At 40.5% G+C, this 121,322-nt stretch overlaps 3 protein-coding genes across 4 annotated transcripts; 2 read left to right on the top strand and 1 right to left on the bottom strand.

The window, feature by feature from the left end:
• The first annotated feature begins 11,277 nt into the window (after positions 1-11,277).
• CTSO (cathepsin O) lies at positions 11,278-29,381 on the top strand. 2 transcript variants are annotated; one of them, XM_078852494.1, is made up of 8 exons: positions 11,278-11,622; positions 14,398-14,506; positions 16,406-16,539; positions 19,688-19,855; positions 20,850-20,971; positions 24,425-24,588; positions 25,113-25,205; positions 28,847-29,381. In XM_078852494.1, the coding sequence occupies exons 1-8, from the start codon at positions 11,440-11,442 to the stop codon at positions 28,867-28,869; spliced, it is 996 nt and encodes a 331-aa protein (XP_078708620.1). In that variant the 5' UTR covers positions 11,278-11,439; the 3' UTR covers positions 28,870-29,381. The 2 variants fall into 2 exon arrangements, with proteins under 2 accessions (XP_078708620.1, XP_073197543.2); XM_073341442.2 differs by having other exon boundaries at positions 11,279-11,622; positions 27,384-29,373.
• A 2,049-nt stretch (positions 29,382-31,430) lies between these two features.
• On the bottom strand, positions 31,431-45,112 carry TDO2 (tryptophan 2,3-dioxygenase). Its single transcript, XM_078852437.1, has 12 exons — positions 45,057-45,112; positions 44,254-44,362; positions 41,758-41,848; positions 40,849-40,919; positions 38,917-39,044; positions 36,869-37,055; positions 36,465-36,572; positions 35,236-35,347; positions 34,845-34,902; positions 34,348-34,427; positions 33,547-33,637; positions 31,431-32,007 (listed from the first exon to the last, which is right to left on the bottom strand). The coding sequence occupies exons 1-12, from the start codon at positions 45,110-45,112 to the stop codon at positions 31,854-31,856; spliced, it is 1,245 nt and encodes a 414-aa protein (XP_078708563.1). The 3' UTR covers positions 31,431-31,853.
• Positions 45,113-60,037: 14,925 nt separating this feature from the next.
• ASIC5 (acid sensing ion channel subunit family member 5) lies at positions 60,038-82,484 on the top strand. Its single transcript, XM_078852436.1, has 10 exons — positions 60,038-60,089; positions 64,494-64,800; positions 67,009-67,237; positions 68,394-68,516; positions 69,623-69,772; positions 71,121-71,268; positions 73,341-73,397; positions 76,390-76,558; positions 80,472-80,563; positions 81,057-82,484. Exons 1-10 carry the CDS (start codon positions 60,038-60,040, stop codon positions 81,245-81,247), a joined length of 1,518 nt encoding a protein of 505 aa, XP_078708562.1. The 3' UTR covers positions 81,248-82,484.
• Positions 82,485-121,322: the final 38,838 nt, after the last annotated feature.

Here is a 121,322-nt window from a genome sequence, read left to right as displayed (position 1 = left end):
GGATCTGTCTGGAGGTTCAGGCTCTGGGGTGGGGTCAAGGATGAGGGGTTTGGGGTGCAGGAGGGAGCTCCAGGCTGAGGGGTGGGGCAGGGGAGTCCAGGGTATGGGACGGGGCTCTAGGGTGGGGCAGGGGGTTGGGGTGCGGGAGGGGGTGAGGGCTCCATCTGGGGGTGCAGGCTCTGGGGTGGGTCCGGGGATGAAGGGTTTGGGATGCAGGAAGGGGCTCCAGGCTGGGGGGTGGAACAGAGCAGTTTAGGGTGTGGGAGGGAGTTTAGGGCTGGGACTTGAGGTTGGGGCTCGGTTGTGGGCTTAGAATCATAGAATATCAGGGTTGGAAGGGACCTCAGGAGGTCATCTAGTCCAACCCCCTGCTCAAAAGCAGGACCCATCCCCAATTAAATCATCCCAGCCAGGGCTTTGTCAAGCCTGACCTTAAAAACTTCTAAGGAAGGAGATTCCACCACCTCCCTAGGCAATGCATTCCACTGTTTCACCACCCTCCTAGTGAAAAAGTTTTTCCTAATATTCAACCTAAACCTCCCCCACTGCAACTTGAGACCATTACTCCTTGTCCTGTCCTCTTCCACCACTGAGAATAGTCTAGAACCATCCTCTCTGGAACAACCTCTCAGGAAGTTGAAAGCAGCTATCAAATCCCCCCTCATTCTTCTCTTCCGCAGACTAAATAATCCCAGTTCCCTCAGCCTCTCCTCATAAGTCATGTGTTCCAAACCCCTAATCATTTTTGTTGCCCTTCGCTGGACTCTCTCCAATTTTTCCACATCTGTCTTGTAGCGTGGGGCCCAAAACTGGACACAGTACTCCAGATGAGGCCTCACCAATGTTGAATAGAGGGGGATGATCACGTCCCTCGATCTGCTCGCTATGCCCTTACTTATACATCCCAAAATGCCATTGGCCTTCTTGGCAACAAGGGCACACTGCTGACTCATATCCAGCTTGTCGTCCACTGTCACACCTAGGTCCTTTTCCACAGAACTGCTGCCTAACCATTCGGTCCCTAGTCTGTAGCTGTGCATTGGGTTCTTCCGTCCTAAGTGCAGGACCTTGCACTTATCCTTATTGAACCTCATCAGATTTCTTTTGGCCCAATCCTCCAATTTGTCTAGGTCCCTCTGTATCCTATCCCTGCCCTCCAGCGTATCTACCACTCCTCCCAGTTTAGTATCATCCGCAAATTTGCTGAGAGTGCAATCCACACCATCCTCCAGATCATTTATGAAGATATTGAACAAAACCGGCCCCAGGACCGACCCCTGGGGCACTCCACTTGACACTGGCTGCCAACTAGACATGGAGCCATTGATCACTACCCGTTGAGCCCGACAATCTAGCCAACTTTCTACCCACCTTATAGTGCATTCATCCAGCCCATACTTCTTTAACTTACTGACAAGAATACTGTGGGAGACCGTGTCAAAAGCTTTGCTAAAGTCAAGCTTACCTCCACGTCCCCCAGTCAGCAGCATAGCGGGGGGCTAAGGCAGGCTTCTTAGCCTGGCTCCCAGGCGGAGGCATGGCAGGCAGCTCTGCGCGCTACTCTCACCCTCAGAGACTGCCCCCGCAGATCCCATTGGCCGTGGTTCCTGGCCAATGGGAGTGCAGAGCTGGTGTTCGGGGCAGGGGTAGCACATGGAGCTCTGGGCCCACCCCCAACCCCGCCTAGGAGCTGCTGCTGGCCACTTTCAGGGCCCGGACAGGACAGAGCCAGGACAGGTAGGGACTAGCCTGCCTTAGCTCCAAAGCACCGCCAACCAGACTTTTAATGGCCTGGTCAGCGGTGCTGACCAGAGCCGCCAGGGTCTGTTTTCGACCAGGTGTTCTGGTTTAAAACTGGACACCTAGTCACCCTACCCAGGATCCAGCCCGAGCAAGGACTTCTACACTATTATTTTTAGCCCTGCAATGTGTGTGCCCCTACCCCGAATCAGCTGACTTGAAACTCTGAGACTCGCTGCCCCAGCTCTTTTTTTGCTGTGTAGACATACCTATTAGTCTTGTCTACACTGAGAAGAAGTCCCAATCTCAGCCTTCAAACATGATTCACATCATGGAGCTTGATATTGGGTAAGTGTCCTGGATCAAATTCTGACCACGTCTAAGTCAATGGCAAAACTCCCATTGACTTCAGTAAGCCCAGGATTTAACCCCAGGAGTGCAAATGTGGTTTACCTTGTCTACACTCAGGATTTATATCAGTGCAACTACATTGGTAACTGGCATAGGGCATATTCTCAAAACATGCAAGGCATTAGGCGTGGTTTACATTACAAAGTTAGGTAAATGTAAGACAACTTATGTCGACCTGTAAATGTCTACATTACAATGGTACTCCTGCCAAAGTAAGTTGCTCACTACGTCGACTTTATAACTCCACCTCCGCAAGAGGCGGTAGTACTTAGGTCGATGTATTTAGGGCAACGCAGTGTCTGTGTAGACACTGCATTATGTACATTGCCAGTTGGCTGTCAGCTCCGCACGGGGTTCACAGCTGCTCCCATCCCGCCCTGGTGCTGACAGCCCAACTTGAGGCGGGGAGGGGGCAGCTGTGAGCCCTGGACCCAGCTGACAGCTTGGGCTGTCAGCACAGGGGTGCGGGGTGGGGGTCCCAGCTGAAAATAGAGCTGACAGCTGAGGCTGTCAGTCTCAGGGCTGCCAGGCTCCAGCTGCCAATGTCCCACAATGCCTCACCTAACGTGGTGGAAGCGCTTTTGGTGAGGATGTGCACCACCCACAGAAGGAGCATAGTGTGGATGTGAATCGCCACTTTAATTACTGCGGTGGCTATATGTCGACCTAACTTAGGTCGACTTAATTTTGTAGTGTAGACAAGCCCTTACACTTACTAACTCATTACGACAAATCTTCTTAGGACAAATTGCTCAGGGCTTGCCTACCCTTAGACAGCTGCAACAATGCAGCTGCGCCACTGTAGCAGTTAGTGAAGATGTTAGCACCTATGCTGACGGGAGAGCTTCTCCCATCAGCATAGGTTCTACACCTCCCCAACCAGCAGTAGCTATGCTGAAGGGAGAACCCCTCCTGTCAACATAGCACTGTCTACACTGGGGATTAAGTCTTTATAACTGTCCATACCCCTGAGCGACACAGTCATACTGACATAAGTTTCTAGTGTAGACCAAGCCACAGTTTGCCTCCAGGTATGTCATTTGAGAGTTCGCAGGTGGACATAAAATGTCTCTTTCTGAAAGGTTACCAACAGTACAGTATAAAAAGAAGCTATCTGGCAAATTTTGCGCATTATTTTAACATCTTATTTCCATGGGAATGCTGTTCATAAAAGTTAATAGACCTGGTTACTGCTGCTTAACTCCCTATCAGAATTGAATTATCTCACCAAGTGCCTTAACCAGTTGCTATTTAACACAGCTCATTATTGCCTATGGGTTTAACACCTTCTAACAACATATCTCGTCATCTCAGACATAACTTACTGAATTAAATTTGTAAATCTACCTTTCTCTGTCATTTGCTACGATAAAGTAAAAACTGTATATAATTCTTTTCTTTGACCTCCTCACACTCGGGCCATTAACAAATCTTAGCTGAAAAGATTTAAAACTCTGGGCATCTTCTAAACAGCAGCATTTTAAAAGACAATAGGCTACAAAATATTTATTTTTTGCCCTCTGGTCTTGTGGAATTGCTCCTCTTCCCCCTTCTCCCCCCACCCACAATAACATTGTTCTGAGGTTCATGACAAGACAGAAGTGGGTACTTTATATCATCAAGAAGTTGGGCGTTTCCCTTTGTAATCAGACACAGTGCTTCGCTCATAGCAAGGTATTAGCCTTAAAAATAATAATAATAACAATAAAAATAATAATCAGCTTTACATGTTCCTAAAATGTAATATGAAGCTGGACCCCTGAAGTGAAAAGGACATGGCTTTCCAGGAAGGTATAAGGATATGGAAAAACACCAATAAGATCAATTAAATGCTGAAACCAACCAAATATAATTTTACATATTTCTTAAACTAGTTTTTCTGTAAAATATTGTCACATAAAATACACAATAGATGGTACAGTAAAAAGGTTTTAATGGTGCTTGTTTGGGATTATCTGTGTAATTAATTCATGGCTTTCCTATGTAATACAGTCTATACAAACTCAAGTAAAGAAGACCATTATGTATCCCTCTTTATGGGTTTGATTCTGATCTTACTTATACTAGTGAAATTCTTTTAATTTCAGTGGAGTAAATCCAGATTTACACTGGAGTAACTCAGTACACAATTAGGTGTTATATCTGTATCCATCTATATCTATAAGGAAAACAGACTGGAAAAAGATAGCCTTGTGAAACAGAACAAACCAGTACTTTGCTTTGTCAGTCAGTCCCCTACTGTTATTTGCTGTTCTTCCATTCTCCCAGATAATACTGAGAGTCATCAGAGAAGGGCACAAGCATTATTATTAACACTGTCTCTCTGTCCCCATGAGCAAGATAAACTGACACACCTGTTTAGCACACACAGAGGGCAAACCCAGCAGAAAAAACAGTTTCCTCCTGATCTGCCACACAGAATTTTTATTGTAAATTAGCCTGGGATACATGTACTTTTTCAATAAAGGCGAGTTTTATAACAGCGCCTTCTACAAATGTTTTCAAAAGTCCTTTGCTGCCCTCAAGCGTTTAGTAAAATATTTCCTTCATACTGAACCTTGAGATTGGCTATGCATGAGTTAGTAAAATATCTTTCCTCAGCAGGACAACTGAGGCATATATTAAGAACAATTGTGTGTAGTCATCAGGTAGAGCCAAATTGCCTATTTTAGGGTGCAAAAATTATATATTAAAATTAAGCAAATACAGTTAAATTTGTAAGCATCATTTGCAAACAATAGATTCCCAGTTATACTGGTATAACGCCAAATGCTCTGCTGGCAAAACTTCATTGAAGTCAATAGTGTTAAGCTGGAAGAGAATTTGGCCCACAGTATTCAAGACATATTGGAACAACTATAAAAGTTTCCATTAGAATTAATTTCAATGTTATATTTAAATGTGTACATCTTTGTGCTGTTTCTGAAGTGACTGGCAAAATGAACTGTCATGTGCAATTATATTCTTCAGTGCAAAAATGATGTGAATGCTATTTTAAATCTGAGATTTTAAACCCACTAGTCAGGAAATTCAAAAATCAAGATTCTCACAGAAGTCTCATCTCCGACCGTTATAATTACACTACCAAGTAACGTTGGGTCATGTGACATAATAGTCAGGAAAGGCTGACTTTATAAATATTGATTAACTCTGTGGAGATAGTTTAACCAGACATATGTGGGGTAATGCTGAAGATATGCATTGCTTGTTATATTTTGATGCTGAATAATGCAAAATGTTAACCCACAGTTTTCTTGCAAAAATTTCACGATAATTATAAACCGTACAATACTCTTATTGAAATGAAATGACATGACATGAAAATTTTCAAATGAATATTTTGTATATATATTTGTATGGATTGTAAATCATGTATCAGATTCCATGGCTAAAATATGAATTGCAATTAAATATATCCAGTGGGCGTTTTTAATGATAAAACCAAACTTGGACTTTTTAAAAGTACTCATTTCTATATAGTCTTAAATACTGAAAATGACTTATCAGAAAGACAAAGGAAGAAGAAAATAACTTTTCTGAAGATTCATTTGGACATATGCAGCAGTGCTCCTATCTACTCTTCAGTTATTTTAAGAATACTATGATCTGCTTGAGCAAATATAGCATTATGTCCTCTATTTTTAAAATACTTAGACTTGATAAATGCAAGTGATTTTATATTTTTAAATAAAATTGCATTGCACTTAAACCAAACGTTCCAAATGGCTTCTGCATTGTGAGCTTGAATTCAATTCATTCTACCGCGGAACTGTAGAGGGGAAAATATACAGAGAGCCAGGTTCTCTCCTATGTTGGGAAGAAACCCTCAAAGGAGGCAGGAAACTCCTTGAGTTTTATGTGCACAGTTTCTTCATGGTTATTTCATTAGAGAGGCAGGGCTGCCCTAAACTCCCACAGAGAGGACAAAATGATTGGTAAGTCCCCTAACGCAGAGGATCCTGTCTGATTAAAATCATGGTTATAGACTTTGGTTATTAAGGTTCAATATCTCCACTCTCTACATTCAGGGTGAGGGCCATTCCAGCTCCAGCTCCTTCTCCCTGACTATGGACATTCCTTTCTTGTCACTTCTACTAATGTGTCCCGTCAAATGGACTAAAAAATATTGTAATTTATGCAACCTGTGGGGCAGCAACAATGAATGCACAAATTGGAACTTGATGGTATCGGGCTACCCAGATCATTACACCCTAGGAACCAAAGATGAAGAAGAAAAAAAACTTGTATGTATCTACTTGCTTACTAGCTAGATACAACCAATTGCTCAGGGAACTGCAATAAGTTGAATGTGCTAAAGATGCATCTTTTCAGTCCAACTGCCTTGTAATCATTTGATTAATAATTTCATTGATCTTGTATGTGGTGATCACATTCAGTCTGCTCTTTGGGCCAAGATCAAGAATCACATTATGCTGAATTATTTCTGATCTGGAAAAATATTGATTCTCTTCAAGCATTTTTTTTTGTGTGTGTTCCTGACCAGAAAGTAGACAACTAGCTTATGAGCCAGGACACCTTCCATCATAAAATCTTGTACAATTGTCTACATTCAAATCCAGCTATCTACTAGGACATATGAATCAGGCATTTTTTCTGCCCAGTGCAAAACATCTACTGGTTGAATTAGAAAAATATCACTACACTTATACACCTGGAATATCAGACAGGCTCAATGGCAGATCAGAACATATCAAGTTGTCTAAATGATGTCAGAGGAACAACCATTGAGCTCTTGGAACATCTTCCAATAGTATTTCTAAAAGCAGAGACTGTGGCGTGCAATAATTGACTGTTCATCTGTTTAACCTTTGCATCTGTACATTTGCTATCACTGATATTACTCCTGATATCCGGTTCCCATTCTAATCCTCTATTATGTGTACGTCCACATTCTGGTCTCCATTTCCCCACTGTAAGTCAGTGGTAACTTCACTTAAATCAATTCTGGATTTACATCAGGGAAACAACTATCAGAATCTAAATGGCTCAAACTCTCCAAGCTCTTGCATGTGCCTCAAGATATTCTAGCCAAAGAGAATTACACTCCCAAAAACAGCACTGCTCTAACTTAAGCAGCTGGAATGGTCCCCTGACAAGTGTTCCGCTGGGCCAGAATCACCTGAGTTTGGTGAACTCTAGTCTTACACTTTCCTACCCATGGTCACAACCCTGGCCCACTCCTGAACACTACTTATGTGGGGGGTTAGGAAAGGGGCCATAAAGCCAGATATGATCGCTTTACAGTGCTGGGAGACTTATCTATGACAAAAACTTCTGTGGCTTCTATTGTGATTACTGGTTTATTCTGAGGTATATACATGTAACTCTGCATTCCAGGTCTAATATTAGGGTTCTTTTCAACTGTCTCAGCCTTACTTTTCAATTGCAAATAGTACGTTAATCTTCTTCTCTATTGGCCCAAGTACATAGAAAAAATTGCGAACTACAAAACCAACTTTGTTTCTCAACTTTCTTCTGAGATGGCGGAATATTACTCATTTTACAACCAAAATGTGCTCAACTTAGTTAGAAAGTTGGTTTTGTCAGGTAAGTTTCTTTAACCAAACACAAACAAACACAGAGATCAGAAAAAGAGGAGAAAAGGAAAGGAAAAAAAGAACAGATGCTTCTTTGGCAGTCTGGTAGGAGTTAGCTGGCAACCCTTGTCAGCTGCAGGTGAAGGAGCAGGATCTTATAATTTTACTATAAGAATAGAGGTACAAGTGTATGTCTTGATTTCATTTTACCAGCCACCCTTTTTGAATAGCAGAAAGGAATGACCCTCTGGGACATTGGTAGGAATGCATCTGACAGACTGCCAGTGTCTGTACTGATGTTACAGCAAGGACAGACCAGAACAATCCTTATGACTGATTATGGTCACCCTTTTGTTTTAGGATAAGTTATAATGTCTACTATATGTACTACAAATTAGACACTCTAGTTAAATATAGATTTCTTTGTTTTAAGGTTTAGTAAGTAAAAAGACAGGATCTTGTACTATGTCTATGTTAAGGAGATCCAAAATAAACTGATACTGTTTGTATTCTCAAAGGTCTCTGTAAAAAGACTGTTTGTGCGAATGAGGAATGTATACATCAGGAAAAGATAAGGTGTGAAGGCCATTGTTATAGCCAGATGGTCAAGGAAAAAGGAGTAAAGAGACTTAAAGACACCAGAAAATCATCAATGCACATCCATAAAGAAGGAAGGGCAAATTGATGACCCTGAGCTGAAGGCTGGCACAGCCAAAGACAGGACAATCGATTAAATCAGAACCAGGACAGGATAACCCTCTCGGAGGTGAATTGGAATGTTTACATCAGAAGATGACACCAATTAAGTAGTAACCTGTCACAGACTGACACAGCAAAATCCATAGACTTCAACAGAGAAAAGGAACTATAAGAATAGGGTGCTTTGCCATGGGATTTTAGGTTCGTCTTGCCACTACTCCAGGAGCATCGGATCACAACCAACAAAGCCCAGCTCCCCTCTGCGACCATTCTGGCTGGCCACTAGATTGATCCAGACTGGTAACTATAAAAAACATCAACTGGCAGGACTGTGTGCATGATGTGTATGTGTGTGTAGCTGAAAAGCATAGGCTAACTGTTGAATTTTCAATAAATATGGTGTTTTTGCCTTCTCTCTTATAAAAGATCCCGTGTGCTTTGTATAGCACAACACAGGCTGGAGTGGTGGCTTTTTCCCCGCAAGTAGCCAGGATCTCTAAACCAACTAATATCAGATTGGAAAGGCTGATTCAGAGGTGTAGTCACACTGCTAGATAAAATTTCTCTCTCTCACTCTCTCTCAATGGTAGGAACTCACAGAGACAGTGTCTGAGAAACAGACAAAACCAAATCTTGGACTGTACATTGATAAAACCCAAAAAACATGCTGGCTTGACATTGAATAGGTTTGATATTTATAATATGGATCAGAAAATAAAGACAAGCAAAAAAGGACAGACACAAAACACAACCCAACAAAAGTAAAAACATAGATGAAATAAGCCCTTGCCCACTTTTGGGTTGTTCTGGGTTTTATGCTACACATTCCATGGAAAGCATCAAAATTATTTACAGCAGCTTGACTAGCATTTCCAATAATCCTTGTAGTCCAAACAATCTTAAATCAGATTAAGAAAACCTTGAACAAACTCAAAATATGTGTGCCTTAGCAGCCCTTCAACATAACAACAAATGTCCATTTCTTGAAGCAAAGTTCAAACAATGTTCCAGCATGAACTGGGGTCTTCACAGCATGATTGGGTAAATGATTTTTAAGCTTTTCCTCAAAGTTTAGGAGAATAATGCATAGTTCATCGGTCTTAAATCTGTTACAGTAGCTCTATGGGAGGTAGGCTAATTTGGTTGATCCCGTTGTAATGATGACACTTATCAGATTAATAATGGGAACTGGCAAGCCAAAGGACATGCACTAGCTAAAGATAGACCAGCTGGTAGCTGAACTCCCCAAAGAGTTGCAGCTACCAGGCTCCCCATCTGCCTATCCCTACAAAACAGATACCTGCACTTCAGTGAGCAGTACAATTACAATACCAACTCCCTCTACAGTTCCACAGTCAGCAAATCATCAACCATTAGCTGGCAAATGGAAGTCAGATCAGAGTAAGCACTGAGGAGAGTAAGAATGTGGCCGTTGAAAGGAAGGACATAAATGAGCATACTCGCCACTGTTTTCCACACAGACACATAGCTTACCATTACCGGTGTACACCACAGTCCACTAACCACAACCCTAACTCTGCCCCCACAGGGATAACATCCCTTTCCAGTACCTCTTACTCCATCCAATACACCAAAGTATTCCCCAACCCTTCCTTCTAATCAGTGGTAATAGAACTATGCCCTGTATCATTGACTGACCCTTTTCATTATTTTTTTTCTGGCAGTTTTCTCAGTTACCCTAATTCTCCTTTGTTTGGGGGCAAAAAGGAGAGGGAAAGGCAGCTATTTTTGCTACTATGACAAGTAACTTCTTTTGATGCCTGAACAAATGCTTGTAAGTTAGACACTTTTTATACAGTAGTCCAAAACTGAAATTTACAGGTCCTACATTTCATTTAGATGGCATTTTTTTCATTTATGTTTATATTGTCAGCAGAAGCACTGAATGTCACAAATGGTCATCAGCACTAACATTGTAGCTTGATTTTTAAAGGCAGATACTATGACACTAAGTTTATAATTATATTATAGTGTACAAGCAAAGGTAATCAGCTTCATGGTTCAGACCATTTACCTTCAGAGTCAGTAATAACAACCCTACTTCCTATCCACGGAATCACAAGATTGGCTAGTTGTATTATGGCCAGTGAAAGAGAATGCCTTTCCACATTTTTATTATGCTTTAACAAATACATGAGGGAAGGAGCAGAAATGTTTAAGAAATCAAACCAGCTGGAAAGCAATGCAATAAATGTAATCATGTAAATGTATTACTTATTTATAAATAAAACCTTCACTTGCTAGAGCTTAAGTGATAGAAATTTACAAAAGGATTTTTGTCCTCTTCACATACACTCAGAGTGTAAACATTCATAGGCACCACTCCTGCAAACACATACCCACATGCTTAACTTTAAACTCCTGACTAGTCTCATTGAACTTAATGGGACTGAAGTCCTTAATGTTAAACATGCCTATAACTGTTTGCAGGATTAAGTGACAACCCAAGATAACCAGGAAAAACAAAAACCCAAACAAACAGAAAAAGCTGTTTGGACAAGACAAAACCGTACAAGGGCCAACCACAATTGTGCTGGAAATCCTAAAGCTATTTTAAAGTAGTCAGGAAAGATGAGGGCCTATTTAGGAACATAGGACTTGCCAGACTGGCTCAGCCCCATAGTGCAGCAACTTGCTCAGTATCTTGTCTCCAACAATGGCCTTGGGAAAAGCTGTGAAAACCCGCCAATAGGAAGATGTGTGATAATCTGCCCACGGGAGAGTCTCACCCCTAGGAGGTAGCGGCTGGATTAAGGCCCGAAGCATGACGTTAGTTGTCCCTTCCTACAGCAGGGAGCGGGAGGCTGCAGACGCCTGGTGAAAGTATCAGTCGGACGAAAGCCGGGGGGAGGGTGGCTCCGGGGAGGGTGGCTCCAGTGAGGCGCGCTCCTAGCGGCGCGCTGCACACACTGCCGCCGCCGGGACAGGAGGAGCCGGAGCCGCCGGAGCCCGGAAAGTGAAAGGGAAACTAGACCCCCGGGTGCTGGCGCGGCGAGCAGCCCCGGGCTCCATGAAGCTGCTGGGGCTCTGGCTCTTGTGCCGCCTGCTCGCCGGCGGGGGCGGCTCCTCCCCGCGCCCCGCGGGGACCCAGCCAGAGGGGAGCAGCGGCGGCCGCACGGAGTTGCCCGGTTTCCGGAACCTCACCCGGGCTCGCTGGGGCGGCGGGGATGGGCGGGAGGAGGCCGCCCTGCGGGTAGGTACCGACTGCTCCTGCGCTCCCCCGGGGGGAGGGGGGCGCTAAGGAAGGGGGTTAGGTCGGCTTCTGCCTCTCCGGCCGCAGGCCCGCCCCGTCTCTGCCGGCAGCTCCCCGTCCTGCACCCTGCCACCCCCGGCGCCTCCCTGCCTGCAACCCACCCACCCTGCCCGTGTACCTCCCCAGAGCCAGCCGCCCTGCCCTGCCCCGCCCCCCTACCCTGCCCGGGGCCTCCCACCCACTGCCTCTGCGTGGCAGAACGGGTCAGGAAGAGGGCCCACTATGTGCCACCCACCCACACGTGGCTGGCAGCTCTTCCCCCATACTCGCCATCAACCCTTCCTGCCGGCCGGCCGGCCGGCCAGCCAGCCCCCTTTGCCTCCATACCCACCACCAGTCCTGCCCGCTGCACAGCCTCCACACCTGCCATCCATGATCCACCCCTCCTGCCAGCCGACTGCCCAGCCTCCACTCCGGTCACCCGCCCCTCTGGCTGGCCGCTAACCCTCCACACCTGCCTGCCAGCCACCACGTCTCCATAGCTGCTACTCCCCGGCCTGCCACTCAGCCTCCACACCTGCCAGGCACTCCTGCCACCCAGTCACCCATCCCTCCAGCCTGCCAGCCACCCAGTCTCCATAGTACCCCCCAGCCTGCCACTCAGCCTCCATAGGTGCCACCTAGATCTCTTGCCTGCCAATCACTCAGCCTCCATACTCACCACCCACCCTGCCTTTTGGCTGCTCAGCCTCCATACACGCCACCCAGCCCTCCTGCCTGCTGCTCAGCCTCCATATCTGCCACCTACTGCCCTCTCCCCACCTCAGCTCCCAAAGCTGTCCCTTTGCATGGTCGTAAACTGCTGCTAAAACATTCCCCCACCATCGTGAATATATGGCCATTCTTGATCCTATAGCTGACAGGAAGCAGTATATGTAAATTTCAATCAGTGTTGTGTGGTGGGGGGATTATGTAGTATGTGGTGAAATGGGAACAAGTCTTATGTGCCTCACACATCTTTTAAAGGTAATATGGAAAAGGAGGGAATTGTGGTTTTTTGCTTTTAGATGTATTAAAGAAAGAATTAAGATTTGTATTTAAATTGATGCCTGAATTTTCACATTAAATATATGCCTTATTCTGCACTGTCTTGCACCTTGTGTAATGATTTACAAAGGTGTTAAGTGGGTGTGAAATATCAGCAAATCAGAATGGTTATGGCTTCTGCATTCTTTGCAGGGATATAAATAGATAACACCAGGGAAAACATAGTGGAGAATCAGACCTATCTTGTCTTGTCTACCTTGTTTTTCCCCCAGGAATTTTACGGATGACTGAGAATAAATTGGTTAGTCTCTAAGGTGCCACAAGTACTCCTTTTCTTTTTGAGAATGAGTGGAACTGTAACATTGCAAGTGACAAGTGATTACAAATGGATCAATTCAGGAAGAAAAGGATATTTAGTCAGAGGATTGAAAACACTTTGGGCCTCATTCACCACTGTGTACTAAAGTTTGCATTGACATTTTAAAGAAAATGAAAACTGAAATCTTCTTTCAAAATAAGAGTAGAGGCATAGCAATGGATTTCCTGGGCCACAAAACCTGGCTCTGTTTGGAGGAAAGATTTCCCCAAACTACTATCTGTACTTTTCAATTTCCCCATAAGGTGTCAGCCTTGATCTAACAAAAAACCCTGAGTTTGCCCAGTTCTCTGTCAGATGATGATGGTGGCGTTTTTGGTGGTTGGATGTGTAAGTGGGAGTGGGCAGGGGAGAGATGAGGAATTGATGGGATAAGTTAGAAGAAGCATGCATCCGATGAAGTGAGCTGTAGCTCACAAAAGCTTATTTTCAAATATATTTGTTAGTCTCTAAGGTGCCACAAGTACTCCTTTGCTTTTTGCGGATACAGACTAACACGGCTGCTACTCTGAAACCTCTTAGGAGAGAGAGAGAGAGTGAGTGTGTTTGTGCGTATGAGAGAGAGATACAATCAGTACATAAAATGTGTTAGAAACAAGAAAAAAATTACAACTTCAAAAACAATTGCCCATCATAATATTGGAAAATGCATTTCCAATAGCCCATAGCTGAATAAATTGAGCCAAATCATATATAGAGTATAATATCTAAACTCCAAACAAAGGCATACAACCACTAATCATAAACAAAACAAAGAACATCAGCAATCCCAGTACCAGATAACTTACATCTTCTGTTTTTCAGAATGGCCATATTTGCTTGACCCAAAATAAAGTTTGCAAAGTATTCTAAATATCTATTTGTGAACCTATACTTAGAGAGAGGGAAGGGGTAGTGGAAGAAGAGAAAAATTATATATGGGAGGAGAGAATAAAAGAGAAAGTGGTATGTGATATAGAGAAAGGAAAAAAAGATGTAAGGATTTTAGGTAGAGAGAAGGAAAAGAAGAAATGAGACACCAAAGACAGCAGAGGAAAAGATATACTGTGCTCTATAGAGAAAAGAAAAGGTAAAGTGAAGCCAAGAATGGAAAGAAGCTACAACAAAAGTAAGAGACAGTTTAAAACACAGAAAGTTGATAGAGAATGTTACAACTAAATACAACACATAATAAAGATGACACAAAGTTTTTGTCCCTAAATTCTGCAAGCACTTGTGGTTTCATATTAGCCCTTGGTTAATATGCTTAGTACTCAGACATGTAGATGTTGGGTAAACGCTACAAGCCCTGCAAAGATGGTTAAATTTCTTAAATGAATAGAAATTCAGGAATTTGTAATTTTCTTTTCTAGGAAAGTATTAAAAGAATTAGGCGTTTGAATTCTTTATCATCAGGTGACAACATGACTGCTTTTTATGGAATAAATCAGTTTTCTCACTTGTTTCCTGAAGATTTTAAAGGTAAAGAACTAACATGCTGCTAATCTCATATTTTTATTATTTTGCTCTGTAATTCTTGCCCTCCCCTCTTCTTGTCATATTAACAAATTGTTTCAAATTAGCAAACAGTTAACTATATTTAGTACTGATTAAAGTCTCTGTAAGTATTTCTGAATGCTACAGCAGTGCTCGCTTGGGTTCGCAAGGTTGGATTGCCACAGAACTTGAACCTGATTCAGAAACCAAACTGTTGTCTGTTTCTTTCTGTTGGTGTTAAGAAGGTCCTTTAGCTACAGCCATCAAGTTGAAAGGCTGATCTGTTACACACGAAGTATTAAAAGAAGTGTGCTGAACCGCTTTTATGCTGTGTGAGAAAACATCTAGGTGTTCTCAAAGATTGACTGAAAATACTTCTGCATTGTGATGGTCCTTAAGGAAACACACACGTTTGCTATATATGTTGGTCTAGCTGTGTTAAATCATTTTTAGGCTTTGTAGGACTGACTTTCCAATTCAGTGCCTGATCCAAAGCTCACTGAAGTAAAGGGAAAGACTACCACTGACATCAGTGGGCTTTGGATCTGACCACACTGGTGACACAATGGAATTGCCAATCCGTGAAAGAGGTTTGGATGAAAGGTCCATTGCCAACCCACCAAACCTCTATCAAGCACCACCACACAAATAAAACTATACTTCAGGTGGAGAGTCATAGAGTATGGTTTTATGTACAGACATACAAAGAAGCAATTTTACAAAATCTGATACAAAAAAGTAAAATTAATGCCCATGACTTTTTAAAAAATCAGTCTTCTTTTGCCCTAAATCTTAAACTTTCTTGACTGTTATCTGTTTATAGCACAGTAATAAGGCCTAGCTCTTCTGCAGTACTTTTAATCATTAGCTGTCCTTATCCCCATTTTTCAGATGGGGAAACTGAGGCACAGAGCGGCAAGGTGATTTGTCAAATGTCACCCAGCAGGCCAGTGGCGCAGCCGGGAATAGAACCCACATCTCCTGAGTCCCAGTCCACTAAGCCTGGATAAATGTGTGGCTTAGGTGGCTATTGCCTATTGCATTCATAAATGTATATGTTATACACTTTTGGGGTTAAATCCTTCCCCTTTGAAGCTTTTCTTCATCACTTTATGGAACTGAAAACTGTGCATCATCTAAACTGGAAAAAACTTTGCCTGCCACAGCTGTACTTGTTTGCAATTAGATATCTGTGATGGCCAAAATATTGGTGGGTTTATCTATTGAAATTCGTGGGCTGTTTTTCAATCCATCAGCCTTTTGGAAGGAAAAACGATGGCCTAGACTGAAATGATGAGTGAAATAGACACTGGCACAGGCTAGTAAGATCTAGAACAGATCAAAAATATTTTTGCTGAAGGATGAGGTTTCACTTGCAATGAACATTTTAACGAAATTTTTCATTTGACAGGCATTTGTTTTTCAGTGCTTATTGATTGTTTTTATTCCCTCCCTCCTTTTTCCAGTGGGTGGGGAGGAGCGAAGGGAAAAATTAAGAATGCATGGGATTTTTTCCACGAAAATGAAAAATAACAAATTTTGTGAAAAATTTAAAAGTGAAAAAATTCAGGTTGTTTTCCAAAAATCAATTTTTGTCCAATTTTTTGACCAGCTCTAATAGAATCCCCTAATAGATAGGCCCACACTCAAATTCCAGAGGTATCCCTTTTGCTAGGAATACAGTTTATTTTAAAATAGATCTAGAATATAGTAATTGTTTTGGATTACTTGAATTTTATCTTTATATATTTGAAAAGAATTTAAAATGCTGTATGGTACTCAAAACTAAAGCTCACAAACAGATTTTAATAACTTTCCAGTGTTCTTTCTGTAATGTTACACAAACTATTACACCTTAAAAATTGTTTGTATGTCTGTGTTTAGCTATTTATTTAAGAAGCACACCTTGCAGAGTTCCCAGATACACAGAAGTGCTGAAGAGAAAGGAAACACTGTTACCAACAAAGTTTGACTGGAGGGACAAGAATGTTGTCACCCAAGTGAGAAATCAGCAAACAGTAAGCTCTGGATTTTCTTTTCTTCCTAACATTCAGTATTTTATTGTTGCACATATTATGGATTAGGATTAATAAATGTCTCCTACCTGGACTGCTCCTGGTGGCATGCTCAGGCTTGAAAAGGAGTTCTACATGGCATATGATACATTTCAGCGTACATCATTGTCTGATTAATTTGTAGAGTGGCATTCACTGGAGGAAGGCTTAATCTAAGGGTCCCGTTCAAATTCAGATTATAGAGATTATATTTTGCCTACGTAAAACTCACACGTAGTGTCTGTTTGTTTGCTGTACACTAATGTTGCTGTGCTCTGCTAAAAATCAGTTTATTCGTCCTCAGAAATGGCTGCATTTCAGTGGTGGATGTTATCATTTTTATGTACTCTATTTTAGGATCCTTTTAGATGAAAGGCACTGTTAAGCTTAAAATTTCATTTAAAAGGGCATTATGATCACAGAGATCAGAAGGGGATATACAGATATATAAATGACAGGGATCATTTCCCAAAACAATGACAATGAATATCTGGAGCTGCCTTAATTGTATTAAATAATGTGACTACCATGTATCTATATACTGGAGCTAATTGGAAATTTTCTGTCTAATGGTTTTTCGTAGAAAAATGTGTCTTCTGCAAAACCAAAATTTTCTGTGGAGAAAATGTTAATGTTGCCAACATTTTTTATTTTCCTTTGAGAAAATCTAAACAAAATATTTTATTTCAAGTTGGTCACCCTAAATCAAAACATGACCAGGGAGTCCATCCCACAAAGAGCAGTTGGGTCCTGAGGTACCCTAACCCTGACATGCTCCTGTAGCTCAGATGGACACAGCTCAGTGATGAACTCAGTTAAAATGAAATGTTTTGATTTGCTGTGAAAAACTGAAATTAAATGTTTTTGATTTGGGAGTGTTGGAATATTTTGTTTCAATAAAAAGTATCAAAACAAAACACTTAAATGCTTCTAAATCCAAATTTTTCAGAACTCTCTGTTCTCTGAAAAATGTCAATATTTTGACTTTTGTCCCAAATTGGGATGGAAATTCTGATTTTGAGATCAGTTCTACTATACACTTTATGTGTTACTGACTCAAGAGCAGTTCTTTGAATGCAGTGCTGACATGCAACAGGAAAGCCTCTTGAGATTTAAACAGTTTGTTTTCACAAGTGCATGGGAGGGCTTGTCTGAAAAAAATAACAACATAAACCCAATAAATGTCTAAATTCATTAAAAAGAAGAAATCCAACTGATATAAAAGTATTGAAAAAGGTATGTAAAAGGTCCTGCTTTGAGCAGGGCGTTGGACTAGATGACCTCCTGAGGTCCCTCCCAACCCAGATATTCTATGATTGATAAGACAAAGCTCTAATTAGCTAGATTTTACAGCATAATGAAGTTTCTTGGAATATATAAAGGACTTCTAAACTCCTTTGATTATAGGCAACAAACATTACTTTTTAATGTATGATCAGAACAAAAATACCTTGATATAGTATATGGTTTGCTTGTGTACTGATTTTTAAATTACACCAGTATAAGGAAAGGAATTATTCCCATATACATTATAATTGAGTACCTTTACCTGTGTAGAGGTCAGTTAAAATGTCTACAAGCTATAGAGTTATATAATAGTATACACTTGATACATCTATGGTTTTTAAATCTCCAGTCTGATTGACTAAAACTATTTACACCCCCAGACTTACATGTTCAAGCCTTTGTATTTTTCTAAACAGAATGAGACAAATTTACTACCCAGCCTTGTTATTTGTTTCTATTAGTAGCTCAAAAGTGAGAGGCTATTGCTATGTTAACTAGTTAACTATAGCTAAACAGACTCTCTGCTAGGAATTCCCTCAGTGTGGGGAAGTCTCCAAGGGATGTAGAATTCAATTCCAGTGCCTCCCTTTCCACAAACCCTACAGGTAGTCTGTTGGGAGCAGGCAGGGACATATCAGTGGCAGGCAGAAGGGTAGCCATAGCAAAGTTGGTTCCAGCTATCTCAACCTAGTTACAGTAGCCTGCTGAAGCAAACACTAGGCTGCTCTAACCTGCACCGAAGACCAGGAGGAGAATCAGGGAGTCATTATTCATTCTCTGATGCCCCTCGTTCACTGCTGCATTAACTGTAACTTGTATAAAGCTGAGAACCTGGCCCAGTATTATTCTCTCTTTTGACTCTTCATAGTATAATAGTCCCTTTGGGTATGTCTGCACTGCAATAAAACACCCGTAGCTGACCCAGGTCAGCTGACCCAGGCTCTTGGGTCTTGGGCTGCGGAGCTATAAAACTGCAGTATGGATGTCCGGGCTTGGGCTGGAGTGTGGGCTCTGGGAACCCATGCTTGGGGAAGGTCTCACAGCCCAGGCTCCAGTCCAAGCCTGGACATCTGCTCTACAATTTTAGAGCCCTCAAGCCCCGTGAGCCTAAGTCAGCTGATCTGGACCAGCAATGGGTGTTTTATTGTGATGCAGACATACCCTAAATCATGCTCCTCCAATCATTTATGCCTTGTGCCTGACCCTTTATGTGTTGTCGTTTCATTCTTTCACCTAATTGTTGCTTTTCAAAATATAAATTAGACATATCAACTTTCTGTAGCAAGCATTATTTAAACATAACTGTTGAAAATAGACTAGATATATCCTTATTAATTACATCATGTTAATTTTAAAAAATTCCATCTAGTTCTAAACAAAACAAAATTATTTGGTAAAAAAAAAAAAGTTCCAGTATAACAAAAGAGTCAAAACCCAGATTAGGAGAATATTATTCACAGGACAGAGAGTGGTTTAGGGTCTGTATACTGAAGAGATCATGTTAGTGTTAGTAAGGATAAATTGGAGAGGAGTATAGAAAGAGTTCTTAGAACAGGAAATTAGGAATGCTAAATCATGGAGGAGTACAGAAGAAAATTCATTGTTCTATAAGAAATAGTAAAAAGGCTAAGTTTAATTTTAAAACATGATACTGGATACAAGAAGACACTGTTTACTGTGATTTTTGTCTGATGCTGCAATAATTAAAACAATAAGAAGAAACATACTCTATTTAAGCTACTTCCTTTTCTTTTTTTGTTTTTTGTTTAGCAGTTATAGGCAGAAAACTGTTCAATGACAAATATTGGATTTTTTCCCCCCCCAGTGTGGAGGCTGCTGGGCTTTCAGCATTGTGGGTGGAATAGAATCTGCCTATGCAATCAAAGGGAATAATCTGGAAGAACTCAGTGTACAACAGGTCATTGACTGTTCATACAACAATTACGGCTGCCATGGTGGCTCTACTGTTGGTGCTCTCAGCTGGCTGAATCAGGTCTGAGTCTTTTCATAAATCTTAAACTGTTCCTTAGAGATTTCCATACTAATGTATTTTATAAAAAAAAAATAAAAAACAGCAGATAGCACAAAATGTGCATGGATTACAACATGTCTAAGTTATTGGGACCTAGTTAGTTCCACATGGAATCCAGAGTACCTAAAGTTTGAACTGTGTATAAGTTGGAAGATTTAAATTCATTGCTTATGAATGCAACAGATCAGCCCTCAGGGATCCACTATGAGCAAAACAGCATCTGGAATTCAACAGCATCTTAATTTCAATTCACCATGAATTTTAGGGCCTGATTTTCAGTGGTGTTAAGAACCTAAGCTCCCATTCAGACAAACAGAAGGGGCAGGCACTCCATGCCACTGTAAAATAAGCCATTTATTTAACTGTCATAATATGGATTTACATGCCAAAGTATTCTATTTAAAGAGCTCTCCCTTCCTGAGGAATAAGGTGGATGTGAGTCAGGATAGTAACAACTCCAGATGACTAATTTAATTTTTTGTTATATGGGGTGCACATCCCCATTCTTGCAGGACTCCTTGCATGGCAGCTCAGGAAGCTGAAATGGATAGAAACATTGCTGCATAGGTCCTCTTCCTTCCACCAAAGGCATACAAGGCATACAGAGGGTGTTTCATTAGCCAGTAGGTGGAAGTAGCCTGTGTAGAAGGTTCACAGCTGCACTGTGGCTGGAGAAGAAGGATTCCTCCCTGAGTTCTCCCCTGCCAGCCCAGCCCCAGCTGTTCAGATGCTGGCTTGAGGTTTTGGCCATATAAGATGAATTGTTTGTGAATACAATATTTTACAGAGGTACTCATGAGGTTTCAGTGGTTCTTAAAACTTCTGTAGGGGGTTAGTGTGCATGAATGCACAGGCTCCACACCACTTGGAATTCTGCAATGCCAGGAGATTACTCAAGAGACCAGCTTTTATACCCTCTTTAGCACCAAACATTCATTAATATATCTTCTTGCAGACACAAGTAAAATTGGTGAAAGATTCTGAATACACTTTTAAAGCTCAAACTGGACTGTGCCATTATTTCCAGCCCTCTGATTTTGGAGTTTCAATCACAGATTATGCTGCTTATGACTTCAGGTAACCACTATTGATTCTTTTTATTTGCTGTACCTCTTCCCTGTGTCCATGGGCTATGAAGTGAAGCCAGAGCCTTCACTGCATTGGGAAGCCAAAGGTTATTTTTACTTATGGCATTAGTCAGTCATACAGGTATATGTTAATCTTGCCGCCGTATATAAAATCATACTCATTTGGGCATTTGTGGTCCAGATCCTTTAAATCGCAGTAAGAGTAAAATGCAGTTGTTGTAGCCATGTTGGTTCCAGGATATTAGAGAGACAAGGTGGGTGAGGTAATATGTGTTACTGGACCAACTTCTGTTGGTGAGAGAGACAAGCTTTTCAGTAACACAGAGCTCTTTTCAGGTCTGGATCATAGTAAAAATAATTTTCAGCTCCTAAAAAGTCAAAGTGCATTCTCTCTTTGGTTTCAATTTTATGCAAGTACTTTTTGAATGTTAAGTCACCTATGCCTCATGAACAACGGATCCTAGTGCTAAGTATCAGAGGGGTAACCATGTTAGTCTGGACCTGTAAAAGCGGCAAAGAGTCCTGTGGCACCTTATAGACTAACAGACATATTGGAGCATAAGCTTTCGTGGGTGAATACCCACTTCGTCGGATGCATGTTGATTCTAGTGCTGTCATCAAACTTCACGGAAAAAAAAAATCAGCAAGCATTTGATTACTTCAGTCCATATATATTTGCATTCCTTTCCACTGCAAACATCCCTCACTTTCCAGCCTGTGACTTGAGCAAACACTGCTGTTGACTGAAATTGGTAAAGACAACTTGTTTTCTTTTTAATTTTGCACTAGGTTGACTTTCTAATTTTTTTCAATTATTGTCACTAGAATACAATTTGCTTTCAGAAACACCACATGAAAAATCATTCCAGTAGCAGGAGGCTGACAATCAGACACAAACAGGTAAAAATAAAAAACAAGGAGTCCTTGTGGCACCTTAGAGACTAACAAAGTTATAGGGGCATAAGCTTTTGTGCTCAAATAAATTTGTTAGTCTCTAAGGTGCCACAAGGACTCCTCGTTGCTTTTGGTGATACAGACTAACATGGCTACCACTCTGAAAGCTAAAAATAAGTAATTCTGTAGCTTATTGTTGAATAATTTTGGTAATAACCAAACTAATAATACTTAGAGTGGCTGAGAATATTTCAGGGCCATTGCATAACTCCAGTAAAAAAAGAATTGTGAGAGGGTCTTAATCACTTGATTTAACTGCTTGTGTTCTGAGAGCAATACATTTAAAATAACTACAGAAAAGTGTAAGTGGACAAACTAATTTAGAAATTCCCATTAATGATTGACTAGTGATGTTAGCCAACACATTCGTTGTACAGCATACCTTCTTTCACTAAAACATTTAGTTATATTTCATTAGAATTGCAGTTTTGTTAGCTAAAATGTAATACTTAATACATATTCTAATACAGCTTTGGTGACCAATTGTCCAAAGCCTACACTTTGGGGGAAAAGCTGTTATCTGGGTATACCGCAAGAAGGACAGGAGACTTGTTGTGGGTTTTAATCAGGCTGCAACTTTATTATATAGATGTCTGGGACTACCCGGAAGATAAAGTGTACAATGCAGGCAAATCCATGCTTGTTCAAATCAATTCTCTGTGTCTTCCACCAGCCCCCATTTGTTTCCGTCCAGGTCCCCCAGCCGACCTATGGCTTGGACCTTACCACCCACCACCCTTGTAAGAGGGTTAAGAAGGGCTATGAGAATGGGGTGGGGGGTTGGCTCCCAGCTGTACCAGTCATAGGAGTCCCCAACCCCCTCCCACGTTCTGTTCCATTATCCAGTACCTCCTTTTAAGTCCTTTACCAGGCTATTTATCTGGTCACTGGCTGCCCTCCCTATGGAATACCTGCATTGAACATCTGCCCAACCTTACAGAATAAGTTCTGACATATGGCCTACCACCTTTTCTTCTCACCAGAAAACATCCTCCCTGACACCCGTTGTGGGGAAGGTGAAAAAACTACACTCTATCGAAGCCAATTGTGGTTTGAGGAAAAATTCCTTCCACGCCCCCCTTTAAAAGGGGCAACTAGTGTAAAGCCCAGAGCCAGCCCAGCCCAGCCTGCCATTCGCCTCCACTATGGAAGGGAATCATAGAATATAAGGGTTGGAAGGGACCTCAGGTCATCTAGTCCAACCCCCTGCTCAAAAGCAGGACCCATTCCCAATTAAATCATCCCAGCCAGGGCTTTGTCAAGCCTGACCTTAAAAACTTCTAAGGAAAGAGATTCCACCACCTCCCTAGGCAACGCATTCCAGTGTTTCACCACCCTCCTAGTGAAAAAGTTTTTCCTAATATCCAACCTAAACCTCCCCCACTGCAACTTGAGACCATTACTCCTTGTCCTGTCCTCTTCCACCACTGAGAATAGTCTAGAACCATCCTCTCTGGAACTACCTCTCAGGTAGTTGAAAGCAGCTATCAAATCCCCCCTCATTCTTCTCTTCCGCAGACTAAACAATCCCAGTTCCCTCAGCCTCTCCTCATAAGTCATGTGTTCCAGACCCCTAATAATTTTTGTTGCCCTTCGCTGGACTCTCTCCAATTTATCCACATCCTTCTTGTAGTGTGGGGCCCAAAACTGGACACAGTACTCCAGATGAGGCCTCACCAATGTCGAATAGAGGGGGACGATCACGTCCCTCGATCTGCTCGCTATGCCCCTACTTATACATCCCAAAATGCCATTGGCCTTCTTGGCAACAAGGGCACACTGCTGACTCATATCCAGCTTCTCGTCCACTGTCACCCCTAGGTCCTTTTCCGCAGAACTGCTGCCTAGCCATTCGGTCCCTAGTCTGTAGCTGGGAGGGTGGGTGCTGGCTTCCTTGCCGTGTGGAGCAAAGAGACTGTCTCCACCCGGGTTTTGTACCTTTATACACATTCCAGGCCAGGGGGCGGGATGTGAGTCACTGCTACAAAGCACCTTTTTTACAGCAGTTTCTGACCTCCTTCCTTCCTTCCTTCCCCTGCCCCCTCCCGCAAAAAAAACCCCCCACAGAGCTGCCCTTCCTTGGGTTTGCCCCACTTTAGTTGTGGTGTAGTCACTTTGAGCTTCAAAAAACGTATTAAGGACTCATTAAAGTTTTCTTTGTAGTGTATTAACATATTTTATGGATTGTCAAAAGCCATTCTAAGTGAGGAGGAGGAGAGTCACAGTTACATAGTACCTACTGTTCCCCTACAATTGTACCCAAAATCTACTTAATTATCATTTCTTTAATACAAACAGATTCTTTGCTTTGTATCACCTACTTTATCCTGTTTTCATCTTGACATGTAAACCTGTGATATTTAACTTTGACGGGAAACAGCTTGGTTATTTGAATATTAAATTGGACAGAATCAGCTGAGTGACATGGAGTTGTTTTGACACATTAAAGTCTAACAGTTTTGAATTATGACTCTTCTCTTTTTCGTAGTGGCCAGGAAGATGAAATGTTAAAGAAGCTTGTTAACTGTGGACCTTTGGCAGTGACAGTAGATGCAGTTAGCTGGCAGGATTATCTGGGTGGGATCATACAGTATCACTGCTCCAGTGGAAAAGCAAATCATGCTGTTCTTATCACTGGTTTTGATAGAACAGGTAAAATTTCATTAGTTAGAGTCACAAAACTGTGGCTTTTATATTTATTCTGCTTCACTGAATAATTTTATCTTTTATAAAAAAAAAAAAGGTGGTTAGAAATTAGTATATTTAAGCTATCTATCTTAAAACAAAAATAGTTAAACGTTGAGCCCATATAGGCTCTGTACTTGCAATGTGATCCATGCAGACGGACCCCTCCCCCCCGCACCCTTGCAGAGTCCCACTGACAACATAGCAATAAGAATACAGGTTAGCATAAATTTTGTCAGTCTAGTATATAATGTAAGTATAGGGTTTCAATATTAGTTCCTGAAGAATGAGGCTCTGCTATACCAGCAGCAGTATGACATCTGCTTGTTGGCTATACTGTTAATAGTAAATTCCACTACCATTACATCCAGTCACCATGAACTGAAAAATTATAAGGACTGATAAAACTCTTAATGCATTGTCTAACTTATCAGGTTTGCGAAATTTGCTGTTTTCTGTAATTATTTATGAAAATGTCTCTCCTTTTACAGGTAGCATCCCTTACTGGATTGTACGCAACTCGTGGGGACACACATGGGGAATAGATGGTTATGCCCATATTAAAATAGGTAGTAATGTCTGTGGTAAGTCAAACAGTTGGTTTGAACAGTAAAGGCACATACTGGGCAATATTTTTCCATATATGTGAAAGGACCTGGAAAACACTTCAGCTAGAAGTTCAGATTGTAAAAACACAAAATCACTTTATTTATGAAAAGAGGACGAGATGAGTGCAGGTGAAAAACAACACGTAAATAAAACAAAATCTTTGCTAGTGGCACTAATTCATACATTTAAATAATCAGTTAATATTCATAAAGCTCCTTGGAAATTTAAAGCTCTAAGGCATAACAAGTTAAAGTACATGTTAGTTTAGTTAAATTACATGGGCATGGAGAACCTTATTATGCAAGGATTCAGTCCTGCAAGCAAATCTGCAACCATGTACTCTTATACCTGTGCGCAGCCCGGTGATTCTGCAGAGATTGCAGGGTTCTTGCCTGCAGGTTTTCCTTCAATAGTCCCTAAATTACCCATCACCAAGTCTCCTGACAAAGACCATCTGCCATTTTTATTCTGAACTTTTTTAGGGTCTGATTCTGTGAGGGGATGAAGTCTCGTCAGCAGTTCACGAGATCAGACCCTTATTCCCAAATGAGGGTCTCACATCGGATTACAATAATTGGATTAGTAGTTAGTCTGACTACCTTTTGTACAGGAATCCTAACAGCAACTAATGCAATGTTGGGTTTGTTAATCTGTCTCAGGTTAGATGTGTCAGTTTTTTGGACTTACCTTCCATATTTTACACATACAGGGCCTGATTCACGATTGCTCAGTACCTTGGGTAGTCAATTACAGTAGTGCAAAGTAAGTATAAAATAGTATCAAATCAGCCTGAATAACATTTTGCACCCACTTTCCGCTGATGTGATTACATAAAGATCAGGGCAACACGAATCAGGCCCTAGGACCAAGTCCCTCTTGGAAGGAAAATTGGGCCCTTATTTAGCTGTTTAAATTTGATAATATTCATTTATTATTGTATGAACTAGCTACCTGATAACACTGTTGATTTGAGTCTTGATAACTAAAGCAAGCCAACTGTAGAGGTGGACCAAAAAAACAATCAGTAAAATTAAAGCTCACTAATTCAATAATTCTCACATTAACCCACTTGTCTCTTCATCTTTCTCAGCAAAGAAACAAAACCAAATTGCCTGTGCCCTAAATTCAACATAGAGGAGCAGTAGAAATTCTATGAATCTATTAATCTTAGTTTTTCTCTGTTCTTAATTTCTCTTTTTTGAACTAGACAGTTCTTCCTGATTTAGGACTAGATTGTGACAGGCTCTTCAATTGATGCAGAAGCTTTCCCTTCCATCTCCTACCCTCCTCATTTTGGACAAGAGCCTGTCACAGTTGCAGTTAGGTAGAATTCAGGGACTGTTCTTTGGTGCACCTTTGGGAGAAGTACAGCTACTCAAAGCGGGTTGAAATGAGTGTGAACAGGGGTGTGGACTTCTGTACCCTGGGCATCATCGGGAAGGATTATTGAGTCGCTTTTTTTCCTGGAGCTTTTGGTGGTGAAAATGTGGCATGCCCACCACTCACTACACAGGGCTGTTTAACTCACCCTATCTGTCCACTACATTTAGGAGCACTAATAAGAGAGTAGAAAAGGAGGGACAATTGTAGTAGGGCCCCCCAAACATCTGTAACTGGGATAAAATGGGGGTAAAATGGGAGGGTGGGGCTCCAGAAAACATGCTATACTGTATACACAAATTTCTCTAGATGGGCTTTGTGTAATCTGTGGAGGACCTAAAACATGGCAGCACATCTGAATGGTAAAATTTTACCAGCAGTTTTTCCAGTCCTTAGGGGAAAAGGGAAAGGATTTTGAGTCTTAGGCTAGGAAAACTACAGCTCACATTTAAACATCCAGTTGTGCTAACACTTTGTAAGTTCACCAGAGTTGCATTAAGAAAAGAACCGAAGATCTCTAATGTTAAAATAAAGGAGAACTCTTTTATTTTATTTGGGGAGGTGAGATCTGTAGCTGTTTTCATACAATATAAAGGAGTAAAAGGGAAAACAATTTAATTTTGTTTCCTTTTTCTTTGCATTTCACCTATCCTGGCTCATGAAGTAGGACTTTGGGGGGTTAAGTTTCAGTTGGTTATTTGGGACAGCAAGTTTAGTTTGAAAAAAATGCGTTCTTAATACTTAACATCTAGTTTGTGTTTTACTTCTTCTAGGTATAGCAGACACAGTGTCATCTGTGTTTGTTTGACACCGACTGGCCGAACAAAAACGCACGCTGCTAGTAGTCATTTGGCAGATACCAGGATTCTGTAAATTTACACTTCTTCAATATGAAGATATTTTACTTCAAAATTTTAAAAAATGATTTTTGTATGAGGGGTTGGTCTGCTGGGCATTACAGACATGGCACATCCAGAATTCAGGAAGATGCTTCAGCTTCCAGAGTCTCTGCCCCTAAATCTGAGTGGGGCTGCACAGACAACTCTGCAGAATACCATACACTTGACCCTCTGTTCTGAGAAAGAAAGAAAGATGAAACAAGGGTCACACTGTGGTGGTCAGTTTGGAAGTTTGAGCTTTACGCAACGCCTATTGAAATATTTGAAATGGGAACCCTAGATGGAAGGCATGGAGCAGTGGAAGTTTCTCGGTCCCAAATAATACCCACTGACAAATCCTGGCAGTGAGTCCTAGAATGTCACTAATGTCACAATTGGTTCAGAATGAAATGGAACAAGGGAAGAAATGACAGGAGATAATGTTGTTTGCTGGAGGTTTTCAATCCAGAAATCTAGCGGTATGACAGGGTGCAGTCTGAAGGCACTTTAATATGAGGCGAAGCATGATGTGTCTATCCATTTCCTCCTCTTTTATTTTCAAAAACCTTGTGTGAAATGACAATTCTTTATCACTCCTGTACTTTCTGAAGTGCCTGGATTGGCTTTTCTTGTAACTTTGTTTGACAGCAGGTGCTGTTTGCACCAGCATGGACTTTCTCTCTTTCTTCTGCTTTCTCTGCCTCTCCTCTTAGGGGCCACTCTGCATTATATACCTAAACAAGCAGGTTGCAACCACATTATAATCTCTCCTAACAGCTCACTTGTATTATGAAGGCTAAAAGAAGCAGGGGGAAGGAAAGAGAGCATACCACACAGTGATGGAACCATCAAAATGTATATATGCCTTCTTGTGTAACCATGCAACTTCATCTCTGCTCACCCTCTCCCTTTGAGTGTCTTTGACCCTCACCTCTCATATCTTATTAAATCTAGTTTTTATGCTCCTCAAGGCAGGACATTTGTGGGGGGAAGTGCCAGGGCATTTTGGAGAATTCAGAATGGATTAATAGTTCTTGTAGTCCCATTTACTTGATTACCTATTAGTTCAGAGAGCACTTAGCCAATTAGGGGTACTGCAATAACCAACCTGAGATACAAAAGCATATCTGCTGTACCCTCTCTTTGCATGTAAGGTTGCAGATGGGCCATTTCATTCTTTAAAAAGTGTTGGAGTAGCACTTGCTTCAATCTCCCCTCTCTACCTCCATTAATTACACTTCTGCCAAAGCAAAAGGGAAAGTCAGACTATGATTGTCATGGCTAAAATATGCCTATAATTCACTAAATTTGTGTTTTACATATTAATATCTGTCTTCTAACAGTCTATCCTCTTCCAGGGCTAATCATCAGTTGTCGCTAATTATTAGCAGGAGAATGAAGAATGGCTACTGAGATACCTCATTTTCTCTCTGTATTTCCCCAACCAGTACCTTTAACTGGCTTATCGCAGAGATCATCCCACTAGCCACAGATTGCTGGATTCATTTCTGTACAAGACCCATTTATCTCTGCCCTTCTCCCATGTGTTGGTCAGAGGAAATCTCTGAAACATGATTATAAAGACATTGAATTTTTTGATCTGCAGAATATAAGAGTAGAAAGCAATGTCATTTCTGAATTTTAAAGCATTCCAGTATCATATATTTATTTAGTAACTTTTGTGAATTTTTGTTTTTCTTGTCTGTGGTAGTTTGTTTTTGCTGTGCAGAAATAATTGTGAATCAATAGTTATTTTTTTATAAAAACAGATTTGTAACTTTTAGTTGAATTGTGAAGAGATTTTTACAAATATTTTGCTCTATGTTCACTTTGAACAGGTTTGCTAATTACAATGTTGAATATGTGTTTTAACAATATTCTTTCTAAATAAAGAATTTTGAACATTCACTTATATCCTATTCTTATATTCGAAATATGCTAAAGGGATAAGAAAAGCGTAATGAAGTTCCAGTAATGGCTGCTGTTTCTGTTTACTTACAGTTTTGCTAACTCTCCCCAGTTTATCCTGTGTCTCACAATATTTGCTGTTTGTGTTAGTGCTATGCTCCATTTGTCATTCTGGCTTAGCAAAGAAAAGGTTAAGGAGTGACTTGACTACAGTCTATAAGTATCTACTTTACTTATAAGAGGAACAAATATTTAATACTTGGCTGTTCAACCTAGCAGAGAAAGGTATCACATGATCCAATGGCTAGACGTTGAAGCGAGGCAAATTCTGACAGGAAATAAGGCATATTTTTTTAACAATGAGTAATTATTCATTAAAACTACTTACCGAGGGTCGTGGTGGATTATCTCTCTCTGACCATTTTAAAATCAATATTGGATGCTTTTCTAACAGATATGCTCTCGGAATTATTTTGGGGACGTTCTATGGCCTGTGTTACCCAGGAGGTAAGCCTAGATAATCATAATGGTCAATTGTGGCCTCAGAATCTATTAATCAGATCTTGGATTATCAAAATATAGGAGGGAAAATTCCTGAGTGCAAAAGTGCTGTTTCTTTAAGTTGTCTTGCTGGTAACTTGTTCTGCTAGCAAAATTGAGTTGGTAGCAATGCATGTATTTAGGCTAGCAAGAGGGAGGTTGCAACTTCACTTTTGTAAACCAGTGAGGTAAGGCCACTCAGTGGAGATACCAAAAAGGGTTCTAATTACAGGCAGTTACTATGGCATCCAGTTTCTGAAAGGCAGACTTTAGAAACTAAAACACAAAGGAGGCCAAGTATAATGCTTCCATTTGGAACAGTTTTCTATTTTTTCATAGAATTATAGAACCAGAGATTAGAAGGGACCGCAAGGGTCATCTAGTCTAACCCCCTGCCAAGATGCAGGATTTGTTGTGCTTTCTAATGAAGCCCCTTTGCTGTAAGAGAAGTTTTCCTTGGATATGAAAGACTGGTGAGGACAATTAAGCAGTAACATTTATTACTTATTGGAAGAATAGCATCAGTACAAGTTCTAGCTGAGGTCTGATACGAGCAATAATGATTTTTTTGTGTTTGGGTCTTACGTTTAAAAGTTGTTTCCATCTAACTGCTATTGATAGTCTATTTTCAGTGAACAAGCATGAAGAGTATTAAAAACTTCACCTGATAATTTATGCCTCAATCTCAACAGGTTGTAGTGTTCAAATACAAAGATTTAATGGACAAGAATACCTACTGTCTCCACATCCTATAAGGTAATATGTTTTAGTCCTGATTTGAGGCAAATTGGCAGAACGGTTTGATGGAACTTTGTATTACTGCTACCCTTGCTATACCAGTACTTTGGATAAATAAAAAAGGACTTCTCTTTCTAATGCCTTCATTCTGCAACCATTTTTATACAACTAAATTCCTTTAAAAAAAAGAAAAGAAATAAAGAGCTTTAACAGCCATTTATTTGAAGTGAAAAAATGAAGTATGGAGACTAAGTATTTAACAGAATATCAGATATTTATTTTGTTACTCTTTTACAGTTATGCATTATTACACATTTTTATTATGACACTAAGAATCAAGATATTTCTCTTTTCATATAAATTATTTTGGGACACTGACAGGTCCAGTTTGGCTCAATATTTAGACTTTTTAGCTGTATAAAAATCTCAGTACAATAAAAATGTCTTTTTAAAATTTAAGGAGGGACATATTTTAAAAGTAAATCCTCATCATCCTAAAGCATTTTTTAGTGCATGAAAACCTGAAAATTGACTAGAAATGAACTAAACAAAAGTAAAACTGATTAGTCCACTTTCATTGTCCAAGCTGCCAGAAATGCAAAAATAAGCATAAATATAGAAAAGTAAATTGGATTATTTAAAAGAAATTTTAGAAATCCTCTGTGATTTTTGGTAACAAATATTTCTAAAAAAACAAAGTGAGCTACAGCTCACTCACGAAAGCTTATGCTCAAGTAAATTGGTTAGTCTCTAAGGTGCCACAAGGACTCCTTTCTTTTTGCGGATACAGACTAACACGGCTGCTACTCTGAAAGAAATATTTCTTTAAAGATACTGAGCAAAATGAATCCCTAGCATTAACAACAGAATTTCAACTGATCCAGTATTGCTAAGTGTCATATCTCTATATACTGTTTCCTTCAGCAAACTGTGCCTTCTTATTTCTGTAATGTTCTAAAAATACTTCAATATGAATATTTAGTAGTTAGTATCATCTCTAAATCATACTATTTATGTGTCCAGAATTCCATCACATGTTTTAAATCTTACACCCTGGCTTGCATAAATATATATACATGCTTTGTAACATTTAATAAATTTAAGGGACCTCACAAAAGGTCAGAACTGGTTCATATGACCGTTCAGAGTTCTTTAAAATGGATCACCATGGCAGGTTCTTTAATCTGAATCATCACTACTAAAGTAGGAGCTGTCACAATATTCTGCTGTGTAAAGGAATTTATGAATAGTTGGGTTCATCTTTGGTATCCAGTGTCTTGGCACCAAATATGTTGAGAGGTTGAACAAATCTACGAACACCTTGTACCTGTCACTGAAAAAAGAAAATCAGATGTATTAACTTTAATATGGTAGCCTGGAGAGGCCATAATTGGCCTCTACAAAGCCTAATCTTGGTTCAGATCTAACAGATTACATTACAAAGGGCCCTGGGAACTCCCAATGTGTTTGAATGATATACTACACAAGCTAACCCCCATGATCTTCTAATGGAAAACATCTACTAGTAATGATTTCAGATTCTTTCCACCAAGTGTGGCAATTCAGGCTAGAGCTGAATGACACAAGATTGATTTGGGTTCATGTGGTTTCAATCTCCATGATTTTTCATTCTTAAATGAGCCACAAAGTGAAACTCAACCAAAACTGCCATCACGTCAAAACCATGTTTTTTCATGTTTTCTACTCACAGTCATTAGCTGATTTAGACTTGAAATTTAGGTTCACCGAAAAGCCTGAGACCCTTTTGTAACCCTACCCCAAGTTACATTTGTACTAAAACCCCAAACCTGCTGCATTTCTACTTTGACTGATGAAAATTACAGACAAATCTTATCTCAAACATCATGTCAGGGGAGTGGGCTAAATCAATATTAGAGCAGTTGCCAAAAGCCAAAGAGTGTTTGAAACCACTAGTTGCATAATACCTTCTACCCAAAACAAAACTAAAAGATTCCAGCTAGATGAAGAGATGTTTCCATGTGTGCTTCAAACAATCCAAAGTGTTTTTTGCATTTTGCTCTCCAGGCACAAAACTCAACTGTCAAGGTATGAGGTACAAATATAAGCTTTAAGGTGGCCTAACTGACTGAATATAAGAAAATATTAAATGACTGAAACTGTGCATATTCAAGAATGAGAAAGAGCTAGTTGAAGCTGAAACTTCCAGCCCAATTTAGTTGCCGTGATGATGGATGCAACAGGCAGGAAGCTATTTTTCCATCTGAAGTGCTGCGCTGGGGAATTGGTCAGTGAGACATGGAGCCAACATCCGTGATCATCTGTTCCTTGCACAGCAGGGAAGACCAAAAATTCTGAAGGATGATAACTGTAACTGATTAATTAGACACTCCCCGCCCCCGCTCTCGATTATTTTAATAAATCAATCTTCATAACTACATTGACTTATGGACTATCCCCTCCTGTCACTTGGAAAAAAATTCTCTCTCACAAGTTGACTGACAAAACACAAAGGAACTGAAAAGCTATAAACAGTAAAGCTAATAGCTTTTACCAGCATACATTCAAGTGTTCAGTCCCTAAATTCAAAGAATAGTTTAACTTTTTTAAGATAAAAGGTCACTATCTTCCTGCTATTTAAACCCAGCTATTTATATAAAGACGCCAGTGTTCAAAGTGTCAGTAGACACTGGTTATGTAATACTAATTGCTTATTTTCAGTAATTTTGGGCCTATGCTCTTTTTTCTGGAACCTTTCACGAATACTAAAATACTTTTTACCTGGATATGACTGAATGAAAAGTATTATTCATATTAAGTAATGTACTGTATGCAGATTATGGAGTGGTAATGAATAATATTATGAAGTTTAATAATTTTTCTTCATGCTTACCTCACTGTTGAGCGCAAATACTGGTAGCCTGATGATCCTCCTGTGCCAGCTTTGCTGCCAATCATTCTGTGCACCATGCAGACATGGTTGTCTTAGCAACAGAAATAAATAGAATTTGGCATTTCTAACTTACTTTTTATATTAAGTTGCTGCTTTAGGATACAAACAAGGGTTTGGTTACAATGATGTTGACCATTGAAATGCCAGTTAAAGCTGGCCATATAGCAAGTTGTATTGTATCATAGTTATATGTGAGGTACTCAGGTTCAGGGGAATGCTTATGACCATTTTCCTGGGACATCAGAGATAAAGATCAGAGAGGGTGACTCACTAGGTCACCAGGTAAACTCGTCACTCTTCAGCGTGTTGCATACTGACAAAGGAGTACTGTTGACTATCATCCCATAGATTGCAACATATTTCACCCTGTTTTGTAGATGGGGGGTAAGACAGTGCAAAGAAGGGGTAAAGAAGAGTCATGAGCTGTGGGGAGAAACTGGGAAACATACAGTAGTTCCCTTAGATAAAAAGGCGTTGCCCCAATTTTAGGCACAGCATGGAGGGGATAGGTTTAGTTTCAAAAGGAAGGCAATGGCTGTTCCATATACATGCATCAACAGCTAAGGAGGTGTCACACCTACCCTCCAGATCAAAGCAAAAGCAATTGTCCTTCGAATAAGAAGGGGAAAGAGGTCTTTTGAATTCTAATTGAACACACCTTAGTTACAACTATAGTAATAAAGGGAAAAACAGTCTTGTACCTAGAAGAGATACTACCACAAAATAGAAGGGGAAACTTACATCTCCATTTGGTCATGAGTACATCAATATCCATTAGAGAAGTAAGAAGCTGAAAGGGAACCTGAAAGCGAGGCTCCTCTCTTGAAAAATGAAAGACAAGACACAAAGATAGTTCTTATTACCTTATTGATATTTTCTTATGTCATGTTTGTCAAAGTACCACTTCAAGTGTGCATAGCATTGACTTTGGTAATTTTTCCCCCTCAATTTCTTCTACCAATACAAAAATCAGTATTCTAATAGGTGCTTTCATCCTCCTAAAATAGGAGTTGCATTTTGTTCCATGTTTATAGCAATTTGTCCTTAGGAGAATTTAAGGACCCTGCTAAAGTACAGTATATGATTTAGAATAGCTTTTCAACAATTAATTGCAATAATAAGTGGATCGCAAATTGTGTACATACACAATTTGTGGTGCATAATACGTCATCTACCCTTGACTTCTTCCTTCTGTCAGAATTCCCACTAAATCTTGCAGCAATATCGCCTTACTGTACCTGTAGAAGTAGATCATTAAAGCTCCTTTCAATGCATTATAAGAGAGTCGTCTTTCTCCTGCAAAATTACAGATTTTATTAGTTTTTGTGTTAATTTTCCTGCAAATGTCCAGAGTCCACTATAGTATAAACTAAGGATACAAAAATATATGGTAGGAAAAAAGTATATATTATAGTGTTTAGCTATCAGAGTTGCTTCAAAAGTAGCTGTATACTGAATGCCATCATTACCTCGAAAGTTGCCAAATCATAAAACTCAATATTAAAAAAAAAAGCGAATCACAAGTAACTTTCTAAGACAACTTCCTTCCTTATATTTTTAAACTTCTTTTCACAAAGGGTCCAGTTACTGTTATTAAACTATCTTTTTCCAGATGTGAACATAACTTACCTTTACTAAGAAGATGTTCATGGCGTTTTTCATCAAATAATGAAACAAGTATCTCTTTTTGTTTTTGAAGTTCAGCCAGTAGGTCCTCTTTTTCCTCTGACTCTTGTTTGGCCTTTAAAATATAAAACAAAATGGTTATTTTTAGAAGAGGCCTACAGTTTTTGATTTATTATACAGTTGCAATTTTCAGCATCATACTTCTATGAATTTACACATTTAGTGTAAAAACCATATTTTCAAACAAGTCAGATGTACCATTGCCTATGCAAAACAAAAAAAAATTACAATCAGTGCATGCACAAATGTACCTAAATCTCTACATTAGTTAGCCAGTTTTCATACCCAGTCAAGATCAATGCATGCACAAGATGGGGACACAATTACATAATTAGTTATTTTTTTAAAAATCTGTCCTTAAGTTCTGAGACATCTGATTTTATAGTTTCTTCATTTGAATGAAGAAAGAAAAAGAAACCCAACAATTAGAAAGATATTAATCTTAGAACTGGTCAAAGTTTCCCAGATTTTGAATATAGGATTTTTTTTTCATTAAAAATGTGATTTGACCTAAAGAAATTCACTTCCAAAAATGAATCCTCAAAATACCACATGAGAGCATTTTGTTAGATACATAATCACTCACGTCTAGATATTTTTTGTCCTCTTGAGCAACTAAATGATTTGTTTTTAAAAGCAAAACATTCTTCTCATGGTAATATTCATATATAGTTCAATAAGTTCAATATCAGTATGTAGAAGTCCCTTCTTGTCAAACCCATGTGTACCATTTAGTAAAGCAATGTGAAACAGCACAGTTCCACCTCGCAATGGTGTATGCAAACATTTCCTTCCATACGGATTCCCATGGACTTGTTCTTAGAAGAGTTGCACTTTGATCTTCAGACTCAAGTGCCTGGGGTGAAATTCTGACCCTAGTGAAGTCAATGGCAAACTTCTTATTGACTTCACTGGAGCCAGGATTTCAACCCTGTTTTTTGCAATCAAAAAATCACTCAAATAGCACACATTTCTGAAGTCAAATAATAAACTGGCCCATAAATACCTGAAAGAAGTGCATAGTTCCATTGCTCCTTAAAAACAACGTTTGTTTAAGACTGAATGAACCAAGGGAAAGGAACAAGGATTGGGTTAAAATGTTAACTAAAATGGCAGGATCTTCTTTTATCACATATCTTATGCTTGTTGATAGACTAAGGTACATAATTTACCTGAACTATTGCCAGTTCCTTTTCTAGACCTTTTAACACATTCACTTCAAATTTTCCCCAGAAATTAAATCCTTCTGGTTCTAGTCCTGGTGTTCTTTCCAGCCATGCCTTAAAAATAAAAGAACATACAACAAATAGGTGATACAGATCATGAGTTACTCTTAAATGACCCCAGAGTTGGGAGGCAAACTCCCCACTTCTAATCCTATCTAACATTGACTCCCTCTGTAGACCTGAACAAGTTACTTCAGCCCAAAAAGTGTTTAGGCACCTCACTCCCATTGATTTCAATAAAATGCCTAAATACCATTGAGAAACTGGGAATTTCTCAGTCAATTTCTCCTTCCATAAATAGGGTAAGAATATTAATTTAAAATAGGGCAGGTCTATACTTAAACACTTACCTCCACTAATTGCAGAAGTGTTGGCTCCTGCTCTGATTTAAGCAGCAGTTCATTCTCATGTCCCTTGAAGTTATCACGGTAATGCCTTCTGTTATAAGGAACTCTCAGACTCTGCGGAACACCAATCTTATTCTCTAATAGGCGGAACTGCAGGCTCTGAAAACCTGATGCTGGGCTCAAGTAATCTCTTTGGGTATGGAAGAAGATAGAGCAATTACATATTATTTCAATAATAAGGGTATTTTGTGGTTTTCCTATCCAAAACTAAAAAAAACCTACATAGACATTTCTAACATGAAAAGCATTTCAAATAAGACTCTCTGATATACTACAACATTGACATCTCCTTTGTTGCAACCCAGGTATCACAATGAAAATCTGATTTCTTTATTTTTAAGTAAATAACAACAAATTATACATTGAAATCAATATTTAAAAAAACACATTCAGGAGGAAATTTAACATGAATATTAATTTATTTCTAAACATACACAGCCAAACAGGTATTAAGAAAGGTGTCTTAAATCATTAAAATTAAAATAAACAAACTATAATATGTTTATTGGTGTTTAAATTATTCCATAGATCTGAACAATTTTTTGTTCGGGGTTTTTTCTGGACAAAAGGATAAGGTAGCGGTGTCACCCAGGCTAGTTTTTTGTTATGTGGGACTGATGTAAAATTAAACTATGTTGGCAAGTTGGAAGAACTAATTAATAAGAATAGCCATGATTCCCATTCCTTGGCAGTTTTAGTGGTTCAAAAATAAAGGATAAGATGATTATAATAATGGAATTGAAAGTCATTGATTTGGTTGTATAATTGCTTATTATACAATAATACATTTCTGAAAATTTCAATGGAAGATCTCTCAAAATAGATGGTTAATCCACTTATTTCTCTCTCTCCCCCTTTTCTTTTTAAGTTTAAAAATGGGAGAGAAGGATTCTGGCAACCTTTAAGGGCCATGAATGATATTTTGTGGGGTATTATGAAGTGGTAATAGGGCGAATTAGAAATGAGCTGTAGCTCAGGAAAGCTTATGCTCAAATAAATTGGTTAGTCTCTAAGGTGCCCCCAGTACTCCTTTTTGCAAATACAGACTAACATGGCTGTTACTCTGAAACAAATATATAGGTTGCCAAAAGGATCCAGGAAGGGCTGGGAGTTGGATGACATGGCCACAGGTGACCCAAGTGGAAACCACAGGAAAGCTAGGAATGGGGGTGCATGCAGCAACAGTGGAGCTTGGGAGTGAAAGAGTTAGGAGTTCTTTCCTGGAAGCGAGACAGGCAGATGGGTCCCAGAAGCCAGGCTAGCAGCCAGAAAGAGGTATTCAGGCTTCCAGGCCCCACTGTCTGCTTCTATTGGTAGATGGAGAGGAGAAATTCCTGGTGGGAAAGGGGGAAGTGAAGAGAGATGGAGGGTTGGTGGCAAAAAGCTGGCAGCAACATGCTGCTTCCACAGGCTTTTGAAACATTATATTTCAGTGATCCAGGACCACTGCAAACCTTATGAAGTTTAGATGTGTGAAGCCCCAGAACCAATGGGTTAAAACATCTAGCTCATGCTCTAGATGTGGAGCGGGGTTTCTCTCGCCCACACAAGTTTATGAATTGACATAAAATGTTGCAGAGAACTTATGGCTGTGAGAAATGTAAGGAAATTGCTAAGTCTTAGCTTGGCATTACCAAATGACAGGACAGTTTGATTATTTACATACTGTTATTTTAGTTTTGTAATGGTGATCTCAGCTAGCAAAGTCACATACCAATAATTAAGACAAACACCTGTTTAAAAATCTCACAATACATTGGACTTGCAATCAAGTTAGAGACTGTTAATGACCTTTATCGGTTACTAGTACAGCTGCTTCTCTCCCAAATACACACTCATGGTGCTGACCTAATTGATTTAGTTCTTCAGCTGAGTGGTAGAGGCTCAGGCTTTCTGCTCTGAAAGTCCTGGATTCAAACCACACTGTTAGCTCTAGTGAGGACAGTTACATAAGCACTGATGCTAATCAATAAAAAATAAATCATATTTACCTGAAATCAAAGAAGTCCAATGCAGTCATAGTTTCTAGAATTGAAAATTGCTCCACAAGTAATTTAAGGATCATTGAAATTCTGTGCATTCGAGCAACAACCTTGAGCATGTTTCTCTCATCTCTCACCTTATTAGAAAAGAAATACTTATGACCAGATTGAGAATGATGAGCTGATAAGCCGTTTATACCTTTGTGTTCTACCCATCAATCTCTTTTAGGGTGTTATTCATCCATCACTGCAGTAGCTCAGTGTATTCCATGTAAAAATCAATAGCAAAGTCTTGTATTAAATGTAGACTCCTGCATATAACTAAAATCATACTTTTTAGGCTTATGCTTAAAAGATCAACTGTGAGGGCTTTTTGTCTGGCTGCTTACTCATTCTAACTGGGTCAGTTATAAAGGAATTATTTTCCCCATGTTTTTAACTCAGAAAGTTACTGAAAGAGTTGAAAGTCTAGGCCAAAGTCATCCACAGTGTAATTCTATTAGAGTCAATGGAGAAGCAGACCAGAGGAAGCAGGAGCACTAATGTGGCTAAGAAAGTCGTGGCACAGCTGAAAAGATGCTTGCTAGCAAGCAGAAGGGGGAAATAAAGGAAGAAACAGGAGAAGTGAGTGGGGAAGGAACTGCAGAGCCGTTCCCAAGCCAACTCTGTGTCAGCACGTCCATTGCCTTCAATGGGATCAGGATTCCTCTTGAGATTTCTGAGGCAGTCAATGAGCACGACCAAGAAATATCAATGGAGGGATGAAAATGCTACATTTTAATCTTTTTCATAATCCTCCCACCGGTTTCTGAATTTCAATTTTTCAACATTTTTAATTACTTTTCAACAAAATATTACTTTCATGGAGAAATGTATCCCATTTTAGAGATGGTTAAAATTTTCTGAATTTCAGATTTCAACAGAAAATAATCAACATACTAAATTTCAGTAAAAAAAAGGGGGGGGACGACTAATTTTTCATGAAACTTTTTGCATTTTTTTTCCACATTTTACTACCAGGTCTACTTCCAAACAACATATATATCTTTATAACATCCACAAGTGCTGGATTTTCATTTACAACTATCAGTTTATTATTAAAATCTCATACAGCCAGCCATCTCTGATTGACAACACATCAGAAGAAACTCAAGAGTTTGTCATTACAATTCATAAGTGTATAAAGAATTTTGCTTCAGGGCAGTGTTAATAAAAGCTCAAAATATTCACCTTTTTTTCCCCCAGGTGTCATCATATAAGCATCGGCTGTTGATTTGATAATTCCTCTCCAGTTTCATCAAATCACATCCAAATACCAGAGGATTTTTTTCCTATTTTATTTACCAGCAATTTATACACTGATGAATAATAAAACATTACGTATTTTGCATAAGCAAACCAGAAAATTCAGAGGAAAGGGACCCTTTCAACATAAAAATAATAATTTTAAATAATTTATATTTTAAAAAAATCATTTACAATTATTATTTTTATGTTGAAAGTGTCCCTTACCTCTGAATTTTCTGGTTCACTTATGCAAAATACTTGTTTTTATTATTCATCAGTGTATAAATTGCTGGTAAATAAAATAGGAAGAAAACCTCTAGTATATTATATATAATTTTTCCCCTAGCCATACTTTTTTGGCAGTAAAATACCACACAAATAACCATCACCAGAGCTTGTGACTAGTATGGCCAAAGTGATTGCTCCTGAAGAGTGATCTGTGTAGGCCAGTTACTTTAGAAGATACAGTCCTCAGAACAGTGCATGATTTTACAGATCAAAATATGTGGACTATCATAATGGCTAAGTGGTGTCACTAAAGAGCTGAATTTCAGCCTTAAATCTCATTTTTGTGGTATATGTGGATATAGTAAAAATCAAACTTTCAGAAAGAGGCTTGGGTTTTCATATGATAAATATTTGCACATAACTTACACGGCCATTCTGAAAGATCACCCGAACTGAGTCCAGTTCCCACAGAATCTGCTTAAACCAAAGTTCATAAGCTACAATGAGAAAGGCATTGTTAGTGTTAATTTCATTGCCATTGCTGGTATGTAGAAAGAAGTTAAGCAAGTAGATTCGGAGGTTAATTTCCGAATTTATTGTTAAACCTTCATTTAAAATTAATGTTCTATTTCCGTGTGTTTGGGGTGTAAGAGATACTGATTTACAAATGTACCTGCTGTTTAAAGAATCTCTCCCTTCTTCAGACCATTGTTGCATGAAATAATTTAGCACCTGAGACTGTTAACAGAACTAATCACAGTATATTCACTTTTGGAACTCTAGGGTGGCATATAGCAATTTAACAACAGTTGGGCAGAGGGGAAAACCTGGCCAGGCTATCAAGACAAACCAGTGCTCTTACACAAAGCACCCTGGGATGTGTAATGTCCAAAAAGATAAAGATGGAACCTCAGTTTTAGCATGTCATCTAAAAAAGACCCAAATACAGTAAACAGCATAGTACTCATTTTACTATTTCAGACGGCTGAATCTGCTCCATCACAATTGAACCTATGGTTCTGAGGAGTCTAGGAGTTCTAAACCTGATGCTTAGGTCACTAAGCCATCTCCATTCTTATGTATATAATTAATTATGTTGAAGAATATTCTCATTCTCTACTAAAACTCTTCAAATATGGATTATGGACTCTCTCTCTCTCTCTCACACACACACACACACACACAAATACTGTGTTGGCAGAGAAATGGGAGAGAAAGCTGGTATTCATGAAGGAATTTATAACTGTGTCCAAAATCAGAACAGCTTCTGTACTCCAAAACAAACAAATGGTGTGATTGCACCAAACAACTACCTTTTTCTGTCCTGCAGCTTACCTTGATGGGTCACAATGAAAAGATGCTCATCATGGATCTTGTTTCCTTTTTTTTCACTCTGCAGCTGTTGAGCATTCAATATTTTGTCCAGCTTTAAAAGAAAGAATTTTTGTAATAATCTCAAAGCTCCACTGTTGGGTTTTGGACAAAATGTTTCTGATGGGAATTTATGTGAATACAACAAAACAAAACAAACCCCCCACATACTGGTCTTTAGTTGCATTTTATTTATTCTACATTTTAATAGTGAGCAAATCCATTGATTTTTTCTGTTGTTTACAACTGGGAATAGATGAAAGAAATATGATTCTGCCCCCTCAGTGGGGCTATTTGCAGAATAAAGTACTATTTGGAAAACATACCTTATGAGAAGGGCCCTACCAAATTCTTGGCCATAAAAAACACGTCATAGACCGTGAAATCTGGTCTTTTAAGTGCTTTCACCCTAAACTATACAGATTTCATGGGGGAGACCAGCGTTTCTCATATTGGGGGTCCTAATCCAAAAGGCAGTTGAAGGGGCGTTACAAGGTTATTGAAGGGGGGGTCACGGTATTGCCACCCTTCTTTCTGCACTGTCTTCAGAGCTGGGTGGCCAGAGAGCAGTGCCTGTTAGCCAGGCACCCAGCTTTGAAGGCAGTGGTCTGCCAGCAGCAGTGCAGAAGCAAGGGTGACAATACCATACCATGCCACCCTTACTTCTGCATTGCTGCTGCCGGTGGCTCTGCCTTCAGAGCGGGGCTCCTAGCCAGCAGCTGCCACTCTCCAGCTGCCCAGCTCTGAAGGCACAGCATCGCTGCCAACAGCAGCACAGAAGTAAGGGTAGCAGTATTGCAAATCCCCCCTACAATAACCTTGAGACACCCCCCCCACACACACACACACTCCTTTTTGGGTCAGGACCCCTACAATTACAACAACATGAAATTTCAGTTTTAAACAGCTGAAATCATGACATTTACGATTTTTAAAATCTTATGCCTGTGAAATTGACCAAAATGGACCACAAATTTGGTAGAGCCCTAATTATGAGAGATACTGGAAGTCTAGACACTCAGTCTATTTAGTTTATCAAAGAGAATGTTAAGGGGTGATTTGATCACACTCTAAATACCTACACAGAGAACAGAAATTTGATAATAGAGAGCTCTTCAGTCCTGCAGACAAAACTATAACAAAATCCAATGGCTGGAAGTTAAAGCTCAACAAATTCAGATGAGAAATACGGCACAATTTTCCAACAGGGAGGATAATTAAACCATTGGAACAAATTACCAAGGGTTGTGGTGGATTCTCCGTCACTGGAAGTTTTAAAATCAAGATAGGCTGTTTTTCTAAAAGATATGCTCTAGTTCAACCACTACTTTTGAACTTGAAGCAGAAATTAATTCAGGGAAATTGCCTGAGTTATGCAGGAGGCCAGATTAGTTGATCACAATGGTTGCCTGTGGTCTTAAAATCTATTAATCTCTAACATGAAGAAAAATGGCAAAATCTAGCCATCTAATGACTTTTAGATACTCATGTGTTCTTTCAGGCAGTATAGTTCAAAAAGCCATTTGAACAGCTTTTTCATTTGCTTTTTATTAAAGATGATAAGGAAAGGATAGGAAAGGAAAATAGCTAATGTAGTCTATAAATAATATCTGAATGAAATTCATTTTCAGTGAGGCAGAAGTCCTGTAGAAAAAATGCTATGGTGATCATCTTATTAAAGACCGTATTGTATGAAGACACACAAGCGTGCTGAATCAAAGTTGCCCAGGAATCTTATTACTGGAATTTTCTAACTTCTGACTGTTGACATTGTTTTTTAAATGTAATTATGTAACTATATAACTATTGAGACAAATTCTGTATAAGACTAGAGCAACTTAATTTATTTCAGTTTACATCAGTGCAACTGATGAAAAAACTGGGTCCATGAGCTAAATTTAAGACATTTTACAGACACTTAGATGTATTTTTTTCAGATTACAGCTCAGGGAATTTAAGCAGAATGGTTAATGGGAACTGCACAGCCCCTGCTGAGCATACTGAAGGTTTGCCCTGAGTAACCATCTGCTAAAATAATGAATCTTCTGCTTTGCTGTGATTTATCAAGGTGATGTGTTATATGCATCTCAGTGTAACTCTCTACTTCAACCCTTCTCCATTCACAATTTAGCTGCAGGACTAAAAATAATTCCCATCTAAACAACAAAATCCAATTTGTTTTCTCAAAAAGTTAAAAAATAACCAAGCGTCCCATTAACATTAACAGGTATGTGAGCTGTCATGGAATCTGGGGTGGGAGATGTTTGTTTAACTCAAATGTCAAGAGATACCGATGCCTGTGGATACATCCTTAGAGCTGGGAGTGAAACAGTGATCAGAAGGACTTGCCTTGATTGTTGACCTTCGCTGGCAAAGGGAGGGAAAGGACAGTGCCATATGTCAACATCTCAGATTGTAACAGGCATCAGGGCAGTAACATAATCCAGTCCTCACACTTACATGTAGATAGTCGCCATAGATAAGTCCACCTTTGCTGGCTTTATTCAGCCCTTCTTGTGACTTGTCTTCTCCTTCCTCATCCTCCAAAGACAGTTTATTAAAATTAAATCTAGGAATAAAAGAAAATTACAAAAGGAAATAACAGAGCTAAAAATATCAGAGCAGTAATTGTGCCTAAAATTCAGGCACTGATCTGCTTTGGTGGCTCAGTTTCGCAAACATATATGATAAGCAAAATAAACAGCATGTATCTATCTTCAACCTTTATAGCACACACATCACTATAGTATCTAGGTACATTCATATCTAGTATATCCCAATAGCCAATGCTCAAAAGAATTCTTAGTCCAGCTCTCTTCATTCACTGTTGTCTATATAATTATTTAACCCTTGGTAGTTAATGAATAGCCTCCTTTTGAATTTTACACTTACCATTCACATTGTATCTATCGTGTTAACTGACATTATGCAGTAAATAGAGAAATATACTCACTGATATTTGTTCCCCCAAAATGGGCACCCACTCATGACTCCAGAATCCAATAACTCGCTAAGCAATGTTCCCCAGGGATATAGTCTATGAACATTACCAAACCTACTGCAGCTGCCTTTTATGTAACCTGATCTTAGTGTACAGGCCAATCCCCTACTACTCCATCTGCCCATCCCTGTCATTCAGTAATAATTACAGAAGCTATCCTGACACAAACCTCAGTAAGTATTTGTTTTGTTGGCTGTTCTGTTAGTTGAGTCACCCAAAACAAGAAGAGTTGCAATGCTCATATTGGTCAAATGTCACATACTTTGAGCAGCTTTCACTAAAGTTCTTTTGACCTTGGTCATTTTCAGTCAGGCACATAGTATGGGATCAAAGCTAATACAAATAATAAAACAAATCAATGGGAATTCTGTGTATAAGTCAAGGGCAGAATATGGCTCTAAATATTGAATCTCATGGATTACTGACACAGGACTGTAATCTTTAAACACTTAAGTCAAAATTTCAAGGCACTTTTGATGAAAAAAGAGTGAAGTCTGTGTTGGGCAGAGATGGACTATATCCCAAAGGTGACCTGAACCCCTTCTGGAATTAACTCCAAAATAATATTTTTTAAAAAGATTACTTACACAGTCTCTCCAATTAAAAGCAAAACAATTATTTTATTAATAAATATCCATGTAAATTCTCATAGGGCAGATAACTCCCCAGTGGTTTAAATATACTAGGGTTTCTTAACTCTTGAACTATATTCCCATGTAAAAACCCCATGCATATTTGTTGACAATGGTTACTCAGTTCTGTTTAATCATCAACTTAACCACAATGGAGTAATGGACACACATGCTGGAGTAGCTGAGATATGGTTCTTTCTCCTCTGTGCCCCCAAGTTGCCAGGATTTTCAAGAGAAACATTATCAATGTTGGTTTCAGAGTAACAGCCGTGTTAGTCTGTATTTGCAAAAAGAAAAGGAGTACTTGTGGCACCTTAGAGACTAACCAATTTATTTGAGCATAAGCTTTCGTGAGCTACAGCAAGTGAGCTGTAGCTCATGAAAGCTTATGCTCAAATAAATTGGTTAGTCTCTAAGGTGCCACAAGTACTCCTTTTCTTATTATCAATGTTCTGTTTTACTGCAAACACTCCAGCCGCTCCCCTAAGCATCAGAATCTGCCTCTGATGCCCCATGACAACCCTCTGGTGCCATCAGCTGCTCTTGCCCCTGTGAACCAACACATTTTCATACCCGGGTGTGTGGTAATGGAAGCTATAAGCTCCCAAATCAAGTGACTTTAAGTCTTTACAAATAAAGGGCTAGATTGTGCTTTTAACACATTAGCCATGTAAAGAGAAGATTGAGTGACCGGAGCAACCATGCAGGAGTGATGGGGCATTCTGCTGGTGCAGTGCAAAAAACATTACGGTACTTTGAACACTTTCTGTTCTGATTCAGCAACAGCTGATCAATCAATCACATAATGTATAGGTCAGACAGGATGCAACACAAAGAAAATTCCTCCTGACATCTTCAAAATGCTTAAAATATGTTAAAGGGCGAGGCGTCTGATGAGCCCCAAATAGCTTTAAGGGGGGAAAAGCCCCACCACCTTTGTAACACCCATGAAGCATAACAAACAGAAGTAGAAAATAGACAGTACTCTGAACACCACTGTTGCTTCATTGACAAAGATTTATAATTTCCTTCTGACCGCACCCCTCTCTTCACCATCTTCTACTGGCTAGCTTAGGCAGCTTTCGGTTTAGCATGCTGGTTTTTGTGGTTCACTTCAGTTTGTGGTAAGGAGCTGGGAGCAAGAGGCGCTAGGAGCTCAGAGTGAGAACGCGGACTGTTGGAGGACTGAGGAGCAGAAGCATTATCAGACACCAGGAGGAAGGTCCTATGGTGAGGATAAAGAAGGTGTTGGGAGGAGGCCATGGGAAAGTAGCCCAGGGAGTTGTAGCTGTCACACAGCTGTTCCAGGAGGCACTCTAGACAGCTGCATTCCACAGGGCCCTGGGCTGGAACCCAGAGTAGAGGGCGGGCCCGGGTTCCCCCCAAACCTCCCAACTCCTGGTCAGACACAGGAGGAGTTGACCTGGGCTGTGGGTTCATGAAAATGGCCAAACTGAAGGCTGCTCTGAAGCTCCCAGGCGAGCAAATCCGCCAATAAGCACAAGACCCACCAAGGTAGAGGAGGAACTTTGTCATATTAGTTACACCCATGCTATTCCAGTGAATTCAATGAAAGTAGAATTTGGTCTTTGGATCCCACAACACTTCCAGCATAGTAAATAATGGAGAAGCAAGCAACATTACAGCCACTTCTCAGAAATTCTATTTGCAAGTTATACATGACATTACTTCTAGAACCTCATTATTCTGTGCTCTCTCAGCCCCCAGTTCAGATAAGCACTTAAACACATGCTTAATTTTAAATGTAAACATGTGCCTAAGAGCTGTCCTGAACAGGGATGCTCTTCCTGAATTGAGGCCTCAAACACATAAAGCATAAATTTCCTTTTCCTCTTAGTTTGTATAGTTGTGTTGGATGCATCAGCATTGTCCATTAACTTGTGTTTACTAGGGGCGCAGTCCTGCTCCCTTTAACGTGTACATTACCACATTATCTATTTATATAGTTGATTATATTAAAGGAGGTTTCCTTACACACCATCTCTAGTCTTCAGTTCTTTATTATTATTATTAATTATCTGTATTGCAAAAGCACCTAGGAGCCCCAGTCATGGACCAGGACTCCATCACGTTAGGTGCTGTACAAACACAGAATGAAATGATGGTCCCTTCCCCAAAGATCTTACAGTCCAAGTGTCAGACAAAAGAGAACAGACAAATACAGACAAACAGACCAATGGGTCCTCATTTTTTAATCTAGTTTCCCTTACAGGTTCCATGAAAATTGAGCCTAGCATAACTTTTCATTACAACGTATAATCCATGCTCTAATCCAGCAGTTCTCAAACTTTAGCAACTCGAGGACCCCCATTTTGTTGTAAAATTTTTCGCGGACTCCCAAGTCCCCTGCTCAGCCCCAGGCCCTGCCCCCACTCCACCCCTTCCCCCAAGACCTCACCCCACCTCTTCCCGCCCCCGCTCCACCCCTTCCCCTCCTCTTCCCTGCCTCTTTCTGCCCCCTCCCCAGAGTGCGCCCCATCCCTGCTCCTCCCCTGCCCTCTCAGTGCTTCCTGCCCGCCACTGAACAGCTGTTCCCTGGCATGCAGGAGGTACTGGGAGGGAGTGGGAGGTGTTGATCAACGGAGCCAGCAGTCCCAGACATGATTCCACCCCCTCCGCGAGCGTGCCCTGTCCCCTCTCCTCCCTCTCCCTCCTGCACGCCACTGAACAGCTGTTCCCCAGCGTGCAGGAGGCACTGGGAAGGAGAGGGAGGAGTTGATCAATGCGGCCCGCAGACCCCAATTTGAGAAACGCTGCTCTAATCATTTATGCATTTCCTCTTGTTTTATTATGTATAAAATTGTGAATGAAAGATAATATTAAATAACAATGCTTGATAATGATTCTACTAACAAAGACTTTAAACATATAATCTTTGATCTCGGTTTCGGCAGGAAAAAGTACTTTGACAGATCAGTTCTGTCACAAAACATCAATATATAAACTGCTGTGCTATTAAATTCACATCAGAAGCAAATGTTCCCATGTGTTCAATGAGTATTTTGTAATTTCCGTAGCTTGTAGTGCCCTTTGCAGTTAACCGTCACTTGCAATTAATAGTTTGTTTTAAGTCAAATAAAGATTCAATAACTCAAGGTTAGACAAATAAGGAAAAAGGTTGACACAACATTAATAACCCAATCAGCCATTTGTACTTTGTGGGAGGAATAAAGTTCAAGGTCTTGCAAACTACCAAACAACTGATTTGTAAAACATAGTGAAGAAAGGTAGTAACCAAGAGAATTTTTTTCAAATGCTACATATGACTGGCCTTCTAAACACAATGGGCTGTTGTCTCTCCTCAATATTTCTATCATTATTTCCAAAGTATATTCAGAAAGATATCCTCACAGTTGTTACCAAAACTCCCCTTTTTCCCCCAATTCCTAGATACTAAGGTCAGAAGGGACCATTATGATCATCTAGTCTGACCTCCTGCACAACGCAGGCCACAGAATCTCACCCACCCACTCCTGCAAAAACCTCACCTCTACCTGAGGTATTGAAGTCCTCAAATCGTGGTTTAAAGACTTCAAGGAGCAGAGAATTCTCCAGCAAGTGACCCATGCCCCATGCTACAGAGGGAGGCGAAAAACCTCCAGGGCCTCTTCCAATCTGCCCTGGAGGAAAATTCCTTCCTGACCCCAAATATGGCGATCAGCTAAACCTGAGCATATGGGCAAGATTCACCAGCCAGATACTACAGAAAATTCTTTCTTGGGTAACTCAGATCCCACCCCATCTAACATCACAGGCCATTAGGCCTATTTACCAAGAATATTTAAAGATCAATTAATTACCAAAATCATGTTATCCCATCATACCATCTCTTCCATAAACTTATCAAGTTTAATCTTAAAGCCAGATAGATCTTTTACCCCCACTGCAATGAAAACAGTACCTACAAAGATAAACCTTAAATAGATGCACAAACTTGTAGACTTTTACAGCACGCTGCCAAGCTATTATTTTGGAGAAGGAATCTCATTTCCTTCTCTTAATAACTGCTCAGGATTTGTGTTGCAGTGACTAGCTCTCCAGCTGAGGAGAGCTGGCTGCCTTTCCCTCCTAAACCTGTGGATGCCACTCAAAAGCCATGTGAAAGGAACTAGAGTTCATGTACTAGGCATGCATCTGATGAAGTGGGCTGTAGCCCACAAAAGCTCATGCTCAAATAAATTTGTTAGTCTCTAAGGTACCAGAAGTACTCCTGTTCTTTTTGCAGATACAGACTAACACGGCTGCTACTCTGAAGAGTGATATAAGGCACTCCCATTCCTCCCAACATGGCTGAGCACATGTTGCTGCTTGTTTTGTAACACAGTCAGCACAGCTGACCAAGAGGAGAGACCGGGCAGGGCTCAGGACATGAACTCTAATAATGTTGCACCGACAGACCGGCTGACTGTGTGTTGTGTGAAGAAATACTTCCTTTTATTTGTTTTAAACCTGCTGCCTATTAATTTCATTTGGTGACCCCTCGTTTTTGTGTTATGAGAAGTAGTAAACAACACTTCCTGATCTACTTTCTCTACACCAGTCATGATTTTATAGACCTCAATCATATCTCCCCTTAGCCGTCTCTTTTCCAAGCTGAAAAGTCCCAGTCTTATCAATCTCTCCTCCTATGGAAGCCATTCCATACCCCTAACCATTTTTGTTGCCCTTTTCTGACCTTTTTCCAATTCCAATATATTTTAATTATATGCTATAATTTGGTCAGACAAATGCTTAAGCCCCTCGATCTTGACCTCCACTTCCTATTCTAAAGTATTGATAGATTGCCTATCACTATATTGCACAAGCATTGGCTGATGAGTGAATCCTGAAGTCATCCCTTTGTGGGGTGAAGCAGGGAGGGCAGGTCCCCAGTCTGTTCCTGATTGACTTCATGCCTGCATACCCTGAAAGTTTCGTTCATCCAAAATTTTGCAATTTGTCCAAGAATTCATACCAGACACAGGATATTGGTTATTGTACCCTTTTTGTTCCACTCACTGGGGAGCAAATACAATACCATGTAATTTAGGCTATATCTACACTCTGAGCTAGGGATGGGATTTCCAGCATGCACAGATGTACTCTCATCCAGCTAACATGCTAAAAATAGAAGTGTAGACATGGTAGCCTGAGCAGTGGCAGAAGCAGCACAGGCTAGCAGCCCTGAGTACAAACCTGCTTGAACCCCATGGGTACATATTTGAGGTGAAGCCCATGCTGCTGCTGCCCTTGTCCATGCAGAGGTGGATTAAGGTTTCATGGGGCCTGGGCCAGAGCAACTGGGGGCCCCCTCCCCACCCTTTCCACCTGGGGTCCCATCTCCATTCCACCCCTTCCACATACAGCTCCACACCCTTCTGCCCCTTCCCCCCGGGTTGCTGTGGCTTCTCCCACCCACCCTGCCCAGCATTTCTGCTAGGGCTCCAGGTTCCTCTGCCCTGTGGCAGATGTCTTCTGGGGCAGGGCCCCCATTTTTCTGGGGCCCCCCAATTAGCCAGGGTTCCTGGGCATGGGCCCCATCGGCTAATCCGCCACCGTGTCCATGCTTCCGCAACTATGCTACTAGTTTCAGCATTCCAGCTCCATGAGAGTTAGTGTGACAAGAGCTGGGAATCACACCCCAAGGTCATAGGATAGACCTAACCTGAGGTGACCAGCCACACCATGCAAGTAGTGGGTGGACAAAGCAACTAATTGTTAGTTTCCCATAGCCTGAAAACCATTTGTGCAAACTTAAATACGAACAACATACATACCAAAAATTCATTTTGCAAAGTATTTGCTTAAAAAATAATTAAAAAATAAATAAATAAAAAAGAGCTCAGTTCATAAAACATTTCCACTAATTATTCTATGTTTCTGTTGTAGTACAATGATATAGTTTGGCCACGATAGATAGGAAAACACCAGGAGGAGCAAGCTAAGACTTTACTTTAAAGAACATGATGAATTTCCAGAAGGTAAATAAAAAGAAAACTGTAAAACACATAGGGAGAAAATAAGAGATAATCAGTTTAATAAACCAAATAAACTGACTCCTCCTTCTTTTAGGGCTTAGATATGAAGAACATTGATCCCCTTGTAGGAGATTTTTTAGAAAGACTAATTTAAGACCACAAGGCAAATATCTAATTTTAGAGAGGCTCACAGTTCATATTGCTTTCTCTCATCAGATGTGCATGAAAAAGTGATGTTTCAACCCAGTGCAGAGGAGCCATGAAATTCTCCAGTAAGGGCTAATGTGAGTTAAATGATGCAGTGGACCTTGTGTGGGCCTTATGCATTAGAATGCATTTCACTGCTAATGAATAGATCAACAAATACCTCCCCAGTAATGTATTGGACATAACTGAGAGGAGCCTTATTGTTTGGTATTTAATTTGATGAGAACACAAATGCAATTCTAGATTTGCCCCAGCAGATGGCCTCATTTGTGATCAATAATCAGTACTCTTTACAAGAGCTACAGCAATTACTAAAGAGCCTTGTAAAACAATAGATTTTATCTCTAACAACAATAAGGACCAGAGGTGCTTAAAAACAGAGCTTAATTCTGTTAAATAGTTCTTGGTGGCCACACAACAAAATGGAGCCAACTCACAATAAGTGAGCAATAGGTGAGGGTCTCATCCAAAACCCAGACTCCCATTAATTTCAATAGCATTGGATCAGGCTTTTAGTTCCCCCCTCCATTTCCCCATAGAAAAATTTAAACCTAAGGTTCTGTTTCTGGGCAGAACATAGCTAGGACGGGAAATGGTGGTGGTCTTCCAAAAAAAAAAAAAAACCATCACAGTCCTAGAATATCTGGTATTGTCTATCAGCTGGTATTAGAGGCTCAGTTCTTTCTTTTTCATGTTACGTCCTCTGGCCTTGCTCACACAACAACCTTCAGCCTGTTTCCATCAGCAGCTGCCAAAATGGTTGGCTCTAAACTGGTTTGTGAACTGATACTGCATCACTAATTCTCAGTGTCTCTGTTCAGTGCATGATTTTTAGTGTCTAGCAGAGTAATGAATTTAAGTTCCCAGACTCATCTTTTTGAAAGTGCTGTGCAGGTTTCCTTGGAGGTCAAGGATGGATAAGTCAGATATAGAGTGATTGCTCTGTGAAAAAAGTGTTCACCCACAAGGGAATAGGGTGTTATTGTCTTTTATCATTTACCTGTGTAAGTTCATTTGAGAGCACAGTGATTGTCTGGTTTCACCCACTTAATTGTTGTTGGGGCATTTAGTGCACACGATGAAGTATACCACATTTAGTGCACACGATGAAGTATACCACATTTTGTGACAGTCCTGTGTAGGATCCATGGATCTTGAAAGGTATGTTGTGTTGATCATTGTAGCTGTGGAGATATGGCTGTAGGTTTTACATCTGTTGTTCTGGCAGGATGTAGCATCACTTTGAGTTAGTGTGTCTTGGTCTGTGAAGAGCTTGCTTCTGATGATGAGCCTGGAAAGGTTGGGGGTAATGTGAAGGCCAGAAGTGGGGGTTCAGAAAATATTTCTTTCAGGATGGGTTGTAGTTGTTTCATGATATCCTGTATGGGTTCCAGTGTGGGGTGGTAGGTGACAACTAGGGGTGTTCAGTCAGAGGGGTGTTTATTTCTGCATTGAAGCATGTTCTCTCAGGGTATTTGGGTGACCCATTCCATGATGCAATCTACTCCTCTCATGGAGTGGCCTTGTTTGATGAAGATGGTTTTAAGTGCATTAAGGTGTATATCCCAAACTTTCTCCTTGGAGCACTTTATGTTGTACCTGTGTTCCTGTAGATAACAGATTTCTTGGTACATTTGGGGAGATTACTGGATCTATGAAGGAAGTGATGATGTGGTGATCTGTAGCTTTCTTGTATATGCTTGTGTCAAGGTTCCTTCCCCACTCTGAACTCTAGGGTACAGATGTGGGGACCTGCAAGAAAACCACCTAAGCTTACTTTTACCAGCTTAAAACTTCTCCAAGGTACAAACTATTTTACCTTTTGCCCTTGGACTTTTGCTGCCACCACCAAACATCTAACCGGTTTTATTTTATTAGGAAAGAGCCCGTTTGGAAACGTCTTTCCCCCCCAAATCCTCACCAAAACCTTGCACCCCCCTTCCTGGGGTAGGTTTGATAAAAATCCTCACCAATTTGCATAGGTGACCACAGACCCAAACCCAAAGAATTTTAATAGAAGAAAAAGTAAAAAAGAATCACCTCTGTAAAATCAGGATTGTAAATACCTTACAGGGTAATTGGATTCAAAACATAGAGAATCCCTCTAGGCAAAACCTTAAGTTACAAAAAGACACAAAGACATCCATTCCAAGATATCCATTCCATTCAGCACAGCTTATTTTCTCAGCCATTTAAATAAACAGAATCTAACGCATATCTAGCTAGATTACTTACTAAGTTCTAAGACTCCATTCCTGTTCTGTCCCCGGCAAAAGCATCACACAGACAGACCCAGACCCTTTGTTTCCCCCCCTCCAGATTTGAAAGTATCTTGTCTCATCATTGGTCATTGTGGTCAGGTGCTAGCGAGCTTATCCTAGCTTCTGAACCCTTTACAGGTGAAAGGGTTTTTCCTCTGGCCAGGAGGGATTTTAAAGGTGTTTACCCTACCCTTTATATTTATGACAGCTTGTCTGTAGGGTTCCATTGTAGAAGCTGATTGTGGTGTTCAGGGAGTTGATGCTTGTCTGAGAGTGTGCCAGAATGAGTTTAATGGATGGGTGCCGGTTGTTGAAGTTGTAGTGGAAATCTATGAGGGAGTTTAAGCTGTCTGTCCAGAGGATAAAAATATAATCGATGTATCTCAGGTTGATCATTGGTTTTGTGGTGCATTTGTCCATAAATTCTTCTTCAAGGTAGCCCGTAAAGAGGCTGGCATATTAGGAGCCATCCTTTTACCCTTGACAGTTCCCATGGTTTGGACAAAGTATTTGTTGTTGAATGTAAAATTGTTATGAGTGAAGATGAGTTTTGCAATGTGTTTGGGGTGGATATCTGAGGATTGTCCATAGTCTTGTAAATATTTGAGGCAGGCAACTATGCTGTCATTGTGAGGGATGTTGGTGTATAGGGAAGTGACATCTATGGTAACTAGAATGGTGTTCTGAGGGAGGTTGTTAATATTATGGAGTTTGTGGAGGATGTTGGTTGTGTCCTGGAGGAAGCTGGCCCTTTGTGTGGTGAGTGGTTTGAGGATGGTTTCTATGGGTCCCGTTATTCCTACAATAAGAGTGCCTTGCCCAGATATGATGGGTCTGCCTGGGTTCCTGCACAACACTTTCAAAAGATGAGCCTGGAAACTTAAATTCATTATGCTGCTAGACACTAAAAATCATGGTCTTAATAAAAGACACTGGAGTTATGTTTTATTACAATAATCTGTAACCCAATAGCCCCCCCCACCCCTTTGTCCTATGACTAAAGAGGTTTCAACAAGCCACTCTACCTTGAATGGTCCTTTACAATATGTGCTAACTACTTATGCTAAACCATCTGTTCCACCTTGCATTTTGCTGTGAAGCTGGGAGTACCTTTCCCAGACCTGAAGAGCTCTGTGTGGCTCAGAAGCTTGTCTCTCTCACCAACAGAAGCTGATACAGCAAAAGATATTACCGCACCCACCTTGTCTCTCCAATATCCTGGGACCAACATGGCTACACCTACACCACATAATTCTCAGTTAATATTTCATCTCTGCCCGAAGTTGACCCTACCACGAGTGTCTTCCTGTAAGCAGTTCAAAACATTACTCTTGTGCAGAGTAGACAGGACCCCCTATTCAAGCCTGTGTTTTCTGGCTGACCAGTCTTCTTTCCTCTCAGTCCTCTCTAGAGTTCATTGTTCCATGGGCTGCTGATGCTGCTCAGCGTGCATGTCATCTAGGCATGCTGTGCCCTGCAGAAGCAGAATGAGTTAGCCACCCAGATTTTCCTAGAATGTACAGATATAAACACACATAGGTATTTGGGTTCCTCCAATACCTCTTCCAATCAGTTCTCCAAGAACCCTATTCAACTCCAGTCTCATCGCTCAGGTTTCATTATTGGCATGCACAAAGACTACACAGAGCTGATCAGACTCACGTGTAAGGATTGAGTACAGGGCTAACCACAAATCCAAAGAATACAACTATTTGTTACTTTATATGCAAGTTTAACCCAGTACTGATGCATGTGTCTTCCATTGTACGTTATCTCATGCACTTTATAACTGGTTAGATTATTTTCAAGACCAATCCCTGTACATATCATGCTTTGTTCTCTTGCCACATGTACAAAGCACATTTTGTTAGTTTTCTCCCTGTACTTTGATAGTTTCTTCCCTTTGTGCTTATCCTCCTCCCACACATTCTAAGACATTGCTGCTGACACTATTGTTTCTTGTTCCTGTTTTTACACAGCTTCTCTCATTTTCCTTGTCCTTGGCTGCTGGGGTTTGCGCATACCAAGTTGGATCTACAGTAGACAGCATGGTACTTGTGGACACATATACATAATTGTAAAGCAGAAAAGCTGCAGCATGGACATCACTTGAAATCATTCACAGATCAGTTACAATAAATATGCACTTGAGTGTAGGAAGGTATAAGGCCCTGTCTGAACAAGAATTAACACCTTTATCATACTAACTCCTATATTTAAAGGGCATGTGAGTATTCCATTGAAATAAATGAGATTATTTATATTTAAAGTTAAGCACGTAGGTGTCTTTTCTTTCAGTGATTTATTTTTCCTCACCCTTTAATTGTGACAAATTGTAATTCCAATGCAAAATCAAGAATTTCTATGGGTTTCAAGGACTCTCAGATTAGCAGAGTTTGCTTTTATCAGATTGCTGTATACTGTACATGTCAAAAGAATCAAGGAATAAATCCACATTTTACTATTATGGGTTATGCATGTTCTGCATAGAGGGAGCCATGTGAGCAGCAGGAGAATTTTCCCTTTGCATTGATCTCTGATTAGAATCAGTGCTTGGTTGAGATTTGCCCTCTGGAAACAGATGCTGGTGTTGGGCTGAGATTCCTTGAAGAAGAGATTGCCCTGCATGCTGTTTGACCACCTCTGTTTCAGGACAGGTGAGTGTGTGTAAATAAAACAGCTTATTCTTAGATTTTTTTCAGCCTCCATGTCACTGATTTCTTCTCCACTAGGAAGGGGAACCTGAAAGCCCCAAACATCTACTATCACTCAGCAGTAGGGAAAAACTGGTGACATTTCTTGCCTAGGTAGGGTAGCACTGTCGTCCAAAGTCGTCGTTTTTGTTTCAGTACATCCCTGACGTGATATTAAGTATGGCATGATTTGCTATTAAGATTCATATGGAAACATAAAAGACAAAGGGTGAGTTCTCCAGTTCTGTATAAGCCTACAAAGTGCAGTGGACTAGCTTTCCCTAATTTGGCTTACTATCACAATTAAAACATGTGATCAACTGGGCTAACAATAGACCACCCAAGCACTAGGTACCACTTGAACGAGACTGGAGCCCAAGTATGGTTACTCATAGTAACTGTTGGGTTGAAAAGAGCTTTAGGTCACCCAAAATTTAAAAAATGAGCACCTATGCATCTACACCACTTGAGCAGCTCTGTACACTTTTTTTTTTAATTCTTGTTGCCCAGGCCCTCTCCTTTAGCTATGCTCATTTATAATCAGATATTTATCCCTAGGAAATATCAAAGTGACTGTTGTGGGTAAGACCTGAGATTATTCAGTTTGGACAGCTGTCCCTGGATCCTGATTTTAAATCATACCAGGAGATGTAATAATGTGAATGATCTAAAGAGCCTGTATTTTCAGTATTTACTAGTTAAATATTTCATTGTGAAATCAGGATACATGTCAGTTCTATCTAGACCTTTAACCATGCTGGGGGAGTTGTCCCAGGAGCAAGCTGGAATAAAGCATTTAATTTCTAAGATATATACAATTTTCACTGAAAAAGATGTTGATAAGAAAACAACCCAGATGAAAAGATGGGAGAGAATTTGGACAAAAATCAATCTGGATGAGTGTGTATCTATAAGTGAAAGGCGATATGTGTCTTCAATTTGTGTAGCTCATAAAGGATTTTTTTATATAAATTACTGTATAGATGGCATTTGACTCCAATTAAGATCCATTATATTTTTACTACTAGAGAGGTGCTCAGAGGATTGCCAGGAAGGGGGAACATACTTCCACATGTGGTGGTTGTGTCCAGCAATTGGATAGTTTTGGGAGGAAATTATTAAAAAGATTAATCTATGACAAAATTCCAGCTGCCTAGAAATCCCCTAACATGATTAAATATAGATCCTTTACTGGAGCATTACATAATCTTCCCTCTTATCTCAATTATTTACTTATTACACTCTTTTAGATGCTATAGTTCATCTGACTTCCAAAACATAAAGTTCTTCAACCAAACTCTTTTCTTCGGGAACTCTCATCTTTTTTTGAGGTATTATTATTTATAAGGATCCTGTTCATTGCTGCCTTTCCAGTGTCCCAGAGAACACTTTCATTGACCCCTTCATGAACATTTTCTTCTATATGTTTCTGAATGGTTTTTCCAGCCCTTGAATTCAACATACAACAAAGCTCTATCCAACTGCTTGGCCCTTTGTTTTTGCAGTGAATCCTAGTCTTTCAATCTAATATGTGCAGGGGGTTGATCAAACCAAGTTATAACTCCCAGGTTAGTTTTTTCGATCAAAGTAGCCAAGCCCCTAGAAATAAAAATCATATCAGTCCTGGAATAAAATCCATGAGTTGCAGAATAACATGTAGTTCCTGATGTCCAGGTTCATCTCCCTCCAGACATCCACCAGATCCTCATTTTCAATGTGATGCAACAAATTTGCACTTCCTCCTCCTGAATACCCTCTGCAAACATTTGATCCATACGATGTGGGATTAATCACCTTGTTAAAATTCCCCTTTAGAATATCTCCTTCCCTAAAATTTCCTAAATCCCTAAAAACTGATAAAAAACAAAAAAACAAAAAAAACAACTTACCCCTACTGGGAGCATATACATTGGCAAACGTGAGAAGTTTACCTTTCATGAACCCCTTAATTAAAATACATTAGAACTTTAGAGATATGAACACCTCAGGAATGGAGGTTGTTTGTAACTCTGAACAAAATGTTATGGTTGTTCTTTCAAAAGTTTACAATTGAACATTGATTTAATACAGTTTTGAAACTTTACTATGCAGAAGAAAAATGCTGCTTTCCCTTTATTTTTTAGTAGTTTACATTTACATAGAATTGTTCTGTGTTTTTTGTTGAGCTTTTAGTTTTGTCTCCACTGCTGCCTGATTGCATACTTCAGGTTTCAAATGAGGTGTGTAGTTGACTGGTCAGTTCGTATCTCTGGTGTTCATAACTCTGAGGTTCTACTGTATGTCTGCTCTTGGTATGTATGAGTTGTGCTGACAATTTAATTGCTTTTTATTGTTAGCAGCTGGAAATTGTACTACACATTACTGGAAAAATGTGACCCCCTCCTTCTATAAAATTATGGTATAGTAAAACATAGACTGGTGGGTCTCAAACTTTTTTACTGGTGACCCCTTTCACATCGCAAGCCTCTGAGTGCAACCCCCCCTAATAAATAAACACACTGTTTAATATATTTAACACCATTATAAATGCTGGAGGCAAGAGGGATTTGGGATGGAGGTTGACAGCTCACAACTCTCCATGTAATGACCTCACGACCCCCTGTTTGAGAACCCCTGATATAGACCATCCTTGTCACAGGAAAGCTTTCACACCACATGCATGCATAAGAGAAGTGCCAAAAAGAGGATAGTGATTTAGAAACTTGAACACCTTTTTAAGTGTACTCAAAGGAGGTGGGCTCAATAGCCAGCAAGCCAAAATCTTTAACCAGATTCTGTGAATATTAATCTGATCCTGACTCACTATGTAAAATGGAGTATGTTAATGTTTTATTGTAACTTTGCCTTTGTAAAAGGTTTTAAATAATACAATAAATAGTACATAAATAAATACTAACAATAATGAAGAAACCACACAGACACAGTTAATTTCCAAATAAACATGATTACTAACTATATATAAATATATAAGTCTAGCTACATATATATGCTGCTTCTCTGTAGGTTCTGTTGGCTTCTGCTATAGAGATGGAGGCCTGTTAGAGGGCTCCCAAACTATTTAAACGTTCCTGTACACTCCTGTATTCTGTTCCTGGAGACTCCAACAACATTATATTGCACAGTCTCAAATGAAACAAAGTGTTATTAACTGAAATTATTTATTAAAAAAGAAAAACTATTTGCACTTGAGGCAATGTACTTCAGCACAAAGACAGACTCTCCACTGTTGCTTCCCCAATATTATATGTACTTAACATTATATACCCTATCCTGCCATAAAAATTAATCTTTTCTTTTACTTTGCAGCTCACGTTATTTAGAAAGCGAAGCATAGCAACATAGGCAGGCAAATTGCCCAGTGTGGTGTGCCATCTAATATACCCACCCCTTTAGTTTTCTATAAAAGTCATTAACTAGCAATGATCAACAATGAAAAGGAAGCTTTATGTACGCATTCCTCCCTTCTGAATCTATGAACAGCCTAATGGAGCTGTTTGGGAAATGTATTGGATTTGATGCCAGAGGTATGTAACAAGAAATATTATAATGCATTAACTTATACTTTACCTTTACTTGCCTTAAAATAGGTTTTTAGCATCTACAACCAAAATGAGAGTGGGGAATAATCTCCTTTCATTTGGAAGCTTGCTCCAAAGTTTTATTCATATATGGTGAGAATACACAAAGAAGAAGAGAGAAACAAATGATGTAATGAAAATTTAACATAATGAGTGTGACAGATGGAAATATGTATTTAGAAGTAGTAATAACTTATCTTTTAATACTACAGTTTTAACTAGACAATAGCCCCATAAGTGGTGGCATTATTTAATAATTGGTAGATTTTAAGGCCAGGAGGGAGGGACTATTGTATCATCTAATCCGACCTCCTGCATAACATGGGCCACATAATTTCCCTGAATTAATTCCTGCTTTAGGTCCAATATCTGTAGTTGAACTAGAATGTATCCTTTAGAAAAAAACATCCAATCTTGATTTTAAAATTTTCCACCACAACCTTTGAGAAGTTATTCCAATGGTTAATTACCCTCACAATTAAAAAAATGTGCCTTATTTCTTGTCTGAATTTGTGTATTTTTAACTTCCAGCCACTGGATCTTCTTATACCTTTGTCTGCTAAATTCAGGAGCTCTCTATTTTCAGATTTTTGTAGGTACTTCATAAGTGAGAGTAAATAATTTCTTCTCTTTGATAAGCTAAATAGACTCAAGGAGCTCTCACTGTAAGGCATGTTTTCCATCATTCTCATGGCTCTTCTCTGAACCCTCTCCAATTTTTCAACAACCTGCTTGGTGTGGACATCAGAACTGGACAAGATATTCCAGTAACAGTTGCACCATTGGCAGATACAGAGATAATATAAATTCCCTATTGCAAATCAATGTTACCTGTTTTATATATCTAAGGATCATATTAGCCCTTTTGGGCACAGCATTGCACTAGGACAGGGGTGGGCAAACTACGGCCCATGGGCCACATCTGGCTCATCAGATCATTTAATCTGGCCCTCAGCTTCTGCCGGGGAGTGGGGTCGGGGTTTGCCTTGCTCCGGCGCTCCAGCAGGTGAGCTGGGTCGGGGGCTCCCAGGAAGCAGCCAGTACGTGGCGGAGTGGCCAGGCTCTGCTTGCTACCCCATCTGCAGGTGCTGCCGCCGCAGCTCCCATTGGCAGATAGGGCAGTGCGTAGAGCCGCCTGGCTGTGCCTTGGAGCCAGAGGAAGACATCTTTCTGGTAGCTGTTTGCGGTAAGCGCTGCCAGGAGCCTGCACCCCTGAGCTTTCCCCCTCCTCCCGTGCCCCAATCCCCTGCCAGAGCCCTGATGCCCCTTCTGTCCGCTGAATCCCAGCCCCACCCCAGCCCAGAGCCCCCTCTTGTACTTCATTCCCAGCCCCACCCCAGAGCCCTCACCCCTCATTGCCCCAAAAGCCTGCCCCATCCCTGATCCCCGTCCCGCCCTCCAAACCCATTGGTCCCATACCGTAGCACCCTCCTGCTCTCTTATTGTTCTCTTAATTCTTTATTAATTGAGCCCCATATCAGCCATTCCATTATTTTGTTAGTTAAATATCATTAGCACTCATGTTGTTTCATACACTCAGACACAAATCTTAAAACATTTTACCTGTACTGAATTACATACTTGTAACTTCCTTTCAATATATTGGAAATGAAAATATTCACATTGCAAATATATGATCAGGCAGGTTGCTCTAATATATTTAGACATTGCTGTAGAATGCTCAGTTACCATCGTGTTCTAAAATAGTATTTTCATGAGAAATCTGTAAGTGACATAAAGACAGTCCTGAAGCCCTTACTCACATAATGAGATAGGGCTGAAGGAGCAGACTCTAAGATACTTGGTAACATCATGTATTATTACAAAAGTATCTACATGAATACATGCAGTATTATGTGTGCTTATTGTAGTTGCTATGTACAGCACTGGAATTGCATGTTACGTATTTGCACATGACGTATAAAACACTATTTTGCTGAATAAAGTAGCTTGAGTTTTGTAACAGTACATCGGTCATATGATATACAGGTGAATGATACCATACATACTAAGCACAACCCTAGCCAGTGCAGCAAGTTGGAGCAGAGATACAGGCAAACATGGTCTCTGTTATAAGGACTCCCTTGTGAACTCAGCCAGGGCTGGATTGCTTATGGTGACCTGAGGGAAACAGATTCAGACACATGCAATTAATTCACTTTGCTTATGCTCAGAGGAGCAGATCCAGCTACCACTGATACCAATTGCTACATACACGTATGGTGACTTGGGGAGAAGTTAACCACGACTTACCTGTGGTGGTGAGGTCTGAAGTCCCATATGTTAGCTGGACATCTCTCCAAGAAACTTACTTGAGCTCAATAGAGAGATTCTGCCTGGCTGCATGTGTAGGGGTGATCTAGGGTAGGATGGGTTCCTTGCCCTGTAACAAGATTTAGCTCAGACCATTAAAAGTATTTGAGGAGCCTTGGGAATAAAAAGGTGCTACATAAATAAACATTTATTTGGGATTTTCAGAAGAGCTCAGCATTGGTCTAACTCTACTTCTGTTGGAGTCAATGGAATCTTTAACAATGATTTCAATGGGATCAGAGTCAGGCCAGTGTTGCTTGCTTATGAAAACTCTGCCCACAGTGCCAAATACTGCACACAGTTGCCAGCATATGTATGGTGGAGTCCAGGGGTACTACCAGAAGATGTAAAGATGTGGAGTAGTGACTTTTTTTTTTTTGGATCAGACTAAAATATTGGCCTTTAGCCAAGATAAAGGCCTACACTTTTCTTTTTGTACTCAGCCCTGAATATGGAGGTGGGGGGAGGAAGAAGGGGAAATGCACAGCTGCACTTTTCAGAAAGACATCTAGGAGGCATTGTGATGGTCACAATTTCTTCCATGCCCCACTCTTCCTCTGAGGTTGAAACAGTAGTTAACTGCAACTCCTGAAAGGGTGCAGCTCACTTCCTCCTGCTGGCCCAGCCAGCTTGTTGCCCACCATAGGTTAATGGCAGAAGGTTAATGGCAGAATCAAGAATCTACCTATTTCTCACCCCTCTCCATCCTCCATGACCACTTGCCCTCTGGAGTGGGTGCATCTAGGATGTAGCCCTTGAGCTCTGCACAGAACCACCCAAATCCCAGGTAGTCTTAATGTGGCCACAGGGAGGCATTAGGGGGTGGGGCTTACACCCCATTGGTTGCTTTCTGTGGCTCTATTAGGGATAATGTTCCATCCCTAAATAGGCTGCAGAACTACTGAACCTACTTCCTGCTAAAATAAGGTTTATGTGGGTGGATGGGTGATTTGTTGTTTTTTGAGGGCGTGGGAGGTAGGGAGGGTAGTTAGTAGCTGTTATGGATTGGGCTGAGGGAATCACCTATTCTCAGATCCTCAATATTATTTCTAGGTGAAGCGTCTTTAGGTTACTATTGTTCTGTATTTTACATGACGAGCTAGCATACAATATCCTCCACATAACCACCGTTAACTAAAGCACTTTGGCAAACTGTTGATCCTACTAGGGCTTTGTTGTACATAGTCATTGTTAAAATTCCCTCCTTTTGATGTTGTGAGGTAGAAGGCTCTATTCCAAAACCTCAAAGGAGGGTTTAACACTTAGCATTTTGTGTAACTACTATATTTTCAAGTCCTTTATTATATACACTTCTGTAGCTCTTCAACTATTTTAAAACCAATGAAAAAAGCTGGGGGTAATAAGATAAAACCTCTCTGCTTTAAAGGTTTGGAACCATACTATACCCAAGAAAAAATCATGTAGAGTTAGCTCTAACCTTTGAGGTTGTAGCCTTCTAACTTTTGTCCTGAAACATTCAATAATGAGAGAGTGAAATTTATTTAAAAATATTGTTTCCCCTTTTAGCTCATTTGTAAGACTCAAGGCCTGACCCTGCCTGGTTAATAGGAAGTTACTAGGAGCTCCAGCTGCTCAGCGTCTCATAGTAGGTGTGCAACATTCTGCAGATTACAGCCCTTATTAAAGTACCTCACCATTTAAGCCTTTGTCATAACATGCCAGGCTGAAGAGACTGTTAGTTTAAACTGAAGGACTACAGTTAAACTATAAGGATATGTTATTTCGTGTTCTCTGTTGCCAGGGCTCTTGCTTTTTCAGTGTCTCTTTGCAGTGGATGTTCAGGATGGACTGAGCTAATCTTCTCTTGCACAACTGTCTCGGAATTCTAAAACACCTTCAGGAGGGAGCTTTCTATTTTAGAAACAATATACCAGCTGGTTATAAACTCCTCTCTGGAGGGGCATTAGAAGTCTGTTTTGTGAAGAACTTCTGTGTAATGTAACATTTAAATCACTACCCTTTAAAAATTTTAACAAAAAAACCTACTGCTCACTTCTTATCTTGTCCAATGTTAAGGGTTGCTGGAAAAGATAAGGCTATACTTAACAAGGAAACCATTGCCTTCTTTGGAAGAAAGAAAGAAGTTTGACCATGAGTTTGCCACGTCCACTTCATTCCATGGGTTGCACCATATTGTCCAAACCCGGAGCAGGATACGAAAGGTCCTGTGGATGTTAGTGGTCCTGGGCTCTATCACCATTGTCGCTTGGCAAATCTGGAATCGATTCACCAATTATTTCAGCTGGCCAACCACAACTTCAATAGTAGTTCAGTATGTGGAAAACATTGAGTTCCCTGCTGTGACTTTTTGTAACTTGAACAGGTAAGATACATCAAATACATGCTGCAATAACAGATCTCTTTAATGTCCTATAAGGCATAATTATTCTGCAGAACATCTATTCAAATAAAAACTAAACACTGGGACAACCTACAGTCAATTTTTAACCTGGTGGACAGGGACTTAGTTTCATGCTGCTAGCGGGAGTTGACTGAATAGAAGAAATTCCTGAGCAAAATTTTAAACATCTTACTGCACTCAATACATCTAACTGCTCACAGAGCACAGTTCAAGGATACAACAGGCAAAGTATGTTGTTCAGCATTAAGGGCCATATCCTATTCGGTTTATTCAAGTGAGCAGCTCTTGACTTGTTTGAACAAATTAGGTAAGTAAGACAAGCAGAGTTTGGCTCTACAGGCTCTTTCCCATAGTTCTGGGTAAAATATTTAACTGAAGAGGAAGACATTTGAGAATCAGGGAATTTTTGACACTGAATTTCACTATAGAAGAGAGAGATTTTAAGAGATTGTTTTAATACCTCTCAGGTCAGGTGTCAGACTCAGTGTGGGCCATCAGAAATCATACTTTACTGACAGGTAGAATGTACATACATTATATAACCACAGGGTGATAAGTATACTTAGGTGACAGATGCTCATCCTGTAATCTTTTCTAAGGGACTGTTGCCAATCCCATCACAGAGACCAAACATATAGGCCAAAATTTGCAAGCCTGGGAGGCTAAAACTAGGCTTCTAAATCCTTTTTTAAGATCCTACATAGAAGAAACTGGATTTTCAGAGGTGCAGAGCCCCAGCAGCTCCTGTTGATGTCAGTGGGTTGATGGGTATTCAGCACTTCCGAAAACTGGGTAACTTTTATTTAGGAAGTCATTTCAGAAATCTACACTTGAAAATATTGGCCATAATTCCCAAATCAGTTTAAAGTGCAATAATATTTATATACTTCACACAGATTCAGCTGGATACTTTTTAAAATAGTATATTGAACCTCATTACTATAGCAACCATTAGGTCCAATCTCAGAACCCATGCAGCGTTTCCCCACAATGTTCCACCGGGGAAATGAGCTTTGCTGTCTCCCATCTCCCAGCAGAATGAGTCACAGGTTTAACTCTCAGATGTCTGAGGCTCCCCTGGCCCTCAGTCCCTCCAGCTATAAAGCCATAGCAGGTTGTGTTGCAGAAAATGCAATGCCACCACTAGAATCCCATTTAGAAAGCAAAAGATACTACAAAATTATTAAACTAAGTAGGCAAGGTAATCACATATGCACCATGAAGAGGGTGGGTGGTGGGAAATACTATAAAAATACAATGCAGTTATTGTAACTATAGCTGCAGAATGTTATAGTAACTTATCAGCAATTCAGAGCGTGACAGCTGGCCACTAACACGTCAGTGTGCTTCAACCCCCATCTGTTCATTTCAATCTTTATGATTTCTTTCTGGATTTAGTTAGCAGTCCTACTTTTGGAGAAAATGACAGTCATGGATGTGGTGTGCTTTCAAAAGTAAAATTACAACCAAAGTTAACCCAGGAAGGAATAGCATTTTGTTGAGTTTCAACAAGATCTTTCTACCCATCCAGCCCACTATTTTTAGATATTAAAGTCCATTTGATCCATTTATTATCCTGCAGTATAAGGATACTTTCATATTAGTATTAGCATAAAATAGCAGTCCCAGAATAAGTCACATAATAATGGCTTATTATTCTCTGTTCAACACCATAAGTTCAAATCTACAATGGCTGTTCAGCAAATCCCTAATTCATGTCACCATAAAAGCATTTAACATTTTATATGGGAAAGGTGTTTTTAGGCCCCATAATATTTTAGGATTTTTAAACTGATGCTAGGTGTTAGATCCCCACCGTCACCCATGATTTATACCACTGCCTGCCACCAGGCTTCCTAGTAGTGGATGTCGGCTGTGCAAGATGGTTAGAACCTCCTCTACTCCAAGAAGTTGTGGATGTATAAGGTAGGTACAACCTCTTCTGCTGAGACACTGCTGTAAACAGACCAGACTGTCTAAGTGATGCACCGGGATATTCTTAGTTTTCAGGCACACAGGGTAACTTGATTTATAAAAAACAAGATTGTGTTATCCATTCATTGCGATGCGGAGTAAGGTGTGATTCCGGTGGACTAGACAATTAGTGTTTCGGGGAGAGTTTCAGAAAAAATACTGCGGCTACTGTTATAACTGTTCTCTTTCCTACAGATTCCAAGCCCATGCAGTAGCCAACCTCAGTATCGTTTTTTTCCTTTGGAGCATTGTGGCTGGAGTTCTTCGTACATTTACTATTGACAAGTTCTCTCAAGAGCTAACGGATTTCCTTCAGGGACACCAAAACTTCAGCATTAAAGAGTTTACAAGGAATAATGGCTTTTATCTCAACAACAGCACTTTGCTAGAATGTGATTTTTTTGGGCAGCCATGTTACCCGGAGGTAATATTTTTGCTTTTATCTTAAGAGTAACAATGTGACTAAAATGTGATATTGTCTCAAAAATAGGCTGTTTACAGGTCTTATCTACAGTCACGAAATAAAACTAATCTGAATCACCAAATGACACTGTGGTGGGTAAGTCTAATTTTTCAAAGGCCACCTTTCAAGTGCCTCACAAGACCTGATCCTGCAGCCCTTATATATGCAAAATAAATCTCCCACTGATTTCAGCAGGAGTTTCTGCACATGGCTAATCAATGGGATTACTCATGTGCTTAAAATTAAGCACATGCCAAAGTGCTAGTCAGGGCTTTACTCCTCCCATGAAAACATATCAATTACGTGCAGAAATAAGAGGGATACTTCAAGAAAGCCAAAGTCAAATTTTTAGAATTTGAGCAAAAAGAAAACAGAGGGCCTGATTTCTAACCTCACTTTACACATATTTTATATCAGTGTACTTCAATGGAGTCACTCCCAATTTACAGTAAAGTGAGAACAAAATTAGATTGACAATCTTTCGGTGTCACCTAACCTTTATTGAGAACCTACAGCATGCTTAGAATTACTGATAGGGTTGTGTTGACTCTAATTTAAAATATATTAGCAGTAACAACAAGCCCCTTGTAGCTAAGACTCCAAAGCAATGAAAGACAATCAAAACAGCTAATAGTATTTAGTCACACTATTCAGCCCTAATACCATCAGAGTAATATGCAAGTACTAGTCCATACTCATCTAGTTTACTATAGTTTCATCCATTCACTTGAAACAAGGAGCAGCTACTGAACTAATCATCATCTATTGAAAATTAAACTACTTGGAAGTGATCACCCATTTCCTTATGGAGAAATCCTGCAAAACTTAACCAGGTTAAAACCAATAGGATCCTATAAAGGTTACTCTAGGTAACCCACAGATTTCATAGAGAATGATAGTCCTTCTACAGAACTCCGTAGGCTGGTTTCTGTCAAATAGATCTCATACTGTAGGACTGTTTCTATGAGTGATTTACATACTCAACTGCCATTTTCACAGGATCACAAGCAGATCATTTAGAAAATTTAGCCCATAAAACATCCCCAACCCCACTAATTTAGGTTTAGATTCTCTCGTTTCAATTTTTACTTTTCTGTTTGTTTTCATTGTTTTAAAGGATTTTGAACACGTCTTTACTGAATACGGAAACTGCTTTACTTTTAATCACATGGATCTTCCAGCAAGGAGAAGAGTGAGTCTTTCTGGAAGAGGCTTAAGTATACTTTTTGATATCAAACAGGTATAGACATCAAATAAGATATATACCTAAACATCCATTAACTTGTAGCTTCAAAGATTTGAAAGCTTGAAGGGACCATTATGTTAATCGAGTCTGATCTCCTGCATAACAAGGGCCATATAATTCCACCCATTAATTCTTGCATCAAGCCCACTACTTCTGGAGTGAGCTAGATCATATGTTTTAAAAAGACATCCAAACTTGATTTGAGAATTCAAGTGACAGAAAATCCACCACATCCCTTGGTAAATTGCACAAATGGTTATCATTACATTTGACTTGTATGAAATTAGTAATCGAAGGGCAAATACAGGACTTGCTACAGCTTCAAAAACTAGAAGTAGTAATGTGAGAATGAAAACGAATTTAAAATATCTTCAAGGTAGTGCCCTCTGCTTTATTCACTGACTTATTTGATTTTCCATTGAAGTCTGTTCAGAACTCCAGGAGACAGTCATGTGGGGCCAAATCCTGAGTGGTGCGGAATGTTGACTTCAATGGGAGCTGCAGGTACTCAATACCAATTAGGATTTGGCCCTAAATTGGTTACCTCAGATCACTCTTGGCAGATTTCATAAGATACCACCACCAAATACAGAAAACCGTATGGGGAGGGAAATTCATGGGGAGGGAAATTTTCTAAATGACATCAAGGAAGAAAACTAAAAAATCTATGGTGATTTAAAAAAAGGGAGGGGAAGCAGCTGAGCACCAAGTGTTTCTTTTTAAGCAATGTAAGGAGCAACAGTGGCAGCTTCTGGAGGGAATAATGAGAATTGTGCTAGAACATGAAGACTAGTGCCATGTAAAGAGATGATTTTCAGGGTTGTGAAGAAAGCTTGGATTGTCCCTCATTGGAAGTTAAGGAGGGGAGAGGAAAGAAGAAAAATTAATCATTTTGTAAACTGGGAGGAACCTTAGATACCAAAGGACATTGAATTTGATTTACTTTTATATTTGAGCTTGTTTTTTTTAATTGTCAGAGGTGATTTGTCACCAGTCACTGGAGATTCAAATCCAAGCAAAATGGTTGATGCAGCTTTAAAGCCCCACAGGGTAAATACATATCAAGCCATTGCTTTTCTAAGGAATTCTTTTTCTACCAGGCACAATTCACTGATGACCCTACCTTTGGCTTTCTTGATGCTGGTATAATTTATGTTGTCCATTCACCTAAAGAACCTCCACGTTTTGATGGCTTAGGCTTATCAACACCAGTAGGTATGCATGCACACGCTGCAATCAGCCAGCAGAAGGTAAGCAATTTGTATCAGTATCATTCCCTATCTTGCAAATGTATAAGTGCATTTCTAATCTGAAAAGTGATAGTAAAATTGGTATTTTGAAGGTTCAGTATTCATTATGTCTCAGTGACTTCCAGAGGAAATTTTCTTTGTTTACAAGTAAAAAGCTGAATTCTTTCCTGGTCCCATATATCACTAGTAATGCAGATGATACAGACCAAAGTATGTCTGCTTTTAGTTCCACCTTGAAAGCCCGTTGAAAGCTAGTGCTACAGTGGTACTACTATAATTTGAGACAGTAGTATCTTTATTAATGGGGATGATGCATGAAGAAAAAAAAGCAACTTGACTTTCAGAACCCAGGCTGGACTGGCAATTAGAAAACAAGCATAATTTTACTTGTGAACTGAGCAAATTTGCTCTAGAAGTCATAGGGACAATAAAAATAGTGCCCAACCGTACTATATTTACATACAATTTTTACTGAAAAACACCAGCCTGAAAACAGTGTCGATTTTCTATACTATACGCAGAGAGATCATGGAGGTAGTGGATTTTCTGCAGGGATTAAAATTACTCCCCTGTGTTTCTGCTAATTTCACTCTTGGGATGCTGTTTGAAGGCACATTCCCATAGGGCATCCATTTCAGACAGATATTTTAGACCTGCTTAAAGAGGAAGTATTTTGACCACTATCCTATTAAACCACAAAATGTGCATATATGTGCATTTTAAAACAAAAATACTCTTCAAGAACACTGTTTTGTGTTTCTCCTTCATCAGTGGACAAGATAGCTAGAAAATCAAAAAGAGCAACAGTCAAATTCTTTTCTCACTGAATTTAGGATTTGACCCTGGAAATTCTGCTTTCTGAACTGTTTCAAGGTGCTAGTAATATCACCAACTCTTGAACTCAGTTCTTAGAGAGGAAGTAAGTCCCTGATCCTGCAATGAAACCAGTCAGAGTGGACCCTTCTTCCTTGTAGAGCCCTACTGAAGCCCAATCTTCCAGGGTTCAAAGTAGCAGCCCTGTTAGTCTGTATTCGCAAAAGCAAAGGAGTACTTGTGGCACCATAGAGACTAACAAATTTATTTGAGCATAAGTTTTCGTGAGCTCCAGCTACAGGGGTTTGTGCTATCAGATTGCACAGCAGAATCAGGACCTCAGAGAGAAACCGCTATATTACTTTTTAAAAATAGTTTGATTTTTAAACTATACTTTGTTACTAATTTGAGATTATTTTTGATAGCAATTCTGCTTAACTTTTACTCAAGCGTCAGTTAACAATACATCAGATAAAGCTCTGTATTTAAAATAATGACAAGGATATTTTAAAGAATGCTATTTTTTAATCTAAAGACAGTTATCCAAGAATACCCTTGGGGAGAGTGCAATCCTAACATCAAACTTCAGCACCACAAGATCTATAGCACCTATGGATGTTTGCAGGAATGTAAGGCCAGGCACATACAGGACAAGTGTGGCTGTTTGCCATTTCTGCTTCCAGGTACTTTTTGAGACATGCTACGTTTGTGCTTCAAAAGGTGCTCTGTGGCTCTTTTTAAATATTCTGCCTTGTCAAGTTTTACTTTCATTTAGAGAGCTCAGTCATCTCAGAATCCTGAACCCAGTTAGTACAGGTTGAAAAATTTAATAAAGTTTTAATGAATATTTTAAATTTCATTTTTTATGTCAAATTTTGATGTTTTAGTGAAAGGCATTGAAAAGGTTTGACCAGCTCTAAACCCAACATCTGCTCAGACATCATTCTTCTGATGCACCCAGAAATGTTAATGAACATCCAAGATTACACCACAAACCTGTAATAGCTTCTGTCTTGTCTTTAAATTGACCCCTAAAGCACTGGGGTTAAAGCACTTGACTCAGCTGATGGGGACTAGCAGGACTGTAATATATGTGTTATGATCAAAACATCAAAATGCTCAGAGTGAACTCTCTTGAATCACATGGCCATCAACAAGGGTATTTTGGGCAGATTACTAGATTCACCCCAGGGCAGGGAGGCACACATTGCAAGGGTGTAGATTTTTCATCTAATCTAGTTCAACTTCTTATTTTACACTATTTACACAGAGACCACCCATCATAAAAAAACAAACATTAAAATAGATTTTACGTAAACCAGATTATTTCAGTATTAAACAGCAGATGGTAAGCAGCAGCAGGAAATGTATAATATAAAAGGTGAAGTTAGCCTGTGCATTGTATTTAGTATATTCTCTCTAATAACTTATCTAGATCTTTGTGTGTCAAGAGGTAAGGATTTCCTAATGCTGAAGAAAAGGGAACCTGACTATTGCATCCCTTCTTTATAACTCAGATCATCTATCCCTACACTAGCCCTCCCGACTCCATGCCACCCTGTTTTCTAGCACTCTAGCACTCAAATAAATCAGAAGACTATCCCCCTTAGTGCAAAGTGCAGAGGGAATTACATCACTTACATTGGATTAAAGGCCTTTCCATTCCCATTGAGTCAGGTAACTTATTAAAGTGCCGAACTTTAGGCACCCACTTTAGAAAGTGTTGGTCTATTGAATCACCACTTTTCTGTAGAGAGTAAACTTAATTGCTCATTAGTAGAGTTGGGCAGAATTTTCTAATGAAAGTTTTGTTGGAATATGCTGGTTCGTCAAACCTGAACCGTTTCATGAGAATGGCTTGAGTTCAACAAACTTTCATGGAATCAGCCAAGATTCTGTCGGAAGTCTGCCTGGCAGGGTGCCAGGGACCCCAGCATTGTAGGGTCTATGGCTCTAGGTCAGATGCACCACTCCGGGACTTTCCAGGAACTGGAAAACTGAAGCCCTCTAATGAGGGTTTGGCTCCTGGCTCTGCATCAGGCAGCCTGGATGCCCTTAGAACCCCAGCTCAACCCATATTACATAATATAGAAATCAAGGTTACAGATCTAGCATATCTATGAGAAAAAAAACTGAAGTGATAAGGCACAAAGAAGCCCAGCTGCCTCTGAACAGCTATGAAAAGGACACATTGGCCAAGAAGGATGTGCCAGTAAGGATAAGCCTGGGGTGGAATCCTAGCTCTCCTGAAGTCAATAGGAGCTTTGAAATTTACTTCAATGGGGCCAGGTCTTTAGGCTGGCCTTGCACATAGTTTAAAAACTATCAATCAAAATAGTAAGAAATAATACACTCCTCACTTCCTTCCCCCAATTTACTTATGTAATTAAGAACTGAAGTTTCTGACCTTACCTCCCTAAAATATTTGTTTTACATAATATATTGGGTGGATGCCCTGAAGTCCATAGGCAGGATTGATAGACTCACAGCTATAATGAAATTTACTCTTATTTTTAAATTTTACAAAGTTTTTTCTGTTATGTGCCATATTGTGTTGATAACAATGAACAGTGCTGCACCAAACTGATCTTGCAGTCACTGAAAATGTGGAATAAAGCTGTAGATTTCAAAGGTGTTACTTTGTATTTACACTACTGCAACTGAGAGCAGAAACTGACCACTAGCTTTAGTGAAGTAGTTAATTTGAATTTGTATACTCCAAGCTTTAATTATTATTTTTATTACTGTTTTGAAGGAAACGGAACAGAATGTGACCTACAAAAATTCTACAATTGTGTTTCTCCTGCACTCTGTAAGTAACGGTTTAATTAACATATTAATATTTTTCTATTCTTGAGCTTCATTAAAAGTACATTAGATGGCTCCAAGTGAGCACTGGAAAATAGCTAGAAATTGGTAAGAAAATGAATACAAAAAACATTGCAACTGAACTAGAACATACATGGTTAGGTTATTAGACAGTCTCAAAATGAAGAATGGCAATAGGACACTGAATAAATGTCTTTTTTTAAAAAACCTCGTTTCCCATGTTATGAATGGCACCTTACATTTTAAAAACAAAGACTGCTTACCTATTCATTTGCACCATTTGTTTGCATTTCTGCATTTTCTGAGTTTGGAAACTGCAGATGAGTCTGCTTCAATTTTCTACTTAGAGACAGCTTTACTTCTTGGGTCTTCTGCCCTAGTGCAAGGCTCTTGCATTTCTAGTGCTGCAGAGGGTTAGTGAAATTTTTAATCTGTTTTCATGAGTATTTGTAAATGGCCGCACTTTTATTCATGTTAGGCTTTGTAAATGTAACCCTTTCACCGAAAACCCTATTCCAGCAATTGTGCTGCAGAAACTTCCTCAGAGGGGTTTTTTGGCCTTGAAGGAAGGATTTATCACTAGCCCATACCCTGCACTTTTACTCAGAGCCCAGTCTGGCTACTCTGGGTCCTGCACTTAAATTCTGCTTCTCTGGTTATTAGAAGTGCTTAGTACTTTAAATATTGGGCCCAAAAATTAGCGGTTACATGTTATTACTATTATACAGCTATCATTTCTTTCTAGTACTAGAATAAATAGATATCTTCGCAGGAGGAAACAAATACCTTTTCAGGGAGTTAGACACTCTTATTGCACTAACAAATCACTTAAAAACTTTAAATTGGAATAATATTTTTTGTTTCTAAAACAAAAATTAGTTCTACATTTGTTAAATATCACAGTAATTCACTTCTATGTGCAAATGATTAGTGCACACTAGGTTTGAAAATTGTTAGTCACTTTTACAAAGTGCATTCTCCTGTTGCAAGTGATGAGCTGATGTATTATTTCTCATCAGAGTTGGAAAACACCTTCTCAATACTGTTTTGTATATCGTTACCTGAACTGAATCTTCATTCTCAATGGCATGAAAGTGTAAGAAAAAGCCAATAAGGTCAACTTTTTGCTTCTATTGGAAGGCTTCTAAGTGTCAGACACATGTGGTGCTCAAATTAAATCTATTATGACTGAGGCTGGATTTTTGTCACCACTCTTAAGGGAGGCATTGATTCCATAATGTTCATGTTCCTAAATATCAATGATCTTCGACATTTAGGGATTTTAGGGAGGAGGTATTTCAGTCAGTAGATATTCTGAGAAGTAGCTGAAAGCTTCAAAGAGAACCTTGAAAGATAGAATAAATGTAAACTCTGAGTTTCATGAAGGTGAATAGGACAAGAGCTCAGAAACAATATAGCAGTGACACAAAGAACTAGAACAGTAGGCTTTCACCGAGAGCTTTAATTCCACATTGGGATACAAGATGCTCAGGTGCTAAAATAAAATAAATAAATATAGTTAGTTAATAAGTGCCAAATATTTATTATTTTAAAAAAACCCTACAAAAACCACATGAGGTCCATGTTGAGTTTACCAAGGTTTACTCCAGGGAAACAACTTTTATATTATGGTCACAGTGGAGGTAATAAAGTCTGACCAGATCTTCAAGTCCATTTCCCCTGAATGCATGAAGTTGTCTCCACGTAGACAATATAGCTGATACACACTAAACCTTGGCAGAAAAGGCAAGGAAGTGCCAAAATTACTAACGAAGTTTATGTTAGTTACACCAAATTGAAAAGTTAAAGTTTATTTAGGAAAACCACTGTCAGAGGGCCAGATACCGTTCTACATTTTTTTAGTGTGCTTAGCACAGGAAAGGGGGTTGAGGGGCAAAGGCTGGCCACTCCACTGATGAGACTATCTAAAATAGAGTTTGCTGTGGCCATGCTCCCTGGGATCTCCCACATCCTACAGAAAAATTCACCTTACGCTTGGAGTAGGGGAGCATTTGCTGTGAGAGCCAAGGGAGATCCTATAAACTTGTACTTCTTTATGCTATTCCAGCAGCATAAAAGGGAACACAGTGCCAGGCTGAATTTGTATAAAAGGCTTAAAAATCCTGTCTATAGAATTTTGACAATTTTAATTGTTTTCTAGCACAGTGACTTTTCCTAAGAATTGCCATGACAAAATGACAACCCTACATGTGGAATTACTCATTGTCACAATGACCATACAGATCTGAATATCTGTGACTTCAAGTAACAATGCCAGAATGTAGAAACACACAAAAGAAGCGTAAGACAGAAGAATGGATTCTGTCTACACAAAAAATGTTGCACATACCGTGCTTTAACGGGGATTCTTCTCAGATAGTGTAAAACAATGGGATTATCAAAATGGAAATATATTAAATGGACAAAATGTTCTTACTCAGATTTGCAAGGTAGTCATCAGGAACTAACAAACATTAGCCCACAGAACATTGACACCAATCCTGCAATCACATCTGCACACAGAGAAACTCCATGATAAAAGGTCAGCAAGACATGGTCCAATGGATTAGCCTTGAGCCTTAGTGGCAGAAGTCCTACATTCCCATTTCCAACTCTACCATGAACTTTCTGTGTGGTCTTGCACAAGTTGTTTATAAGGACCTGAGCATCCAGCCTCTCACTGGAGTGAGTGAGAATAGCAGGTTCTGAGCACCTTTGGGAAAAAAGAAAAACCAGGCAGTTAAGAGTCCTGTGCCTCAGTTTCTACAACTATAAAATGGGAATAATAATATTCATTCACTTTTGTAAAATATTTTGGGATTCACATATAAAGAGCCATCTATAACGACTAGGATACTTATTGGAGTCAATTCTATGAGTTAGTTTCCCAAACTTCCTTTGTATAAAACTAAATATTACAAACTTCACATTCCTTCGAACATACATTGTATTGATTCATTTTCCTGAAATTTCAGATAACATAGAACAAATGGGACTATGTACGGTGGGAACCCACAATTCCACTTGTCCTGTGCCTTGTGAAGAAACAGATTATCCCACCACTGTCACCTATTCAAGTTTTGTGAATGAAAAAGCCTTAAAATTCCTTTCCACAAAGCTGAAGAGAAGTCCAGAGTATGTCAGGTAATCTTATTTAAAACTTTGTCTTTACAAGGAATATGCTGGATCACTTACAGATGCCATCTTTATTGATTTATTTCCAGGGCCTGACTAAAATGTGAACTCTGTTCAGTTACATGAGCTCTTGCTTTGTATACAATATTAAGAACAATGCCTGCAATAGATGTGAAGTATGCTCATAGGAAATTGACCAAGACACAGTATTTTATTGTTTTATACCTGTTGCTATGTGGGTATCAAATTAGATAGCCTATGAGACTAGTGGTCTCAGGTATTTTCCCCTGCAGTGACCCCCATATTAGAAATATTATAGCCATCAAGGTTTAGAACCCCTCCCACACCTAGCCATAAAGAAAGATGTCATGGCTGTGATCCTCCTGAAACCTGTTCATCACCCCCAGGAAGAGAGTTTGTACAATAGGCAATAATGAGATCTTGATCCTGATACAACTGAAGTCAATGGCACAACGCCACCCTACATCAATGGAAGCAGGATTTTTCCTTCCCTTAAGATAAAGTAGAAGTACCTGTAAAACCTGAGGAAAATGAACTGTTCGCTGCTGTGGGTTGAAGGTTACAGGTCGAATGTTGAGTTTTATCGATATTAGGTTTAATATAATTCGCCCCTCACACAGAGTACTCAGATAATATTTGACGCTGTATCAATTCCCAAGAAAAAGTAGATAAGGCAGATAATACAATACTATTTATTAGATTACCAAATATTGTATAATATACAAGTTTTCCAAAAGGGAGACCTTCACTTGGGAAAGAAATCTTTCAGATGCTTGTGTAATCTACTTTATCAATTGGTCCAATAATATATATCACATACCTACATAACCTCACAGATTACATTAGCTCAATAATTCATAGATTCATAGATATTAAGGTCAGAAGGGACCATAATGATCATCTAGTCTGACCTCCTGCACAATGCAGGCCACAGAATCTCACCCACCCACTCCTGCGATAATAAAGATCTCTGTTTAGCAAATGTATGAACTAATGTAATCTTACCCATTTCTCCTTAAATTTGTAACAGGAAAAACATGAGCAAGTACTTGATATAGTCTGTTTTGATAAATTCTTACTGGATTTACTTACTAAAAGTAGTCTTCAAGTCTGGAAGAGGAGAACAATTTGTAGAACATGACATTAGGAAACACAGAACCCAATTGTCAAAGGGTCTTTAACTCAGTCCATAAAAACTGTTTGTATATCTGTAAGCACAATTAGAAGCACAAGTACAGTAGAACCTCAGCTTTACGAACACTTCGGGAATGGAGGTTGTTCGTGACGCTGAACAAAACGTTATGGTTGTTCTTTCAAAAGTTTAGAACTGAACATTGACTTAATAATACAGCTTCGAAACTTTACTATGCAGAAGAAAAATGTTTCTTTTAACCATCTTTAATTTAAACAAGCACAGAAAGTTTCCTTATCTTTGTCAAATTTTTTTTAAAAAAGATTTCCCTTTATTTTTTATATTTAACATGGTACTGTACAGTATTTGCTTTTTCTTTTTGTCTCTGCTGCCTGATTGCATACTTCCAGTTCCAAATGAGGTCTGTGCTTGACTGGCCAGTTCATAACACTGGTGTTGTGATTGAGGTTCTACAGTAAAATGCAGTAGATGTGAATAGGTGAATGGACAGATACTATATACACAAAAGACTGTTGATCTTTTAAAGAATTGTTTGGAAGTTTTGGCCCATAGAATATCCAAGTTGCTTAATTGTTTGTGAGAGTGTTGAATTTCTTGTTCTTGAAACCATGGTTAAACGTATATTTTGCACGTGAACAAAGGGCATACAAAAGGCATGCGAATTAAGCATATTATTAAAAGAAATCTATATTAAGCCATTGAAAAGTCCACAACAACATTATGTATTTCACTTTGTCAATTATTTTATTGTTTTTAAACATTAGACAAACCAGCAATTACTCAATTAACCAAGTCAAAATACCAAAAATTATTCTGTTACCAAGTCTGTAGCCAATACGAATCAAGCCAATATATTAATTAGTACATACCATAAATTACCAAATGTAGGGATCTATTGATTTTTGAGGATGTAACAGGGTAGAGCTAACTATTTACAGCCTTATTACAAATATACACAATAGCAACTCCCCAGTAATGCTAGGAAGCATAATTAATAGGATCCATTAACAGATGGATTTATTGTTATTATCAGATGTCATGTACAGTTTAGAATGGTCACCTGATGAGATTGCAGAAGAAAATCTTGGGCAGCAAATACTTCATTTTCAGTGAAAGTGGGTAAATGAGCTACCTTACATCGTTACACCTAAAAACTGTAGTCATGAGTTTCCATAGAGAATTCACATTATTAAAAACCATGATCACATCTGTGTTTAACAATATTTCCTTTCAATAAAGTGAAACACTTATTTTTGTGTTCTAATCTACAGTGATTATGGAAAGAACTCTTATGATCTCTGTGATTAAGGTGTCTATTTAGCAGCTATGTGGAATCTCTTTCCTGTTAACTATGGTATCATAGGGCCAGATTCTGATATCCTTATTCTCACTGAGTAATGCCATAGGCCCAATCCAGAAAAGACTTAGTCATGTGCTTAATTTTACACACTGAGTAGCCCCAATGAAGTAATGGGGCTAATGGCAGAGGACAAAAGCTATACATGCACATAAGTCATTGCAGGATTGGGGCTCTAAGTAGCCTGGTCTACACTTCCTAGGCTGGCATAGCTATGGTGCTCAGGGCTGAGTGCCATGCTATTCCAATCTAGCCCGCAATGTATATGCAGCTAAGTCAACAGAAGAATACGATCAACATAGCTCCCATCTCTTGGGGAGATGGAGTTCCTACAGTGACAGAAAACAAACGTTTGGCCGCGGTACTCTCACGCCTGAGCTATGGGCTATTTTGATGTGGGGCTACTTCAACCTTGCTTTTTGAAGGTGTTCTATTTTGGATAAATAGTTAAGAGTAATTAGGCCAGAAACTCTATAGCCTGATGGTTAGGGCACCCACCTGGAAGGTGCGAGGCCCTTTTCAAATCCCCTCTCTCTCAGGTAGTGGGGGGTAGAATGGGGGGTGGGGGGGAAGAGAATTAAAACCAAGTCTCCTACATCCCAGGTGAGTGCTCTTACCATTGGGGTAAAAGTTATGAGATAGGTGGTGACTCCTCCTGCTTCTCCAGCCAGCTTTTGGACCCTATGTGGTATGCAGCCTCTGAGTGTGCCAACTAGATTGGGCTTCCCAGGTGAGATAGGTGCTCCTCCATCTATTTTCCCCTGGTTCATGTATTGGTGGGAACCAGGCATCCAGATGCCTAGAGCAATACACCAGCGCACATTCCCAGAGGCAAAAACTTAGGCTACCAAGGTACTTTTACAGTGGAAAAATTTAGCACCTACATCATTTGGCAGCAGATGAGCATTGGTCTTGTGGATCACATTGTAGCCTAAAACTCTGATTTAGGTGCCTATATTTGGGGTTTAGGTGCCTAAGTACCCTTGTGGATCAGGGCCCTACTTCATATCTTTGTCCACTCAGGCTTACTCCCTATAATACAGTCTTCAGCCCTGATCCCTGCATGGTTGGATCCCTATGCCTGTGCAGACTTAACTATATGAAAGGGGTTTTAAGAGGGAAATTCTGGGTGTACCTCCACAGTAATGAACAGACAGGCTTCCAGCACTTCACAAGAGAGATTGTTCCACACTCTAGTAGACAACTGCTAGGAAAATTTCCCTATCATCTCAAATTCATTTTTGTCAATTTCATTTCATTGCACTTTGACAGTGACGATCATTCCTGTAACATTTTTCCAGTAGGAATTTAATTTCTAACTATACAGCTAATGACAGAAATAAGTAGCAGTACTGACTGTCAAATTAGACTATATTTGTGTTTGTCATCAGGGAGAATCTTGTGTATATTGACATTAAATATCATAACCTGAACTACAAAATGACTCGGCAGCAGAAGGCCCGGAGTGTATCCGAGTTGCTTGGTAAATATTCATTAATATTTATTTTTCTTTCAAATCTATTCTTTTTCCAGACACTCCGGTCAAGTTTCTGAGCAAGAGTAATGTCCACCTTATTCTATCAGCAACTGTCAATCACTGTTCCAGAACTTAGGTTCTAAGAAGAATGTGCTGCTGTCCCATTAAAAGAGTCAGTAGCATAGACAGTACCTCTAATGGAGATTAAGAGCCATATTCTGCTTCATTGTACCTAAGGGAGTTCTGGGGACAGTGATCACTTTTACTAAAGTTTTCTTTAAAAACTTGTAAATACTGTACAATGAGTTATGTTGGGTTGTAGGTTTTATTTTGAATATTTGAATATTTCTCCCATAAACATTCAAAAACAGTTAATTTTTTTAAATGACGAATTATATATAATTAGCATCTTTAGTACTGGAACCTAGCAGGGTTTTCTTTGCTTGCTAGACTAAACCAAAAGCTTAGGCTGACATGCATTTATTTTCTTCTATTACAGCTGACGTTGGTGGCCAACTTGGTTTGTTTTGTGGAGCCAGTATGATTACAGTCATAGAAATTGTTGAGTATGTTTTCACCAACTTCTGTTGGCTGTGCATCTTTCTTCTACTGAAAGCTCCAGAAATGCCCCAGTGGAATATTCCAGCCCAGAACGAGCAGACAGACAAGAAGGGAATACAAGAATGCTAATGGCTTGTCAAGGCACAAAGCCTCACTGTCTCCTGTAACTTGCCCTCATTTTTAATATACTAAGAGAAAATTGATATTTAACCTCAACTGGTTTTCCCCACTTAACAGCTATAAATAACGCAACAATGGAATTCTTAACAATAGTCATTGGAAAGACTCTGTTTCTTTCTCTTACGATGAGAGATGTAATCTTTATCTAACCCAATATAATTTTTAGTCGCTGAGCAAATGGTTTCTGCTGGCACATAACACTATTGCATGTATGATGGAGTTGAAGACTCTTGCAGTTTGAGTAAGCTAAATTAATGGTCTCACAGAGATAATTTCAGCTCTTCAGGGTCACTCTCCATCACTCTCAAACAAATCTTCCTAATAATTATTATTACAGAAGTGATGATGCACTGCTGAAGAAGAGGGTATCCCCACTGACCTGCCACAGTCCACCTGCAATTATGGTTAAATGTCCCATTAAAAAGTCTATGGAAGTTTTGCCATGAAACTAACTCAATGGAATTAGGAGTTGGCCCCTAATGCATAACAACATTTAAATTAGGGTGTGTCAGTCCCAGATTAGATAAATAAATAAAAACCTATGAGTCAGCCTACCACAGTGCTTAGAAAGGCAAGAATACCCTTGGCATTTGCCCTTAATGAGAGTGAGAGCTGGGAAAGGATAACCAAAACTTGACATTCTTGGTCTCCTTAAACACAGCTTGTGGTAAGCATGTGACTTTTTGTATTGAAAAAAAGTATTAAAAGGTTATAATTAAACTGCTGTAAAGGTTACTCACAGTAACTTAATTACCTTATCTCACATACTTATTTCCACTAATAACAGACTCAATAAATACAGTAAATGAAGAGACTTCAGGGCGACTTAACAAAGTTTCCAAAATTATTAAACAGATTGAGGAGGATTAAGGTCCAAGTCCTGTGGAAGTTAACAGAAAGAGCCCAATTGTTTTGGACTTGGATCAGACCCTAACTGTACATACTTGTGAAACGTTCAAAATCTTGTTACCAGAGTTAAAGAATTAAGTGCAAATAAGAGTTCTCAGCCAGAACTACTTCATGCATAAAGTAGTCAAGATGGAATAAGCTACCGGAGAAATTTACGATGGAAGCAAAATGTAAATGGACAAAATAAAAACTTTGATAGCAGAAATCTTAAAGTTGTGTTTACTAAGGTGTGTTATAGTTTAAAAAAAATAACTATTTAAAAATTATGGAAATGAATAGGGAAGGCCTGTATTTATAATAACCAGAGCTTCAGACATTTTTGAAGGCAGAGGACCATATTTTACCCTGATTTAAACTCTCAATTACCCCACTGAAGTCAGTGAATTTAGTCTCCTAGTACAAATGAAAATGTGGAATTTGGACAGGATAGTAATGAGCCATTTTTAAAGTAGAGACAAACTGAAATTTGTAGTCAACATTGCAAAATCAGAGTCATTTCTTTTTAAGCATCTTGTTATTCAAAATTAGTTTGACCTATTTTCTTGAAACCTTACAGACAATTCTCCTTAGCTTTCAGAGTGAATTCTGGCACTTTTCAGGCCTAACCAGCTTTGCTAGCCAATAGTTCCATAGTTCCACTAGTTAAATTGGGCTTATAATTAAACCTGATAGTAACATGGAGAAATTATAACCTTTAAGGCACTGATCTGCATGATTTCTGATCACTACAAAAATTATAAGACCATATGAATAGTCCACAAAGCGTACTCCTCTATTCATGTGGCATGTCAATATGGTGTATATAGTCCCATTTACACTGTGCCTCTCTGAGCAGCCACACAATACTGCATGACTGGCAAATTCAGATAATTTCTACATTGCAGAAGCAAAGCAGATACGATCTTTCCCCAAGGGAGTAATAAATGTATTTATGCAAGCTGTCAGATAAAATTAAGTTTTGAATTAATAAAATTCCATCAGTAGGCAATGACAGAGCTAGCATTTCTTTCTGTGACTCTACTTTAAGCCCTGAGATAATGACCATTTCTGCACTCAAAAAAAGAGAAAAGGCCTCAATTTTACTTCTCAGTAAGTAGGAGTTTGAGTGAACTTAAGGTCAGCATATAGATTGGTGCATAAAACAGCTAAGGCCATTGCTTGCTGGGAAACCTTTTTTTCCTGGTAATATCAAATCTGTTAATACCAGAGAAACAGTAAGAAGAAGAAATTGCTGTCCTGAGGAGGAGGAGGGGAAAAAAGAGCCTGTCCTGTCATACAGTGGAGCAAAAAAGCCAGCAAGATCCCACATTATTTTCTAAGGGAAGACGTATAATTGCTGTAAGACTAGACCTTTACTTTGTGAAATCATGATATTAGAGAACTTAACCCCAACTCCAGTTATGTGCCCCCTCAGTCTTGCTTCTGATACTTATAATGGGACTTAATGCCTCAAATCCAAACAGAAAGGAAAGAGTGATTGAACATAATAATCCAGCACAATATAATACTAAATAGAACAAGGTGTTTTGTAAGTGGTGCAATGATTTTGCTTTGATGCTCCTAATAAGCACCGGACTAAACAATTAGTATAGTTTTGCTGTGTGGAAAGTTATCAGGTAGCTCCTTTTCGAGTGAGTGAAAGACAGGACAAATGATATGTAAAGATTAAAAAGGAAACAAGCCTGACATGGAGGTTAAAGTGAAAACAACCAGAAGCACTGGACCAAATTTACCTTAATGCAATTGCATTGAATTTGGGCCAGAACCTCTCAATTAACTGGCTATCAATTATTTTAAAATGAAAGCCAGAAAGAGCTTTAAAGAAAGTACGGGGTCAGAGTTTTGTCCAAAGTCAAATAACAGAATCAGTTTTTGTTTATTTGCAGCAATGGCTCATGATGAGGTTATGTAATGCAATCGATTCTTCAGTACAGCTAGATATAGCAGATGTGCTGTGCAACACAGTGGAAGCTTAAAATGCTTTCTTCTGCTTTGTGACATATGTCTGATAAATGCACAGGAATGACTTGTGAAGTTTAAAGGAGAAGATATTGAAATGAAAAAATAAAATGGATTTGTTGGATGGGTAGGAACAGGAAGTCCAAATAATGAGAAACAAAGATTTTTTACTGAAGGACAATCTAACCATTCTTCAGCAAACAGAACTTTGCTACTTACGTATCTGACCCTTTTCCAGTGCTTCTCCAAAGGTCCAGGTTCAAAGGTTCCTTTCAACAAGCTTTCTCCAATCTATGGGTTTTACTATAAAAAAAACAACTTGTTTTAATCCTAACAATAAAATTATTGTAATGAGAAAAGTGCGGTTTCTTTGGGCTGCCCACAATTCTTAAAAATCTGCCATGTATTAGGCAGCATGACTCATCTGAATTTTAAGGCGGGTGGCAGTAGATGGAGATTTGTCAGCCAGGAGGTGGCATTTCCAGCTGCCTAGAAGTTGTGGTTGTTCCACAGTTAACTACCTGATGTAACACACACTGAAAAGTGCAAACTCTAAGATTGAAAAGCCATTAAGAATGTGTTTTGTTTTAATATAACATTGATCAGCAATGAGGGTTTGTGTGTCTTTTTCTACACAGGTTCTGTTATTCTAGAACATTATGTTCCATTACAAAGAATATTCAGCTGATGGGGAGATAGTTTTCTTACAGCTCCCTTCACACTACTGAGTAACAAATAGATCAAGCAAAGATCAGAGTAGAATAGCTCCTAAAAAACAAAGACAAAAACATTATGATCCAATCAGTGGAGTCTCCAACTCCATTTCAGAATCAGAAAGTTTAGATGAAAAACGAGATTGACAAAAACACAGGTTGCATCCTTTGAAAAGTTTTGCTAGCTTTCCCCTGTAGCCAGACAGCCAGCCCCCCCCCCCCCCCCCCCCCCCCCCCGACCAGCATTGCTGGAAACACAGAAGGAAGCCGGAACAAGGCACTTAACATATATTCCAGCACAGCCTTTGAAGCTGTGAAAAGCACAGGTGTGCTGCTACAATGTGCCTCTGGGAACAGATACAGCGATTAAGCTCACAGCAGGCAGAGGCCCTGTGACAGACATGGCTCTTAGCCCCTACTAAATAGCGTGATGCACACACACCAACATCCTAGGTGGGAAAATATTTACCCTGATAAAAGAAATGTCCAGTAGTCGAAACTTATTGTTTCTCTCCCTTGCAAGTGTAAACTACTCTTGCGAAAGCTGGCGTCACCCAGACAGACCAGCCTCAATTTGGCATAAGAAAGGAGAAAGAGAATAAAGGAGTACAGAGGTATAAGTAGGGGACCTACAGCACCATGATTTTTGAGTGCTTTTCACTATCTATCTGCTGGTCAGATAAGTGACAGCCTCCCAAGGCTTCTGCAGCTAAGAGGGTCCCTAAGCCTTGTCCCTTATTCGTCTTTCCGCGGAATTGGGTGACCGATCCTGGCTTGGCACCGCTGGAATCGAGAGATGCAAGGAGGGTAAGAAGCACCCACACCTGATCTCCTATCTTTAGTGTACACATATTTTGAAATAGAGCTCTATACTTTGTTTTCTTTCTTTGGGATTGTGGCTTCAGTTTTGTAACTTGTTTGTGTGTGTAACATCTCTACATTTAAATAAGTAGGCACTAGCAATTTTGTAACCACATGATTAGAATCTAGCTTAATAAATTTTGGTAACCATTTGTGCATAAGCCTGACTTGTTTTCTCTGGTTTACTGTAAAGCAGCCAACACAATTAAAGAACCTCAGCCGTTTTGGCTCTAAAGCCTGGCCATTAGGTGAGAGTATTAAGAGCCTAGCGTTGAGTTGTGCCGCCTCCACGGGGCAAACTCTTGGGGCACCTGTCAGTCAATCCTGGCTGCCCGCTGCGAAGGAGCTCTGAGCTCTAGCAGTTAAAGTCATGGGTGTGGAGAGGCTCTTAGTGCTGCCATTGGGGCACCTGTCAGTCAGTATTGACTGCCCGCTGCAAAGAAGCTCTGAGCTCTAGCAGTTAAAGTCACGGGTGGTTAGGACCTTGGGGCATCCGTCAGCCTAGCCCGGGCTGCCCGTCGCGAAGGGACAGTGCATCCTAGCGGTTAAAGTCACGGATGGTATAAACGGGCATAGCTGGCACCTCACCAAACATCCTTGGCCGTCAGCTAACAGAATTGGCATCACGAACAGGATTGTGATATAGGCTGCACTACAATAACACAATGAAACCAGTCATGATAAACACCACAGAATTCCCTGAGCTAGAGAAAAGTTTGACCCAAGAGGGATGGGGAAATCCTCTGTGGAGCAAAGAACTGCTGGAGAAATATTGGGGAAAACCAGCAGAGATCTGGCAGCATTTCTGTAACTGGAGAACTGCCTGCAAGATGAAGAAAGGGAAAGGAAAAGGTGCTTGTATATGGCTGCTTACTAATATTTGGCAAGCTGCCTGTAAGGATTATCAAAGTCTGGCAATAGAATTTAATAGGCTACAACAGGAAAGGGACACACTGCGCAAGGAATGCCAGAATTTAGATACCAGAGTAAGAACACTGAATAGGGATATGGAACATCTTCAGAAAAGATTACTTCCCTTAATTGAGAAAGAAGGGATAGAACGAAGGGAAAAGCTGGAGACTAAAACACGCAGTATCAACCGGGCTAAAGTTGAGACTGCTCTCTGGCTAGACCCTGAGGAATGGGATGGAGACATTTGGGATTCAGCAAATGAGTCCCCCTCCTCTGAGGAGGAAGGTCCCTCTGTAAAATTAAGACCAGCTATCACACATCACAAATCAGAAGAACATGAGGAAAATTTGAGTGGGGCAGAGCTGGATGAAGAAGGGGATGACAATTATCCATCCACCTCTTCAAAAACAAAGAAGGGAGGTAAAAAGGGAAAAGGGAGTAAAGCTCCAACACACTTTACCAAAATTACCACCCGCCAATATACTCCCATGGAGTTAAAAACAATCCAGGGAGATTTTGCTAAAAAGCCTGAGGAAGGTATAATAGAGTGGCTGGTCCGCCTCTGGGACACTGGGGGTGGATATATACGCCTGACAGCCCAAGAAACTGAGCGCCTTAACTTAGGTGCAGGAATATTCCGGGAACATTCAGAGGGGAACACCCCTAAAACACTTTGGTCTCTGGCTTGTCGATGGGCAAGAGGTATTTACCCAGCAGACCGAGATGAACCCACAGTAATGCACTGGACCAACATAGATGAGGTAAAAACAGCTCTATTAACTGTGGCTGTCATTAGCATGCTTGGCCAAAACCCTCAAGAGTTAGCCTATGAAAGCCCATGGGAGGGTCAGGTAGATGTAGATGATCTCAGACCCCTGCTTAAGGGAGTTCCGAGTAACCACAGGGCTATGGCACTGTCCCTTAGATCAGAAGCTGCAGCACATAACAGTACCTTTCGGGCACTGCTAAACCTTCTGGTGTCATACTTTAGAGAATTCGGAGACATCAGAGCACTGACAGGCAAAGCTAAGATGCGTTCCCTTCAGGGAAACAAGGGGGCACCATCTAAAGGACATAAAAACAAGCGAGAGCCAACCCAGGAGGAAAAGGAGCTTAGAGCCAAGTTGTGGAGACAATGTCTGGCTTTAGGTTATCCCAGAGATGTGATAAATGGACTGCCCACAGAGCGGCTAAAATTATTCACCACCTTTAAAAGAGCTGACTGGGAGACAACTAATGCTACTCCCAGTGCACCTCTGCAGCTCTCTCCTCTTTCCCCACCTGCAGACACCCGGTATACTCCATTGCTGCAGCAACTGCAAGAGTTACCAGAGCAGGGAAACTAGCTTGCGGGGGTCAATCTCCTCTCCTAATAAACCAGCTTAAATCCAAAGAGGAGAAAACAACAGCAAAAGACCCCCGGATACATGTAACTGTAAATGACAAACACATTATTCCTTTCTTAATGGACACAGGGGCTCAAATGTCCATGATTAAGCGAGAACGTTTTCAGGGCTCGCCACCTACTGGCCGAAAGCAAGTACTTGTTACAGAGTAAATGGCAGTACCATAACTTACCCATTAGTTAAGATAAAACTGGATATCCCCTTGCAACCCCACCATCAGCCCCGAAAATATGAGGTGATTTTGGGCAATGCCAACATACTGGGCATGGACGTTTTAAGAGGAAAGAAGGGAAGGACTAATGGGGAAAGATGGGCTTTTGGAGTCAGTTCTGTTCCTCATGCCACCCACCTGGAAGAGGAAAGCCCTCCCCACTATTCTGTAAACTTACTTACCAGCGCGCCTGCTCTCCCGCCCTCAACAGTAACAAACATAAAGCAGTATAATGTCCCAGCTGAGGCCATAAACCCTGTTACTGACCTGATCAAAGATTTGGAACAGCGAGGAATTTTAATTCGTACCCACTCTCGCTTTAATTCTCCTGTGTGGCCCATCAAGAAACCAAATGGCAAATGGAGACTCACTATAGACTATAGGAAGCTAAACAGTAACACTGGACCATTAACTGCAGCAGTCCCTAGCATAACAGATATTGTAAACACCATACAAACCTGGGATAAACCCTGGCTAGCAGTATTAGATGTAAAGGACATGTTCTTCATGGTCCCTTTGCAACCAGCTGACCAGGAAAGATTTGCTTTGACTTGGAAAGGTGTACAATACACTTTTACCCGAATGCCACAAGGGTTTAAACACTCACCCACTATTTGCCATGGGGCACTGGCAAAGGTCCTAGATGACCTTATACTGCCACCCAATGTACAAACTGTGCAATACATTGATGACATCTTAATAGGTGGGAAAACCTCAGAAGAGGTACAGGAGGCTATGAATCAAATCAAAGGAGCACTAGAAGCCCTTAATTTAGAGTTACCAGCTGAGAAATGCCAAGGTCCCTCCCAAGAGATAAAATTCTTAGGTACTGTATGGATGGGAGGTAGGAGGTCTGTGCCTAATGACACTGTGCAAGAGCTAAATCAGGCACCCTCCCCTGAAAGTAAAGATCAATTGAGACAGATTTTGGGAACCCTGGGGTTTTGGAGAAAACATGTACCTGGCTTTGCCATTATAGCCAGACCATTGTACAATTTGTTAAAGAAAAGTGCTGCCTGGGAATGGGCTCCTGCCCATGAGGAAGCCCTCAGGCAACTGATAGGGGAGATACACACTTATCAGGCTCTGGGTCCCATACATCCTGAAGCCCCATTCCATTTGTACCTAACTGTGGGAGCCACTGAAATGTCTTATGCTCTCTGGCAAGAAAGTGACACTGCTCCCAGACGACCAATTCAGTTTGATTCCAAGGAGGGCAAGAGGTGCTGGCATCACCGCCACCTTGCAATCTGGGATGTAGTGTGGTGCATCAGGGGGGTGGAATGTAGCCAGCCAGCCAGCCAGCCAGCCAGCCAGCCCCGCCCCCCCCAGACCAGTATTGCTGGAAACACAGAAGGAAGCCGGAACAAGGCACTTAACATATACTCCAGCACAGCCTTTGAAGCTGTGAAAGCACAGGTGTGCTGCTACAATGTGCCTCTGGGAACAGATACAACGATTAAGCTCACAGCAGGCAGAGGCCCTGTGACAGACATGGCTCTTAGCCCCTACTAAATAGCGTGATGCACACACACCAACATCCTAGGTGGGAAAATATTTACCCTGATAAAAGAAATGTCCAGTAGTCGAAACTTATTGTTTCTCTCCCTTGCAAGTGTAAACTACTCTTGCGAAAGCTGGCGTCACCCAGACAGACCAGCCTCAATTTGGCATAAGAAAGGAGAAAGAGAATAAAGGAGTACAGAGGTATAAGTAGGGGACCTACAGCACCATGATTTTTGAGTGCTTTTCACTATCTATCTGCTGGTCAGATAAGTGACAGCCTCCCAAGGCTTCTGCAGCTAAGAGGGTCCCTAAGCCTTGTCCCTTATTCGTCTTTCCGCGGAATTGGGTGACCGATCCTGGCTTGGCACCGCTGGAATCGAGAGATGCAAGGAGGGTAAGAAGCACCCACACCTGATCTCCTATCTTTAGTGTACACATATTTTGAAATAGAGCTCTATACTTTGTTTTCTTTCTTTGGGATTGTGGCTTCAGTTTTGTAACTTGTTTGTGTGTGTAACATCTCTACATTTAAATAAGTAGGCACTAGCAATTTTGTAACCACATGATTAGAATCTAGCTTAATAAATTTTGGTAACCATTTGTGCATAAGCCTGACTTGTTTTCTCTGGTTTACTGTAAAGCAGCCAACACAATTAAAGAACCTCAGCCGTTTTGGCTCTAAAGCCTGGCCATTAGGTGAGAGTATTAAGAGCCTAGCGTTGAGTTGTGCCGCCTCCACGGGGCAAACTCTTGGGGCACCTGTCAGTCAATCCTGGCTGCCCGCTGCGAAGGAGCTCTGAGCTCTAGCAGTTAAAGTCATGGGTGTGGAGAGGCTCTTAGTGCTGCCATTGGGGCACCTGTCAGTCAGTATTGACTGCCCGCTGCAAAGAAGCTCTGAGCTCTAGCAGTTAAAGTCACGGGTGGTTAGGACCTTGGGGCATCCGTCAGCCTAGCCCGGGCTGCCCGCTGCGAAGGGACAGTGCATCCTAGCGGTTAAAGTCACGGATGGTATAAATGGGCATAGCTGGCACCTCACCAAACATCCTTGGCCATCGGCTAACAGCCCCCCACCTCTCTTTTTCTAATGAGGTCTACTATAAAGCAAGACAAATTCTATAAGGTGAATAGCTGGGCATCTGTGAAGGTTGAGTATCAGTGGCTGAGGGCTTTTCATGCATGGATAGGTTAAAAGGAGATAATGTTGGCCAAAGAGGAATCTGAATGTGGGTCAGGAAGTAGCTTACCCAGCTGGGGATAAGGAGAAATGAAATATATTCTAAAAATGAAGGGCTTGGGATAATGTTCTACCAGATTATGAGTGAAATTTGGCTCTCACTTAAATCCAATTAAATTCCACTGAAGTTCCTCCAAATTTACACAGATGTACCAGCAGATTTCTACTTAAGTTTCACTCATCACTAATTGCTGTTAATCGCCAGCAGATGTCCTACTTACTCTTGACTTGTTCTGTTGCCCAATCTGTAAGTGCAGATTTCATATTCAGAGCCAATGTTCTCAGCATTGTACTATCAAACTCTTGTAATATTTAAAAATACTTCGATCCTTCATGAGCTTTGGAAATGCCTCTAAAGAATTGCTTGTAAACCCAGTATGGCTTGCACTGTTCATATTTTTTAACTTCAAGCCCAGTCAGATTTCTTTATTCCTTTCTTTTACATTTTCACTTACTATTATGGAACAAGAAGTGTGTTTACAACACCATATACTACTTCCAAAATTATACTAGTCCTAGCTAAACTCCGACGGTAGGGAGGTGGGGAGAATGCAAAACTACTCCAAACTGAATCACTGGGATCAGTAAATTGATTAAGATAAAACAAGAACCAGCCCATTGAATTTTGTCAATGATCAGAGCAGTTTGCATATATAGGCTCTCAAGTTTTGGGGAAAGTTTCATACACTTGCCCTCTTGCTCTCTTGCAACATATGCTACCACACTTAGCTTTCGGGACAGGTAAACTTTAGGGACAGCAAGGTGACTTGTTCCACTTCAATGGCACCAGTAGTTCAGTGGCAGGACCCAGCAGACTCCTTTGGTCTCTGCTATGGTTCTTTTGCAGCTCAGTAAATCTCAGGGGCCTGCCCAGAAAGCTTGTGTGCATTTGAAATCCCAGAGCATGTTAGGTTATAGCAGTGCATTCATTCCAGCTGTTAGAGCAAAAGTATACAGTTTTAAAATTATGTAGATGATGCACTAATGTTTATAATGTACCAAGTTAATATAACTGTATCCCAAGTTAAATACATGCTCAGGCTGACCAGCAGATACTTCCTGTATCCTGAGTTTTAATAGCTGTATCTTAAAGTTAGTATTATCATGATTGGATTTTTTCACTGTTGAGACATGACAGGGTTATAAATAGGCTTGGAAGGATTAGATTTTTATCAGTAAATGTCTGTCAACATCAATTTTGCAGTACAGATACAAAATGAAAAAATATTTCTGATAATTAAAATTTACAGACAGCATTTTTCTTACCTTTGCCTACTTGAGAACTTATTAGAGTTTGATTTAAGGATATTTACTTCGTGTATGTGATGTTGACAATGTATTTTAACCATTATAAACCTTTAACTTTTTGAATCTCAATGTCTATTGTCATTTAATTATTGTCTGCCTTCCCCATAATTTCCCACAACAGTGAAAATTTAAAAGAAAAACTGCTTTAAAATAAATATTGATATTATCAGAACTATAAAACCCCCAAATTCTGTCAAATGTAATTATAAATGGTTTGTGTATGTAATAGGAGCATGATGTTACTGTAGATTTCAGTACCAGAATCACAGTCCCATTGCATGCCACAGAACCTCACCCACTCCTGTAATAGACCCCTAACCTCTGACTAAGTTACTGAAGTCCTCAAATCACGGTTTATAAAGACTTCAAGTTACAGAGAATTCACCATTTACACTAATTTAAACCTGCAAGTGATCCTTGCTCCTTGCTGCAGAGGAAGGTGAAAAAAACCCAGGGTCTCTGCCAATCTGACAAGGGAGAAATTCCTTCCTGACCCCAAATATGGCAATCAGTTAGACCCACCAGCCAGACAGCTGGAAAAGAATTCTCTGTAGTAACTCAGAGCCCTCCCCTAGATGATCATGATGGTCACTTCTGACTTTAAAGTCTTTGAGTCCTGCTGTATATGCACCTTACATGACTATCCTGGCCCTGAACATTGTTAACCGGGCAATTAGAGAGTATGTCCATGAAAAGCTCTCCACACTGCTCTAACAGGAGAGGTACCATGAGTCTCTAAAACACTAGTGGCAGCTTCTTCTGAGGGGAGATATCCCCTCAAAACTGATTCCCATTTCCCATTATTTCCCCCCTCCCCCCCAAAAAAAATTTACTCCATCCAGGGGGAGAAATTCCCCCACCCAAATTGGTAAGAGTACAGGCACAGCCCCCACCCTCACAAGCCATTCTTTCCAAAAAACCTGCAGGCTGGCAAGACTGTGGGAAGAAGATTTTCTTTAATTCAGTTTTTAAGAGTTAAAATTAATGTTTGGAGGGGGGGATTGTTTTGTTTTAAAAGAATTTGGGGTCAGACACTCTTGATAACTGCTCAAGCTTGGGAACACGAAGGAAGGCAGTAAGGAAGGGACTGGGGTAGGGTTTTCTAATCTTGGTGTTACCAGAGATCAGGAGCGGTTGAGCAACAGTGCATGGTAGAACTGTGATACTTTCGAACAGTTGTGCCAGTGAGAGCTCAGATAAGCATCCAAATGCCGAGTCCTTTGAGGCTTTCCTATCACTAGAGAAATACGTCATTTGGCTATGCTGAGGTTGGGTAGTTTAGCTGTGTTAGTACTAGGGCTTTGTCAAGGTTCCTCCCCCACTCTGAACTCTAGGGTACAGATGTGGGGACCTGCATGAAAAACCTCCTAAGCTTATCTTTACCAGCTTAGGTCAAAACTTCCCCAAGGTACAAAATATTCCACCCGTTGTCCTTGGATTGGCCGCTACCACCACCAAACTAATACTGGTTACTGGGGAAGAGCTGTTTGGACGCATCTTTCCCCCCAAAATACTTCCCAAAACCTTGCACCCCACTTCCTGGACAAGGTTTGGTAAAAAGCCTCACCAATTTGCCTAGGTGACTACAGACCCAGACCCTTGGATCTGAGAACAATGAAAAAGCATTCAGTTTTCTTACAAGAAGACTTTTAATAAAAAATAGAAGTAAATAGAAATAAAGAAATCCCCCCTGTAAAATCAGGATGGTAGATATCTTACAGGGTAATTAGATTCAAAAAACATAGAGAACCCCTCTATGCAAAACCTAAAGTTACAAAAAAGATACACAGACAGAAATAGTTATTCTATTCAGCACAGTTCTTTTCTCAGCCATTTAAAGAAATCATAATCTAACACATACCTAGCTAGATTACTTACTAAAAGTTCTAAGACTCCATTCCTGGTCTATCCCCGGCAGAAACCAGCATATAGACAGACACACAGACCCTTTGTTTCTCTCCCTCCTCCCAGCTTTTGAAAGTATCTTGTCTCCTCATTGGTCATTTTGGTCAGGTGCCAGCGAGGTTACCTTTAGCTTCTTAACCCTTTACAGGTGAGAGGAGCTTTCCCCTGGCCAGGAGGGATTTCAAAGGGGTTTACTCTTCCCTTTATATTTATGACAGGCTTGCTTTCTCCTTTCTAACTAATTAGCCTTGCCATAAGAGTCAGTAATGCTTTCAGGACATCACAGGATTCTAATGGAAAAGGGGGCTTATAATATGTGCTGTCACAACACGAAAAGGAATACCAACAATTATAACTTCAGCATCTCTCATTTTAACTAATCAATATTCTGTCACTGTCTCCTTAACTAACATGATGTACCCAGTATAGAACCCTATGTTAGTGCAGCCAGAGTACCTACATCCTTGTCCATTTCCAGGTGTGGGTGTATTACAAATGAATATAGGACATCCTCTGTGTTGCTATATCCACCCCATGTTCTCTCCCTAACCCAAAACATGACAGATATAGCTGCCGTGATAACTCTGCACCATTTATTGCATGTGAAAAGCCACAAAATTTCAAACTGAATATGAATTTTACATGTCAAGTGATGAAAGAGTTTTGGGGTCCTCAAAATTATGTAGGACACAAAGTAATGAGGTCTCATAGTATATGCAAAGTAAAAATTGTTTTTTTTATTAAAAAAGTTTTCATCATTTTTGAGCATCCCTACGTCTTAAGCCATATAGCCATTGCAAAATGACTTCATTCCAGTAGCAGTTTTCATAGCTGGTACCTGCAGTCATTTCTGTTAAGTGCATAGATGTGTCCTTGCTGGTACTTGCCTTATTCCTGGGGTAATCCACTCTAACACAGTGGGTCTCTGTCCCCCATTAGCGACTACAGCATGGAAAGAAGTTTATATACCTGTACTACCTCTAACTTAACGAAGCTGGCCCTTTCTCAGGCAGTACTAGTTCATTTTAGATCCAGAGAGTCTAGATGACCTGACCAGACAGATTGTTACACGGGGTATAGCGCCCCCACCCCTGAATTGGAAATACCCTTGACATCTCTAGTCCCAATTTACAGGGTCAAATATATTCATTAGGGGCTGATTCAAACCTCAAACTAAATGGGAGTCGTTCCATTTCCTTTAACAAGCTTTGGATCAAGTTCTTCATAAACCAAGATTATCCCTCTTATGTAGTTTGAAAGTTCTTATAATTAGTCTGTAAATATTACACCATATCTTGACCCTTAATTGTAGTTTTAATAAATGGGATTTGAACTGTAACAACCCAAGCAGCCTGTTAGAAGGAAGTATATGAATACAAATGGCAAATAATGCCCAGCATGATACAAACCAGACATATAAGGAGACTTCGTTTAACTAGTGTAACTTTATAAAATGTCTGAAGACTAACTCTTAAGAGATTTTGTTTACTGTTGAAATAAGAAAATTCAGCTAACAATAAAAATAGCTAAAGAGACTTGTGGTTGAAATCGTCATTCATAGATTATTTACAATGACGATGAATAGTCACTGGGCCAGGGAAAGCATGAAATGACTTTATAGTCTGATGGTCAGGGCATTCACCTAGGTTGGGGAAGATCCAAGTTCAAGTCCTTGTTCCAAAGACTAATTATTTATACAAAGTAGAACAGCTTCAACAGAGGAGATTGAGAAAGACCCACACCACAATATCCCATAGGTACAGCGGCTAGGACACTTTCCTGCAAAGTGGGAGAATTAAACCTGGGTCTCCCAGGTGAGTACCCTAATCATTGAATTAAAAGCTATAAGGAGACCACTACATCTCCTCTTCCATGAACTTAGCCCTCTAAAAATACCCAGAAACAAAACATTTTGAGCTGAACAACATGTTTTGTTTCACCAAAAATTGATTTTCTCAATTTGGAAAATTTTTTAGTATTTTTCAGATTCAGTTTGGCCTAAACTGTTTCCCCCCGCTTTCAATATTTTGGAACTGTCAGCAAACTGAAAAGTCAATTATTCACCCAGTTCTACCTCTGAGTCAATATAAGATAACTAAGGAGTATTAGAGAGCAGGTCACCTTGCACTACATCATTGTATTTCAGAGCTTTACCCTCATTTTAAATGAGGACTAGATTACAAATTGTTATTTATTTATTTTGTAGTAGCGCCAAAGACCCCAATCAGGACAGGGGATCCATTGTGCTACATTCTGTATAAGCACATACAAAGATATGGTCCCTGCTCCAAAGACCTGAGAAAAATGTAAAATACGTCTGTTTTCATTAATTACTTGCACACTGATCTTGAGAGGTATTCAGCACCCTTACTTGATTCAATTTTATTATGATAATTTAAACCATTTCTAGTTATTCCACTTCCCTTGTCCATCCCCTACAGCAGGCCCAGTTACTACCACTACTTCACAGTCAACTTGCCTTCAGCGCAAAATAAAGTGGCCATATGTCAAGGTTCCTCCCCCACTCTGAACTCTAGGGTACAGATGTGGGGACCTGCATGAAAAACCTCCTAAGCTTATCTTTACCAGCTTAGGTCAAAACTTCCCCAAGGTACAAAATATTACATCCGTTATCCTTGGACTGGCCGCTACCACCACCAAACTAATACTGGTTACTGGGGAAGAGCTGTTTGGACGCGTCCTTCCCCCCAAAATACTTCCCAAAACCTTGCACCCCACTTCCTGGACAAGGTTTGGTAAAAAGCCTCACCAATTTGCCTAGGTGACTACAGACCCAGACCCTTGGATCTTAAGAACAATGAACAATCCTCCCAACACTTGCACCCCCCCTTTCCTGGGAAATGTTGGATAAAAAGCCTCACCAATTTGCATAGGTGACCACAGACCCAAACCCTTGGATCTGAGAACAATGAAAAAAGCATTCAGTTTTTTACAAGAAGACTTTTAATAAAAAATAGAAGTAAATAGAAATAAAGAAATCCCCCCTGTAAAATCAGGATGGTAGATATCTTACAGGGTAATTAGATTCAAAAACATAGAGAACCCCTCTAGGCAAAACCTTAAGTTACAAAAAAGATACACAGACAGAAATAGTTATTCTATTCAGCACAATTCTTTTCTCAGCCATTTAAAGAAATCATAATCTAACACATACCTAGCTAGATTACTTACTAAAAGTTCTAAGACTCCATTCCTGTTCTGTCCCCGGCCAAGACGACTACAGACAGACACAGACCCTTTGTTTCTCTCCCTCCTCCCAGCTTTTGAAAGTATCTTGTCTCCTCATTGGTCATTTTGGTCAGGTGCCAGCGAGGTTACCTTTAGCTTCTTAACCCTTTACAGGTGAGAGGAGCTTTCCTCTGGCCAGGAGGGATTTCAAAGGGGTTTACCCTTCCCTTTATTTTTATGACACCATAGTTAACAGCTAATGATAGTGCTTGTTCTACCAAGGTAATGAGCGTACACCGCAATGTGCTGGCTCCACTATTCCGACCACTTCTTAGAGTGTAGTCAAAGCCCAATCATGCAATCCTTAACTCATGAGAGCTGTCTCATTGACTTCAATGGGGCCACTTGAAGGATTGGGTCATTAATCTATGAGAATATTCTATTCTATTAAGGTTCAAGATTTGGAGGTCTCTGTTTCCAACATAGGACCATATTTTCTGGCATGTTCACTGACTGTGAGTGCCCCAGTTTCTGGACGTCCAGCCTGAGATTTTCACAGAAGGTGAGCTGGGGAAGAAGGGCAGTTTCAAGGCTGAGATCTGGAACATTCATTCACTTGAGGTTCTAAAAAATAGGCAAACTGGGGACATCAGACTTTACAAACTGCCTAATTAATGCACCTCCAAAGGTGAGCAAGGGAAGACTCAATCTGTTGGAACAAAAAAAGGCTTCCAGCACCAAACTTAGCCACCAGAATGATCCTTGTAACTTTTGAAACTCTTTGATGGGAAATACTGTGCACAAAGAAGTCAGAAGAGCTCAGAAAATGGAGCAACTCAATTTCCTGTATTCCTCTCCACCCCTAACTATACACCCACTTTTGTGAAAAGATGTAAATGTTCCTGGGAAGTTAAGAAATCACTAACATAACATTTAATCTACCTTCCCAAGCCAAGGTTCAGTTTCTTGGACAGATTTATATAGATTCCCTGAGAATGTGAAGGCCTTTCTCAATGCCAAATCTTCTTAGCTCAGAGGGATTTCACAAGCCAGAGCAACTCAAATACAAAGGCATTTTCGTCGACTCTTATAGGTGTCTTTTACCACATGTTTACAGCAAACACAGACCAACGTTTTCATCAGCTGTTTGACATTTATGTTTAGTATCTAGTCACATTAATATCTTAAGAGACTGGAGCCTCTTTCCAACAATGAGGTGGAAGTCAATGGAACCAGAGTGCACTCCACACCTGACTGGATCAGACCCTTGATGTTTAACAGATAGGAGACCTCATCTGGGGGACTGCCTCAAATCTTTGCCCTCTTATTTCACCTCTCCTTCCTCTAGGATAAACAATTTGAAATGCACCTTCTGAGGGCTGAAGTTCTTAGTGAATTTGTATCCAGCAATAAACACATCCTGATTCATGCCTCAGGAGAGTTTTCTTCACCAGTCTCCACAGTTTTAACAGTCAATATAGTTGAGAGTTTAGTTGTGGGTTACAAGAGATCTGTTAACATTGTTTAAACTTGGGCAGTTTTCTGCCATTATTTTTCACACAGAGTGGTTACAGTTAAATTGTGCACAAAAGTGTGAAATCAATCATTTTCAGAATTGGACCCCAAAAGGGGTATAGGATGTAGGAGGGAGTCATAGAGTTTAGGGCCAGAAGGAACCACCAGATCATCCAAGTCTAACCTCCTGCACACCACAGATCATCATCACCACCAAACCCAACAACCCAAATTAGACCAAAGTATTACAGCCCAGAGAAGACTAAAGTATTATGTGCCATGGGCAGAGAATGGGAGGGGACTGAGGTGCACCATTACCAGAGAACTGTTGTAATAATTGGGCCTACAAACTTACAGCTGAGCTCACATTTAGGGTAAGTACTATGTGAAAGTACATAAGTTGTCACAATAACCTATAATAACAAATGGAAAAAAAGATATGAAAGGGAGACTGAAAGATGGAATTAGTCCAAACAAAAAGATCTACTGATATAACACAAGGACTGTGTTAAGACCGTGCTTGGTAAACAAGAAAAGTGTGGCACTCGAAATCAGTGATCCAAAATTCGTATGTCAGAAACTAGGCGTAACTGGTGGACAAAATGATGAGGGCATAGGCGATTCCACGCCATCATTCCCCATTTTGGGTCCTTAAAGAAAGAAACTTTGGGAGAAAAATTGGCTGCTGGAGAATTTCACCATTATGGCTGCCATCACCACCATCTCCTGGGACCCCAGGCCCTAGTCCTTCTGATCCTTACAGCTATCCTGACTAGACCAGGCCAGAGAGAGGGTCCCAGATGACACTGCCACCTCTACCAAGTCCAACTGAATCCCAGACACCATATGGATGAAACAAGATCAGACTTCAATCATGACAGCTCCAGCCCATCTCAGCTACCTACTTCTTTCCCACCCCGCAAAAAAGACAGTTATTAGCATCTTTGATATCGTCTAAAAGACTCTCATGTGAGTAGGATTTTCTTTCTAAAAACTCTGTTAAACTAAAAGGAGAGGGGGAAAAGGGATGTTGTTAAAATGAAAGCCCTATTTAATACTTTACATTTCAAATGCTTTAACTGCTTTCCTTCTTTTCTTTATCTTTAATAAATTATTAGTGTGAGTGTCATGGTATTAAATAGGGTAAAGTCGCTATATATGAAGCCCAAACCTTATCTAAAACACTGTTTAATATTCAGCAGTGCCTGAGTTATATTAACACCTTTGGCCCACATATCCACCTAAATTAATACAACAGATCACCAATACCCAGACAATCCTGGCAAGTGACCTCCACCCACCTCCTGCAGAGGAAGGCAAAAAAAGCAAACCCTCAAACCTCTGTGTCTGTTACTTCTACTAGTTTGATCTGAATTATTTATTCCTCAATTTTTTCAGGGACACAATGGGCCAAATGAAATGGAATTACACCAGAGATAAATTTATCCCACTGATCTAAAACCCTGCCAGAGGGACAAACAGCAGAAATCATTTATTTAAAGAGTTTTAACCTTCAAAGAGCCAGCTAAGAAAAAAATCAAGGGTTACATTATCTAACTTTTCAGCAATGAACCATATGACTGAAAGTTTGAATGAAAACCATACTGTGATCAGAAATGTAAGGTTGAGGAACTTTGAAACACGCATTCTACAACACAGATGCATCGGTTCAGTTAGGATTTGCATTATTATTCCACTAATTATTAATTTACATAAGTAGCAATGAGACATTGTACTTATTTCTGTATGCAATTTTTTACAAAATACCATTTTACTTTCAGCAACAGAAGGAATAGTTGACCATTTGAACAACTTCCCCTTCTCAGCTAGCTGGGTTCAGGTCATCAGATCTGTCTTTTCCAGGCTTGCCACTCCAAAGCTCAATCCTCACCCACTCCAACCACTAGAACATAACCTTAAATTGTAAGGAGCATGAGAAGAGGTTGTGGTTTTCAAGATTTTAACTGTATGGCTTTCTGGGCTCTTCCAAACCCACTATAGGTTGGTCCCTCTGGCTCCTTTTATAGCATTGGTTAGGTATCCTGTTTCTGCACAAAATGCCTGCCTGTGGACTCATGTTGCAGGCACAAACCCCGAGTCAATGTGCTTCAGGCTGCATTCACTTAGATATTGAGCTTTGCATAACCATTATGTAAAGAGGGAAGAGTACAGCAGGGAGCAGCTCCTCCTGCATGCTGCCTCATAAATTCACCTATCCCATCCCTATCTCTGCATACTGAAATCTCTCAGGAGTAGCCAGGTTCCAGGGAGGAGGGAATAATTCTACAGAGTCAGTACTTCTTCCCTGCATGGCCCTTGCTGCTTGCAGAAGCACAGGGACAATCTGGTCCTATGGCAACGTCTTTTTTGATGACCAGGTACCAGTATTACACTGGCTATTGCTGATGAGATTTAATGCTCATAAAGTAACATATCTAATTGTTTGCTTTGCATTTTACTCTTTTGCTACCACAACCAAATACTGTTATTTGTTTGCTTTTCTTCTTTGGACTGGACTGTGGGTGTTGAGTTTCCCAAAATATCCTTTAAATCTTTTTTATTCATCTGTGTGCCGGAGGGGTTATTCCTTTCATCACCTATTCCCTTGCTCAATTCTTTATCACCCTGACTGCTGTTGCATTATACCAAGTTGCACACTGATAGAGCTGCAGCATTTTAACAAACCCTAAGCTGTTTGGCCAAAGTCAAGCTTTCTGTTTTTCTGAAGCAAACTTTGCATCAACACAGACTCTTAATTTAGGAACAAAAGATGTTCCAAACTCTGGCCCTGCTACTGTGGTTAGTAACACAGATAACTTATTGATGTTTCCAAATGCTACGAGCAAGCAAAACAATTCTTGTGCATGCTGCCAAAACACTGCAGCTCATTTATTCAGGATATATAAAGGGAGGGGGCAGGGAATTGCAATAGAAACAGACAAGGAATTGCAGTAAACACTCTCTCTAACATGAATCCAAGCCCATCTGTTTCATCTAAAGTTTCGTAATTAAGTTTGGACAGTTCTTTGAAAATTACAGCACATTAGAATCAGAGGCCTTTGGCATATTCCCCAGGATTACAATAACCTGGAACTAACAGTAATAAAGTTGATGTGTTTCTTATTGTTTGTAAGAATTTCTGCCTCCACCCTTATTTCAGAGACATCTTCAACCTGTCTTCACTGTTCAAAATTCATTGCTTGGAATGACTGTTTCAGCTTCTAAATTGCAAGCTGCAACTGGTAATGCATAACGTAACATGCCCTGTAGCCAGAACATCAGCATGACTAGCCAGCACAGACTCTGCCTGTGCCCCTGAAGGTGCTATCTGCCTGAAAGAGGAGGGATAGACAGAGCAGCGCTAACTGGGTCTAATGTGGAGTCCACTCTGCGCCCTCTCCAAGGATGGCAGAACTTACTCTCACCTATGTGCTCCACAGGAATCCCCAGGAGGAATTCTGCTTGGGTCCCTCCCCAGCTTGAAAAGTCAGAATCTAGCCCTAGAAAAATGGATTGTGGCAAGATAAGCTGTTACAGAGAAAAACTGATCAGGTTTCTAAATGAAAAAAATACAGAGGCTCCCAAAATGCAGTCATGGACTGCCAGTGGTCAGAGCGCTTGCTGGTGATCCAAGGAGAATTGTGTGGATGCCTGGGGCCAGTTTTCAAGAGCAGCCTCTAATTTTACGTGCCTCAGTTTTTGGGTGCTCAACTTGAAACAAATTGGGCATGATCTCCCAAACCCACAACCCCATTTAAAGTCAATGGGGAATAGAACTGCTCATCAGGTCTTCGATGTTTCCGTACAGGAACACGGAAACTGAAGCTCTCAGAAATCAGAGGCCACTTTTGAAAGCATTGGCTATGGTGCTGGCTCTTCCTGGTTCAGCCTTCTTATTGCTTTAACAGTTGGCTAAAAATACATTACTTTCCTAGTATTACTTTGGCTTGCAACAATTGCTGTGGCTACCTGAGTGACATTATTTGATCACCAATGGGAGGGGAAGTAGTCTGCATGATTGTGACTGGGCATGGAGATAAACCACGCCACACACATACACACACACACCTATATATAGTATGGTAGAGTGGTTTTCAAACTGCGGGTCACAACCCAGTACTGGCTCAGGGAATGTAAGTCAATGGATCGTGGCAGCTCTGGTTAGCACTGTTGACCTGGCCATTAAAAGTCCCTTCCTGTTCGGACACCGGGCTGCGCCCTGGAAACGGCCAGCAGCAGGTCCAGCTCCTAGGCGGGAGGTTACGGGGCTCCGCGTGCTGCCCCCCACCCCGAGCACCAGCTCTGCACTCCCATTGGCCAGGCAATGGGAGCTGTGGGGAGGGGGAGGGCAGTGCCTGTGGGCAAGAGCCACACAGAACAGCTTATGCACCTGCACTTAGGAGCCGGACCTGCTGCTGGCCGCTTCCGGGGCGCAGTGTGGTCCATAGTGCCAGGACAGGCAGGAAGCTTGCCTTAGCACTGCCACTGACTGGGAGCTGCATGAGGTAAGTCCACGTCCCAACCTCATGCCCCAATCCCTTGCCCCAGCCCTGAGCCCCCCCCAAACCTGGGACTCCTTCTTGCACCTAAACTCCTCGTCCCTGGCCCCACCCAGAGCCTGCACCTCCAGCCCAGAGCCCTGACCCCCTCCTGAATCCCAACCTCCTGCCTCAGCCCAGAGCCCCTCCAAACCTGGAGCCCCCTCCTGTACCCCAAACCCCTCATCCCCAGCCCCACCCCAGAGCCTGTACCCCCAGCCCAGAGCCCTGACCCCCTCCCATACCCCAACCTCCTGCCTCAGCCCAGAGCCCCCTCCTACACCCTGAATCGCCCATTCCTGGCCGCAGCCATCACCCCCGCATCCCAGCCCTGAGCCCCTCCCACACCCCAAGCCCCTTATCCCAAGCTCTGTTGCGTCATGGGCATCAACAATTTTCTTCAACTGGGTCCCCAGGAAAAAAGTTTGAAAACCACTGTAGTATAATATGTCTACACTGCAAAGAGAGACCCATAGCACCAAGTCTCAGAGCTCAGGTCAATTGACTCGAGTTTGCAGGGCTTGGCGTGTGGCACTAGAAAACAGCAGTGTAGACATCCCTGCTCAGGCTGGAGCCTGAAACCCATGGAAGGGGAAGGGTCTTGGAGCCTGGACTCCGGCCCAAGCAGTAATGTCTATACTGCTATTTTGAGTGCCACAGTCCAAGCCCAACTGACCCAGCTACTGAGACTTGGCTCCACAGGATTTTCTTTGCAGCGTAGTAGTCCCTAAGATAAAGTGACAGTAGATAGCACTCAAGAATAGTCTTGGGTTTTGTAGGAGGAATAAAACTTTTTGTACAAGTGCAAACCACCTCCTTTGTGCAGCTCTTTACAACAGTCTATTAAGATGTGATCTATGCTATTAAATGTTTAGAAATCTCTGAGGTAGCATATAATCTTTGGTTTATAAGCCTCCTCTCCCCCCCCCACTCATTTTAAAATTAAAATAGGAGCTGACTTCTAACAAGTGATATATGTACATAAGTAACCTTCTATTTTAGGAACTGTACGTTCAAGTTTCCTTTAATGGTATTTATGGGAATACTCTGTCTAGTTCTGGAAAAAAGCTTCATGATTTAAATTGAATTGGAAATCATAAGGGTGTTATATAATCCATACAAAAAGTCCTTTAATAAATGAAGATATTTTAACTGTTTTGATTCAGATCCTCAAATACTTTATGTTCATTTTAAATTACATCCTTTGCCCTGAGACAGTGGTTATGACACAAACCACCAATACTTCTACCAAAAAGATGGCAGCGGTTTCAGGTACTCCTAAATGAACCATATGATACATTTCTCAAAGAGCAGGACCATTAGTGCCATGCAGTAAGATGAACTTTTCCAAATATCAACTGAAACAGTCACATGGCTGGACAGTGGGGATTGCACATACCAAAGCGGGGTTAGAAGGAGTGTTCCAAGTTTCTTGAAAGCATGCCATCCAAACAGCTACTCAATTTAGATTTTCCCACACACGAGTGGTTTCAGTGGTACAGCCGTGTTAGTCGTATTTGCAAAAAGAAAAGGAGGACTAGTGGCACCTTAGAGACTAACCAATTTATTTGAGCATGAGCTGCCGTGAGCTACAGCTAAGGTGCCACTAGTGCTCCTTTTCTCTTTCCACACGAGTGGCATCTCAACCATTTACCTATTCATTCATAATGACAAAAATAATGACAAAATACTCTCACTACATCTGCTGGCTCTTGTGTAGCTGCTGCTATCACCTTCAAACCCTGCCCACCATAATTTTGATTATAGATTTTCATATACAAGGTCAGCAGATTTTGGCTAATTTCAGACTACACGGGAGAGGGGATTCCAAAGGAAAGGTGTCCTCACCGAGAATGCTCCCTCTCTTTTATACCAAGAGCAGTCCAGCTCACACAATCCCTGGGTGGAGAGGTCCTAGAGTTCTTATTGGAGTTCAGTTTAGCTTTCTGTCCAAATAACGGCACATCTAAAATTTCCTCATTTACATTAAGCACGGGCACTATTGCTGGGACAAACACTGCGACTAAGCCTCCTGCACTAGCGTAACACATCTTTGCTCACAGGTGCTGGAACTAGGGGTGGTGCTGCACTCCCTGGCTTGAAGTGGTTTCCATCATATCCAGGGTTCACAGTTTGGTTCAACAGCTCTCAGCAACCCCGCTATAGAAATTGTTCCAGTGTTGGATCATATTAAAGAAGTTCTGTATTAAAATCACAAATGAGTTTGATTCCCCAGAGTTTAAATTCCAGGGTATTACTAATTAAGAGGTCTCTTGGTTTTTGGTACTGTTTCTCTCCCTCTATGTGTGAAACTTGCAAGCTGCTAACTGTGTTAGTACATTCTAAGACAGAGTCTGTTCTCAAAGCAATTCACAAGAGAGAGAGACTCAAAGCAATACTCTAACAACAGAAACAGCACCCAGAGACTCCCCACCCTTTTGTTGTATTAACAATTGTGATTAAAATAGAGATAGAGGATGTATGTGGATGGATGCTTGGTGTGGATAATAACTGAATGATCAGGGAGGTGCCAGCCTAAGAATCCAGTGTCCATCGGCTGAAGAAGGTGTCAAGTGGAAATAACCAGAGGACCCCACCCGGAGGGCAGACTGGAATCCACCCAACAGCCTCAAGAATGGGAGAACCAAAGAACAAGATAACATCTTGGAGCCGTCAGGAATGTGCTATCTGCTGATTGATTCAGCAACAGCATGATGAAGCAATTCCCATAGACTGGCATAGGAAGAAATTCCTATAAAAATAGACTCTAAAAAGTGAGAACTTTGGGGTCTGATTCTGCAAACCAACTTCCAGGAGCATCAGATGAGCATCTGACAAGGCCCTGCTCCCTCCTCATGTCCAGGCCACCTGGCCAGTGGCTTGGCATGAGCAACTCTAAGGCTGGTAACTATGATAACAACCTTGCAGAACCTGTGTGTGTGGGTGTGTATGTGTGTGGGTGTGTGTTTGTATGAATGAATGTGTGAATAAATATGAGATTGAATGGAATGTTATAGCTATAACTAACTGCTTACTATGATTCTTTCTGTATTCACAATAAATGTGGTGTTTTGCCTTTTTTCCCTTTAATAAGATCCTGCTGGTTTTTATTTTATTGGTACAACACCAGTGGCCGTCTAGGCTACCACCAGGCATTTGAAAGACACTTGTGTTCCACCTACAAACTGTAGAACTGTTCTCCCCACCCACTGGAGCAGCAATGCACAGAGAGACTCCCAACACAGTTCTCCAGAACATATTTTATAATGTGTGGTGTAGCAGCAGGTGCTTATTTGGCAGTATAGTCTTACTAAAATAAGTAATTTCTTTTATTATAAATAAAAACACCATATCCGTGGCAGATAGAAGATGATATGAGTTGGGGAAGAAGTCTTAACATTTTTTTATTAGAGCATAAGCTTTCGTGAGCTACAGCTCACTTCCTCAGATGCATATCGTGGAAACTGCAGCAGGCTTTATATATACACAGAGAATATGAATATGTGAGAACCTGGATTTATGCAGGAAATAGCCCAGCTTGATTGTCATGCACATTGTGTAAAGAGTTGTCACTTTGGATGGGCTATCACCAGCAGGAGAGTGAATTTGTGTGGGGGGTGGAGGGTGAGAAAACCTGGATTTGTGCTGGAAATCACTTTAGATAAGCTATTACCAGCAGGACAGTGGGGTGGGAATAGGTATTGTTTCATATTCTCTGTGTATATATAAAGCCTGCTGCAGTTTCCACGATATGCATCTGAGGAAGTGAGCTGTAGCTCACGAAAGCTTATGCTCTAATAAATTGGTTAGTCTCTAAGGTGCCACAAGTCCTCCTTTTCTTTTTGCGAATACAGACTAACACGGCTGATACTCTGAAACTTAACATTTTTTAGCATGCTTGATTCCTGGCAGTGTGTTTCAATAATGGGGTTTGATGTGACTGAGACTGCATGTGTCCCAAGGAGCTACATTTTCATGCTATAATAAGTGGGATTAATGACGGAAGTAACAGGCTGCTCCTTTACCTCTCACTCTACACCGGTGGGAGCCTGGGACTGGCAGCCCATTGTGATGAACACTGCCCCTCAGGGGTGGCAGTGATTTCTGATGTAAGTTAATTTGTTCACATAGTTTTAACTTGGACTCAACCAGTCTGCTCCTAGGAGCCTTCCACACTCTGTTAATTTCACTCTCGGGAGCCAAATTCTGAGAAGTGTTGAGAAACGGCATATCCCATGGATTTAAGTAGTATTTTTGCCCGAGGAGGGAATTCAGGAGAGGGCTGTTTAACACGACCGGGATATGATTCTAAAAAGAGGCAATCAGACTAACGTGGTACAGTGTTACATCACGGTATAGTTGGATTGGGGGAGGGTATTATTTTGGGGTTTTTTAAAATGTTTTCCTTTGAAAAAAGGAGAGGAAAGAGTAAGGAAAATCTACACATTAAAAAGAAATTTGTTAAAACACAAAGTACTGCTACTGAAGGGAGGCTGACGTATGGTGAGAACAGAACAGATCAGGCACAATCATCCCATCAGTTGTGCAGCCCCATTACCTTTAAAGCCTAGCTGGGATGATATCTTGGTATTAGGCTATGTTTACACTGGCACTTTCGTTGTTTAACACTTTTGTCACTCGGGCTGTGAAAAACACCCCCCCCCCCCAAACAACAACAGTTTTAAACAACAAAAAGCGCCAGTGTGGACAGCCCTTCGTCGGCAGGAGCTGCTCTCCTGGTGATGAAGCTATCGCACCTCATTGGAGGTGGTTTTAATCTGTCCCCAGGAGAGCTCTCTCCCGGCGATAAACACCAGCTACACAGAGCACCTTACAGCAGCGCGGCTGCAGCGGCATAGCCAAGCCATTGTAAAGTGCGTAAGGATAGACACGGCTGCAGGTGTTTTTACCCTGTTTCTTAACACTGTTCTCGCAGAAGGCAACCCCACAGAGACTACTACAATTAAGATGAACAACACTCCATTTAAACTCCAAGGGCCAAGCTGTGCTCTCATTTATACTAGCACATCCAAATGCAGAATTTGATACTAGTAATAGACTTATATACTAGTCGTGTGCTATGGTGGATCCTGAAAACAAACAAACTAAATCCTCATATAAGGTCTAGCCATCTCCCAGCCAAGTCAATTAAAGTCTAGCCGTTGATTTTATTGGGCCCTAGAGCTTAACAGTCTCCCATGTATGATCAATGGGTTTATGTTTTTGGATAAAATCCCTGAGCCCTTTCTTAGTCAAAACTCACACTGAATTTACCAAGAATTTTGCCTGAGGACTTCAGGATTTTGCCCCTGGGTTGCAAACTAGAGTTTCACATCTCTGCAGACCCTGAATAAATATCTATCTTTAGAAGAACAGAAATGGTCTCAGTTAGCTTTCTCTTTTCAGGGATATCGGTTTACCTCTCCAGGGCCTTACTCAGGGCCCAACTGAGCCCCCAGTCCACAAGCAAAGAGTCCCTATCCTCAAGCAGAAATGGAGACAAGGTGCCCACTACTGTATGCCATCCTTCTCCCAGACCATGAATATCTTTCCATCAGCAACCTCACAGAGATCAGCAACTAGAAGTAACATAAACTTTGGGTATGTTGTTTTTCCTACAAAACCCCCTTCTTTGTGGGGATCTCCCTTTGGACAGGGGGAATCAAATAGTAGTCCTTCACACCTGGACCCCATTACAGCTGTATTGCTATGTAGTGAGGTGCCAGGACCCAGAGCTGGGGCAGAAGCCCAGAATCTTGGAACCTTGCTTCCTAGGGTGGGGAGGAGGAAATCTGTAGGTTTATGAGCTGGACCTCTCAGAGAGATTTCTTTCATTTTGCCCCCCTACACATGCACACCCCATATGTTTTTCTGTGGAGGGGTCAACTGAACATTTAGTTCCAGGGTTTTCTGAGGCAAAACTCTTATTGAAGACAGGAAATATTATCAGTGAGGTCACACACAGAAAGAATACATGTGAATGGCTAATGGCAACGCAGTAGAGACAATAATCTAACACAAGCGAGGTCACTCAGAAGGGTACAGAGAGATAGACATACCTAACCTGGATATAAGAAATTGCCACAATTTACTATTGCCAATAGCTCTTCCTATGTCAACTCTGTTGGACTCACACATGTCTGTCAACTCAAAATTAGTGCTCTCATTGGTATACATACCGTTGGAAATGCAGTGAATGGATGTATCTCATCAATGCAGTCAGAAACACATTGACTGGAAAAGAGAACAACAGATGTTTCACTCCGTCAGTAATTAGTCTGTAAGGGACAAGGGCGAGTAACATAAGCCAATACATACTACACACAGGTTCCAATAAAGGCACACTGTTAGTACAACATCAGTATAAGATGCAGGACACGAGTGACTTATTTTTAGTTTGTCAGTGGCCCATCCTGCAAGTCCAGACTGCAGCAGTGACTTCATGTCGGCACCAATAATACCTATATTCTCACATGTTATGAGAAACTGGTGTGATTTGAATCTGTTTGCTCATTTCTCCTTTACTTTTGGAAAGGAGTATATTGAATGTAGAAGTTGACTCATATCACATTGCTTACATGTAAAGCCACACATATTTTATACACTTTGTATGAAGAGGGAGCAAGCCACACATGCATACACCAAATTCTGCCTCTTTTCTTCCTTGCTCATAAGTGGAGCATAGAGTAACATTTGGGTGTAATACTGTAAAAATGGTGAAGTAGTTCAGCAAAAAAAACCCACAGGCCCTATCAGTTAACCCCCTTTCTAGGGAGAGCTTTATCTCCTAATATACACAGACAGGTTGAAAACATGAAAATTGCCTTTAGATCAGCATTTCTTACCCACAGATGAGAGCTCAGAGAACAGCTTTGTCCCATATCTCCCCTTCCTTTCCTGAAGCAGCTGACCCCAGAACCCCTCCCTAGAGCACCTGCATGAGCCTTAATTGCTATTTAACTCTTTGTTTCCTAGGGGGCTGGGCAGTTAAGTGTAAACAAAACTGATAAAATTTAGCATCACAATCAGGGCTTATTCCAATAGCTCACAAATTTCTTTAGCCCATGACTCTGCTGTATTCCCCCAAACCAGAGGTCCCCAAACTGTGGGGTGAGCCCCCGTTGGGGGGCACAGAGGAACATTCAGGGGGGCACCTCTAGATCCCAAGCCAGCCCACACAGGGGAGGGAGCGCTACCCAGCTCCACTGCTGGCCCTGGCCTTAGCTGCTGGCCTTATCTCCGCTCCCAGCTCCTGCCCCAGCTGTGGCCCCAGCCCCCTTACCCCTGTCCATGTCTCCCCCTCTGGGAGCCACAGCCCCTCTCCTGGTCCTGGCTCGGGGGGAGGGTATGGAAAGGGGTAAGGGGAGCAAGAGGTAAAAAGTTTGGGGACCACTACCCCAAACATTTACTAATTCTAACCAAAATGTTGTTCTACCCATTCCTTGCTGATACTGCTCTGGGGACTCATGCACCACGACAGACTGGCATATATGAAGTGGCTTGGTAAAATCTTTTGGCCATCCTACACCTATGACAAACTTGCCAGGCACAGTATTGCCAAGTCTTGCAATTTCATCAGGAATTTCATGATATCTAGTGTTTTCTTAAAGCCTTGGAGTCAGGTGATTGTATGAGGAGCTGAGCTTTCAAGTTAAAAAAAGGTAAGTCTCTAGCCCTTCTGGTTGTGGAGAAAAGCTTGAACAGGTGAAGTGAGTGCATCCTTAAGACTCAAAACCAAGAAGGCAAATAAAAGAACCCAACATTTATTATTTTTAAAAATCTCATATTTTTAAGGCAATCAATCATATTTTTTGGAACCTGATTCACAATTTTGGGACATTTTAAGGTGCCAATATTATATCCTCCTGCTCATCCTTTTTCACCAATAATATCCACTCCCAGCACTTGTCTTCTTCATCTCCCCCCACCTACTGAACCTTCCACCCCTACAATAATCATTCAGTCCCACTCATGCCATGACACCAATAAAAGCAACACAGCAGCTGAGGCAAAAACCTGCTGAGTAGCACTAATAGACCCTCTGAACTCCTTTTACATTAGAGCATAAACATTCTCTTTTGTGATAAATAGCTCTTAAATAATAATACCTAGCTCTTATATAGTGCTTTTCACCAACAGATCTCAAAGCACTTTACAAGAGAAGTCAGTATTAATAACCCCATTTTATAGATAGCAAAACTGAGGCACAGAGCTGTGATGTAACTTGTGCAACGTCACCCAGCACTAGAACCCATGTTGCCCAAATACCAGTCTAGGACTCGGTCTACTAGGATGGTTCCCTCAGTCAAGAGGGCTCTCTCACACACTACAGACCTATAGGCCTGCTCTTTTAGTTGTTCTTAAATCACTTTTACCAGCCCGATTTTACAGTTTTATATACACAAGGCTGAACTATTCAAATTCCTTTCTTATTAACAGCTACATAACAATACTGTGGGGATCTAGGAGATGGTACACTTTGCTCTGCCTCAACATTGAGCCAACAGCCACCATAGCATTAGGAACATCATGTTGTTGGGGAGCAGGCTTTATTGAAGGAGACAATAAAACCGTGGCATTCTTCACCCCAGCAAACTCAGTGAGCTGTCCAAATTCCTGTGCAACCTAATTTCCTCCCTGAGGTTTCGACTGGAAAACTTATGCCTCATTTCTCGCCCCAAACTAGGTGTATAGTATTAATCTATGTTTCATGTCAAAGGCGGCTGCATTTCCCTAGTGAATGAACTTACCCCTCTATGTAGTTTATACATAAAACTTTGCAAAGCAAATTGAGATTCTTTCCAAATGGAGGATGTTTTAAACATGCAGTATTACATAAGGGCTCTGGGAGATGTCTTTTCTTTCTATTTCAAATGGTATGGACAAAACACATTGCCATCAACCACAGGATTTTAAGAAAGAATTCCTCTGTTTTACAGTAAAGGACATCAATGGACATATATCTTATCCAAGTCTGAGTTCACACTGGTGATAAATCAGTGCAGTTTCAGTGGTGTTACTCTTGATTTGCACAGGGCTATGTGAGATCAGAATCTGACCATGCACTGAAAGGCACAGACAAAATCATAAGTGGAGCACTACCGCTAGCTCTTGGTTATGAGCAGACATTAGAGCTAACAGAATTGAGCACGACAATCTAATATGAAATTGTGTTTATTTTTCTTCTAGACTGACATGCTGTGCCATGAAGAGCTATGCAGGCCAATCCTGAGTGGCACTGTGACCCCATGCACCAGGTTGCAATGCCCAGAGCAGAGAGGCCGACCCAGTCCGTGGGACAGGAGCCACTTCTGTGGGGTGAATGTGGGTGGGTTCACTCTCTAACACTCCCCATCCCATACATACCATGGGGCCTCCTATCTGCAGCAGGCCAGGATCAGGATTGTAGTGCTTGGGAAGAGGGTGCTGCTGCCGGTGGTCAGTGCTCCATCATCAGTTTAGTATAGTGCACCCATTGAATTGGGAGTCTACATCCACTGCAGTAGGGACATTAGGATCTGAGGAATGGCAGCTGTGCAAGAGAGAAGCTTGTCAGTCAAGTTTATTGATTCTCTATGCCTGATCTCAATGGGGCATCCCTTCTTCAGCATGCAGTGCCATTTATGACAATCCACTGGCATATTTTTTGAATGAAGGGAACCAAAGGGCTCCCCGTGGCCACTCCCTCCTCCTCCTCCTCGGCACTGTCGCTGATGTAGCACCTCCTCCGCGGGTGGTTGAAGGCCCTCGGAGCTAAAACAAAGTCCAAAGTTCTCACTGGGGTGGTGAAGGAGTCCATGTTTCCTCTCAGCATTTCAACAATTTCTAAAACACATGTTCTTGGAATGAAATGGCCTCCTCCGTGTGGGGCTGGGACATCCGGGGGTGGTGCTACACTCTGATTGGTAGAGGTTGGTAGGGGAAGTTCTTAGAGGGGTCACCCAACCCTCTTCTGGGTGGGTCACCCTGCCCCAGAACTGCCCCTCATTAGTCAAATACGCTCTCAGGAAGGTCCTGTGAGGCTGAAATCTATTCTGATTATTAGAGGGCAGTGGTAGAAGTTATTAGAGGAGTCACATGACCCACTTCTGGATGGATCACCCCACCTTGTAACTCCCCCCGGATTGGTCAAATCTCCTCTTGGGACCTGTGGGGTGCAGTCTTCAGAACTGGGCACTCAGCCAACAGCCACTGCTCTCCAGCTGTCCAGCTCTGAAGGCAGCACAGAAGTAAGGGTGGCAATACTACAAGTCCCCTAAAATAACCTTGTGACCCCCGTGCAACTGCCTTTGGGATCAGGACTCCCAACTGAGAAAGGCTGGTCTCCCCCATGAAATCAGTATAGTATAGGGTAAAAGAATAGAAAAGACCAGATTTCATGGGAGGAGACCAGATTTCACAGTTCGTGATGTGTTTTTAATTGCTGTGAATTTGGTAGGGTCGTAACTATGAGGCTCAGAGTTCCAGGGCACGAGAACTAGTTTCTCTCGCCCAGGAGTTCTCCCTACAAGATGCCATCATATCTAATATGGACTTTTCCCTTATGTATATATATTATTGCCCTTTGAGTGTGAGTTTCTAACCAATCAAATTGTGGGGAAAATGTCTGTGTATTACATGCTGGGTTACAAAACAAAATCCAACTGTCTGAAACAACATCATATGACCTAATTAGTTTTACACTCTTGCTCTTCTAGCTGGCCCATCCTTCAAATTAAAAGATTTCCTGTTTTTATAGAACTCGGTGTCCTACTAAGTCCCCCCTGCCAAGGATGCCTTCATGAGCTGAGGATTTCCCACCATTTAGAATGCACCCAATAACAGGTGGATTCAAAAAAGTTTCTCGTGGACCCTATATTTACTTACATTATTACACACAGTTCTAAGGCAGCCCCACTAACATGTCTGTATGAGAGCTACACAAGAAGGCCCTGATCCTCCAGACACTGAAGCACATGCTTAACATTACTGCTGTGATTAGCTTTACTACTGTGATTTCAATGGAACCAAACGTGTGGGATCAGGGCCCAAATGGCAAAAAAAAGTGTATGAAAAATATGTCCCTATTTTCATCAGAAAATGTCAAATGTGTATATTTTTAACGAGGTCTAATCCATACCTCTCCTATGGTTTTACTCTCTTCTTCCTCCCCCTCCAAATCACTTAGGATTAACAATGAACTGGTCATTAGTTTTTGGTACAGAGGGAGAATTAACCTGGCTGCCTGACTTCTTGTTCCCTGCTTTAAACGATGCCTCTCTATCGCTTTCTGGATATACCCCAATCATGAAATCTCCACTTCAGAGCTGTTAATAATAGTAATGTAGGGCTAGAAGGGACTTTGAGAGATCATCTAGTCCATGCCCCTGCACTGAGGCAGGACCAACTTAACCTAGATCATCCTCGACAAGTGTTTGTCCAACTTGTTCTTAAAAACCTCCAGTGATGGAGATTCCACAACCTCCCTTGGAAGCCTATTCCAGTGCTTAACTATCCTTACAGTTAGAAAGATTTTTTCTAATATCTAACCTAAATCTTCCTTACTGCAGATTAAGCCCATTACTTCTTGTCCTAACTTCAGTAGACATGCAGAACGATTGATCCATATCCTCCTTAAATCAGCCCTTACATTTGAAGACTGTGTTCAGGTCCCCTTCAGTCTTCTTTTCTCAAAACTAAACATACCCATTTTTTTAAACTTTCCTCATAGGGCAGGTTTACTAAACCTTTTATCATTTTATATTGCTCTCCTCTGGACTCTCTCTGATTTGTCCATGTCTTTCCTAAAGTGTGGCTCCTGGAACTGAACACAATACTCCAGCTGAGGCCTCACCAGTGCCAAGTAGAACAAGGCAATTACCTCCTGTGTTTTATGTACAATATTCCTGTTAATACACTCCAAAATATTAGCCTTTTTCACAACTGCATCACTTTGTTGACTCATATTCAATCTGTGATTTCAGTATATCCCCCAGATCTTTTTCAGCAGTACTACTGGCAAGCCAGTTAGTCCCCGTTTTGTAGTTGTGCATTTAATTTTTCCTACCTGAGAGCAGTATTTTGCACTTGTCTTTACTGAATGTCTACTGGTTGATTTCAGACCACTCACCAATTTGTCAAGGTCATTTTCAATTCTAATCCTGTCCTCCTGAGAGTGCTAGCTGCTCCCACCCCCAGCTTGATGTCATCCACAAATATTATAAGTATACTCTTCACTCCATTATCCAAGGTGGTCTTCCACTTTAAGGGCCCTGGCTTGAGGAGAAGCCCAGCAGGCAAGCACTGGGAACCAGCTGATCCAGCTAAGTAGCAGCTAATGATTGGCCTATTAACCCCAGAAAATTGGACCCCCACATCTGTGTGCAGGGCTGCAGTTCCCTATGTGGGAGGGAAGAGCCCTCATTAAAATGGGGCTAGACACTGACTCTGAGGCGTTCCCACTGACTTTTATGTGGGTGGCTAGGAGTAATGGGCCACTAAGACTGCACCTTGCCTGACAGGAAAAGCCCAGGCAGCATATCTTGCCTTGGAGGTAGAGGCAGCAAACCATTAAGAGACACTCAAAACCATCATACTAGACCATCTAAGACTGAGTGAAGGAGACTATCATCATCAATTCCACAATTTCCACAGAGAACGAGTCTCTGGTTTCAGCGAGCGCGAACAAAAATTAGAATAATTGGATACAGCCCCCAATCAGGAATTTAGTGCAAATGGTTCATGTCAGAATAACTGATGATAGCCCTCTTCGGTAAGTCCTAGGAGGTCTGGTATGGTGGCGTTAGTGTTCCATAGTCCTTTGCTGACTATACGCACAATGCATCACATGCTGCTTAGGCCTCTCCTGTCAGAGAGTGGCCCATTCCCAGAATCTGCTGCTGATTTTGTAGTTGCTGTTATTCTCCCATTCATTTCAACAAGGCTTCGGGATCCATGCTTTTCCTGGGGAATGGCAAGTCTGCCCATGCTTTCTAACGTAAGTGGTCTGGTGGGTCTAGCCACCAGCTTGGGGAAAAAACAGTCAGCCATGCCCAACTCTTTTAGCCTTCTACAGAAGCTCTTTTATTATTCTGACACACAAACTGATATGGGAAAGTAATAAAAGTTATAGTCCTGCCTGCATTGATACTGCACAGTCATCTACCCTCCAGTAGCTCAAGGGTTACAGCCCTCCCTTCACCTCACAGGGCCTACCCACCCTGTTTTAGTCTTCCATTGCTCTTAGTGTAGTGTGTCTGGTCTAGTCCCTCCCTTTATGGAACTGGCTCTTCATTTACATCTTTCAGCTGGGAATCAAAGCCAATCATTAGCCACTGGTTAGCTGGATCAGCTGGCTAGCAAAACCTGCCCACTGGACTTCGCATTAGACTGGGGCTTGCTGCTTCCACAGGCACTTAAGGGGACAGATCCTCCTTCTACACCAAGTCATTAATGAAAATGTTGAACAGTACTGGGACCAGGATAGACCCCTGCAGGATCCCACTAGATATGTCCACCCAGTTTGAACCATTAACAACTCCTCTTTGAGTATGGTCATTCAATCAGTGGTGCACCACCTTATAGTAATTTCATCTAGATGACACGTCCCTAGTTTACTTATGAGAATGTCTGGTGGGACTGTGTCAAAAACCTTACTAAAATCAAGATAGATCATATCTACATCTTCCCCCCATCCAATAGTCCACTAACCCAGTCAAGGAAAGAAATTAGGTTGGTTTAGCATGATTTGTCGCTGACTAACCCATGCTGGCTATCATTTATAACTCTCTTATCCTCTATGCTTACAGACAGATGATTTAAAATTTTGTTCCAATATCTTTCCAAGTATTAAAGTTAATCTGACTGGTTTAGAACTCCCCAGGTCCTATTTGTTCTTCCTTTAAAGATGGATACTACATTTGCCCTTCTCCAGACCTCTGGGACCTCATCCGTTCACCATGAGTTCTTGACAATAATTGCTAATGGTTCCAAGATTTCTTCAGCTAGTTCCTTAAGTAACCCAGGGTGAATTTCATCAGGTCCTACTGCCTTGAATACATCTAACTTATCTAAATAATTAGATATTAGTTAATAATTAGTTAATAATTACCACTTAGACAAATTTGAGAATCCATGCTTCCCTAAAAGAAGCTAGAATTCTACTGCCAATGTATTTTGTTATTAGTTTACCTATTCTTATGTATAATTTTACCAGATTATATTTATTACTTTGTCTAACAGAAAATAATTTGAGGGGTTATTTAAAAAAATAAATCTCAGCCTCTATTTTTTTAAAGTTTCAAACAATTTTTCTTTTTTATGCCTATTTACAAAGTCTTTGTACTTCACAAAACAGAATAACTTGTTAAGACAAACCCCCACTACAATAATATTATGAACACAAACTGTGACTCAAACACTCATTTGTGTTATTCTATCTTTGTTTCACCCATCAAAGAAGTTATGTTCCCAGAGCTTATTTCTGTGGAAACTTTCGTGTACTATGCATATCACACTGAGTGTAAACACACACAAATCCCTGCTGCTCAAGTCTTAAGACCTGCAACAGCTCAATCAAGTTTGGGGAATATATGCATGCATTAAATAAAGTGAACATAGTGGTAACATATCACTGAAGGAAGAGAAGAATTAATTATGTTTTAGCTAAAAGATATTATTGATATATACTACACCTACACCAAATTCAGACTTTGACAGAGTTGCATGGGAAAAAGGTCAATGAAGAGCCTGAAACTTTTAACACAAATGTGCCAAATAATCAGACTTGTCACGGAAGACTTGGAAATCTTCATAAAATAACCTTTAAGGTCTGCCAGTTTGGGCTAGGTAGGCCTGATCTAAAACCCATTGAAGCCAATGGGAATCTTTATTGATGTCTTCCATTACCTTGTATCAGACCCTGTACTGTAAATGATGTCTGTATATTATTCAAGAAATCTTGGGTCAATGGAAATGGGGAGCTCAATGAAAGTAAAAGCCAGCTCAAAATTTTCCAAAAACCTGCTGGTTTTGTGGGAGCCCTAACTGAGATTACTGGAGCCTAAATTTCAGAGGTTCTGAGGATCAGTTGCTCCACTGAATATATTGTATTTTTCTGCATAATCTGATCTCTCTTATTTGCTGTGTACCCAGGTGGAGCAGTATCAAAAAAGCATCCATTTTGGAAAAGAAATATTGAAAAACATTGATTTAATTTTAACTCTTCCCCTCTCCCTTTCTGCAATCTGCTGCCTGCTTTATCATATGACAGAGACAGAAAAGACATCAAAGGCAGCCAAAGGAATCAGATTCCCACAGTGGAAGCCAGCTGTGGTGCCAGCTGTAAGAGAGTAGACCACATCCTTTGCAGAGTCAGCCTTATTTATGAAAAATCACAACAAACTGAGTTGATTTCCATGTTTTTCCTGAGTAAGAACTGCAGCATTTATCCTATGCAGATTACAACACAATTAGGTCCAACACTAGATCAATTACGTTCCTTGTTTCAGGCACAGCTTTCCCCTTGAACTTTCCTCTACTTTGACTTTTTTAGCAGCCTGAGATAAAATGATCTATGAAAAATGTCTATGAAACAAACTCGAGTGCTGGCAACTAGCTAGTTCTGGTCAAGACTTTAAAGAAGTGTTAAGTGTACCAAATTCATGGATGGGTGAACTTCAAAGACGTGTTAAAAGATACTATTGTATATCTAGACAATTCATTTGTTAGAATAGATGTTAATTGTATTTGTCTTCATCTACCTACATTCTGTTTAATGTATATTAGTGTAACTCAATTAACCTGTTGTTGCAAAGTATATTCTTTTTCATGTCCTGTAACTCTGTAATTATCTTTATATTATATGCAATTCTGCTTAATTAACATTACGTCAAAAGGCCTGTATTTAAAGATTTAGAAGTGAAGTTACTCAATGTATAAAATCTAATGAAGAATTGTTCCTGCCCATCACATTTTGTTTACATTATTGCTAAATGACCCAACTGGAATTGAAACCTTAGAACTTTGAATGAGAAGGTTGTTGACTTCTAAGCATGGGTCATTATGTGAAAGACAATGGAAAACCCACAGACTTTGCTTTTTGTCAACAAAGCAAGACCAGTGGGATGATAAAAATGCTTACTAGATTGTTTTCATCTATAAAAAGGCACACTGGGAGAGATTCTGCCTCTCTGATTTATCTGAATGCTATTGGAGGCATTCCAGACAACAGAGAGAGGGCTCCAAAAACATTTTTTTGGGAAGACCTGAGGAACTTATGAAAAGACTCTAAGAGACTGGAAGACTACTACACCTCTGCAATCATTTGGACTACAAACTCTGATCCAACTGTAATGTATTTTACTGACTTTAACCTATTAATAACTCTCATTTCTTTTTTTAGCTAATAAATCTTTAGTTTAGTTTACTAAAGAAATTGACTACCATGTATCTTTAGTGTGAGATCGAGTCAAGATGCATCCAGTGACCTGGGGTGAGTGACTGATCCTTTGGGGTTGGAAGAACCGAAGATACGTAATTTTTAGTTTTAATAACCTTTTATCACAAAGTCCTGTTTGCCTGGGTGGTAAAGAGTAGCTAAAGAGAGTAAAGGGATTGTCTGTGACTCCATGGCAAAACTAATACAGTGATCCAGGAGTATAATACAGTGATCTAGTAACTTTTGTTACTGGCTTGGTGAAATCTAATGATAGAATATACTACTAGTCTGGGGAGTCTGTTTCTGACAGTCTGACCTGAGTTTGGCACTCTTGGCTGTGAACCACTCCAGGCACTGTGACACAAACATTGGTAGTCTTGCCTCATATCATTTAGATTGGATGCCACTGTATCATTTTAAATTGGAAAAACAACAACATTAAACCAATTAAATAAAAGAGGCAACGAAATATAGGTAAAGAAATCAAATAACTGTAAAAGTTTTTAGAGGAATCTGAGCGGAACATTTAACTCAAGACCAATTTTAGTAACCAAAGTGGTTCAGTATCTAAATTGCACACGTTCCTTTGGGATAAAAAGCATTCTCTACATATGAGCTATTATTAGTAGATTGGTGTGTATATATATATATTTCGCTCATTCAAATGGCCAAAAAAACCAGAGAACATAAACTCTGAACACTATTTGAATTTTTCATAGTTCACTGAACTTGCAGTGTAATGCAAAAATTTAACAGTGACCTCTTGTGCTTTTATATCTGTTTATCAACAGCTCAGCACATCTCACAACATGCATTTGGGAAATTATTCTATCTGAACACTGCTGAGGTCAATGTTAAGGCTTTGTATTAGAGTGCAGGTTTGATGAAGTCAGGGTGCACATTGCTTTTGAGTATCTGTGGGGGATGGAAGTGACAGCCTTATGGAGTAAGTTATCAACAATTGCAGACAATCTGAAGGTGGAAAAGAATGTACAAGTATTGCCACTTAACTTCTAATGTCCTTGCTTTTAAACTTTTGGGTGAATGAGCTGAGTCCTCCCACAACCTTCACTATCATTAGATGTAATGTTATGTTGCTAATTATTGTTTAAATGTATCAAAAGTAATGATTGTACATGCAATTTTATGTTCTCGTTTACTTTGGTGAGGAGAGAATCTGCACATTTTGAGCACTACTTTAATCTAAAACCCTGATCCTGTAACTAGTTCCACAGGGGCAGGCTCCTGCGCCCATATGATCACTGACTACAGGATTGGAGCCATAGTTTGGCAAATAGCTGAAGAATGCACTCTGCATAATCCTTCCCTTGACCTGGTGGGGAGGCTTGTGTGCTCCAGTGACCCTGTGAGCTATGCTGGCAGGAGTTTTAACTCCTGCTAAGGGCACTTCAGCGGGACATGTCAAGAGACAGAAAGGGAC

The sequence above is a fragment of the Lepidochelys kempii genome, chromosome 4 (assembly GCF_965140285.1).
Source record: "Lepidochelys kempii isolate rLepKem1 chromosome 4, rLepKem1.hap1, whole genome shotgun sequence".
Lineage (NCBI taxonomy): Eukaryota > Metazoa > Chordata > Testudines > Cheloniidae > Lepidochelys > Lepidochelys kempii.
Note: the sequence above shows the minus strand (reverse complement) of the source record. Positions and strands in the feature narration are given on the sequence as shown.

What these genes read in the sequence shown, in the direction of transcription:
- ASIC5 (XM_078852436.1), top strand. Translation starts at nt 60,038, where the DNA reads ATGAACAGCCTAATGGAGCTGTTTGGGAAATGTATTGGATTTGATGCC. An exon ending in TTTGCCATTTCTGCTTCCAG is followed by an intron (nt 71,269 to 73,340) that starts GTACTTTTTGAG and finishes ACTGTTTTGAAG; the next exon opens with GAAACGGAACAGAATGTGAC. An exon ending in GAGTGTATCCGAGTTGCTTG is followed by an intron (nt 80,564 to 81,056) that starts GTAAATATTCAT and finishes CTTCTATTACAG; the next exon opens with CTGACGTTGGTGGCCAACTT.
- TDO2 (XM_078852437.1), bottom strand. Translation starts at nt 45,112, where the DNA reads ATGTGCCTGACTGAAAATGACCAAGGTCAAAAGAACTTTAGTGAAAGC. An exon ending in TTAATGATCTACTTCTACAG is followed by an intron (nt 34,428 to 34,844) that starts GTACAGTAAGGC and finishes TCATTTTTCAAG; the next exon opens with AGAGGAGCCTCGCTTTCAGG. An exon ending in ACTCATGACCAAATGGAGAT is followed by an intron (nt 33,638 to 34,347) that starts GTAAGTTTCCCC and finishes TCTGTTGCTAAG; the next exon opens with ACAACCATGTCTGCATGGTG.
- CTSO (XM_073341442.2), top strand. Translation starts at nt 11,440, where the DNA reads ATGAAGCTGCTGGGGCTCTGGCTCTTGTGCCGCCTGCTCGCCGGCGGG. An exon ending in GTTTCCTGAAGATTTTAAAG is followed by an intron (nt 14,507 to 16,405) that starts GTAAAGAACTAA and finishes GTCTGTGTTTAG; the next exon opens with CTATTTATTTAAGAAGCACA. An exon ending in AATAGGTAGTAATGTCTGTG is followed by an intron (nt 25,206 to 27,383) that starts GTAAGTCAAACA and finishes TACTTCTTCTAG; the next exon opens with GTATAGCAGACACAGTGTCA.